The sequence below is a fragment of the Panthera onca genome, chromosome B4 (assembly GCF_046562875.1).
Source record: "Panthera onca isolate mPanOnc1 chromosome B4, mPanOnc1 haplotype 2, whole genome shotgun sequence".
Lineage (NCBI taxonomy): Eukaryota > Metazoa > Chordata > Mammalia > Carnivora > Felidae > Panthera > Panthera onca.
In genome coordinates, this window is record NC_138345.1 from 27,084,063 (window position 1) to 27,228,241 (window position 144,179).

Here is a 144,179-nt window from a genome sequence, read left to right on the forward strand (position 1 = left end):
GGTGACCTGGGTGAGCCAACTCAGTAGTTGACAGACGGTATCCTTAGGGGCGAGCTTACTCATTCAGCACAGTGGGAACAGTGCTGATGCCCTGTAATACTTTCAGGGACACATAATATGTCTTACTTTCTTCTAAAAATGTTTTTTTTTTTATGTTTATTTTTTAGAGAGAGAAAGCAAGCAGGGGAGGGGCAGAGAGAGAAGGGGACATAGAATCTGAAGCAGGCTCCAGGCTCTGAGCAGTCAGCACAGAGCCTGACATGGGGCCTGAACCCATGAACTGGGAGATCACGACTTGAGCTGGGAAGCTTAACCGACTGAGTCACTCAGGTGCCCCTATCTCACTTTCTTTTAAAACCAGAAGAGGGGTGCCTGGGTGGCTCAGTCGGTTAAGCATCAGACTTCAGCCCAGGTCATGAGGTCACGGTCCATGGGTTCAAGCCCCGTATCGGGCTCAGTGCTGACAGCTCAGAGCCTGGAGCCTGCTTCAGATTCTGGGTCTCCTCCTCTCTCTGTTCCCCCCTGCTTGCACTCTGCCTGTCTCTCAAAAATAAATAAACATTAAAAAATAAATAAATAAAAAATAAAACCAGAAGGAAAAAAAATGAACTTTTAGACCAAAGAAGAAGTTTCAATAGATAATATTAATACATTCGTCTTTATACTAACAGAGTCATAAAATACAATTTTTTTTTTAATGGAGGAAGACTCCATGAAGGCAAAAGAGCCCAGGGCACTGGGTATGTTCAGGGTTAGTACTAATAATACAATAGTAATGTTACACGTTTATGATTTATGATTAGCGGAGGATATGTTAGAGGCAGAAAATTTTAATGGGTTTTATATTTTTAAAAAGTCACATTGTGAGAAATAGTTTGTCACCTGATGAGGATCTTTCTTCTGGCTTCTTAAGTGAAAAGTCTTTTTTCTGATTTTCTCCATCATTTCCCCACCCCCACTCCACCTTTTTGGCATCACTGATGTTACTTTTGTCATCCTTTTAGTCATGTTGCCATGAGAAATAAGTGAGAAATTGTAGGTAATACAGCTGGCCCGTTACCTGAAATGTAAGTACCTGAGAGATATCCTTCCTCTCTCCCCATCTCCCTCGTCCCGTCTTCCTTCCTCCTTCCCTAACACCTTTCCACCTCCTTTCCTCCTTTCTTCTTTGTTTTTAAAGCTCATTTATTATTTATTTTGAGAGAGGAAGAAAGGGAGGAGTAGGGAGTGAGGGAGAGAGAATCCTAAGCAGGCTCTGTGCTGTCAGCGCAGAGCCCAACTCGGGGCTCGAACTCATGAACCATGAGATCATGACCTGAGCTGAACTCAAGAGACGGACACTTAACCAACTGAGCCACCCGGGCACCCCTTTCCACCTTTCTTCTTACTCATCTTCCCCCTTCCTGCCTTCTGGTTTCCTTCCCTACAAACATGTCGAGCCAGGCCCAATGGAGCCTGAGTGACTCCCAAAGAGGAAACTCAGCCCTGGGAATCATAATAAGATACATACAAAAGGATGCTCATGTAACGTGTGTCCTTTCCCAAAGAAATCATCTCCTATCCTGCTTGCGTACAAGGCCGTGTATTTGTGCATGTGCGTGTGTGGGTGTGCATAGCAGAATTCACCTGTTTTAGCTTCTCAGGAAGTCTTGCTGTAAATTTTGTCTGATAAGCCCTCACTCTGCTTCCCTTAGAAATACCCTAAAAATATACTTCTGTGCCTTGATAGCAAGTTGAGGAACATGACAGCCGAGGACACTGAATTAACGTAAGTCATAAAAGTTTTGCTTCCATGAGATTCGCTCTGGAGATCACAAAGCTGTCGTCAATGAAAAATAGAAATTGACTATGAGCAAGGGGTAGATAAATTATCCTTTGCATTTTGCTCTGGTCTCAGCTGCAGAGTGGGCACTGTAATGCCTTTGTTGTAAAACTTTGAGTTTGTAAGCAAATGTAATTTAGGCTTAAAAAATGAGGTGAGGTGAGAGCTGGTCACAGGGCAAAAAGAAGGTCGTTGCTGAGTTTTAAAGCCTCCAGATTTATGAAAATTCTGGAAGGCCACTTGGTACAGAAAAAATTGGATCATGTCCAAACACTGGCTCTGCCGCTTGCCACAGGGTTGATGGCTTCCTGGCACGGCTAGGATCTGACCTCTTCAAGAGTAGTGGAACTTCTGGAATTAACCTTTCTCCATTCTGAAAGTGCATAATGATCTAAAAGAAAAAAAAATTTTTTTTGCCATATCGTACCTGATATGTTACAGAAGGCATAGTACAAAATAAGCATTTTATAGTAGTAGTATTTTTCTTTTTAATTTTGATTTTAATTTTTAAATGTTTATTTATTTTGAGAGAGACAGAGAGCATGAGCAGGGGAGGCGCAGAGATAGAGGTAGAGAGAGAGAATCCCAAGCAGGTTCCATGCTGTCAGCACAGCGCCTGACACAGGGTTTGAACCCACGAACCATGAGATCATGACCTAAGCCAAAATCAAGAGTCAGACACTGAACCCACTGAACCACCCAGCCTCGTCTAATAGTAGTATTTTTTTTAAAAGGTATTTATTTTCTATTACTACATTATATGTAAACAATTAAAGATTACATTACATACATATCATTGCTTAGTGTTCATCTAAAATATTTGCTCACTTGAAGATGGAAAAGCCCACCGAAATACAGGAGGGGGGCAATAGGTGAAGCTCAGGGAATTTTTTTCTTGCTCACTCTTGATTTTTAATGCAAATGGCAGCACATGGCACACAATATTCTGCACCTTGTAAAGATATTTTCTTCCAGTTTTATTGAGCTATAATTAACATACTACATTGTATAAATTTAGAGTGTACAAAACAATGCGCTAATACATATAGTGAAATGATCAACACAATGAGTTTAGCTAACATTCATCATCTCATATAGGTACTATTTTATATGTTTATGTGTGTATATACACATATACACACACACATAAACACACACACACACACACACACACACACACACACACACTGCCCTTGTGATGAAAACACTTAAGATCTCAACAACTTTCCCGTGTAACACACAGCGGTTTGACTACAGTCATCATGTTGTACATTTCATCCTTAGTGCTGATTCATCTTACAGCCAGACGCTTGTGCCTTTTGGCCACCTTCCTCTGATTCCCTTTCCTCCCACTGTTGGTAACCACAAGAGCTGGTCTTTTTTTCTATGGTTTGTTTGTGTTGGATTCTGCATGTAAGTAAGGTCATATGGTATTTGTCTTTCTCTGTCTGACTTATTTCACTTATAGCATAATGCCCTCAAGATCTGCCCATGTTGTCACAAGTGGCAAAACTTCCTCATTTTTTAGGGCTGAGTAATATTCCACTGTACAACTTCTTTATTCATTTGTCTATCAGTGGATACTTCCATGTTTTGGCTTTTTAGAACGGTGAAGCTAATCTGTAATGGTGGATACATTACACTATGCATTTGTCAAAACCCATAGAACGTCACAGCACAGAGTTAACTTTAATGTAAGCAAATTAAAAAAAATCATTCAAGAGGCCAGAGGATCCCAGTTTAGAAAACAATCATACTGCCATTGGGGGTGGGCGTGGGGAGAAAAGGTGTAGATCATGTAACTTTGGAAATGAGCAGAGACCATAAGACCAAAGACAAAAGGAACTGCTCATAATCATTGTATTCTGGTTGGTAAAGTTATCTTCCATGGGGATATGGGTTCAGCATTCTGAAACCAGCAGATACGTAAACTGGAATTAAATAGTGAACTAAATGTATGGCAGCTGGCAGGAGCCAGGTTTCTCACTGTTGGATTGTAAGGTTATGGACAAGCAGAGGAGGCTAGAATAATCCTTGTAGTACTGGATTACAGGTGGAGACATCAGCATGAACTCAAGTTTATCTCAATTTTGATACAGAAGACTACCTACACACATGTATTTCTTTGCTCCATTTGCTGGGAGGACCTAGAAAGAAGGACTCTGCAGCAATAGCAAGCACAGCCAACCAAGATCTGGAGTTGATTTCTCATACTATCCTCTGACAGAAGGGGACAGAGTTTTTTAGAGACATGGCTGTTTCTAGAAAGGACAGGGATAGGAAATACACAAGGTACGCCTAGAGCATTTTGTAGTGCTAAAAAGCAAGGAAGGGCTCAAAAAACAAAACAAAAACAATATCTCCCAAAGAAACCAAAAAACTGCACACACACACACACACACACACACACACACACACTAGTGGAGGCCCATCAAGAGACACGGGAACCAAATGAAAGAGCTCCCTTGTGATCAAAGCTGGAATAATTTGAAAAAAAAAAAATAACATGGTGTTATTTACACATATTTGTACAAAGTATAAAGTAAAAGTCCATGAGTCCATCCTGATACAAATTAATGATTGAATACATTTGTTTAGATGGAGGAGAATAGACACATCTCCCAAGCAGAAAAATTCCCCAGCAATTTATGTAGATCCTCCCTTCTGGAAGAGGTAGAGTGTGATGCCCATCCCTTAAGTGTGGATTGTGCATAGTGACCTCCTTGCAAGAGTACAGTGTGGAAGGGGGAGTAGGCAAGAGTAACTTTACAGTGGAGAGATCCGATAAACATGACCTCAGCCAGGTGGTCAAGGGCAACATTAACATAAATCATGTTGATGGTATGTGCCCTTCATGTGATGTGATGAGAATGGTACTTTATCTTTGTGGTATTCCTCCTAAAATCCATAACCTTAGTCTAACCTTGAGAAAAACAGCAGGCAAACTCAAATAGAAGAACACTCTTTCCAGTACTTGACCTGTATTCCTCAAAACTGTCCAGATCACCAAAAACAAGGAAAGTCTGAAAAACGATCCCAGTCAGGAGGAGTCTAAGAAGACAGGCCTACTAAATGTGATTTGCTATCTTGGATGGGATCCTGGAACAGGAAGAGGACATTAGGTAAAAAAATAAAGAAATCTGAATATATTACAGCCTTTAGCTAATGTTGTAACAATACTGTTCATTAATTGTGATAATTGTTGACAATTAGGTAAACTGGGTGTGGAGGTATGGAGCTGTATACTATCTTTGCAACTTTTCTGGAAACCTAAAACTCTTAAAACCAAGAGCTTATTTATTTATTTATTTATTTAACATTTATTTATTTTTGAGAGAGACAGAGACAGAGTGTGAGTGGGGAGGGGCAAACAGAGAGGGCGACACGGGATTAGAAGTAGGCTCCAAGCTCCGAGCTGTCAACACGGAGCCTGACTCGGGGCTCGGACTCATGAACCATGAGATCATGACCTGAGCTAAAGTCCGACACTTAACCGACTAAGCCACCCAGGTGCCCCTAAAGCTTTTTTTTTTTTAAAGCAATGGCATGGTTTATCAATTCTCTTTTCAAAACCCAGAAATTCATTTGCATGCCCCTTTCCTTTAATGTTGCAGACAAATCCGTGGTCCCTAAGAGCGCTAGTTGGCTTTGGCCATGCCTTTCTTTCCAGAATTTCTCCTTCAGCCTGCAAATCAGCAGTAGCCCCTATTCAACCGTAAACGACTTTTGTTCCATGAATTTCAGAGATTTTCACAGCACAAAGTGTCTTCTGATTGTGACTGAGTCATCTGTGATGTATCCATAGGTGCCCCACCCCCATTCTGTCCTCATGTCATGGCCAAGGCCACCATGACCTCACTGACTGGTCCTTCACGGCCCAGCAGGCACAGCACAACACCGCCATGCACCACCCACCACTGCAGATTGTCCCTCACTCAGTACAATGGCCTGGTTTTTTAATTGGATGATCACAAAAATATTCTTTTGGGGCAGTCTACTTGTTTCGATGTTTGTCGGGTTTGGACCTTCCTATGGCTGCAAACGATGTCGTCTTTCACCTAAGGAGAGGCATTGAGGATACCTACCTTGCTGAATTGTTGAGAGACTATGGATATTAATGGCCATGCCTGCTAAAGGCACACACAGCTCTTGACATGCACAGACTCACAGTAAATACTATACTTCCTTCTCTTCCCATTCTCCTGAGCACAGGCCCAGGGCAGGGTTTCCCACATTGGGTTCTATGCATCACTAGTAGACTGCAGGGTAATGGGTGTGCTATAAACACACATGCGTGGGAAATCCTATACACTATACCCATCTTTTGAAAAGTGACCATATAAATTAGTCTGATGGAGGCTCAAAGAACCCTGTAGTAAAGAAAGGTTTAATTTTTAAAAAATAAAATTCCCTACACCCACTGGACCCTTTTGCTGTGTATAAAGCATCTACCATTGAAGCAGCAGGAATCCTTAAAGTAGCAGGCCAGAGGCCAGAAAGAAGGTGGAGGATGTGGAAGTTTGAAGACTAAATATCTAAAAAGTAGACAAACACGTTGGCCACCAGCTGCTCCTGAGGATTTGGAAGACTGGGGTGGCCAGAAACCTTTGCGTGGCTCCCAGTGATGCCGGCCATGGGTGGTCAAGTCACTTTTTCCCTAGAAGGGTGAGTGGTGGAGGTGGGAAGGGGCTGTAGAAAACCACAGAATTATGTTCTCCAGATACACATGGTGAACTTACCACTAGCTCCAAGTCTTTTGCTGCCAGGGAAAGCAGAAGTGGTCCCTGAAGAGCTCTCCCTGCTTGACGCCACTGCATACACAACGGCTCTGGTGGATGCATGTGGCCCAGAGCCTCTCCAGGATGCTCCAGCTTTGTGCTGTTTACTGGATGGGGAGGCCTGGGTTTCTCCCCTGAGGTTTTCCAATTCTCCTGGGAGGTGATTAGCTGTCTTTCTAGCATCACTGTGTTTACTGAGATAAGTTAATCCTTGAATTATCTGCTTAAGAGGAGATAACTCCCAAGTGTGTGCCTGTCCAGATCCCAAAAGCCTCTGAGAAGAAAAGCAGACCTTTTCAAAGCAGCCACTGGGAGAGGGAAGTGCAAATGTGGCCGGCCCTTAGCCTGCAGCAAGGTCACGCCCTGCAGTGTTTGGTAGGCAGAGGCATAAATAGTTATAATCCCCTTCTTTGGTTGATTTAAAAGCCTTGGGGACAGACAGAACTCAGAGTGAAACACAGAACTGGAGGTTCAAACACGTCTAAGGAAATCCTCCTCCTCTGAGATAATACATATGGGTCAGCCCTGTCTTCTAGATCTCAAATTCTCCTTTGGTATAAACACAAAAGTAGCAAATCCACATACGTTGCATTGCAGTTATTTCCATGACTTGGCCTGTAGTAATAGAGATTTTTTTGAACTGGTTGTAGTCTAGTTGCTTCACTGAATGACTGTATGACAAATCTTCTCTCTGCTCTTTGTCTTTGTAAAGTGATTTGTATCTTATTGTGGATATTTAGTTTTGAGGGTGGGGAATGGGGAATGGTTCCTAGAAGCTGTGGGGCTTTTTCTAAACTGCAGTTCCTCATCAGAAAAATACTTGATTTCAGGGTTCTGGCCCCCATAACTGTGAGAAATGAGATTTCTGTCGTCTTAAGCCACCAAGTTTGTGGTTACTTGTTACAGTGGCCCCAGGAATACAGCCCTTTAGAGATGAAGATAAAGTGTTTATTCAAAGATCTCAGAAGGACCCATGAGCAAGGTGACAGATAGCCTGAGATGACAGTGGAGAGTCAGGAGCCAGGCTTTCCCAGGTCTTAGAGACCCTAGAAGATGTTTGGGTTGTTCTAAATACAATGAGAAGCCGTTGAGAAGTTTAAAGCAGGAGCTATAGTGACCTAGTTTTTAGAAGGAGACCATTCCTGCATGGAGAGAGAATGGAAGCAGAGAAGCTGATGCAGACAGTGACCTGGATGAGGGGGTGCCAGTGGGGATGAAGGGCTGCAGAGAAAGTCAAGACATATTTGGTGGATAAAGTTGACAGGACTCGCTGACCGATTGGGTATGGCGGTGGAAGAAAGGGAAAAACCAAGAGTGATGCCTTGGTGTCTGGTTTGAGCCAAAGGAGTAGATCATGAAGAAGCCTAGAGAGAAAATAAGTTTGGAATGGGGAGGGGTGAGACTCAAGAGTTCAGTCTTGAACATGTGAAGTTTGAGATGGCTGTGGATTATCCAAACAGATCTGTCGGGCATGAATCCGAATATACAAAGCTGCAGCTCAGGAGAGATGTCTAAGCTATTGTAATTAAGGAATCATTATTGAGATTATATAAAACTTGGGTCCCCAAGGGAGAGACAGAGAAGACACTCAGAACTAGACCTTGCAAAATACCAACATTTACAGAAGGGAATGGGATGATGATCCACTAAAGGAGGAAGAGGAAGGCCAGGAGATGGAGGGAAAGTTAAAGAAGTGTGCAGTCCCAGAGGCCAAGGGAGGGAGGTGTTTGAGAAAAAAAAACTGTGCTCAACCCCTACGGGTGCTGCTCAGAAGTAAAATAAACAAGGCCACAGGGCTGGCTTTTTGATTCACCAATGTAGAAATCGCTAGAAACCTTGTGCAAAGCACCATCAGGTACATGGTAAGGGTGGATGCCAGATTGGGGTGGGTGGAGGAGTGGGTGACATAAAATAAATTCCAGGTGGAATATAAGTAAAACCATAAGAACAAAATCATAAAAATATTGTAAGAACATATTGGAGAATCTTTTTTTATAATCTTGGGGGTAGAACTCTTTAAAAGGAACCCCAAATCAAAACTAAGTTTTGATTATTCAAAATTAAAATGTAAATAAACTTATTAATTTATTTAATAAAATTAGTAAATTTGATTACACATCAGTTATTAAAAATTTCTGTGTGATAAAAGAAAACTGTAAGCAAATTTTAGGGGAAAGTGACTTACGGATTTTGACACGCAAATATTATATATTTGCAATGAATACAATAGAAAAAGGATTGCTATTCAGAATTTATCATGAATTTCTATGTATCAGTAAAAAAGAATAAATAATCCAACAGAAGAGTAGGCAAAAGATACAGAGGCATTTCACAGAAGAGGAAAACCAAGTGGCCGATAAACATACGAAAATATGTTCAGCCTCATTAGCAATACGAGACATGTTCATATCAAGTACTGGTAAAAGGTCCGGGACTGGGCATTCTCAAACATGGCTGGTCATAGTGGGAGTGTAGATTGGCACAGCCATGGAGGGCAAATTGGAATACTATTTATTAACAAAATCCACTTTGTGTGATAGGCTCTTCAGAAACACTTGCATGTAGGGACGCCTGGGTGGCTCAGTCTGTTTAAGCATCCGACTTTGGCTCAGGTTATGGTCTTGCATTTTGTGAGTTTGAGCCCTGTATGGGGCTCTGTGCTGACAGCTCAGAGCCTGGAACCTGCTTCAGATTCTGTGTCTCCTTCTCTCTCTGCCCCTCCCCTGCTCCATACTCTATGTCTCTCTCAAAAATAATTAAACAAAAAAAAATGTTTAAAGAAATACTTACATGTGTCTAGAAGATGGTTCATTGCTGGACTTGTAATAGGGAAATGAAATCATGGCATCAGCCAGCCTGCTGTCCTTTCCAGAGCTCTGGGTCCTCTTTCCAGTTCACATAGAATTCAGTTCCTTGAGGCTGTAGGACTGAGGTTCAATTTTCTCATGGGCTGTCAGCTGAGGGCTGCTCTTAGTTCTGGAAGCTTCCCGCAGTCCACCGCCGTATGGCCCCCTCACAACATAGTAGCTCACTTCTTCAAGGCCAGCAGGAGAATCTCTCTTCAGGAGAATCTTCTATCACGGGAGTTTATATTACGTGATGTATTCAAGAGAGTGACCATCCCATTAGGCAAAAGTGTATAATATCAAGGAAATTATTTAAAGAGTCATGGAAGTTATTCTGGTGTGGTGTGAAGTAAATAAGCCTATGATGATTTTTTGCTTATGAATTTAGCTTATTTCACAGGAGATTTAGAAAATACTCTATTGTGCAGTATGAATACACTGTGTCCTTTATCCTCAGCTTGTAAATAGATTGGCTTATCGTCCAAAAACTTGACCTTGTGATCAAATTAAAGGGGTAACGAAAATGGACTAAACTAAGCTATTAAAAAAAAAAAAATCCCTGAAACACTAAGCTTCCTGCTAGCTCTCTGCCCTGCTGCTGCTTGTACAAACATTTCCGTAGCTTCCCATCTCCTGGAGAGCACCGGGAAATGCTGTCAAAAGCAAAAGCAAGTTGTGTAGAGGGTTTTGCAACCTGGGTTTGGTTTGCTTGTTTTCCATTATGGATAAGCTCAATGATGATATAGGCCTTGATTAGAACTAAATATGACCAGCAGAAGAAGTATATATATATGTATGTCTCCTATTGTATATATATACTGCTGGTGTATATATGTATATATCCTGGGATTACCTGCAGAGCTTGTCATCTTTGGAACATTCACAGTGGAAAATAAAAGTATCCCTAGGCTTCTTGTTCCCTGTGGCTACGATAACACAAAGCTGTGTTCTTTAGATACTTTTTGCTGCTCAAGCAGTCCATAAGAGATTTCCTCTTTGTCATTAAGCCACCATCATGAGCAAATTGTTTTGTCAGTTGGCCAGGACCTCCAGATACTCAAGGATCACGTTAGCAGGAAACTCCAGCTGCGTGTGTGGAGGTGGGGTGGCCATGCCTTAAAGAAAGTTTCATTTTTGTTTCAAGTTGTCATAATCTTTTATTGGGCTCAACAACATCAGAGGAAAACACGTCCAGGGGTGTTTCTACATCTGGAGCTTAGCTGTCCCGCTGAGGATAGTCAGGGTGACTTCAGGGAATAACCATGGAAAATGATGAGGAAATCATTCTAAGATGATCCAAAAATATTAGATCCTGTGTCAACCCCACATGTGCCCTGGGAATAATCAGACCCTACCAAGGTCCCAGTTCTCTTCACCTCATCCAGCTGTAGGTCATCTACTGTTCATTTCTTTAGACCTGGGCCAGCCTATGCCCTAGCCAGTGTCTGCTCTGGCAGGAAGTATATATGAAGCCTTTAGCCAAGACTTGTTGATCCATTGTACCCAGTTAATTGGTGCTGCCTGTGGTTTAATTTTCTTAACTTGCTGGACTCCCCATGTGTTTTCGGCCAACGCTAACCACCTAGTTCTTGATTTTAGTTCAACCGTCTTCACTCTGGTTCAACCATACTGAAGTTCACCTATACTCTGGTACTCTAGATCTTTGTTCCATTACTTATACTCTAGTCTGTGATTTGATCTTTGGTTGTCACACTCTTCCTAACCTCAAAATTTCCCTTTTAGAGCCTGTACAATGATTCTCTCGCAGTCTCAGTGCCCACTGACACCCAAAGACCACCTGCTCCCTGATGTCATCTCTTGAAATCAAGACATCCTTACTCCTCCTTGACTCCACTCCATCTTCCCTCAGGGTGGAGCCTCAAGTTCAGGGAAGAAGTAGAGTGAAGGATAAGGTTAGACTCCAGGATGAGAAATAGGATGGGGATGGGAGAAGGTGAGAGTCTATTGCCTACATTTCCTGGTAACTTACAAAACTGGACATTTAACGGTATGATTAGGGCTATGGAATAAGTATGAATATCCAAATACACTCATCAAAGTGGCCGAGTCCAAATAGCCCCATAAAAATATGTGCTTTGGCTGCCCATGTCCTGCATGACAATAAGTGTTACAAGGCAACATTAATAACTTTCATGTTGTAGCACTTCTGAGTTTAAAGATTGTCTTTACATCTCATATTTAGTTGATTTTAAAATTATAAGATACATTTTTTCATATATATATATATATATATATATATTTAATTAACATTTCTCGAACTATATGCATCTTACAATCGGTGTTTTATAGTCAGTGTAGGCAAGGTGTCAGTTGTTACCCTCACTGTTGTTGCCTACTTCTTTTTAATAATCAATTTTGTTATTGAAGCACAATTAACAAACAATGTTATATTAGCTTCCAGTATACAGCATATTGACTCAACAAGTCTATACATTATACAATGTTCACTATGTAGTCATGATAAGCATAGAGAAGTTGTGGCAACATTTTTACTACTATAAACATTTTACTACATTACCTATGCTGTAATTTTCACCTCTGTGACTTATTTATTTTATAGCTGGAAGTTTTTACCTCTTAATTCCTTTTATCTATTTTACTAGTCTCCTTAACCCCCTCCCCTCTTGTAACAACCATCTTGTTCTCTGTATAAAAGTGTCTGTTGGTTTGTTTGTTTAATCATTTGTTTTGTGTTTTAAAATCCACATGTGATAAGTGAGTTCATATGGTATTTGTCTTTCTCTGTCTGACTTATTTCACTCAGCCTACTACCTTCTAGGTCTATCCATGTTGTGGCAAATGGAGAGATTTCACTCATTTTTTTGAATGAGTAAAATTCCATTATATTTTATACCATGTCCTTTTTATCCATTCATCTATTGATGGACACTTGGGTTGCTTCCATGTCTTGGCTATCGTAATTAATACTGCAACAAACTTCGGAGTGCATATATCTTTTTGAATTAGTGTTTTCTTATTCTTTGGGTAAATATTTAGTAGTGGGGTTACTGGATCATAGGGTATTTCTATTTTTAATTTTTTGAGGAAGCTCCATCCTGTTTTCCACAGTGGCACTTGAAATTTGAAATTGATTTTCAGATAGAAATTGAAATGAAAATGAAAACCACAATGAGATATCATGTTACACTTGTAAGAATAGCTAGAATGAAAAAGACAAGATATAATAAGTGTTGGCCAGCACGTGGGGGAAGAAAAGGAGCCCTCGTGCACTATTGGTGGGAATGTAAATTGGCGTCATTGCCTAAGTTTTATAAATGCCAGCATCAAAGTTTGCAGCATGAGTGACAGCATCCTGGAAAAGTCCCAGGGACAATGTAGGGCCAGATTCTTTGGTGGGAGAGAAAGGGAAGGAAAGATGGTGAATCCCATAGGTTTGGCAATTCTTACCGAGGAGGTTCAAAAGAAGGCAAGATCTAAATAATTGCAGAGCCAATTTAGGAGATCAGTACAATTGGCTTTTTGCTCTTGGATGGATTCTTTTAGGATGCACTGTGGCATTAAAACTCTTCATGGAACAGAGGACAGTTTATATAGAAAAACAACAGCTTTCAACGATGCTGAGTCAAAAAGCTGTTTGGAAGACTTAGAGGAAGACTGTGAAGATATTTCTAATTTATTTCTCTCATGTTTTCCTCTTCTATATGTCCATATTATTATAAAACCTGTGTCTAAAGAAGACTGAAACAGCCCTTCCAGTACACAAAAGATAAAAACACTCCACAATGTGAAAATGTTGTGTCATAGTTTGACAAGTGTTTTTTTTTTCTTTCTTAGAAATGGTGCATCTTCTAGGCAGTGACTCACAGATCGTGAAATGTGTGTGCCATTTGGTCATTGAGAAGTGGACGATACTTTACACTGTTGTGGCCCACAGGTCCTCCCTTTGATGTGACATGGATTCTTAGTTGACAAGATTCATTAGAGATGTGTCAGTTTCCTTCTGCTCTGGCGGACTGATTTGGCCGTGGCCACAGAACATTCCTTACTTCTTTGTTTCAGGACACTCACAGTGGCTACCTACATCAAGATCTAGGTTGATAATGCCTTTAAAATTGCTGTGCCTGCTACGAAGCCAAGCTCAGGGATGGAATAGTGAAAGTACAACTAAGTGCAAAATATCTGCCAAAATGTGCCGTGTAGCCTGAATAACGCAGGGAGGGACTGTCAGGCAGTTCCTTGCTCAGCCAGCAGCCCTAAGAAATGTAGGGAAAGTGTGATGAGGAAATATTGCAATCCAAGAGCATGGAAATCAAACTTTGTGTGATCAATGCTACCCTTCAAGAGTCCACAGTGCTCATGCTAGGATTTGATCGTAACCACAACATTTAATACTTATATTCCTTTGGGGAGAAAGACTGATATCTTATTGTTATATTCACTTTCCTTTCCAACAGCCACTAGTTTCCTTATCGGGGATTACACTCTCTTGTTGGACATTTTTTTGGCCCGAAGACCATCCTGGTTGCTGCCTCTCCCTGCCTCTCCCTGCCTCTCCACACAGTGGAGGCCAAGGGGCCAAATACTTCCTCCATCTGCCCACTGCTACAGCCAGAGTGTCAGCTCAGGTCAGTGATGGACATAGGCTTGACCAATCAGATGCTTGCTGTTGGGGACTTTGAATTCTGTGCATGTGACATAGGAAGGAGAGGAGTTTCAGAAATTGGACTCATCACAGTGGTGAGTGTGGCTCACTGGTGGCTTTTCTGGTGCCAGTGACGTCTTGATCATGCTGTACCTGTAACAAGGATGTTGCCTTATTTTATACATTATGACCCTTCTCTCCAGGCCTTTCGTGGTTCTTTCTGTCCCAAGACTGTACTTTCAGCTTCTCTCACATTCTGAGAGCCCCAAATAGTATCCCCTTAGTCCCTTATTGCTTGAAAGAGCCAGAGCCGGTTTCTATTACTTGCTTCTAAGAACCCTGATCCAATTCCACTCATATGGGACAAGTGGTATTGCAAAGGAGAGAAGAGCCTAAAGAATTTTTCCAGGTGTCTTCTTTAGAGTTGTTAGAAAGGAGAGATGAAGGAATGGAATCTTTCTCTAGAGATCTTTAAGAACACAATGACGTTGCATCTAACATAGGGTGGTTCTGACAAAAGGATAATAGATACGATGTTTCATGGTTTCTTTTCCTCAATATTAGGTGACTTGTGTGTTATACAGATGTTCAAGAGAAGGGTTTAGGCTGAGAACACAGGAGTCCTTGTCTCTAATAGCCCCCATCCTATCTTTTTCTCCCCGAGGTGCCAAAGGAAGGAAAGCCAGATTGTTTAATATTTTAAAATTAAACTTCCTTTCTAGGATATGCACATGTCTTAGCCTTGTCACACTAAGAACTGCCACTCCCCCCCCCCCCCCCCCCCGTGCCAATGAAATCATACAAATCAACGGGAGGGGCAGTCATTTCGGTGACAAGCAGATCTACCTCCTAGAAGAAGGTGGTGGGGTATGTACATGTATTTTTGGCATTCAGAAATGGTTCCTCTGTTTATAAAATTATCCTGGACACTTCATTACATATTTCATGGCAACAGACAAAACAGAAGTGCCAACCAGTGGCTCATGATGGCAGAAAGAATAGTATACTTTGTGCCCTTGGTGAACTGTACCAACAGATCCATCAATGCAGGAAGAGTCAGAATTGCCCATATCTGAAGGTGGTTTGGAGGTGCTCAGCAGTCTTGCCCTAGCTTCTCTGCAGCATGGAGGACTATGGCCCCGGTTTCTTGAGTCCCCATCCATTTGGTTCTCTAAGTCAATGCTATGCTTTGCGTGGGAATTAGACTTCTCATCCCCAGCAGAAGGACCCAAAATGTGGATTATTCTTCCAGTTAGAAGCAACGTATTTGACTGGCTGGGCATATTTTTTATGCAGCTGCCCAGGCTTAGCAGTTCTACTCCAGATGCTGAATTTGCCTCAGAAGCACAGCAAGTGCGGACAACATAGCCTTGGCCAAGAGAGTCCAACACGCTGGCCACTAAGTTCTTCCTCCTTTTCCTTGGTGTTACAAGAAACGAATGTAGAGGGATTTTTTTTTTTTCAGTAACTCTTGCTCTAAAATTGGTTGGAGACATTAGCGCAACGGTGCAAGTTTCACTTGCCGAGTCAGGAATGTTTCCGTTAGTTACACGTAAGCTAAAGAGATTAAAGACGAATATTTCTGTAAAAAGGAAAAAAAAGATATAAAGGAACTTGAACTTAATGGTAAGCATCACGGATAAAAAGCAAGGCTAAGGTAGTCAGTCTCTGGGCAGCACTTCTGAGTTTCACATTTAGAGATTTCTTTCATTTCTTAATGAAATGAAACTTGATGCTTTAAGCCTTATTTGCTCACATTTCAATTTGGGAAGGGTTGGCAGGGAACTAAAGATGAGATCCTGTCCCGGTGTGAAGTAGGAGAGATAGCTGGGAGTTGAAGAGCCCACTTGGGAAAAGGATAAGCTACTTTGAAATGGGTGGGAGGTGTCCAAGACAAACATAAGCCCCTCTATCTGGTGAACTTGAATCTGATGTATGTCAGAGTTCCCTGGGGCCTCTTTCCAACAGAGACTGCTGGACCCCACTCGCGGGGGTCCTGAATCAGTAGGTCTGGGTTAGGGACAAGAATTTGCATTCCTAACAAGTTCCTAGGTAAGGCTGATGCTGCTGGTCTAGGAACCACACTTGAAGAACCACTCATCCAGAACCCTGGGTTGGTTAAAGCACATGTGAGGCAGAATATAGAGTTTCATGATACCTATTGTCTCCTAACACCCATGGCTGTCATAGCACCTGGTTTGCAAACCTATTTAAATCTGTACATGGGCCCAACTTCTGTGATAGGTACTGGTTAAAGTCTCAAGAGATAAATCTTAGAAGGAAGTCAGGTATCTTTATTGACTCTCTAAAACACTCTAGAACTTTCTCCCTGTCTCAGGCAATATCTCTGCACACGGGAGAGGTTAGAACTTCTTTCCTGGAGAATAAGAGTAGCAGGCACATCAGAAGAAAGGCCAGGTCCTGTTGTTTATGGCATTATGTAAAAATGAGGAAATGTGACTTTAAGAACAGAGATGGTTCCTGTAATTCAGAGCAATCTTGATATTGTCAAGGTGCTGGCAGCATCCATCCTTTGAATCTCAAATTCTTGCTCTTTGACATGTTCTTCCAGGCTGCCCTGGCAGATTGCTGGTGGTCACCGTGGAGACAAGGATGTCATTCTGGCTCTTATTACTTTAGATGGGTTCTTCTTGCTATGAACAGTTCAAGGACTTCTTCTCAGTGAATGAGGCAAGATTGTCTTGGTCTGCTGAGAAGGGAGGAATGTATATGTGTGTGCATTTTAAAATGTAAGTTTTCAACTATTCTGTTCTAAGGATCCCGTTACACTCTTCAAAATTATTGATTGCCCCAAAGAGCTTTAGCTCATGTAGTTATATCTATCAATATTTATATTAGAAATTAAAATGGAGACTTTTAAAAAAATTATTTATATATTTTGAGAAAGAGGCACAGTGCAAGTAGGGGGAGGTGTAGAGAGAGAGAGAATCCCAACCAGGCTCTGCACTTTTAGCACAGAGCCCAGTGCAGAGCTCGAACTCATGAACCTGAGCCATCTGAGGTCAGATCATGACCTGAGCTGAAATCAAGAGTCGGACGCTTAACTGACTGAGCCATCTGGGTGCCCCTAAAATGGAGACATTTTAAAAATATTTATTTATTAATTCATTTAAAAATAAACACAACCTATATTTTCAAAAATAAAGATAATTAGAAGAAGAGTAGCATTGCTTTACATTTTTTCAACCCCCCTTCATGCCTGGCTTATAGAAGACACTGGATATTTGCTAGAATAGCTTGAATAAGGAAGAACATTTTACTAGCCTTTTCAGATAATTGTGGATATTCTTATTTGTTACTACATCGAAATTTAACCAGTGGCATTTTCTCAAAGATCAGTTGCAATGTAGAATCCAAAATCATATCCATGATCTATTAATACTCTGTTACTTAAAGTCTGTTGGTCTTTCTTATACTCTGGATAGAACTTTCCTTAGGCTTTTTGTTTGAAACATAATAAAATTAGTAATTTTACTGCTTTAGCTAGGGTATTTTCAATTGAGGTTTTTCTTCACCCTCTGAGTTTGTGATGGTGAAGATGTTAATGGCTACTGGTAAAGCTGGTTTGTGCTAAGACATCAACAGTGGTACCCACCATTGCTTCTGCATGAATGTCAAGAGAGTGGAAAAGGTAAATAGCATTTTGGTATCATTTGGAAGGTAGTTTTGACTCCGTGCACTCTCTGGAAAGGTCTCAGCGACCCCCCGAGGTTCATGGACCACAGCTTGAGAGCCACTATGCTAGGAGACTGAGGTAAGAACTATACCCTACATTTTTATCTTGCTGGCTCTTTGATCCTTTCATCTTTCAGTGTGATTAATAAAGAAAACCCCAAAATCACATTAAAACTCTTCTAATTTATTCATGACATCTAATTACAAGGCAAAACAAATGACCAAAAAAAAAAAAAAATTGGAAAGTCTCTGGAATGCAATAAAAATAGTAATTAGTAACCCAATGGGGAGTTACTGACAGTCAGATAATGAAATACAGTATAGTCTAGAATACGTGGGAAAATATAAGCTTGAACTTGCTGTAAACTTATGGGAACTATCATGAGAAACTTAAGAAAAGTGGAATGCAATCATGTCTGCTAGGTTTTTGTTCTTTCTGTTTGGTGGAAGTAATGGGTATGACTGGAACCTCTGAAAATCCCATGGTGCAGTGGGGGAGAGGCCAAGCACAGAATTAGGGGTTTGAGGAAGACCTCTAGGGAAGGGGTGGGTAGGAGGAACGCTTAAATGTAAGAAGCCCCGACATTGAGCCTAGGTACCCCTGACCCTGAGCTGTGTGCTCTGTTCCTCCCCAGCCACCTGCTGAACTGGATCTGGCCACTCCAGACTCTGCAGAGATCAAAGAGCAGCAGAGTCTAGCCTCTGAGTCAATTCCGAGGTAGCAGTCATTTTGCATCCATATCCTACACCATCCAAGATCCTTGCCTTCCCCTGACACAGAGGCTTGGCACTCCTTGTCTTGACTTCTTGTCCTGCAGACCTCTAACTTGCCCTTGACTCTATGGCTTTAGAAAAAGCATTCCCCAGGTTTGACTTGGCTCTTGGGGATTCTGGCTCTTTTCTCACCCGTCTCCCCACATAAGCCTGGTCCCTGGTCTCAGACCTGAATTGAAAGCCTTGGCCTTGACCCCCACCTGACTCTCTGGACTATTGGTCTTTTGATACAGATATCCAGTCAACAAATTTTCAGGGCCAATGGGATTCCTCGGGAAGCTCAAGAAACCAAGAGAACGATCTGTGGTGTCGGTTGGGCCATGATAGTTAATGAATTGTCTCCTCTTAGAGAGTTTCCTTCAAAAAAAGTCTCCTCTTAGAGAGTGTGTTGGCACTGTCTGTGCTGTTGACATGTAGAACCAAGGAAACTCAGGCCATCCGGTTGCTCACCAGCCCCACCCCATCAAAACAAAAGTAGCCATCAGGATTCTTTCAGAGGATTAAATTCAGAGTTTGACCCTTCACACACAGATTGAAATGATTGGAAATGAATGAGTCACTAGCCAAGGGAAACTTTTATAGGAACCTCAAAACTATTCATGATGGAAGCACAACCCTCCAATGACTTGCAAAGGAACTCCAGAGATCACTGAATGCAGCTCCGAGGTGGCATAAATGTTGTTTGCCCACCACTTCATCTTCAGAGCCCATCCAAATGTCTAGCACATAGTAAAGGCTCACTAAAGATCTAACGAGTAAAGGAATGAATTAATGGAACCTCCGGACAAGAGCAAGGGGACCTTGGACATAAGGAAGAGGGATCTCCTGTCTCCCTAGATCTTCTTCCCATGAGTTTGGATTTCGAGGTTCCTAAGCATGATCAACGATACTTCCGGGCAACGAAGATGGCCTTGGCCCTTTGGAGACCAGTAGGGAGTGAGAAAAAGAAGCAGGCATCCTAGAAAGGAGGAGATGACAGTATTTTGATGACACATGGTCTGATTCTGTTAGTTTCTTTGTTTATTTCTCTTTCGTTATCTACAAACTTTTAATTTATTATTCCAGTGCTGTTGCAAATGCATTGTAGGGAATAGATGCAAGAGTTTCTGTCCACATTTAGGTCAAAGCTTTAATAAGGGCAGACCGTTTGGGGCACCTGGGTGGCTTAGTCGGTTGAGCGTCTGACTTCGGCTCAGGTCATGATGTCGCAGTTTGTGAGTTCGAGCCCCGCATCGGACTCTGTGCTGTCAGCTCGGAGCCTGGAGCCTGCTTCCGATTCTGTGTCTCCCTCTCTCTCTGCCCCTCCCCTGCTCATGCTCATGTTCATGCTCTGTCTCTCTCTCTCTCTCTCTGTCAAAAATAAATAAACATTAAAAAAAAAAAAAGGGCAGACCCTTGTAGGCAGGCTTATAGTAGCCCTAAAAGGAAGGGTCTCCAGGGAGGCAGGCGTCAGAAGTACAAGCGCCCAGCTGATCTTCCTTGGAGGTTCTTACTTCATTGATTCTATTTGTTTTTTCTTTTTTTAAGAAAGTCAAAGTTTTGCCCTCCATATTATCTTTGACCAACCTGGCTCTATTACTCTCCACTGCTTGGCATGAACAGAGGATTTGTGGGAGGCAGCGGCTAGAGCACATGCACATGGCATTAACCTGTGAACTACCTCTAACATCTGACTGTGGATCACAGGGTTGTCCCCACTGGATCACCTGTGTCAGCATGGGGGTGGAGGACATGGGGCCACCCAAGTGACAGGAGCAAATGACTGCAACTGCTTCGGAAACATGTCACACAAGTGTGTACTGTTGACATCAGCATTGTTGGGCAACCACACTGATAACACAGAGTGTCCACTGAGGGCAAGACAGTCTCATGGGCAGCTTTCTGACACGACTGCTTTTAAGTTTTAGAGACTTAACCATGTAGCTGGACCCTCCAATGAATAGATATTTTTCAGACAAGTGGCCTTCACAAATGGAAGGTGAGCTCTCCTTTTTTTTTTTTTTTTTTTAACATTTATTCACTTTGAGAAAGAGAGAGAGTGGGGGAGGGACAGAGACAGAGAGAATCCCAAGCAAGCTCTGGGCTGTCCGTGTGGAGCCCGGCATGGGGCTTGATCCCACAGACTGTGAGATCATGACCTGAGCCGAAATCAAAAGTTGGATGATTAAACAACTGAGCCACCCAGCACCCTAAAGGTGAGCTGTTTCTAGCTCCTGATTAAAACAGCAGTGAGGAGCTCTAGGGGCAATTCAGTTCTGTAGCTGGGTGTCTACGCTTAGATCTCTACAAAGGCAGCCTGATGTTAAAACCCTCTGAGAAACTGGTGGTTGCGACTGCCATGTTTCGTTTCGCAACTCAGCATATGATAATATATTTTTAAAGTTTGTACCAGATTTACTTAGAAACTAATGTGACACCACATTCATCTGTTTGCCCTCACTCCCTAGACTCCACTGGTGCATTTTGTCACAGATCTTCTCCAGGGCGGTCAAAATCTCCCAACACAGCAGAAGTATAGTTCCGAGGTTAAGAACATGGGTTCTGGAGGTGGATAGACACGCCCGAGTCCCGCTTTTACTGTTTGTGCAACCTCACGGGGATCCATCTGCACAGTAAAGATGGTGGCACCCACTCATCAAGCACCCGGAAGGATTAGTGGTAATCTACGTAATGCACTCATAACAATAAATGCCTGACCAATGATAATAAAAACTTTGGGAAAATAAATATTAACATTTATGTCATCAATACACAGTTCCAATCCCCTAGGTTACTTCTACTTTAAAATGTTCTGTTCCCTTATCAGGCCAGGTGAGGGAACACGGGTTCAGGAGACGTGGTCACTTCTCGCTACCCTCCCCCCGGACATACCTCATGCCTCCTTCAGGCAGCGGGTCAGCGTGGCCCACGTCCGGGGCTGCAAGAAGCGGGTTTGTAAGAGCGTGTCCCTGGGGCTGACAGGAGACTGGGAACTCTTCCAAATACGTCCTCCCGGAAGAGTCCACGGTGCTGCTCGCTGGGCTGGGCCCTGCAGGGAACAAGCTGGGGGCGGGTGTCTGCTGGCCTTAAGGACCATCCATGTGGAGCACTCTGCTCCTCCAGAGTAGGCTGCATGGGTGCGGTGTGGGATGGGTGTGAATGTCACGGGTGTGGCATGTGTCCGTGGTGTGGCGTGGCGTGCGTGTGATGTGTGTGTGTGTGTGTGTGTGCACGTGTGTACGCGTGTGACGTCGTTGGCTTCGTAAAGAAGGGGTATTTCTGCGGGGGGGGGGGGGGTCTCAACGCTTGCCGGTGTGGGGCAGTCACCCCACGTCGGCATCCGGCCAGCCTTGCTGAAGTGCTTCAGGCCCTGGCACCTGTGCCTTCTGGATCGCGGGCCAGCCTCTTGGAGAGAAGGAAGACTGTGCCCCAAGATGGGGCGATGCCAGCCGCGTTCCTTTGCTTCCAAGCAAACCAGCCTTTCCTGAGCTCCACAATGACAGCCCCGCCTTTTTCCTGGCCCGAGAGTTTGCTCCTTTTCCTCCAGCATCCAGGGACCTCAGCGGAGCTGCCTCGCTCCCACCTCCTTGCAGCTGCCTGGGGCGGGCGGCATGCCCAGCTTTGCTCCCCGCCCCCAGACGTCCCTGCTCCCGGAGACTGGGTGGGGTCTGCTGTGCGGGCCGAGGGGGGGTCCGCAGGTGAACCCGACCCCAGCTCTTGCCTGCTGCCTCAGAGTCTCCAGATTGAACCTCCCCGGGTCATCCGGGGATCAGTAGAGCCTTCAGGAACGCTGTCTCCACACGGTGTCTTTTACCACGTGGGAGGGCCCTGCAGACCCACAGCTGGGACAGTTGGAGTCAAATTTTCTCCAGGTGGGGGACCCAGAATAAAAACACCGCGAGGAACCCTCGATGCTAGGCCAGGGGTCTGAGGTTAAACTGGCTGCGGTGAGGTGCTTCTGGTCTTTCCGTGGGGGATTTTGTCCCCACGGTTAATTTCAAGGTAGAAAAATAGCAGATTTAGAATGAATGCTTCAGGACTAGATGCATGTTGGTTGTTTTTTGTTTTTTTAATGTTTATTTATTTGTTTATTTTGAAAGGGGGGGGGGTAGGGGCAGAGAGATAGAGGGAGAGAATCCCAAGCAGGTGTCCAGGGTCAATGAGGAGCCCAACGAGGGGCTCGATCTCACAAACCTTGGGCTCATGACCTCAGTTGAAACCAAGAGTCTGACACTTGACCGACTAAGCCACCCAGGCGCCCCCCAAATTAATCTGTCTTACAGTGAGCAAAATCACTCTTCCCTGCTGTCAGCAGGAATGAGACAGGCTGAACCCATTTGATGCCGAAGTCAAGGCTTGAGCAAGACAGATCACTCACAGGGACGGGCAGAAGGCATATGGCTTAGAATGAAGGAAAGAGGAGGGCAATAATCCGTTAAAAACATGCTGAGGCACCTGGGTGGCTCAGTCGGTTAAGTGTCTGATTCTTGGTTTCGGCTCAGGTCATGATCTCAAGGTTTGTGAGTTCGAACCCCACGTGGGGCCCTGTGCTGACAGCGCAGAGCATGCTTGGGATTCTCTCTTTCTCTCCCTGTCTCTCTGACCCTCCCCGGCTTGCTCTCTCTCTCAAAATAAATAAATAAACTTAAGAAAAAGATAGATTAATTTAGTTTCAGCCTGAAACTGTTTTGTAAGTACTTATAGTCTGAGGCTATCACTGCTGAATCTGCATCTAGAAAACCACAGACATAAAATCCTAACTACCTGGAAACTTAGAAAGTGAACATCCCATACCCTCACCACAGAGTGGGAGGGGTGCTTTGCCTTCTTTCCTTCCTTCCCCTCCACCTCCCTGCCTTTCTCTTCCATCCTCCACCCCCACCATCCCACCCCCACCCCTTCTCTTAACACCCTGGTGTCTGATTGTCTTAAAAACAAAGAAAGGATGGCTTGTCCTGATGGATGCCCTCAAGGGAAGACTTAATTACTCAAACAGGAACTTCCTTGGTGCCTGAGGTTTTGGGATAATCCCCATGGAGCCTGGTGGGGTGGGACTAGGGACGTAGTTACCAAAATGCTGGGAAGAATCTCCTTTCACATTTTCCCTTTTCATTTGCCCTCCTGGCAAAATGCGAGGCGGGGCTGCAGTGAGGTTCTCAGGTATTTCTATCCCATCAGCGTGTCCTTTATTGGTTATAGAGCGGAGTTTTGTGTTGCTTATGATTCTGTGTGATGTCAGATTGCCTTAGGACCCTAGGTTTCCTCACCCCCGCCCCCCATCCAGGCCTCACCCCAGGGTGCATGCCTGTTCTCTGCCATGGCCATCCCTCACCCAACGATTGTGACAAATGGGAGGCCTGCCCTGATCGTGAGTCTGGTGGCTCCTGTCGCCTCTGGGGGCTGCTGGAGACAATGTCTCATACTCTCAAGCCCTGACCAATCTCATGGTCAATGTGTGGGTGGTTGGACTTTGACAGGACCGAATTCTAGCTAATATATTCTGAGCACTTGTTCGGCTAAAGCACCTTCTCCTTTAACCTTCAAACAATCTCACACTGTAGGCACTGCTATTATCCCCCATTTTTCTGATGAGGGAACTAGGGCTCAGACAGGTTAAATGCCTTGGCTAAAGTCACACAGCTCATTGACGCAAGCAAGCCAGGTCTGTCACCAGCACCAGAGTATTCTACTCCCGCTAGGGTTACAAGACGGGACAGTAAGCATTTGAGGAAGGAGGGCTGACAGAGACAACCCCAAGCCTCTGCCTGCCTTCCCAGGGACAGTGTATCTGACCCTTGGGGCCAGGAATTTTCACTGGGGCTCTTGTTTATGTCCACAGCTGAGCTTCAGGGAGCCCCTGAAAAACCCGCCTGAACCTGTGTGCAAGATGTGGTGGGTAACGTGTGGTATGTTTTTTTCCTGAAGAAAGAAAGGTGGGTGTCCCCCAAATGTTGAGAACCCCTGACATTGTGACAGGGTCACATCAGTTTACCACACTGTCTGCCCCTCTTTTATGCTTTCTCTTGCCCCACCTCATCATCCCTGCCGATCATGAAGAATCCAATGCAGAGCTTATTTGATGGCGATGTGAGGTGAATGGCCACAAAGGCGGTCAAGCCTGACTCTCACCTGCCCAGCTGCCACATTCCTCCTGAAGTCTGCCCAGACTCCATGGATTCTGGACCAACTCTGGGTGGAGACATTGGACACAGAGCCCAGGGAGGCTCCTGGCCAGCCCACTTGGAGGTGTTACAATAGGGTGTGAGGGTCTGGTTTCACTGGTGTGAGGGGCAGTGGGCCAGCATACCAGCTGAGCCAGGGTCCCTGCCTCTGTGTGCTGGGCCCTCACTGGAAGCTTCACTTGGAATCATAGGTGGCCTCACCCCCGCTTCCGGCAGGGTCTTGCACTTGAGGGACCCTCCCATGACGAGACTAGTACTGCTCTGCTGAGCAGAGAGAAGTTATGAGAGTCAGGAGACAGACCCCTGGTCCTTTTGACTCATTTTCTTAAAGTCGGAGCTTCAAGATGAATTTCACATGCAGCAAACTTCAGCGGGGCAAAGGGTACAGAAACGAAAGCGTCAAACACCAAACATTCCTAAACGATAAATAGTTTTCTTCTGAATAGAGGTCATGTCAGAAATAAAACCCTGTGAATTATGAACAATCACAAGCATGCTGGACCCCGATAATTGTGGTCCAAGTTAAGAGGAGCCTTGACAACAACCTGGCCTTCACTTCCTACGAACTCTTTTTCTGTAACTTCCCCGAAAACCATGACACCTCCATTCAGTTTTGCCAGTTGTTTTTGGTTGAAGAAAACTGGCCTTAATAATGGGGGAACAAATTTCTTTTCATTCTTCCTTCATTCCCACCCCGTTCTCCAACCTGAAAACAGCCTGCCTTTGATGAATTAAGACGATCTTTCACTCCACAAAAATGACCACGATAAATGTGTTTTGTTCTTGAGGTACCTGGGTGGCTCGGTCGGTTGAGCGTCTGACTCTTGGTCTGACTCTTGATCTCGGCTCAGGTCATGATCTCACGGTTCGTGAGTTCTGAGCCGACAGCACGGAGCCTGCTTGGGATTCTTTCTCTCCCTCTCTCTGCCTCTCCCCTGCTCATTCAGTCTCTCTCTGTGTCTCAAAAATTAAAAACAAACAAACAAAAAAGGAGTATTTTGTTCTTTTCCTTAACTTGTGTGGTTGATGTATCCTGAAACTGGATAAGAGCTGAGTTTTCCACCGAATCTGGTTAACAGCAGGTAAATATATCTGAAAGTCCTGTGGGCATTGATTTGCTTGAAACCAACAATTGATTTTAGCCCTGAGCTGCCTTAAATCATTTTGGGAAGAAGGCATGTGCAGATATATTAATAAAGGATTTGGACCCTGGTTCATAACCAGAATGTGGGTCCCAAGCTGGACCAGGAATTGAGCCAAGGGTCCTGGGTCACCCCTTTGTTGCCTGTTTACTGTTTGGATAGAAGAGAAAGGTCCTGGGGAAAGGCCCGATGTTAAAAGAATTTCTTCCCTCAACCACAAGTTTTATAATTTATAGAGAATAGAATACAGAGCAAATAAAGTACTTTTTATTCTGGCCTTTTGGGAGAACGGAGTCAGAGGTAGGAATGAGGATTGCTTGTTTGGAGCCACCGGGGAGAGGCAGGTTCCCAGGATGGGTTAGCTCAGGTCATCCGGAAACTGACTGCTGGGCCCCTGTCCCTCCCGACGTGTGACCTTGAAGAAGCAGCTTAACCTCCTTGCCCACCCATTTCCTTATCTGTAATATGCAGATAGTAACTGGCCTCCTGGGGTTGTCTTGAGGATGAAAGGAGTTAACATATAAACTGGCTCCTGGAAAGCACTAGATAAAAGCTACCTGTGATTGCTGCCCATGTAGCAAATATTGTAAAAATCACCTTCATTCTAGAGGATGCCAGAGCCTGACTGGTCGGACTTATAAGGGTGTGAACCTCACCACCTCTTCTTTCCCCTGCCAGAATTCTACTGTTCCAGACAAAAATCTGTTTCTCCTCATCTTAAAGGTCTTTTGGAAAGGAGAGTCCACCAATTCCCCAGTTATCTGATCCGTAACAATCCTTCCAGTCAGAAAGTTTTCCTTATAAGTAAATTAACCTCTTTTCTTGGGGCGCCTGGGTGGCGCAGTCGGTTAAGCGTCCGACTTCAGCCAGGTCACGATCTCGTGGTCCATGAGTTCGAGCCCCGCGTCAGGCTCTGGGCTGATGGCTCGGAGCCTGGAGCCTGTTTCCGATTCTGTGTCTCCCTCTCTCTGCCCCTCCCCCGTTCATGCTCTGTCTCTCTCTGTACCAAAAATAAATTTAAAAAAAAGTTGAAAAAAAAAAAATTAAAAAAAAAAAATTAACCTCTCTTCTTGAAATTAAAGCCATTTCCTCTCATTTAAACCCCTTTAAGATGGAGAAGTGTTCTCTCCTTAAAATAACTCTCCTATATTTAATTGCTTGATGAAATCCCGTTTCTGGCTTTTCTTCTCCTGAAAAGAATTGGAATCATTTAACTTTTCCCTAGGGTTCATTTCCATTACCTACTTGAATTGTTCTTGTTCTTGCCTTCCTGTTTTCTCTACCTCCCTCTTAAAAACCAAAGGCACGGCTGAAAAGAGTCAATTATGACAATTCTTGCTGATGCCGCGAGGGAGAGAGAGATTACTTCATAAGTCTTGTCCATTCTATTCCTTTTATCTTGGTATCAGACTTGTTTTCATGGCCACGGTTAGACATACTAATGAATGACCCCCACACTTCAACTGAGGGGACCCTCCCTGAACTTCTTCAAGGTCTCACCCCTTTCTTCTACTTGTCATTCACTATTTTCAATTCTTTCTGTGCCTGTTAAAGTGCTAGACTCACCTCCAAATGTGGACTTAAATCTATTGAGTGAGAAGGTGATAGAGAACAAACTGAGGGTTGACAGAGGGAAGGTGGGCGGGGAATGGGCTAGATGGGTGATGGGTATTAAGGAGGGCGCTTGTACTGAGCACTGGGTGCTATATGTAAGTGATGAATCACTGAATTCTACTCCTGAAACCAATATTGCACTGTAAGCTAACTAAAATTTAAATTAAAAACGGAAAGAAAAAAAAAGAAATTACTCAAAAAAAAAAAAAATAGGTGAGCTCCTTGAGGTAGAATATTTGATGCTCTATCCCTGTACTCATCATGATTGATGCCTGGCTCACAGTAGATCTTCAGAATACATTGCTAGATGTCTTTTCTAAGCCATGCTAGCTATGTGAGGTCTTGTTAGGACTAAGGCTGGTCCTGAAGACTAATGTGGCATTCCTTGATAGACTTCCTCTCTCCCACATTTCCACATGGACATGGCTGGGAAGTGTATATAGATGTGACTTCCCTCAAGCAGTGTGTACCCATATGGAGATGTGGTGCATAGATTTTTTTTTTTTTTTAACCCAAGTGCTATTTTATCTCAGAGTTGGATGTTCTCAAGAAGCGTTTGCAAAACCTCACAAAGGGAAAACCTGATATACTTAGGGCCTGGATTCCATTCTCATGAGCTCTTTGGAGAGATATGGAGGGAAAAAGCCGGACATTGTGAAATCAAACCAACAATTACAATGTCTTATAACTCCAACTTGGTTGGGAATTATTGGTTAAAGTCACACTTTCCACAGGGTCACTGTCTCAGAATAGTGTTCTTCAAAGAGAACTACATAGCCACTTGTTAAATATACATAAACCAGATTTATTTCCATCTATTCCAATATGTGTCCCCTCCACCCTCGTCAGCTGGCCCTACTCCCTGCTCCTGGCTTAGTCTCTTTCCATGGCTTTGCTAATTCTGTTTTGTTTTTGTTTTTACCAGGGATGCCCTGCCCCTTCTCCAGTCCAGGGACATCTCATGTAGCATTGAAATCCACCCTGAGCCCTCCTTTCTCACCGTCAGTATTCTCTCTTTGTTCATATGTGCAAGTTTTGTCTTCCCAATTACTCATCCCTGAAGATGAACCAGGGGATGCACTTCTTTTCCAGTTTTAGCTCCCAGCAGAGTTTAGTACAGAAGACAGAGCACTAGATCAGTAGACTTCAAACCCAGTCAATTTCCAGAGTTACCTGAGAAGTTCTTAAAAATATCTACCGAATCAAAATCTCTGGAGGTGAAGCCCAACAATCAGCTTTTCACTTTTTTTTTTCTTAATTAAAAAAATTTTTTAAATGTTTCAGACAGTAAGTCTGATGAGAGGTCAAGTCTGAGAACTACCATAGTGTGAGAGGAATCTGTGCCAGGTCAAAGTTTTTGGTACTTAGGTGATATAGCTGCTGAGACTTTGACGTGGTCCCACAAAACCAAAAAGGCTTTCTTCCTAAGAGGTGCTCTTGAGTCGTTACCACTGGAGTCCCTGAGAACATTTGGCTGCTATGACACTGTATACATCGAGATACTGGCTTTTCCTTTCCTACAGATATTTATGTACTTACTCATTTTGCATCGCATCCACCTCCAAACTAAATACCACTGGCCTTACTAGCTAATCGATTTTGCATCAAGATGAACAAGGCTTTGCTGGTCAACTATCATTTTTCATCCCTCCTACCGTGAAAGATGGCTTCTCCTTGGCAGACATACAGGATAAATTCTGTTCAGCTTAGCGCTTATTAGTAATGGTTTTGTTCATGACATGCTTGTTCGTTCTCAGAAGGTACAGTCCCAACCACTGTCATTACCACATTCACCATGCTTTTCTAGACGTGTCTACTTACATGTGGCAGTGGGCCATTCATTTGTTCAAGGATAGTCCAGGCTGCAGGCTCTAACCTTTAGACACACGCAGCCAGCTTTGCTCAGATGTTTGACTGTAGCCTTTATAAGCTCTGGCTTGGACTCTCCCATAAGCTTAGGATATGCTTTAATATGTTGACATGAAAATCTTTCTGAATCTGGAGGCATCAAATTTCACTTCCCATGTGGTATCCATTTATTTTATCTTAAATTACCATAACATCAGTATTAATAAAACCATTTATTGAGAACCTAATACGTGTAGGACAATGTACTAGGTAGGTGTTGGGACTTCAAAGATTAATAAGATAAGGTCCTTGCTCTTTAGAGGACCATACTCTGATGGGAGATATAGGATACCATTCATAAAAAAAAAACAATTTAGAAAGCCACACAGAAGATATCAAGTATCAGATGAATGGCTCAGGATTCACTAACCACCCTTAGGTTTTGAAGGAAGGCTTGACCATCGAGTACTTGAAAGTTTCATGGGGAACTTACTACCACATGGAGACTGGCGTATACCAAGCACTCAGTAATCCCTGCCAAATGAATGAATGAATGACTGAGTGGATGGCGCTAAGATAGGAGCTGTGCCTTGGAATATAGGTAGGGAGTGTTCAAGAGAAGAAGAAGCACATGCACACACACACACACACACACACACACACACACACACAGCTTCTTTATTAATGGAGCATGAACTTATTTTCAGGGAGTAACAAGAGTGAGAAATTTAGGAAAATACAGCTCTTGTTAAGGTTCACCTTTTTTTATTGGTGGTAAGCACTTACTGAGCAGTAACTACATTAATAGCACTTACTAAATATTGTTCATTTAGTAAGTAAATTATCAGTAAGCAAATTCTTAGTGCTTGAAGAAGTAAATTATCTTCAGTATATAAACACTCACTGTGCAAATTCTTTGATTCACCATAGAACAGGGAGACAAAGAGATACCTATTCAATCAGCTGAGCAATGTATAGTCACTACCTGGTTTATTTTATAATCAATTAATTTCTATTCTACCTCTTTCCAAAACACATTTAATATTGAACAATGTATAAGACCTAAGATAGGAGTCTTCTTGCAGTTTGGGCTAAAAGGAAAGCACATGAGTGACTTAGAACGAGGAATCAAATAAGTTTCTGGGAGAAGAAAGAAAAAAAAAAAAACCTTTCTCCTTGCTCCTAATTTCTGAAGAAAACTTTTTCATAGGGCTATTTTTATTCCTAATCCCTGGTTAATTGCTGCTATTCCCATTTTTACTAGCAGTGGCTCTCTTCCTACCAGCTAGTTAGCCAACTTTTTATGTGCCTGGCACTGTTCTAAACCCGATACACACATTAAAAAAAAGTTCTTCCTACAATCGCCCTGTGAGTAGGTCCTCACCTCTTGCCAGCAACTCTTTTTATGTGCAGTCCTTCCTAAAAGCAACCGGATACTCTCTGTGAGTAGGTCTTCTCGAGCCTGGGAATCCACAGAGGGTGAGCAGGCTACGGACGGCAGGAAACCTGCCCAATGGGAGATAAGAAGATCCCACTGTGGAGACAACTTTGATCTCCAGTGAGGAATAGGCACACAACTATGTCTCATCTGAGCAGCTCAGGGAGATTCAGGAGGAGGTCTCGAGGCTCAACAAGAGAAGCACCTCTGGTTGTCAGGGACACTGGATTGCTCAACCTCCGTCTTAGTTGTTTGGGAGAAACCATGTGTGGAGGCCGATGCCCTGAAGTTGGAGTCAAAGAAGACATTTCCAGCTGTGCTCATCAGAGTAGGCCACTCCACATCTCTTAGCTCCAGTTTCTCCTGTTAACTAAGGCAGGGAAGGAGGTCTGCCCTCTCTTCCGGGGAAACAGATGAGGAAGTGTGTGTAAAGCATTGAATATGAAAGCTACAACATATGATCCAGCCCCAGTTTAAAAATTGATGCGTTCTTGTTTCTACATAAGACCTAAGAGTCACTAAAAGTCCTTATTATCTTCTTTTATTCTCTTTCTTACCTTTGTGTCCCCTTCAATATGCCCCAAGTCCTGGTAGCTGGCTGCCTTTCTGCCCTGCCTGTCCTCTTTAGGGTGACACGACCCACCATAGATAGGAAAGGAACAAAAAAGAGAGGAAAGGGAAGAATATTTATTGTTGTACGAACATCCTTATTTAAAAAAACAAAAAGGCAATTGTGGAACAAATAATCCACCCATCAGGTGTCACCCTAACCTGGCAACTCAGTCTTCCCCACACCGATTCTAATTTATTTATATGCATTAATGATTTTCAGATGTCTGTGATCACAGAGAGGGTACATTTTGTGACTCGTAAGTTCTACTTACTGAACACTGCTATGAATAGTTCCCAAGTTGCTACATCACTTTCATAATTATTTTTGCTACTGGTTGTAAACCATCCCATGGGGCAAAGCATCTCATGATGAAAATCCCAATTTTATTATGGTTGGACATTTAGGTTTGTTTTAATAAATAATGCCATAATGAATACATTGTGTATGTAACCTTTTTTTTCTCCTAATGAATTAGAGGAAAAAGTGTTTATAATCTATTTTTTCTAAAAGCCAGGCAGAGTTTTCTAAATTCTCCACACACTGGTATTTATCAGCCTTCGCTGACCTATTCTGCTTTATCTTGCTTAATCCTCATGGGATCTTCTGGTCAGGGAGGCAAGGAATTAGCTGCTGTTTCTAATCATGATTTTTTTTCTATCAACAAGCCTTAGAATGCTGTTTCTTGTTCTCTGAAAAGGACAGAAGAGTTATTAGATAGCCTGATAGCACTTGCTTCATGGTCACCAACTTTGGAGACGTGACCCTATCCAAAGAATAAAAAGGAAGTCCACCCAACAGCATGAACGTGCTGTGCAGAGTCCCACTCAGGCTCCTGGCAGGTGCTGGTTCTTTGACCTAAAGCAGAAATGGCATGGATAGCTGTATCACTAAGGGTCCGACCAGGAAAATGAGACCAATTATAAGCATTTACAGCAGGGTAGTGACCACAGATAATGGAAAAGCCAAGAAACCAAATGGGGGTGGGGAGGCAATTGAGAGATCAGCCAAAATGGAAGCCATACTACCCCCAGGCTGAAGGACAGAGACAGAATCATCTGGTAGAAGTTGGGCCCAGGGAGCTTGGCCCCACAGAGCCAAAGTCATGGGGGAGGAGATGTGGCCCTGCTGGCAAAACGATCAGAGGCAGAGAGAGAGAGAGAGAAGGAGAAATACCCTGGCTTCTCCTCCCTCCAGCCTTCCAACCAGTGCCTGTCCTTGGTTGAACCCAGCTGGAAACCAGGTGTCTTGAGAGTCTGTGACATACAACTTGCAGGGGTGAGCATTCCCACCTCCCCCTTGATACCGAGTGAAATAGGGAAAGGATGAGGAATGAGCCCATGGGCAAACGAGCTAAGAACAAGTACAGAATCACATTGTCAAATACTCATTCAAAATGGTGCTGAGGCGAGAAAGGAAAACCCTCTGCAAGTGCTGGCCAACAAAGCAAAAGGTACTAAATGGTTTGGTTTTAAGTCACCATATCAGCCACACACAAGAGCATTGTTAGTTATAAATGGTACCTCTAGCTACTGGGAGCCAAAAAATTATTTATTGAAGACCATCAGTAGGTCACAGAACCTCCAGGAGACCCAGGTCAGGCAGAGAAGCTGCACGACCAGGAGGGAGCATAATACAAGTTTTGTTAGGGGGCTGTGGGCTTTTGCTACAGAGGCAGGGCCAGGCCCCTGAGCTCACCCAACAGACACCCAATAAACACGATGACTGGCCTTCCTTGGGGCTGCCTCTGAGAGCTGATGACTCCCTGCCAAATGGCACTGACCTCCTGTAGAATGGATTCAACCCCTTTCCTGCCTCTTCCCGGTCTTTACGAAGTTGAAGGCAGCTGAACACCCAGCCTGTGACATACGCCTGCGCCCCAGCTGCAAAGGAGGCTGGAAGAGAAAGCCTGGTTTCTGCTCTGAGAAAGGGTGACAACCACGGAGTGAGTTGTGTTCACCTCACCCTACAAAAAATTCATATGTTGAAGCCCTAACCCCCAATATGACTGTTTTTGAAAGCAAGGCTTTTAGGAGATAAGTAAGGTAAAATGAGGTTATAAGAGTAGGTCCTAATCTGATAGGATTTGTGGCCTTATAAGAAGAGGAAAAGAGAGAGAAAGAGAGAGATGTTCCCATACGTGCAAAGGCCTTTGGAGAAGGTGGATGACAGTTTGCAAACCGGGCACTGAGTTCTCATTGAACCTGAGGCTGCTGGCACTCTGATCTCAGAATTTTAGCTTCCAGAACCATGAAAAAATACATGTCTGTTGTTTCAGCTACCCAGGCCATGTTATTTTGTTATGGAAGCCTGAGCAGACTTAGACAAGGACTCAATGTGAGAAGTCCACGTTCACCAAAGGAAGACTGTTCACAAGCCGTGGAGTGGCCATGCATATGATAAATGTCCAGCACATCCACATAACCCTCTTTTGTTTACCACAGAATATTATCAAGGTCTTGCCACCTTTGTGACCATGAGCAAGGATGCAAATAAGAGGAGGCATAGCGGCACATCTACTGAGAAGGTGCAACGCTACTGACCCCACAATGCAAGAAATCTGGCTCCTTTTGTGCCCCAGACCCACAGAGGGGACATCTGCATCCTTTGGCCGTGCGATAGCTCTGTTCTGATGGGCTCACACCAGGGAAACTAGGCTTTACCAGAACTTAGCATGAGAAGTGAGCTTAGAGAATACACAGATTCTTTTCCACCTGGTGCCAGATCTTTCCAGGTCTTCTGACTGCTCTAGTTGTTACAAATATTGTCTTTTTCTAACTGCTGTTGATCTTTCTGCAAGGAGACTCTTCCCCCACAAATTCCAAATTAAAGGACCAGCTAACGGGGTGCCTGGGTGGCTCAGTCAGTTAAGCATCTGACTCTTGATGTCGGCTTGGGTCATGATCTTATGGTTTGTGAGCTCGAGCCCCGCATCAGGCTCTCTGCTGACAGCGTGGAGCCTGCCTGAGATTCTCTCTTTCCCTCTCTCTCTGCCCCTCCCCTGCTCTCTCTCTCTCTCTCAAAATAAATAAACTTAAAACATTCTAAAAAAAGGACCAGCTAACAAAGGATGTGTAAAAGTCAGCCCAACTCAGGGGCAGTGTTAGAAGGACAGACCCAGCGTCATCCCCGGGAAGGCTATTTCAAGAACACCTCATGTTAAGGGAGTGTCAGACAATCCTTTTGTTCATTTCCTTTAAGACTGGGTTCCTGTGGAGTAAGACTGACTGAGTTATGTTTGTAGAAAACCCCTAATGGAGCGTCCACTTACATGTCTTTACAGTATTAGGTTCTGGGGATAAAAAGTTGAATAAGAGGTCATGATCTTGCAGTTCATGAGTTCAAGCCCCGCGTTGGGCTCTGTGCTGACAGCTCAGAGCCTGGAGCCTGCTTCAGATTCTGTGTCTCCTTCTCTCGCTACCCCTCCCCCACTCAGGTGCGCACACTCTCTCTCTCTCTCTTTATCTATTTATCTCTCTCTCCCCCATCCCCCCAAAATAAATAAAACATTAAAAAAATTTTTTTAGAAGTCAAATAAGATATCATTCTTACTCTCAGAAAATGCATAGTGTACTAAGAAAGGCAAACAGAGAGATAATTGGGGTAGAACTACAAGAAATGCAAGAGAAAAATAAACAAAACATGATGAAACCCTGCAGGAGGGAGCAGCTAACTCTTTTGGAGAGACCCAGAGAGGGTTTCAAAGACAAGGTGCACTTGGGGATGATATGGAGAGGGCCTGAGGGTGCTTCCAAGGCTGCTGTTTGAGAGAACAGTTGGATGCAGCCACTGTAGTTTCTTGGGGATGAAACTAGGTAAGCTGAGGCAGTGTGCTAGGTAATGCCTGAGCGAGAGTTTCTCTGATGAAGGAATAATTGAAATGGAGACTCAGAGCCTGAATACCGGTTTGGTGGTATGAGTAGGTGTGTCTTCCATATTGAAAGAGACTCCTTGTTCGTTTTTTCTACCTCTAAGACAAAACACCCTAACTCCAATCTCTGCCACATCCACTCCACCCCGCTGTGGTAGTACCAAAGCAGCTATAGACAGTCCATAGATGAGTGAGTGTGGCTGTATACCAATAAAACTTTATTTACAAAGCGTCTGGATTTGGCCCAAGGGTCATGCTTTGCCAAGGCCATTTCTATAAGATGAGATCTGAAAATGAAGTCATCACTGACTCCTGGTTTGTGATTTTTTAACGTTTATTTTTGAGAGAGAGAGAGAGAGAGAGAGAGAGAGAGACTGAGTGGGGAAGGGGCAGAGAGAGAGAGGGAGACACAGAATCCGAAGCAGGCTCCAGGCTCTGAGCTGTCAGCACAGAGCCCGATGTGGGGCTCGAACTCTCCAGCTGTGAGATCAAGACCTGGGCCGAAGTTGGAAACTTAACCGATTGAGCTATCCAGGGGCCACCCTGGTTGGTGATGTTGAGGTCCGTTTTGAGGTTGTATATGCAGGTACTGGGGAAGGGTGCTGGGGGACTCGGGAAGGAAAGCCGCGTGCAGATCAGAGAGGTCCTGGCCCCAGGGAGGAAAGGGCCACGTCAGGAGCACGGGTCCCGCACATTCCTCCTCGCCGAGCACCTCTTGGCCTGCTGTCTCACTGCCGCTCCAAACTGACTGCCTACGTCCGGGCCAGCTGCTGCTGGGCAGGAGCTGTGGTTCGTCCCCGAGGTGACTGTGCACAGGATAATTTATATTTTGGTGTAAACCCACCTCGAGCTCCTTTGAGATGAAAGAGTCTATATAAAACTGAATTATGACCCTGCTTAATGGGAGCACTGCTGAGTTTTTCCAAAAGTGGAGTTAAACCCCTCTGGCATGTGGGAAGGGCTGGCTGTAAAGGACTGTTGGCCATTTCAGCGGCTTTAGTTTCTGCTGTTGATCTGCGAACGATAAATCATTCTCCTCCTCCGAGTCCAAAGTGGCATTTCTATTTGCCAAGATACTGAGGAGGAAGATCTCCAACTGGTCTCAGCTGAGGCTGGATCTTTGCTTTTTCAGTTGTTTGGGAAGTGAGAACACACACACACACACACACACACACACACACTCACACACTCACACATGTTAATCTTCCAGAATAACCTATTCCAGAATAGCTATTCCCTTACCCCATAACTTCGTATGGCTTGTTCATGATACCGGTTTTGTTTTTACACAAAAGGTGTGATTTGGTCCTCCTCCTGTGTCATTCTGTACTTTTAACCCCCGGAAGACTCCTTTATTCGTGCGGAGCAAAGCTGTCTCCAGGTGTCACGGTCTCCTCTTGGTGGCCCAGGGCTCCTGAGGCCAGCTCCATGCTGGGCTTCCCTTCAGACAGTATCAGACAGGGCATACCAACGTGTCTTTTTTTAGAAAAGACCATAAGTGTCTTATCTTACTCCTTTGGAATTTTCCGCAGCTATTTAACCTCTAGTTTAGGAAAAGTTGGTTTGAGGGTTCTTCAAATGTCCCCGAGCTCTTACATCAGATCGGCGAGCTCATTTCACTCGAGGTGGATGGTGCTTCTGCTTGCCAACGTACCTCATTTCCATCTCTCCTCCCTTCTGACTAGAAACCTTGTGGTTAAAATAACACACAGCCTCTATTCACGGCTCAAACTCAGAGCTGCCATCGGAGGCAGATTGGGGATTTCAGGAAGTCTCAGAAGACGATTCTGAGTGGTTTTCTCCATATTCAGTTGTAGACCCTCATGAAGACTTCAGGGATCTGGTCAGGTAAACGGTTTCTTTTCTTTTTCACTGTTTTATTGAAAGGGAAATATGATTAAGAAAATTGTGTCAGTAAGCGTTGGAAGAAGCCAGCTGATTTCTAGCTTTTGACTCTTGAACGGGGCTTGTGTCTGTTTCTCTGAAAGGGGAATCGAGTAAGAATCTCCCGGAGAGGAAAGTGCAGGGGCGATTCTGTTCCCGGAGAGAGGGCTGGGGGTTTGAGGGAGAGATGTGCCTCGGTGGGTCAACAACCCGCATTTGGGTGTGTGCAGGTCGTGAAAATAGGAAACAATAGTTGGGTTGGTCTACTCTGTGCAGCTTTTGGAGATTGGTCACGTGACCAGGGCACAGGGGAGTGAGTCCCAGCCCTATCTTGTGATCGCATCTTTTTATGGAATAAAACTAAACAGATTCTCCTTCCCTTGCTGATTTCTCCTCCACTAGTTGGGTGCCACCATAATCTATCTATCTATCTGTCTGTTTATCTGTTTGTCTATCTACCTATCTATCATCTCCCACTTCTAGAAATCTGTGAAATGTATCTCTACTATCTTATTTTTAAATATTTTAAACTCATGCCTTTCTCCAGTGATAGTACATTAAAGATTTGTCTTATGTCTATTTGTCAAATGCATTAACATTTACTTTGAACACCTGTAACTATGGCATCTTGAAACAAAGTAACAATTCAGGGGCGCCCGGTGGCTCTGTTGGTTAAGCGTCCAACTTCTACTCAGGTCATGATCTCACAGTTCATGATTTTGAGCCCCACATCGGGCTCTCTGCTGTCAGCACAAAGCCCTCTTCAGACCCTCTGTCCCCCGCGCCCCCCACCGCCCTTCCCTTGCTCGTGCTCACTCTCTCTCTCTCAAAACCAAAGATTAAAAAAAATTAATAAAACAATAAAATAATTCATTTGTAGAGTGAGCCATTTTTCTGAAAAATTTTCCACCACCCCTCCAAGTCCTTCTTCAACTATGCTTTTTTTTTTTTTTTTTTTTGCAAACATTTATGTCTATGGAATATTTCAATATATCTCACCCTGGCTGGGTCAGGTTCTGTTTACTTGCTGATTTTCCCTCCCTCTCTCTCTTCCCTTCCCCTGCTCAGACATCTTGTTTCCCTTTATATTTTAATTTGAAGAAAATTCCATTCTTATTTGGTGATAGAGGCAAATCAATCAATCAATCAATCAATCATTGGTCAATTAAACATTTATTCAAGTGTGATCTATATGCTCTGTATTGAAATAGTTATCAGAGTTGGAGGAAGATTATCTCAAAGTCTATAAATACCATCACTATGTTTATCATGTATTCTGACTCTTCCATACATTCAATAAATAATTACTAAATATTATCAGTACAAAATGAAGTGGGAAATTTCAAACTTGGGATTATAGGAAATGCTGAAGCAGTGACCCGACCACCATTCCTGAGAGTTCATTACATACCAAGTACTAAGCTCAGCACTTTGGTCATCTTGTTTTATTCTCTTAATAGCCCACCTTTGATGCGGCAGGAAACTGAAGCCCAGGGAGGGGTCAGGTGCCCAGCCTCACATGGCTGAGAAGCAGCAGACTCAACGCTCAGAGCCTCAGTCTAGCAGATGCTCATGCTCTGGCAGGCGTCAGAAAATGTGTCCCAAGAAGAGGGCTTCGTGGGCTGGGCCCTAAAAGTGGCCAAGTGGCCAGAAGGAGCAATTCTGAGGGCGAGGCAGGGTGGGGGGAAGCGTAGGTGTGTCTGGGGGACAGTGCAGGGGTGCGGTGATGGGAGGTGGCAGGGAAGTGCTGGGAGGAGAGAGGCAGAGGTGTGGGCACAGAAGGAGCATTGTGCCCGACTGTGGAGTGAAATGAAGAAAGGGGGTCAGATCACCAGGAATATCGTACGGAGCCGCCGGCATGCTTTTCTAGTCCCTGCCTTTCCTGGTAATTGCAGGGCACGAACCCTCCTGCCCCAGGTCTGTGACAGAGGCTTCTCACCTCAGCTGAGAGGTTTCCTGGACTCTGCTGTTCAAGGAGCACCCTGTGGCCACCCCCAGTTGCTGTTCTTGCTGTGGTAAAACACACCTAACACAAAAACAGTCTTTTTGAACCATTTTTACAGTGTGCAATTGAGTGGCGTTTAGTAGGTTCACAACATGGCGCAACCATCTAATTCCAGACAAGTTTTCCATCATCACAAAGGGATATCTTACACCCTCTAAATCCTACACTCAGTACCCACTCTTCCAGCCCCTGACAAGCAACCACTGATCTGCTTTCTGTCTCTATGGATTGGCCCATTCTGGACATTTCAGAGAGATGGGATCATACAATATGTGGCCTTTGGTACCCGGTTTCTTCGTCTTGGCACCAAGTTTTAAAGTTCATCCGCGACGTAGCATGAATCAATACTTCATTCCTTGGCATGACTGAATGATATTCCGTGGTGTGCGTCCATCACGTTTCGCTCATCCAGTCATCACTCGGACGTTTGAGTCGTTCTCGCCTTTCAGCTGCTGCGAACAGTGCTGCGGTGACATTCATGGGCAAGTTTTTGCTGGAGCTCATGTTTTCAGTTCTTTTGGATGAAAGCACAGGAGTGGGATTGCGGGGTCATTTAACTCCACATTAAACTTTGTGAGGCGCTGCCACACTGCGTTCCACAGGGTCTGTGTCACTTCACGGTCCCGCCAGCATGTGCGAGTGCTTTGAGGCCCTCACGCCCTCGCCAACGTTGGTTACTTCCCGTTTTTATTTTATTACAGCCATTCTGGTGGGTGTGAAACACTGTGTCGTTGTGGTTTCGATTTGCATTTCCCTCATGACACTGAGCATTTTTTCACTCGTTTGTTGACCATTTGCTCCGTTCACATTGTATTCCCTTTATTCAGCTCTATTCTTTTTTTAAAAAAATAAATGCTTTTATTTGTTTTTGAGAGAGAGAGAGAGAGCATGAATGGGGCAGGGGCAGAGAGAAAGGGAGAGAGAGAACCACAAGCAGGCTCTGTGCTGACCGCAGTGAGCCCAACATGGGGCTCAAATCCACAAACCATGAGAACGTGACCTGAGCCAAAGTTGGACGCTCAATAGACTGAGCCACCCAGGTGCCCCTCGGCTCTATTCTTGATACATAAGTCCCATGATTTACCACTTCTTGTCACATTACATGTTTATTTATCTCTCTCTCCTGTGACTAGGTGATCTCCAGGGTCAGGGACTCTGTTTTGTTCATGGTTGTGTCTCAGTACCTGGGACAGGGTTTGGTATTGCAGGGACTTGGTATGTATTTGCAGAATAACTAAAGATCAAATTATGCTTATTCCCCAGAGCCCTGAGCCTGAGGCCTCACCTTCCTGCTGATGGGTCAGCAGAGGGGCAGCACTGTGAGGGGAGAGCCAGAGCTGGTCGGTACATCAGTCCTGACCATGCTCTCACCCTCCCTACCCTCAGCTCAGGTTGCTAGAGCAATAGTGCCCTTCTGCCATCCACCCACCCTTTGGATTTTGGGGAGAGGAGTGGGAACAGCAAAGTACTTATAGTCAAGGTTTGAAGTCATGAGAGCCAGAGCTAAGGCGGCAGCAGCAAGAACAGAGTGGGAGGAATACCTAGCAGGGGGATATTTAAGGAAAAATCAGTAAAACTAGATGACTGGCTGAAGTGTCAATCAAAGTAACTTCAAATTTTGAACTTGGAAGGTTGGGAAATCGGTGGCACCATTAGCCATGAAAGGAAGTTGGGAGAAAGAGTCTCTGGGAGCAGGGGAAGGGAAGCTTGCTTTACATTGAGTTTGAGAAGAAAACAAGAGATGGGAACATGCAGGCTGAAGTGGCAGTGGCAGACACAGCCCTGGACTCGAGGAGACCAGAAGGAAGATCCTCTTGATAAGGGAAGGTCAAGCATCCAGGACATCTATGAGATGTCCAACTCAGAGAATGGACAGAGCTCCAGAGAGAAGGGAGGGAGGCATAAAGAGGGAGGGAAAGGTGTAAATGTTGCTCTGGTGAGTGTGGGTAGAAGAAGAGGGGGGAGCAAAGGAAAGAGGGACAGGGGGAAGGGCACAGGGAGAAACCTAGAGTTGGGCAATGTTGATGCAGAAGAGAGGAAAGTGAGGGGAGGTAGGACACAGATGAGGGAGCACAACAAAGGAAGTGGGGAGGGAGAGAGGAGAGGGAGAGGTGGGTTAGGAAGAGGAGGAGGCAGTGAAGGGTTGGTATTCCAGAATACTTTCCACCTATTCAGAAGCAAGAGAGAGAGAGAGAGAGATGGGGAACAGAGAGAGATTTGGCAATTGACTTGTGGGTCCACCTTTTTCCCTGCCCCCTCTGCCCCCTCAGTCTCTCCAAACACTGTAAAACTAGCCTCATCTGACCACCTGCAGCCCAGGACCTTCCAGATGAAAGGTTAGTAATGAGTAAAGTCTGGACTTTTCATTCAGAGAGTTTATAAGGACATTCCTGAGACAGGGAGCCTTTGAAGCCTCACATGGCTTCTTTGTCCCATGGAGCAAAGTTCTGCCCTGCACATGGGTATTCTCTGTACTCTGTGGAACCATGGTACAGAATGACCTCAGTGCACACGACGGAAGTATCTAAAGATCCCTGAGCACAGAGGCATGTGAGAAAAGCAGCCTGGGGAAGAATGAAGGAGCTCGGCCCTTGGAGGATGGTGGGGAGCAGCTCCAAGGGTCTCGGTCTACAGCTCTGGTTCATGTATTTCAACCGGCTAAGTTGGGCCAAGGACTCCAAGCTCAGCTGAATCCAGATGCAGGGGTGGAGACAATCTACTCCCAAAGTGTTTAGTGGGGAGCGTGTTTATGGGAACTTGCCAAAAACATGTGTGAGCTAATTTTTTTTTTTATATGAAGGACATGGGGGTTTTCTCTTCCATCAAAATGTAGGCTGACCTATATTTATGAAGAAGGCACTTACTACTTAGGATGGAAAACTTTGACTTGGGAAAGAGTATTTAGTGGCAGAAATCTCCTCTCACAGACTCCATGGAGATTCCAGTGAGGGGATGGTCCCTGCTGTCCTTCCCTGCTGGCTAAGGACACCAAAGAGGGTGCTTGGTGTCACCGGGGATGATGGGGATGATGAGCCTCTCACTTTGTATCCCTGTTCTGAAGTCTTAATAAAGGGTCTTCTGAAAAGAGATTATAGAAGAGAAGTGCAAAGAAACCAGGTGCTGTGGGGGCCAGTGTGTAGGGCTTCTTGCAATCAGTTGTGGTCTCCCTACCTCCCTAGCACACCCATCCAGGAGGATAATAACTGAGAAATTAAACGGGAGAATGGACACCTTGTAAGTTATCCAAGCTTAAAGATGTATAGCCCAACGTGTTGATCCAAATTAACCCTCTGTGCTACTGCAGGCTTTGCAGTGATAAAATTCCAGAGAATGTACTCGCTTTTACATGATGGACCCTTCCCTGTTGTAAAACATCTGTTTAAAATAATAGATGATGTTTAAGCCATCATCTATAATAACGGTTTTAATGTTCTGGCATTGTGTTTGAGCAGAAACACTGGTAGGGGTCTTAGTGCCGTAGGATGTTTTATCCTAGATACTGCGGCTTCCTAGATATTGCCTCTAGGATATGAGTGATTACATGCGTTAGCACGGTTGGATTAAAGCTGGGTCTGAGCCATTTCAGGATTTAAGATGTAAAACCACCCTTGCGGACTTTTGCACACAAACTGTAAAAATCAGCCTTTGATCTTTTATGTTTATCAAAAGCAGTAATGCCAGTTAATGCCAAAGCTAATTTATAATGGCAGATGATGAAAATAAAACAGCTACACCACTGGCTTAATTTAGGCTTTGAAAAGTATTTTTTCTAATGTTTGTTTATTTATTTTGAGAGACAGAGAGAGAGAAAGAGAGAGAGAGAGCATGATAGGGGAGGGAGAGAGAGAGAAGGAGAGGGAGAATCCCAGCTGGGACTCCACACTCAGCCCTGGAGGCCACTGCAGAGCTCCAGCTCATGACGGCCAGATCATGACCTGAGCCAAAATCAAGAGTCAGATGCTTCACCAACTGAGCCACCCAGGGCATGTAGGCTTTAAAAAAGTATACGATGAATTATTTTCTAATAGCCTTACCTTGCTGATTCTTAACTTTCTTAAATTAATACTGAAGTCATGTTTACTTTTCAGCACACACAAACTGAAGGTGAGGAATTGGGCCAGAAAACTGGCAGAAGGAGCCCCTTCGGGGTTAGATGTCACCCACAAGACAGGGCTGCAGAGAAGCATTGTGAAGCTCAGCTTTTGTCTTCTTGTCATCCTTTTCGATGCCAGCCGTAGAAGGGTGTCTAAAAATTAGTTTCACCTCTCCCCTGGGTACTCTCCTAAGCGAAATCATTGCCAACTAGACTTAGCAAAGCAGGGCAATATGGCACCACAGTTAAGAGGGTAGAGTTAGAAATAGAACCCACTAGGTTGGTTCCCGGTCTGCCTCTTTTCTAGCACCTTAACTTCCCTAAGCTTCAGTTTCCTGATCTGTAAAATCAAGTTAATAAAAGCTCCTAGCCCTCAGGAATGTTATGACAATTAAGTAACTTAATGTATGCAAAGCTCTTAGCACATTCAATCAGAGTGAACTATTATTATCACAGGTAACCTGTGAATAACAGAAGTGAGTTGCCATCTTTCAGCCAACCGCCAGCCTGCCTCTTTTTTTTTCTCCTGTGAGTTTAGTTATAAAGCACAGCTCTCATGAAGTTACTCCCCTGCTCAAAACTGGGGGTGGGGGTGGGGGCTGGAATTAGGTCCAAACCCCTACGGCTGCCATGAGGGGCCCCTCCTGAAGGTGTTTCTCTCTTCCTTCCCACCAGCAACCCTCTCCAGCCCTGTGAGCCCTATATTCCAGCACCCCTAAAATCATAGCCCTTTCCTGCAAAAGCCCTATGCCCCAAGCCCTCTCTCTGTGAGTTAGCTCCCAATTCCCTCATTCTTGGTGCCCTTTCCTCCCCATCTCTGCCTGCCGGCTAGTCCCCAGCAGAACCAGTCAAGCTGGAGTTCATTCCTTCTGGTGGGTTTCCATGATACTTTGTGCCTTTACTGTAGCACTAACCATGCTCACTTTGAATTATGCCTCCTGTTTTATACAGCAAGCTCCCTGAAACCTGGAACAAGATCTTCTTCAATTTTATGCCTCATATAGTACTTTGCATGCTACTTTGCCCATAACCAAAGAGCAGAAAAGCCATCTTATGCATGGCTGTTTCCCTAGCATAGTGCCTGGCCCATAGAAGGTACTCAATAAATACTCGTTAAAGAGAATTGTGATTTATATCAAGACTTTGGTACTAAATAAGGTCTATGAGAAAGAGATAATCATTTAACCAGTGAAGCAACCTCATTCTGAAAAAGAGAATGCGGCCTGAGGTATAAGTAGTTGGTTGAGTTTAGGGAGGGGGGCAATGCATAGACTAATGAAAGTTTTTTTTTTTTTAACCCTTGATTTGTTTAGATAAAACTGTAATGAGGCAGAAAACGGGAAGATGGGAATCCCCTGAAGGTTTTGGAAATGATTATCAGAGACCTTTCTTTCCTAATGTTGTCTGTTTTGAAGGTAGGGAGTAAGATGAGTTGGGGATAATTGTAGGTTTCATTTTCCCAACTTTTTAATATTTTTAAGGGCAAGCATGAAAACTAAGCAGATCAGGATTCCTGGGTGGTTCAGTCTGTTAGACCTCTGACTCTTGATTTCAGCTCAGGTCATGATTTCATAGTTTGTGGGATCAGGTCCTGTGTTAGGGTCCATGCCAACAGCACAGAGCCTGCTTGGGATTCTCTCTCTTCCTCTGCTCCTCCCCCATGTAGTCATCTTCTCTCAATAAATAAATAAATAAATACTAAAAAAAATAAGCAGATTGGAAATTTAGAGGAAGTCTACGGAAGAGATAACAGAAAAAGTACAGGTGGAGGATAAACTAAAAATCTCAAAAGCCAACACAGCTTTCCTGGCAGACAGATGGCAAACAAGAAGTTCAGAGGCTATCAGTGAAATCAAGTGAAGGAAACAGTGGGGAAAAATTAAAAAAATGCACTGTTAAGAAAAGAAACACAGACGTAGTTCAGTTTGCCAGCATGAGAGCTGACTATTTTAAGGAAATGAGAAGTTTGGAGGGTGGGGCGAAGGTAGTAAGTGGAGCAAATAAGGGAGCAGTAGGGGGATTTTTAGGTTAGAGATTTCATGGCAAAAAGTTATGGGACAATAAGAACTTTGGCATGGTGGTTAAAGATACAAGTCATCCCAGAGACTAAAGAGACTTTACAAAAAGATGCGAATGTGTTAGGAATCAGAAGACACCTGTCATTCTAAAGATCTTACAAATAAACCAGAATTCATTCATTCTTTCATTTATTGAACAGAAGCCAGCTACTGGGGCTACAAAGATGGATGAATTGGGCCAAACACAATCTCTGTCTTAGAGTATGCAAATCAATAAATTAGATGATCTCACTGGTGAATATGTATGTTCAAGTAGGTGTTCTGGGCAAAGGAGTTCACATGGAAGCATGAATAACAAAAGAGCCAGGTCTGCATTGGCTGAGGAGGGTTGGAGGTATAAGCAGGCTTTCCAGGGAGTGGCATTAGAACTGGGATCTTGAAAGGGAGAGGAAGGAAGTTGGGTGGAAGAATCCTTCTAGATAGAGGGAACAGCATATGCAAAGCCCTATGGAGGAAGGTTCATGGCACCTTCAGGAAATAGAAGGAAAACCAGCGTGGCTAGAAAACAAAGAGTCAGGAGGTTGATATGAAGTAAGGCAGGAGAAGTAGACAAAGCCACATAAGGCAGCCCAGGAAGTCATGGTCATCGTCTAGGGATTTATCTCAAGAGCAGTAGGACATCATATGGAACTACAATTTCTTCCTTGTGGGAAGGATGAGATGCACGGAGTGACTGGGCTTTTCAGATAACCAAAATTCACTCATTTGTGTGCCAAAAATGCCTATATTTTACCACCTTCTACGGACAAAGGTCTGGATGAGGTTTGCTCCTTTTCTATCCTTCCTGAGGCTTACATCCCTGAATTCTTAACATTTTTCTCAATGGAGCAATGCATCAAATATTGTACTTCTGAGGTATAAAGACTGCTTGTCCTATGATCAGTAATCCTAGACTATTTGTCTCTTTGAGTCCTGGTCTGTTTTCAACCTTTTTCATTTACAGTTGCTGCCATTGTGTCTGCCTCTCTATATAATTGAATGCTCCAGTCTGTTGTGGAATAAAAAATCAGAGAACCAAATCAAGAGGCTTCAGATGAGCTTGAGTACATGGGCTTTGTGGCTCCCTTGGTACCTTTTAGGTTTCCTCCTATGCGCTTTGATGCTCTAAGTGGCAAAGTGACTGGAGTGGGTTTCAGCTGGTACCTTAGAGCTGTGTTGTACAATACGGTAGCCTCTAGCCACATGCGGCTGTCTAAACTTCATCAGTTAACATTGAGTAAAGTTAAAAATTCAGTCCTTAGTCTCATTAACCACATTTCAAGTGCTCAGTGACCACATGTGGCCAGTGGCCACCCTAAGAGACAGCACAAATCTGAACAATTGTATTATCACGGGAAGTTGAATTGGACAGTACTGTCTTAAGATGTTGGTGGAGACCATGAACTGAATAATCTATAGTCTTGTCATTCATATTTTTAAACATCTATCTGACAGTGACTCTAGGCATGTACCAAATGCAGAACCGGATGTGGCCTTTCTTGTTCCTCCAAGCTTACAAAAATACATCCCGTAAATTGTTCCTTTCAGAATTGTTATAATTACTGTAATGCTATTGAAGAAATGCTTAAAGATCTGCTATTTCCAGCAGAGAAATGGACTCCAAGCTCATTAAAATTCTACAGTTTCTCCCTGGAAAATCTGAGCTCTTGCTTGATTCACCTTCCCACAGTGTCTCCAAATAGATACACGTTACATATATGCCATGCAGCCTTAATTATCTGTTGGAGAAATTCGATGGCACCGCCCGAGCCTCCATCAGTTACACCTCAACTTCAGGAAACCAGGTATGTTCAGGAACCTGAGACCTTGGCACAAGCAGATGCACATTAAAAAAAAAAAAAAAAAAAAAAAAAAATCAGCTTGTTGAACTGATGAGCTAGTTATCCTATGTTCTGAGCTCAGAATAGCAAATGAAGAAGAAATAGATCGAAGATAGTCTGGCTGAATGTTATATAAAAGTCATGTCAAGGTGTGATGAATAATGCATTAGAGATTCCTTGATTTTCATTATGTGCTAGCTTGAGAATGTGGCCTGTGTCTAGATGCACAGATCATAACGCAGTCATAATGGCATGGATACAGGATCACTAATCCCTGGGATGATGCTGTAAGACAGGTAGCATTCTCATTTTATAGATGAGTAAATTGAGGCTCAGGGAGATGAGGTTAGGGGCACAGCGGGAGTCCAGCTCAAAGCTGTGGTGACTGTAGGCCCCCAGGGCTGGCTCTCAGATGCTTGTTCCTCTGTCTCCTGGGACAGGACAAGGCAGGCAGGCAGCAAGGCAGAGTGACTGGGAGAGCAGGACTTTATGGTCCAGGCTGCTCAAATTTTTCTGGAATCTTCTCCTCATTGTAGCTCCTCAGGTGACGGATGGTATGACCTGTGTGCACTGAACCTTGACTCTTACTGACGGTGAAAAAAAAGTGAAACACGGCATGTTTTTTTTTTTTTCTGTTGTCAGCTGACTCAACATGGCATGACTTTCAGAGAGAAGTTCCGCTTTATTTAAAAGCGACAAATAAGCAAACAGAAACAAACAAACCTGCAAAAAAAAAATTCTCCAGGATGAATGGGAATAGCCTACCTCCTGCTAATTTGGTCATTTGTTATTACTGCTGCTTCTGAGAGAAAGTACTGTCCATGGCAAAGCTAGGGTTTTTGGATTCTGCAAGGCCTCTTCCCTAGAGAAACTTAACAGCTAACCTGAGTGATTCATACATGTTTTTTCTCAGCACCTGTCTTGTGTTTGGCACTCATGATCCAAGGGTCAGTGAGATGCAGTCCTTACCCGAGAGGAGTCCGTGGTCTGGCCTGGGAGAACCACATATCGGCAAATAATTAAAACACAGCAGGATAAATGTTATGATATCAGGACATAGGAAGCATGAATGACTTGAGTACTAAATGCATACGTTCAACCCCAAATCTCAAGTTAGGTCAGGGTGAATGAGGATGCCAGCTTAGAAAGGGGACAGCTAAGAGCAGGCTGTGGTTAGCACTGAGGGAATACAGGCACGATGTCTGGGACATAGCACCCATTGCTGAGGTCACAGGGCCACTGGGAAAGCTGGCCCAGGACTTAATTTAGAATAATAGTTTTATAAACCACCGTTCACTCAGAGAGAGAATCAGTTTTAATAATTGGCTGGTAAATATCAGCAATACTGAACTAGAAGTGAAGAAATGGGCCTGGTGACAAAAATAACTTCAAGAGATGAGAGTCATGGACTCATCCATCAGGGCAAAATTGGGAACTGCAAGTTCATTGGGGGCACGGACCATGGAAGGACCTAGAATCCCAGGGCACAAAGAGCGGACATACGGTTTGTCCCAAGGCCACAGGGAATACTAGGGAGAAGGATGAAATGATCAGAGGGACTCAGAATCACACCATAGTTTACAGTGCACCAGCCTGAACCCATCCTGGACTGAAGTCTAAATCACTGGGTCCAACATCCTACTCAGACAATTTGAATGGAACTTATCTCTGGTGAGAGCTAGATGTTCTCCTTGGCACTTCCGAATGGGGGACTTTGCAGGCTCGTTTTAGAGAGAGTGTGGGAGGAGGAAAAGATGGGAAACTACCCCACACCTCAGTGAGTTCAGGGAGAGAGAAATTCGGGCAGAAGATTGGATAATGAAAATGATGGAGACGGGCAGGCTAAATCTGTGAGATGTGTGGGCAAGAAGAAAATAAGGTAGGAGTGGGTGGCTGGCCTTTACAAAGGCAAGAATGGAGCTTTAGTTTAGAGCAGTGAGAAAACCAGTTTCTTTCCATAAGACCACCACCTGTCTCCCCCAAGACTGTGTGGGGCGGAGTGCAGGAGGCGGTAGAACTCCTTTGCTTTCAACAAGAAGGCAGGCATTCTGTACAGCCCCCTGAGCAGTGACAGCAACTCCACAGCACCTGGTGGTCTGACTCACTCCTTTCTTTGCACCTCCCATCATTCACAGCCCTCCCATCCTGCACCAGTGCACATGTCATGAATGTTCACCTGGTCTTCAATACCAGTGATGACAAAGCAGGAAGGCAAGTTCCTGCTGACTTCCTAGAGTGACCCTAAAAGAAGCATCACTTACCTTTCTTCTATATGGCAGTGCCTTCTTATGCTCACTGAGTCCCTGGGGGCCTATCAAGGTTCTAGGCAAGATTACACTGAGTCCTAGGAAGTCCCCTCTAAAACAAGATGCCCAAGCTCTCACATGAAGGCCTAATTATTGCAAACAATAGCCAATAACCCAATAGTCTTTAAAAAAATTTTTAATGTTTATTTATTTTTGAGAGAGAGACAGAGCACAAGCAGGGGAGGGGCAGAGAGAGGGGGAGACATGGAATCTGAAGCAGACTCCAGGCTCTGAGCTGTCAGCACAGAGCCCAATGTGGGGCTCGAACTCACAAACTGGGAGATCATAACCTGACCCAAAGTGGGATGCTCAACTGACTAAGCCACCCAGGGGCCCTGCCAATAACCCAATATTCTACACAACCAACCAGTTTAGAGTTTACTTTGGAGATGCTTATTAAGGAAACTTGACCTCCCCGGACGTCTGGGTGGCTCAGTCGCTTAAGTGTACGACTCAATTTTGACTCAGGTCATGATCTCACAGTTCATGAGATCAAGCCCCACATAGGGCTCTGCACTGACAGCATGAGACTGCTTGGGATTCAGTCTCTCTCCCTCTCTCTCTGCTCCACCCCCACTCATGCACACATATTCTTTCTCAAAAATAAATGAATAAACATTGAAAACAAAAAGAAACTTGACCTCCAAGTAGTTGCTGAATCTCAAAGCCACATTCTGTCTCTGGGGCTCCTTTGGCTTTGGTGCTGCCACTAGACTTAAGGCCTGAGTGTCAGAGGACTGTCCTGATAATACAAGAGGGCTACATACAAGAGGCTGGAGTTCAGGAGGTATTTGCAGGAACTCAAGGGTGCAAGGCATTCAGCCATCCCACATGCAGATGCTCAGCACCCCACCCACCCTCTTTCTCCGTTTGTCCCACAGTCCTGAGGGGGCCAGCTGCAGGCCTTCCGTTTGTCTCACACCTGTCCACAGGCAGCTTATATGCACCAACGATTTTACTGAGTTGCCAATTCTAAATAATCCAAACTGACACGGGTGCCCAGATGTGAAAAACAATGGGCTTGTAAGCAGCCCTAATATATGGACACCAAAAAGTCATTCTAGAATGAGCATGCCATTGGGACCCACATGGACAGAGTAGGAGACCATCTGTGGATTTGGGTAACATTTAAATCATGGCCAGTGAGCGTGACACCTTAGTTGTGGCTGAAGGCAGATTCCTTTTATTACTTGGTCTCAGGATGTAGATCAGAGCACGGGACTTTCACATCTCAAAATTGGAAAGTACAGTAGACTTAACATCCGGGACCTTGGCATATGTGCACATACGAATTTGAATTCCTTCCATAGTATATCCTTTCCATTATTTTCTAATGTATCAAAGCCATCTATTTTCTGGCAAAAACCCACGGCTCACTTGGAGCTTTTTGCACTTTTCACTTTCAAAAATCAGAATACTTCGTTAGCTTTCTTTACAGAACTTTTCCTCAGCAGAACACTTTCAATGGCGCCTCACGAGAGTTACTGAGCAGAAAAATGGCGAAACCTGAGTTGAAACGCAGATGCCAAGCAGTGAGCCAAGCTGGTCGCCAGCTAAGCGGCTGGCCCTCACCCCAGACAACTGCTCTTGGGCCATTCTAGTCCATGCCTCAGCAGAAGAACAAATTATTACATGTCACAGGCTTTTGGGGTTGTTCACAGAGAGTCTAGACCAGGAACAGTTGATCTGCAAATGCCCATCATCCAACGTGCTGGCGCTGGCACTATTATTGATCCTGCCTTCAGGAAGGAAAAGGCTTCTTTTTGAAGCCTCAGGAGCCACTCACTATGGGGGAGCTGTGTGACCTACGGCACTGGGCTTTGTGCTCAGAGGGGAGACTTTTGCTCAGGATGTTGGCCATGGGTTCAGGTGTCCATGAGGAGAGCCCTCGGGTGTTTCTTCCCTCCAGTGGGGCTGCTGGCTCCTGTTTGCAGGGCCTGGGGGTTGAGTGGGGGAGGGAAGGGTGGTTGTGATGGTTTTGATGACTATGGAGGCTCCCAGCTGCTCTGTTCTGCCTGCCACCATAAGCCAGGAGCTGTGGTTAGGCGCTGTTGTGCAAATATGTGTCTTTGGCCCTTCCTGCCGCCATGGCTCTACTTGGATCTCCACGTACAACCGCCCATTCCCCGACCCCCTGCCCAACCCCTGTCTCCACGCTCCACTCTTCTTTCTCCTTCCAGAGGATCCCTCTGTGTTGTAGAAAACGTACTCTGTGATTTTAGACCTAAAGTAGGTTGAGAAGAACTTACTAGAGTTTCGAATATGGTTATTGCCATCATGAGGACATTCAAATAGCTTTACATGCATTTCCACCTTCTTAACTCCTACACTCATCTGAGAAAATTTGACGTCAGTTCCCATGTGTCAGCCCCCTCCCCTTTTGACAGGAACTTCCTTTAAAGATAAATTTAAACAGAAATTCCATTATGCCATTAGAATCTCATCCAGAATCGCATCTATTTTTGAACCGTTTTTTCTTAGCGCTGTTTAGTGATCTTTTAATTATGCCAAACAACTGTCAGAACTCAGATTGCAGAGCTGCTCTCAAATGTACCAGTCATCTTTAAGTCACCATATTGTTACTCCTCCAGAGCTTGAATGCTTTTGTTTAGCCATGAAAACGAAGACAAGCCTCTGCACCTGTGGTCCCAAAAGAAGATTCATGAGTGTGGCCCCGCCCAGCTGGGAGGGCCCAGGCCAGTGCTCCATGTTCTCTAGGGGCTGGGTCTGTGCCAGGCTGCCATTTCTAATCTTGCCTGGGGCCTGGCTCTAATTCCCTCTCGCGCCCCCTATCTTATTTATCAATAGCATGTGAATTAGAGCAGAAGCTAACAGACAATGAGCTAATCATGGCCCACCCTTCTGCCTAGTGAGGACAGCTGTGTCCCAGAGGCCCGGATGAGCCACATTCCCTACAGTGACTTGATTTTCAGTTTCTGGAGTCCTGCTTCTCATGATCTGGTAGGACCTTTGGTCGAATATGGAAAGGGATTTAGGAGTTGACAAACATAAGATCTCGAATGTTCACATTTTTCTTCTTTTAACTCCCTCTTCTATCCACATCCCTCTGTGATTTCCTTTCACTTGTGCAAAGATTTCTTCTACAACATTCCTCAAGCAATCAGCAAGTAAGCAGGTGGTGTCCCGGATGAGTTTTGCACTTTGATTTATTCTTGGGGTATTTTTAGTGTCATTGGCTTTGGAATCCAGGGAATATACAGAACACCATTCATCACGCTCCTGGACCAGCAGCTTTTTGGCTGATAACCCCTAAATTAAAGATGATAATACTTAATTAAATAAGTACCCATTAGGTTGAGAAGGAAAACGTCAGCATATTCTCTAGTCATTAGTAAAAGTTAACCACGTTACAAGTCACCGATGTTGACTACTGGGACCCAGACATTCTTTTATCCATTTTCATAAATATAATTGGGAACAAAACAAGCCAGCCATTTTGAATTTATATCGAAATAATTGTGTTTCCATATATCATGAATAACTTTTACAGAGCAGAGTTGATGTGTGTGTGTGTGTGTGTGTGTGTGTACTTTAAAAGCCCCCAAATACGGAAAAGTCTTTCTATTTGCTAGGCAGCCGGCATCTGCTGTTCTAGTCCCACAGATTAACTCATCCACAGTGACTTTTCACTCTTTCGGATAAATCAGACAGCGTCACTGGCTACAAAAATGGTGGTGGCCAGCCTGTGTGCTACGAAACAATTATCCAGCGAACTCTAGATATTTTTATGTGTTTCAGAAGGGACTTCCAAAAAGGTCTTCCAACATTTTGTCCCTAGACAGCCATTAGCAGCAGCTAAGAAAATATGGAAGGAGCATCCACATTTCACACCCCTCATCCCTGATGTTCCGCTGAGATTCGACAGATGGAAGCACAGCAGTAGCTTTGCGAGTAGCTGCCAAATAGGGCAGCCAGACGAAGCAGGGCAAGAAGAGGTGCTGTTCAAGGTGCTGAGAGACGGATGCTCCTCCTGCCTCCTCTCAGGTAGCCGTCCACGGACACCGTGGCAGCTCCCTTCCGCTCACCAGTTAGAGGCTGCCGGAGGCAGAGGCCCAGCCTCACCACCAATGGAAGGAAGCCGCTCAGCCCTTCATTTCACAGATGGGGAAACCATGATGCAGAGAACGGAAAGCGACTTATCAAGGACACGGGACGTTTTAGGAAAGCTCCAGCCTCTTGACTCTCATCCCAGTGGTCAGTCTACCACATGCCAGGGTGCTGTTTCCATCACAGAAGCTAAAAAGGGGTTTAAGGACCAGATCCCTTTTGTCATCAATGGTTTCTAAAATTTGCCCTGAAGACGGGGAAAGACCCTTCTTGATTTGGGTTAATGAGTGTTATTTTTTAAACATCACCTCCCTCCTTGGGATAGAGATCAAGGCCTGGTAACCAAATGAACTTCATCTAATTCCTGCTTTTGAATCACTGGGTTTTTTAACTTTATTTTATTTATTTATTTTTTAAAAAGAAAGAAACTGAAATTGAATCAGGGCCTTTATCTTGCTATCTTCCAAACTATTTTTTTAATATGAAATTTATTGTCAAATTGGTTTCCATACAACACCCAGTGCTCATCACAACAGGTGCCCTCCTCAAAGCCCATCACCCACTTTCCCCTCCCTCCCACCCCCCATCAACCCTCAGTTTATTCTCAGTTTTTAAGAGTCTCTTATGGTTTGCCATAGCTTTTTTCCCCCTTTCCCCTCCAAACTATTTGATTTAAAACCCGAACACTGAGCTGGCAGATCTCTCCATTTGCTCTAAGTAAACAAACGAACCATGAGGCCTGCAGTGAGGATCCCTCCAGCTTTGGCTGAGACCAACAGACTGAGAACAGCGTTGTGTTCTGGCACTCCTAAGGGTGACGATTTTATCCTGAACTTCCCGTGGGGAGAAATACTGCTATTTTCTATTTTAATACTAATGATCTCTCTTTGGGTATTTGAAGCTGTTTCACACTGCCTGTTTATAAAGACTCAGACGCCTTTGCTCTTTTCCACCAGATCCACTCTCTATCTTCATTAGTTTTAAGCAAAACTTTACTAATGGTCAGTGAGGTGCCAGGTACCATGAAAGAAGAAAAAACTCCCCTGACTATTCCTCTCCCACATTCAGAAACAGTTGAATCAGGCAGTTGTGTTACAGATCAAATGATGTTGGAGAATGTGGTTTCAGTCTACTAACCAAGTGGGTTTAATACCGTGCCCCTAAATTAGACCTGCTTTCAACTTTGGACAGTGTTGCTGCTGAACAACCACGGCCCCCACCTTGAGGACTGACTGTGTGTATGATGACTGGGAGGTTTGAGGGAGGAAGAAAGAAGGTGCTGAGCTGTGTTCAGTTCCTCCCAGACTTGACAGTGAGATGCCACCTTGCCTCGTGCCTGGGGTATGGTGTGTGTGGGAGTGGAGAGCCTGGAGTATGACTGTGTCACCAGTGGGGAATATGGCTTCCTCCATCCTACAGGTGACCCTAAATCAGAAGGGCTAGGCTTCCTGCCCAAGTCTCCAGACCCCAAGTCTGAGATTGTGTCCTCTATACCTACCCTCCTCTTCTGACAGATAACAGCAAGAGTTCTTTAGCAAGACATAAAAATCTACCAAAACTAAGAAGTTTGCTCTGTTTTTTTAAAAAGGAGAGAAATATAGCAATATACCTTTTAGAAAGTTATTTCTGACTTCTTGGGTCGATTGAATTTCTTTTTTGTTAAGAAGTATATGAACATTTCTATTTATTTTTTATTTTAATTTTTAAAAAATGTTTTGCTTATTTTTGAGAGAGTACAAGCGGGGGAGGGGCAGAGAAAGAGGGAGACACAGGATCTGAAGCAGGCTCCGGGCTCTGAGCCATCAGCACAGAGCCCGACATGGGGCTTGAACTCGTGAACGGCAAGATCATGACCTGAGCTGAAGTCAGACATTTAACCAACTGAGCCACCCAGGTGCCCTAAACATTTTTACTTCTTTAATGTTTATTTATTTTTGAGAGAGATGGTGGGGGTGCTAGGGACAGAGAGAGGGGGTGACAGTGAATCCCAAGCAGGCTCCACATTTCAGCACAGAGCCCGATGTGGGACTCAATCTCACAAACTGTAAGATCATGACCTGAGCTGAAACCAAGAATCAGATGCTTAACTGACTGAGCCACCCCGGTGCCCTTATATGAACCTTTTTTAGATCATATGCCTCAAATTGGAAACAATTCAGGTCTACTGAATTCCCCCATCTCTTCCTCCAACATATGAGCTATGGGAAGGATCATGGTTAAAAAGCAAGGATGTCTTTTGTCAACTGGAAAACAAAAACGAAAACAAAACACTGAACAGCTTTTTCAATAGTGGGACTGGATTTACACCCAGGCTAGACAGTAATTGAGGACCCTAATTTGTGATGTGACTCTCAGATGACAAAAGTCACTGTTGAAAATCCAAAGCTAACTAAACTTCCCAGCTTGGGCTACTGATGTCATCCGGCAGGCAAACCAAGAGAAGAGACCTCTTGATTGACTTGTCTAACGCAGCTCATTTTGAACTCAGTAGCAGACTCTATTTTCTGCCCTGTCAGTAAAACACACCCTTTGGGTTAATGCCCTGCACAGCTGACACACAATTTGTACTGATTTGTCTGCCAAAGGACAACTCAGTCCTTTGTGGAGGGGACAAGTTCAATGTCCAAAAAGCGGCAGACAATAAGTAGACATTTCTCATTGTTTTTCTGGGCAGCTCATCTTTTGTGCACTTTATACGTGTTCATTCTTCCTTGAGGAAAAATCCTTAAAAAAAATTTAAATGTACTGGTTTATTTTTCTGGTGGCAGTTTGATGCTAAAAAAAATTCTGAATTTTACATTTTCCAAAAGGGTTGGTAGAGATACAGAGTTTTATATATTTTGTCCATAAAATCCCATCCAATGCTCCATGTAGTTTCAATTTTTAACCTTTCGAAGGAGTTCATCTAAACAAATAAGCTGTATAGAGGGAGAGCTAGATTGGTGATAGAATTTGAGTAAACAAAGCTCTCTCCACTGCTATGGATTTCTACTGCACAGGTGAGCAGGGGAGGCAGTTAGGAGCCCACAGATCAGGCGACATCACCCTAACTCCATGGACACTCTTAGATACAATAGGTTAACTGAGTTATCAGTGATGCTAGAGATTAGGGCTCTTGGCCTAGTTACAGTGATTGGAGGGCATCTTCGAGGTCAACCCATCATTTCCCACTCACACACACAGTTTCCATCATCCGCCCTTGGTTCTCATCTCTTTGGCTCGTAATGTGTATTATCCCTCACTTGGAAGCCCTTTCTTCTTCCCATCCGGTGAGGGCATTTCATTCCCTTCAAGTAGCCTTTTGTGATTACAAGGCTCTCACTGACCTCCATCTTTGCAGGGTTTCTGCAAAACCTGTGTCCCATATGTCTCCTCTCTAACTTGATGGTAAATTTGTTGAAATCAAAGACTTTTATTCCTTACAGAATTTTTGAACTAGAAAGAATCTCTTATGGTAAAGAAAAATGGACCTATGTAGTAATATGACTACACTTCACTGAAGTGTAAAGACCCATACGAAGTCACTTGAAAATAGTGGCAGATCGGGCAGATGGTCCACCCGGAACTGGGCCACAATGTGCTCATTTTATAGTGGATCATTTTATTTAAGCCTTGCCTGACTTCACAGTTTGAAGGACTGACTTTAACACCAAGTGTCTAGGTCATACCAAAAGACACCTCTTGAAATAGTGAAAATGTAAAAGCTGAACTTGAGTTCATAAACAAACTAGAAGATTAATGAACAAAAAAAGTTTCTATAACTGGAAGAAAAGTCACCAGTGAGCATCAGAGTACTTATTTCTGTATTTCTAATACTGTATTAGTACCTAATACTGTATTTCCAGTATCAGGATTGGAATGTACTGCTAGGTCAAGTATGAGGACTTTTACTTTGTTTTTGTGGGGGAAGATACAAGGGCAAATCAATCTGAAGACCATGTGAGGGCAGAAAGCACAATGAATAGTTTCCAGATTGTAAATAATTTTATATGAAACTAATTGGATTTACTCTCTTACCTCATGAATAATAAACATTTTCAGACTCTTTACAAGTGTTTTAGCCAATTGCATGTTTTCCTTCTTATGGTCTACGTGCCTGGTTTCTGTTCTGATTCAGTACTGACTTATGTTCAGGCTGAAAGACAGAAGTTTTATTTGGTTCCCATGTAAAATTATGGATTGAGTCATTTAAACACAGATTGGATGGCTTGGCAAATAGACATTTGAGCTTTAGTTATTAAATTAAAAAAATTTTAATGTTTATTTTTGAGAAAGAGAGAGAGAGAGAGAGATTGCGAGTGGGGGAGGGGCAGAGAAAGAGGGAGACACAGAATCTGAAACAGGCTCCAGGCTCTGAGCTGTCAGCACAGAGCATGACAGGGGCTCAAACTCATGAACTGAGATCATGACCTGAGCGGAAGTCGGATGCTTAACCAACTGAGCCACCCAGGGACCCCTAGATTTAACTATTAAATTAAAGCTCTCTTGGCTGTCTGTAGCCCTGTATTTTGTTTCTGTTGATTAGAGCGAGATGCCCATAAATAAATATATTTGAAATCTTGACAGCTGTTTGTGGTCATGTAAAATGTTGTCTGAGAATCTTTTATCAAATCATTCAGTAGATCCACATACACAGACATCTGCAGAAAATCTAATATGAGGGACTATTTATAGAAATGATCCTTTCGAAAATGCTTGCTCAGCATTGGGTGGAGGTGGTGGGGAGGCAATAGAGAGAATGCTTGGTTTCCAGCTGGTCTACCTCTAAACCATTATCGGACCCTAGACGAGTAATTTGCTTCATCTGTAATCACTTCTGAAGGTTTCACCAATTTTAGAAAACTCTACTTTTGTAAAATAGGAGATTATTTTTTCCCCTCCTTCTTATGCTTACTATAAGAGAGAAAACACTTCTACAAATGGGGACAGGAAAACTATGCATTTCTGGAGACCCCTGGAAATGTGCACCTGGAATTGGTCTGGAATCAACTGCATCATCTTTTAAAACACATATTGAATTAAGTTTCAGACCATTTGATCAAAAGCCTTTTTTTTTTTTTTTTTGCATTTTGTGACATTCCTTAAGAGCAAATTGTCATAGTCGTCCCATAGCAAAATTTTTACAAAAGAATCCGTATCCTAAGGGATTAGAGTAAGTGAGAGCTTTTCTTAGCAGTACCTGAGAACTGACTCTATTTTTCATCCTTCGGGAAGCTGCATTTGACAGCTAATGGATCTGTTTTGTTCTAAAACTACCATCTGCTCATGGAACTTTTAAAGGTTTCTATCATCACCATTATGTGTGAGATGTATAAATATATATATTCAGAATTTTCGTTTCTAAGAAAAAGGCAAAAACACAATTACACTTTGACTTCAAACGTGTAAAATTTAAACAAATGTGGCCAGGTGGAAATTGTAGCAAATAAATTTGATACGTCCGCCAAATCCTTGCCATGCACACATATGATATCCCCGAAAACTAAAAGAACATTTTGTTGCAAGAGAATTGCAGGCAATGCTTGAGGTGACATTGCTAGATAGAGCTTGCGAACAAGGGTCTGCTGATTCCAGGAGCTGCTACACAGCGGCTGTGTGCCATCTTTTCAGGGATGTGCTTCTGTGATACTGGTCTCTTTTCTAGTTAGAGGAACACTGGTACTACCATGGTACCTGCTGGCATTTGAATCCCAGGTTCTGATTCAACTCCATGCCTTAACCTACCCAACTTGTTTGTCTACCTTTTCTTCAACCCCGTGATCCAACTACCTCCCTGATAATGGCAATGCTAGTTCGAACTGGGTTTTTGTCATCTTAAACCAAAAAAAGATGCCTGACTGATGTATAAAATGTCAAAATAGGCGTGTCTGGTTCAGTCGGTTGAGCATCCGACTTTGGCTCGGGTCATGATCTCGCTGTTGGTGAGTTCGATCCCTGCCTTCACCTGGGGAACTATGGATGGTCAGCAGTAAGGAGGTTTGGGCCGCAGCGAGGATACATTCTATTGTTCTTCAGGGAAGTTGGATTACGAACAATGCGTGATACAACTTTCAAGCAGGACTGCACCGGTGAAAAGAGAATTTGTTTTCCTCTTTCCATAAGCCTACAGAGTCCTGTCTGGTGGGAGAGGAGCTTAGGGAAACAGCTGGGCAACAGGTGCCACAGACAAGAAGATATGGGCTGAGCCAGAGGAGAGAGTTAAAGGAAAGCCTCAGTGTGTACAGGCCTGGGCATTGCTGCTGGAATTGGAATCGAAGGGGGCCCGCAGGGCGATGATGATGGGGAGCATTCCAGAAGAAGCCTTGGCCTGTAGAAAGGCAGAGAGGAGAGTGGGCCTAGCACAGTGGACTGAGGGTGGTCAGAGGTGGGGCCGTCCTACCCAGGAGAGAGGGTTGATAAACCAGGAAGCATCGGATTAGGAATTTAATGTAGGAAGCGGTGATGTAGGATTTGAATTCGACAGAGGCTTTACCACAGGTTCACAAACGGGAGTAGGGTGATGATCGGCATTCGATTTATGTCAGATTGTTCTCCAGGCTTTATGTGGGAAATCTGAGGGAGTAGAAGAAGGTCAATGGCAAAGCCCCAGACAGCACATTGTTGACGAAAGGGACAGGTCCAAAGGACACAAAGTGGTGACTGTCTGTTAAGGAAGAAGAGGTGAGGAGGGAGGGGCTGAAGAGGATTCCAAGCTTCCAGCCCCAGGAACTGACTGGAGGGCACCATTTGAAGTGGGTGCCCTTTGAAGATGGGACCAGGGGAGGGGGAGAAGGGGAAACAACACTGGATCTTCAAGAAGACAGAAGTGATGCTTAGAAACTTGGTGGTTCTTCCAAGATGAGAATTCCAAAAAGAAAACAAGATTTTTTTTTTTTTTTTCACTCAGTGACAATTAGATGGAACCCCTGGACAGTAAGAGGATCAGTTTGATCTGGACTCATTCCAAAGACATCTCAACTCCTCAACACAGGTAACTCATTAAGGGAACCCTCCTATAGATTTTATTTACTGCCAAGAGATTTGTATGGATATTATTTTTACTCTTGTTCATTCTTCAGGATGGGGATGTTTGAAAAATTAAACAAATGATGAATAATAATTAATGGGAATAATTGTGCAAGTAAGACCTGAGCTAAATTCTTTCTATAATATATTCTCATAATCTCAAGAAACCGTTCTAAGTTTTAGGCAGGGGAGACAAATGTGAAGTCCTAGTGTTTGGTTTTCATAAGTGCAGAGTTAATTATGAGCATAGGTGTGATACTCCAGAAACCCTCCTGCCCACTGCCCTCAAGTATTTGAATGGGAGCAACCATGTTGTATATCATTTGACCTAGCCCTCCAGCGACCAAAACCCTATCCCCATCACAGCCAACGGGAACCAGGTCAAGGAGCTGACACAAGGTCAGCCAAATCCATGGCCAGAAATCCAGAAGGTTTGGAAAAACAAAACAAAACAAAACAAAACAAACACTCCACCCAGAGATGATGGTGATTAAGTAAACCAATCAGATTGTTTCTCTTGGTAATTTCCCTCTTTAGAAACTCAAAGAGCCCCACCTAGAACAGTAATATCTCCCTCACTCTAAAGTTCACTTGTACCTTTCTGTTTTCTGCTGCCAGTGAGCCAGAAGCTCCTATACTTACTTGACCTACTAACGAAGTCAGATCCCTAGACCAGCATCACCAGCACCTTCACTGGTGTTGAATGGAGGAGCCTCACCAGAGCCTGACAACTAGAGCCCGGAGCCAGATTTGAGGAGCTCTTACCGCCCTCTCCACCACACCCAATACAGTTGCCGGCTTCAGGGGCATGTCAAAGAGATGACCAGGACATCTCACCACCCATTACCAAGGTGTATTTAAGAGCGCTGGCCACACCCTTTCTCTCCTGGGTCTTCTCCCATCGGTCCCCCATCAGGGGTGTGCCATCGTCCTGAGGGTCACCAAGGAGAAAGGCTCTGATATATCTAGTTCAAAAGAGGAATGCACGATTGTCCTGTGGCTTTTTTATGTAGGAGTATAAAGGGGCCTGCTGCCATCGGCCAATCCCCTGAGAAGCAACTTCTCTGACTGATCGGTTCACATACAGCTCTTTCCAATTATCACAGGTATAATTTATGGGTCTTGCTGTCGGGTCAGAGCAATCAGCTTTTCCCTCAAAAAGCAGAAAACCCTGAATGGTCACCATTTGTCTAGCTTTTCAGCCATTAGAGAATCTATTTCAACTATCTTCACAGGCTTGATGGGTGATTTGCCTGGTTTGCACTAAATGGCAGGTCTCTGATGCCGAGGTATTAAAAAAAGAAACCCTTCATCCAGCCCACTGGGATTGCAAAGTGTCTTTCTTGATTCAGATGTTTGCCTTTCTACAATTGCAATCAGTCTCTGTGTGCTATGTGGTTGTGACAGTTACACGATGGAATCCCTGTCGAGCTGCTCCGAGATTTGTCAGGAAACAGGCTTCACACAGACACTATTTGGTTGACCAGGGCGAGCTTCTGAAATTTCAAAGGACAAGCCATACCTGTCTCAGTGACCAAATTATTAAGAGTATGGAATGCAAATCAAAACCCCAATGAGATATTGCTCTGCACCCATTACGGTGGCTATTTTAAAAAAAGAAAATAAAAAATATCACAAGTTTTGGCAATGGTAGCGGGAAATTGGAACCCCCGTTTATTGCCGGTGGGGTTGTGAAATGGTTCAGCCAATGTGGAAAATAGTTTGGGAGTTCCTCAGAAAGTTAAACATAGAGTTACCGTGCAATCTGTAGCTCCGCTCATAGGTACATACTGAAAAAAAAATTGAAAGCAGGGACTCAGACAGCTATTTCTATTTTTAAAAAAAAAAAATTTTTTTTTTAACGTTTTTATTTGTTATTGAGAGACAGAGAGAGACAGAGCGTGAGCAGGGGAGGGGCAGAGAGAGGGAGACACAGAATCCGAGGCAGGCCTCAGGCTCTGAGCTGTTAGCACAGAACCCAACGTGGGGCTCGAACTCACAAACAGTGAGATCATGACCTGAGCCGAAGTCGGTCGCTCAACCGACTGAGCCACTCAGGCACCCCTATTTCTATTTTTTTTAATGTTTATTTATTTTTGAGAGAGAGACAGATCATGAGTGGGGGAGGGGCAGAGAGAGGCGGGAACACAGAATCCAAAGCAGGCTCTAGGCTCTGAGCTGTCAGCACAGAGCGAGACATGGGGCTCGAACCCATGAGCTGTAAGATCATGACGAGAGCCGAAGTCCACCGCTCAACCAACTGAGCCACCCAGACAGCTATTTCTGCACCAGTGTTCCCAGCAGCCTTATTCACAACTGTTAAATGGTGGGACAACCCATGTCCATTGAGAGACGAGTGGTAGTCTCAACACCCAGTGGACTATTATTCAGCCTTAAAAAGGAATGAAATTCTGGCACGTGCTCCAACGTGGAATCTTGAAAACTTTATGGGAAGTGACATGAGCCAGTCACAGAATGAGGAGTGTTATAGGAGTCCACTTCTGTGAAGCACCTAGAATAGGTACATTTAAAGACAGAACATAGAAGAGAGGGTATCAGACGCTGAATGGAATGATGAGTGGGGACTTACTGTTTAATAGGTATAGGGTTCGGGATGATGAAGAAGCTTTGGAAATGGACAGCGGTGGTGGCTGTATACCATTGTGAATGTACTTAATGCTGTTGAATTATAACGCTTACCAATGGATAACATGGTGAAAAGAAATGTACATGTCTTCTGTTCAATTCCCTGCTGAGGGCAGCCCGATTCCATATACCGTCTTCTGCTCAGGGTTTGTGAAAGAAGCCACACCCCGGGTGTCACCTTGTCACAGAGAAGACTAGAAGCTCTGACTCTGGGAGGCAGGTTTCACTGGACAATTCCGGCTGGCTTGCAGCCGCCTTGTTAATATTCTCCACAATTCCAAATGTCTTCTTAGATTTTTTCAAGTTCAATCAAATACATGTCCGTGTATTTGCCTGCCTTTCTGGGCAAGCAAGTTCTGCTGGGGAATGTGCCTTCCCCTCTCCCTGAGAAACCCTTTTAACATGAATAAAACATGGGCCTGAGCAATTCAGCCTTCCCAGCTGGTTCTCACCAGCTTAGAGTATGTCTTTTGTTCCCTTCTACCCTTGACAAGCATGATGGCTTTGCTCTCATGCTGACTTCTATTACTGTGAAGTTGAGGATAACAGGCCTTCCCTCGGTCCCTTCTAATATAGACTCTGGTCATTCACAATGCCATGCTGCCCAGGACCACACGTGTGTCCTTATATTGTCCTACCTGCACACAGATAGCCCTTCACAATTGCACTGCAAAATTCGAGAAGGGATAGCCAGACAGCCCTGGGATGCATCCCCTCAGGGATGAACGTGAACAGGGAAACGTGAACCCCTGTTTCCACATCTGGCTGCATGAGATCCACAGTCTCGGAGGATGATGCTTTGAAACTCAGCTCAGGCTGTGGTTTCTGCAATCAACAAACACCTGTACAGTGTAGCTCTTTTGACTGAATCAAGGCATTGGCATTCTATCTCTAGAAAGAAGGAACTCTTGTCAGATTTCTGGGTAGGCACCCAGTGCTCCAAAAGTCCCGTTTGAACCATATTTATAAATTGGAAGTGAAACCACGTATGCCCCAGGAAGCATCAGGCTAACTCCATTTGTCATCTCGGTCGAGAAGATTCAGAACAAATGGCAGTGCTTGGGACAAAGTGTTATAATGAGGATACAGTGGTGGCAGCCTGTGGAGAACAGAGCACACACATGGGCATGACAGCTTCGTTGCTTTTTACCCCAGTTCTTCCAAGGGACTTGCTTCCCCCCGAGCACGCGTTAGTAAAGCAAAACACAAACTGCCCCGATTTTTGAGTACCTTCCCCCACCTCCTACCCACTTCCGATTTTTCCACTGGGCTGCTCCATAATCTGATGGCATGATTCTGACAGGCTGGCATCTGTCAGTGCTTGGTGTTTGGCATTTCTGACGTGACACTGGCTTCATTTTATGCGAGGGTTTTCTTCCAATCTAGAATGAATATAAGTTCTTGGAGGGGGTTAGGCGTACCGCTTCGCTTAAAAAATCCAACAAAGTCGTAGCAAGCCTTGGGTACTCTGTCTCCTTGGCTGGCCATCAGCTCAATTATTACATAGAAACTACCCAGTGTCATCGGTACTGACAGGAATGTGAAATCAATTAGGCCATTCCAGGGAGTTGAGACAAAGCTGTGTGAAATGACACCGGGCTAACAGGTCTAATGAGAAGAGCATGTTGTTCCTCAAGAATCCTACTAAAAACATATTGAAGGCAACACGTAACAGAGTCTGTCACATGTGGGCTTTTTTTTCATAGCATTGCATTAGGTCCTCCATTTCCAAAGCACATTTATTTCCTTCAGAGATTAGGACAACCCTAACCCATTCCATTCTGGATTCCAAGACCTTTCTCCCCGGGGAAGAATATGGTGGTGCCTCGAAGTCTACACAGAGTTCCCGTTTGTGCAGCCAGAATTTGAATAAAGTCATTAGAGCCTTTAAGAGCTAGTTTGAGGGGAGAAATCGAAAGGAGTGGGGCGGGGTGGGGGGGAGGGTGTGTCTTCCAAGCAAGTTTTTGCTTTGCTTCACATATGAGAAGCATCATGTGTTGGGATGTGATGGGTACAGTAAAGGGAATGGTCGGCATGCCGTGGGTAACACATGCTCTATGACCTTCCTCCTCCACAACCCTGCTCAGAGGATTCCAACACCCCTTTTGGATTCCTCATCCACGTGGGGATCGCTGGCAGCTGGAGGTGAGCACGCAGCTGCAGATATTGTCTTTCCCTGGCAACCGTTGCCGTGGGTTGTTTGGGCAGATGCAGAGCCATATACACACCAGAGCTACCCCTGCCATGACCCACTCGTACGTGAAGAGAAAGACTGTCCACCTGGGAATGTAGGAAAAGCCAGGCGCCGATAGCCAGGCTGACTCCTCTGGATATTTAGGCCGGGGAATTTGGCCCCAGATACATCAGAGTATTTCATCTTGAAATCACTGGAAGTTTCAGTGGGCTTATAATATGGTTGCCTTACTTCCACCTTGGCCGGTTGCCTGCTTGGCGCCCTCCCATTCAATTTGGAAGAAAGGGGTGAAAGGCGGTGAAGTAACGTCCCAGCCACAGGTACGACACGTGTTAATAGCCAAAGGAAGAGTCATGTAAATGTATCCCGCTCATGTAGGCTTCAGAGGATATACTTGGTTTAGTATCAGATGGCTATTTTGTCCACAGTATTTTTGTCAAGATTTCTAACACATTTATTCATCCTCTCGTCACTGGGCCAAAACTGGTCTTCTAAATCCTAAAAGCTAGTTCTTTTACTGCCCTATACACACTTGCACACACACACAGAGCCATATGCTCAGATTAAGCTCAGAGACTTCACATTTTACATTAAGTTAGAGTCCTTTTATTAAAGTGTTCTCTTGCAATCCTGTGATATCTGGGCTCCCTGGAAAAATGAAGGTACTCTAAATATCCTGCTTTACACACTATCTTAACTAAATTCTTTATGATATTTCAATAGCTTTAAGGACTTCTTTTTTTATAGAAGTTTATTTATTTATTTTGAGAGAGAGAGAGAGGGAGCACGCAAGCAGCAGATGGGCAGACAGAGAGGGAGGCAGAGAATGCTAGGAAGGCTCCGTGCTGTCAGCACAGAGCCTAACCTCGGGGTTCAATCTTACGAACTGTGAGATCATGACCCGAGCCAAAATCAAGAGTCAGGTGCTTAACGGGCTGAGCCAGCCAGGCACCCCACTTTGAGGACGTCTAACCTTAAAATACACATGCTCTCTGCAATACCACTTTCTCGTCTGGAGAGAAGGGAGGAAGGAAAGAAACACCAATCTGGCTTTCCATCCAAAAGGCTAAGTGGAACAGTCTTTCTTAAAATTTGTTAATCATCTAGTATCTCTGTAACATTTTTCCTATAAAAAGCAAATGAATTTAGAAATAGTTTCCTCCCTTGGCTCTCAACAAATGAAGGAGCTGTGCTCATAAGTTATATTTAGTGGCCAGAAACTGACGATACTAATAGCTGTCATTTGCAGAGTGCTACGATGTGCCAGGTGCTCTGTGTTTCTCTCATTCATTCTCCTGTGAACCCGATGAAGAGGGCAGCATGAGACCAGCTAACATTTATGGAATGTTGACTCTGTACTGAGGACGCTCACTAAATACCTCATTTAATCCTCATAGCAAGACCGTGCTCTGATATCGCATAAAGAAACTGAGGCTCAGAGAACTGATTTCCCTAAAGGTGCACAATTCATAAACAGCAACATGTGCATCCAACCCAAGTCTGTCTGACTCTGGAGCCCAAGTATTTCCTCCTTCAGGTTTTGTTACCTCCTGACAAGCAGGGGAATTGGGAGGCACTTTTACTGGGAATGCATTCAGCTCCCCCAGGGGGGCAGCCGGTCCCTTTGCAGTTAATGAGACCTACAGAGCCAGCCAAGAGGTGGTACCGGGAGACTGTGAGTAGTAGCAGGTTAATATCAGGCCAGGTCACAAGCTGTGGCTCGCAAACTTTGGTGCTCATTAGAATCAGGGAACTTGTTTTAAGGCAGGTTTCTGGGCCCTGCCTCTATGTTCCTGGCCAATGACAGCTAACCACCTGTTCTTTTCCAAACGGCCCATAACTTCACCAATTCATACTTCAACAGATTCGGACGCTGACATTTCTAAGCTTAGTGGTTTATGTTGTGAATGGCAGTCGTCATCAGGTATATGGCCATTAAGAAACTCACAATTTGGGGTGATGAAGGAGGGCTTCGTGCACATGCGAAGGCTGCGGAAGGCATGCACTTATTTGGAGATGTTAGTAGAAATAGTGTCTGCCATAGCAAGGAACACAAAATATAGCATGTAACATGGAAAATGGGAGTGTTAAATAAATAGACGTAACTCAGCAGCGGGAGTTAGCTGTGAACTAAAGAGGTTTCATGGCACCCACCTTTCTGTGAAAGAAGAGAGCATTCTGTCTTCCCAAAGCAAAGATATATTGGTGTCTGTGGGGATCCTTCTTACTGTCTTTATATTAGCGTTTCAAATCTGCCTCTAAGAAAATCTACCTGTCTTCTAACTTTTTTTAAAAATTTTTTTTTTTTTAACGTTTTTATTTATTTTTGAGACAGAGAGAGACAGAGCATGAACGGGGGAGGGTCAGAGAGAGGGAGACACAGAATCTGAAACAGGCTCCAGGCTCTGAGCTGTCAGCACAGAGCCCAACGCGGGGCTCGAACTCACTGACCGCGAGATCATGACCTGAGCTGAAGTCGGCCGCTCAACCGACTGAGCCACCCAGGCGCCCCCTAACTTTTTAAAATATTCTTTTAAAATTTTGTTATTTACTTTTAGAGAGAGAGGGCCAGAGAGAATCCCAAGCAGGCTCTGCACCATCAGCACAGAGCCCGATGTGGGGCTTGAACTCACAAACTGTGAGATCATGACCTGAGCCAAAATCAAGCATTGGCCGCTCAACCAACTGAGCCACCCAGGTGCCCCTGTCTTTTAACATTTAAATACATTCCTTTAAATGTAGTTACAAAGACCCTACGATTTTACATCAAATGACTGAAAATCAGACTTACCATCCTGCAACCACTTCAACATTATTTTGTCCTCACGTTCTTCGGTCTGCCAACATTCTCATTCCCCCCATGTTAGTGCCCTGTTCATACTACAGTTCATTAGGACAGCTGGATAGATAAATAAATAAATAAATAAATAAACAAACAAACAAGCAAAATGGAACAATTTACTGAGGGGTAGCCGTGAAGAATTCATAACTAGGAATGTTCTTCTACATTTTAAATGAATCCTTCCACATACAAAATCCATCATAACCTCATAAGTAGGCATGCCTACTGGTAAACAGGTGGCCCCCGATAAAATAAGCAGGTGGCCCTTGACCACAGATAAGGCAGTGCTCTCTGGAAAGGATAGTCATTGTGTTTATGAATATCATCTGTTCCAAGAATGTATAATATTATAGCTCCAGTGTATGCTGTATAGAGAAGGGGGGAGAATAAGACTGGATTTAATACTACATCTGTGACTGGTTAGTTATGGTAACCTTCAGGTATTTGGTGGTTTCAGCTAAAGGTCTGATGCACATTCCAGGCATCAAGAACTATAGGGAAGACTATAAAAATGTTTAGACAAAGAATGAATACATTCACTAGTTTGAGAAAAGTAGAAAGTACATGCAGTTCCTGCCGTCTTGAGAAAGGCACTCAGTTCGGCCTCTCACCAAGAAAATGTGCTCCTGGTCCCCATGCAGGAGAGGCCCCAGTGATGGCACTTGCAGGAATGGAGAGTCTTGCGGGGTCTTATCAGCAAAGACTGGGGAAAAATGAACCCAGTTATCAGGGGAGGGTGGGTTACAAAAGAAACATGGCAGTAACTATTCTGGAACTTGCTAACCAATGTTCTAGCCAATTGAGACGCTGGGCTACTTTTTAACTACTGTTGATGTAAGGCTGGCTTCCGCCAATTTATTTTCTTTTCCCTGAATTATGTTTCATGTCTGTTTGTTGCCTTCCTACAAACTGATTATTCCCTTTGCCCTCTCTTATTTGCATGTTGTATATTGCCTGCTTTTAGAAAATTTAATTTCTGTTGGATTACACCAAAGACACAAATAGCATGCAATCTGCCTGATCTCTATGTCACCCAGGTATTTGAAAGGCTCATCAACAGAGTTTGAGGAGAGTAAGCTGTTTTTAAGACAGAACACGGAAAAAGCAAAAGCAAAACTCCAAACAGATTTAACACAGACAGAAATAATTCAAGAAAACCTAGCCCTTTTCTCAAAGTGCTGGCCAGCCATTTTTCCTGTGGTAACCCTTAGCCCTCACCTAAGTGTTTGGACCCCATTCGTATGGCAAGGATTTACAACTTTGTATTTGCACAGTGTGAGTTTAAATGATCACCCTTCATTTCCGAGGTACTCACCAATTCAATTCAACAGATAGCTGTTTCATCTAGCTGCCAAAGGTATGGTGCTCAGTTGTGGTAAACAGCGGGACTGATTTGTACCTGGGTCTTAATTTATAAAGGTGACTGAGTGACAACCTGAAGATGTAAGTACCATTGGAAGAAAAGTTCCCGGGCACCCAGGTGGCTCAGTCGGTTGAACATCCGACTTCGGCTCAGGTCATGATCTCGTGGTTCGTGAGTTCAAGCCCCGCATTGGGCTCTCTGCTGTCAGCTCCAGAGCCTACTTTGGGTCCTCTGTCTCCCTCTCTCTCTGACCAACCTCCCCCCCCCACCACCACTCACATGCATGCTCTCTCAAAACAAATGAAAGAAAAGTTTCAAGTCACTCACTGTTCCCCTAGAAACAGGCATGGCACACCATGCTGGACCACAGGGGGAAGCACCAGTGTCCATCAGGAGGCAGAAAGAAGCAAGAGAAAAGCACAGACCACAGCCTTTACTGAGGTCTCTGTGCAAAAGGCAAGGCAGGGCTGGGGAATCAGCGGAGGGTTTGAATAACTCTAGTAGGTTTTGAGGCAGGTGGAGAGGATAGGGGCTGCCTGGGACGATTAGGTCAGGGAAGACACTGACTTGGTGTGTGACAGGTAGATAAGGAGGTGGTTTAGAGGATGGGCTCTACATCACCAGGGGGTTGTAAACAACCATGGCCATCAGGTTGGCCCTGTACTGTGATTGATGGATGCCAAATACACAAGCAGAAGGGTGAAGAAAACACGGTTAGGATGGGGATGATCCTAGTGGAAGGGGACAATCCCTTCCACTAGGAACTCAGAATCTAGTAGCTGAACTAAACACATGGGTTGATGAAGCAAATGCAAGGCATGCCACGATCAATGCTGTACCAAGAGCTTAAACAAGATGCTAGAGAAGTTTCACAGAGGCGAACAAGCAAGCTTGTTCAAGCAAGTCATAGAAAGCTTTCTTATATGGGAGATTTCCGATATCTTCAACACTCAACGAGGAGCACTTCTTCAAAATCAGAGCACCCTGGTAACAAATGCTGCCCTTATGTACATGAAAGACAACAAGTCAAGACCTAGCAAGTACCTGGCACATAAGAAATATTAAATGAGGGCACCTGGGTGGCTCAGTCAGGTTTAGCATCCAACTCTTGATTTCGGCTCAGGTCGTGATCTTGCTGTTTGTGACTTCGAGGCACGTGTCGGGCTCTGTGCTGATGGTGCTTGGGATTCTCTCTCTCCCTCTCTCTCTGCCCTTCCTGCATGCTCTTGCGTATGCTCTCTCGCTCTCAAATTAAACAAATAAACTAAAAAAAAGAAAAGAAAAGAAAAGAAAAGAAACATTAAATGAAAGGTAGTTCACACTTCTCCCTCCCAAGTCAGTGTCCTTTTTGTGTTGCTAGCCATTGCCAACTTAATAAGAGGCCAATATGTCATTCTCTCCCCCAATGGAAGCATTGCATTTTTTTTTCAATGAATGTTGGTAACCAACTTGTATCCTTTTTGTTCACATAGTTCCCATTTTTTAATAAGAAGTCGTATGTTTTTTTTTAATGTTTATTTTTGAGAGAGAGACAGAGCATGAGTGGGGGAGGAGCAGAGAGAGAGAGAGAGGGAGACAGAGAATCCGAAGCAGGCTCCAGGCTCTGAGCTGTCAGCACACAGCCTGACACGGGGCTTGAGCTCACGGACCATGAGATCCTGACCTGAGCCGAAGTGGGACGCTTAACCGACTGAGCCACCCAGGCGCCCCAAGAAGTTGTATGGGTTAAAGAAAATGCTAGAGTTGTTTTTGCTTGATCCCTGATTAGCTGGTATGTGATGGCAAGAGAGGCGGCTCAGGGCTGCCCATGTCTGGACCACTCTGATGTCGGCCACATCACTGTCTTTTTGAAGTCACGTGTGCATCTCCCTTCTACCAGTGGGATCCCAGCCAGCCACTGTCATTCCCTGGAGGACAGGAAAACAAGGTTTCCTTAATGAATCTGGGAAAGAATCGCAGACTGCAGGCAGGGGGATGCTTGGAATGTTCTGTCAACCACTAGTAAACAGCAACCCTTTGCTAGGGTGGCGACAGGGCTTGGGAGAGAGGCAGAGCTAGGCTGTTTCCCATTAATGTGTAGCCTCATGGAGGAAAAAAGCCAACAAAGAGATAGCAAATGATTAAAAATGATTTTTCTTATGCAATAACCATGCAGATTCATTCTCCTTAGAGTGAAGGTATATGATTAAAAATATTTGTTATTCTTCTCTTAATCCCCAGGATTGTCAATTTCCTGTCTGGGTTGATGCCAAATCTTCTAAGTCAACAGTTAACAAACATCTATTGCATTTTATTCACAGGAGGCATCGCTGTACCATTCCTCACCATCATACAATGATGTTGATGACTACTGTATTTTGTTTTTTTTAATTTTTTTAAATGTTTTTATTTATTTTTGAAGGAGAGAGAGATAGAGCATGAGCCAGGGAGGAGCAGAGAGAGAGGGAGACATAGAATTTGAAGCAGTCTCCAGGCTCTGAGCTGCCAGTACAGAGCCCGATGCGGGGCTCGAACTCACGAACCGTGAGATCATGACCTGAGCCGTGCCTATCATTCTGTTAAGTTTTGACACACTCTTTCTATTTCTTGTGCTCTATTCTTGCTTCTCAAATTTTATTTGTGTAAGAATCATCTGGACATTTACTGGACATTCACTTTAAGAGTACAGATTCCTGGGTCCCAACTGCGGTAATTAGAAATTCTGATTGTGTCCGACGTGGATGAGGACCAGGCATTCGGCTTCCAGTCAAACCCAACATTAATCTGAAATTAGGTGGTCCATGGAACGCAGTTTGAGAAACAGATTTCCAGTTTATGGCCAAAAACAATTATGCAGAATAGCCTCTGAATTAATACAGAGCATGTCAGTATCTAAAAAATATATAAGGTTTATTAGCACTTGTTGACATAAAACCTTTTGTAGTTTTTGTATAATACTTATTGTCTGACTTTTAGTACAAGCCAACGAGAAGGATTCAAGATTTTTATCAAGGACATTAATCTTTAAAAAATGAGAACTGGTAGTGTTTTTCAAACTCAGAAAAACATCAAAGAATATCTAAGTCAACGAAAGGAAACCGTATATTAGGTCATCACAAAAGAGCCCTAAAGCAAGGAGGGAAGAGGGTTATTCTAGGTCCTTGAAAAGGCAAGGAGTTAAAGAAACAAGGTTTTTTTTTTTTTCGTTTTTTTTTCTTAAGAGGCCATTAAGCATTCTCTGGTCATTGCACATCTGCCCTGATGACTCAATAATCCAAGTTCCTTCCTGAGTCTGTGAAATCCCTTCTCCAGGACTCAGAGAAAGGCGGAGACATTCGGGCACCCGGGGCTGGAATCTGGCTCACGTTCCCTAGCCGGTGCTGGGTTTCTAACAGCATCACGCTCAAAGTTGTTTTCAATCATATTTTATATCACATATCCCGTAAGCAGCAGACAGATATTTTTGTCCTGTGTTTAAACCTCCCCGAATCAAGTAGGTAGGAGCAAGTGACTGAAGTTGCACAGAAGTGGGGTGGGTGGCAATGAGGAGAAGGAACGTGACTCTTCTTACAGTCAAAATAAAACTTACACAGGTGGTCTCTGAGCGACAAAATCCTGACTTAACGAAGAAATTTCCTTTCCTCTAAAATCATAACCGCCAACATATGCATACATGCGTATGTACAGCTGGCTTCTCACATATCCTGTCCACCACCTCGTGTCTATGCCCCGGTCACCAGTGTGGCAAATTGCCCAATGGATGGACCTCACCAACTTTCATACTCATCTGGGGAAGCACCACCCTCCCCTTTGTAACTCAGACAACTATCTACTCATACTCATGTATCTTTTCAACCTTACCTCCTTCTTCATTTTTCTATTTTCAAATCTTTTGAAAAAATCTCCCACCTTTCTCCTCACTCTCCAGCCCCTCCACCACCTTCTATCCTCATGTTTTCATTTGCTTGTTCATTTGAAATGGCCTTAGTCATGGTTGGGAAGCAATAGAAGAGGGCTGGTGACACATCAGTGCTGGAGAAAGAGGGAAGCAAAACATCTTGAAATGAGGTTGTCATGATAAAGAGCCAGCGCTCAGAAACCACAAAAATCTTTGAAATTGCACCGTCATCTTCTTCAGAATCTACAGTATCTCAATCTCATTACCTTCCTCTAATGAAATCTGCCTTTACCAACCTTTCTGCTGAGACACAATTTCTTATTAAACTTTATTTAGGTATGTTTAGCCTAGTTGCTGGTATTGCTTCTGTGTTTTCTCTATTGCAACTATATAGCATTTCAGTGACATTATAAAACTTCTGCGGGGGTGACCCAGAAATCCAACAATATAACATTGTTCTAATCAGTTTTCGGGCTGATAAATGATCTCGCAGGAATATTGAGCTCCATATGTGTCTGCATAGTGCTGGGCACGTATAGGCATTCCACAAGAAGAAGAAGAAGTTATTTCATTGATTTGACAAATTGAGGACAAATGGGAATTGTATGTCACTGAAGCACTCTGTCCCTGAAAGATGTGTTTATGGCAAGAAGCAATGTCACCACTGTGTATGATTATGATTTTCCAGAAAAGCCTCTGCGATTCATTGTCTTTTTTTCTCATCTTAACTCCTCCAGCCTGGAGATGATACCCTTTGCCTCTGCCTAGACACAACCCACCTGTCCTCCAGGGTGCCCTCCCAGAATGCCTCCCCTGCCGGCTCCAGCCCACAGAACTTTCCATGGTAGGGGCTGCCACTTTCTACATTTTCACTATGTGCCAGGACTATGCTGAGTGCTCAAAAGGCCTTACTTACCTCCTTCAATTCTCATTTCCTAGGAGGTGAACACTGTCATTATCCCCATTTTGTTAGAGAGGAAATTGAAGTGGACAGAAGTAAAGTAATACATCTAGAAAGTGGCAGAAGTACCCCAAATCGGGATCCACACCTTCTTCCTTGAGCACCTGATCACGCTGTCCTGTCTGCACCGTCTCCCCGGTATGCTTGATATGCGGTAGATAACGCACACACACACAGCATCAGATTTGATTGTTTCTCTTTTCCAGTGTGTTTAGCTCTTTTGCTCTCTTGGCCTATATACTCTTCCATAGTCAGGGTTAAGGGCAAGGGTCTTTGGCCTGATTCTGCAACTTCTGTGTGCCTCCCTGAGCCCCAGTCCCGGTAGTGAGGATCAAAAGAAAACAATCCTCGGACCAGGGTCGCCCATGGTGACAGTGCAAACAGCTTCATGTGTTAATGCTGTTCTGACACTAAATCCACGGTGTGGCTAAGAGGTTTCCTAAAAATTCTGCAGGGATTCCAGTCTGCTCTGCCATCCATGTTTGCCCCTTGGACTTGACTTAGCCAACACCCTCTCTCTCTCTCCAACTCATCAGCAAACTTGAACTCTTCATGTCTTTTCTCTACTCGCCAAAGTACGAGGACTTTTGCCCCTGAGTGGACCTGGCAGTGGTCTAATCACTGCTGCCAGGGAAACGTGGAGTGGGCTACGAATAATTGTTTATTCTGCTCTGAACTCTCCCTCTGACCTCCTCCTTACTCTTGCCTTTAGGCATATCCTACTCCTAGCCTCAGTTTCCTCATCTATCACAAGAGAGGATAAACTAACTGACCTCTAAAGTCTCCAGCCTATAGCTAAGGCTCTTAGAGGTCTTTTTTTAAACGAGGAAATCCCAAGCACTAAGCTGTTGTCCCCGGCATTATTTACTGCTCCTCACACCTTCCATGATTGTGTTTTTCTGAAAGTGTGTGTGTATGGGTGTTTGTGTGTGTCTGTGTTGTATGTGTGTCTTTGTGTGTGAGTGTGTATATGTGTGTATATGTGTGTGGGTTTGCCTGTGACCGAATGAGGGTGTTTGTATGCATCTGTGTGTGACTGCATATGGGTGTGTTTATGTGCATCTTTGCGTAATTATATATGAGTGTGTGCATCTGTATACGAATATTTTTGTTTTGTATGTATCTGTGTGTGTGTGTGTGTGTGTGCGTGTGTGTGCGTGTGGACATTCGCACAGTGTTGAAGCCGCTCAAACCTAAGTGACAGGGAAAGAGAAAGAAGGTCCAGTCACCTGTACCTCTGGGGAGACCCACCCACGCAGGGCCCACCCGAGGCGGGTGAGCTAGGCTCCCTACTCAGGTGCCGCCCTCCCGCGGAGAGAGCCAGAGCCTGGAGGCCGCCTAGCGGGCGGGGCGGGGATATGGGCGGGGCGAAGCCGGCCGGTGGGCGGGGATGTGGGCGGGGCGAGACCGGACGGTGGGCGGAGATGTAGGCGGGGCGAGGCCGGGCGGTGGGTGGGGCGGGCGGCGGCGGCTCCGGGCATGCTCCGCCGCGGCGGCTGCGAGCGGGGCGGGTCGCGCTGGTCCCCGGCCGGCCGGAGCGGCGGCGGCGGCGGCGGCGGCGCGGGGCAGCATGAGGGAGCCGCTCGGTAAGTCCCGGTGTGTCTCGCCCCTCCTGACTCCCGCCGCCCATTTGGCCCGTTCCCACGGCGCTACGCGGGCCTCGCCCCCAGCCTCCCGCGCGCGCCCCCAACTTCTCCAGCCCGGACGTTGCTCCGGTGCGAGCCTCCCCCGGCGTTGGGGGGCGTCCGCACCCCCGCCCCGGGCGTCCCACACGGTGCCCGGCCCGGCCGCCGCGGGCCGCACGCCCGCAGCCTCGGGGTGAGGGAGCGTTCGCTTTTGCTGGGAGGGGGCGTCCGCGCCCCTTAGGTGCCCAGCCCGGGTGCGGGACTCGCGGGTCCCGCGCCGAGGGCCGCGGCTGGCGTTAGCGCTCGCTCGGCCCCTTTCGCGGGGAGGGCCCGGAACGGCGGGGGTCGCTGCCTCGGCTCTCGGCGTCCTCCCCGCCGGCCCGGCTCCGGCCAGCCCGCTCTTTCGCCTGCGCGCCCCGACTTCGCGGACAGCACCCCAGGAACTGACAGCCGCTGCTCAGAGTCTCCGAGGTCCCCGGTTCCCACGGTGGCCCCCTACCCGCCTCTCCCCCCCCTCCCCCCCCCCTCCCCCCCCGGCAGTCCGGACCTGCCCGCGGGACGTTGGGAGCTCGTTGCCGCGCCCGGCGCTCCCTGCTCGGGTCTCCGCCCGGCCTTCCGCGCCCACCGCTTTGCCGGGTCAGGACCCAGGATTAGGGCGCTAATCGCCGCTGCTTCCCAGCAACTGCCCGGGGCTGCCGGGCCTCCCCGGCTGCTGGTGGTTAAGTTGGGGGTGGAGGGGGGGGAGAGAAAAGGGTGGGAGAAAGGAAAGAGCCCCGCCTGAGAGTGCTGTAAATCTCGTTAATCAGCTCGTTTATGGGATCTGGAGCCTGCCTGCCTGCGCCCGGTCTTCGCACTTGGATCTCCTGAGTACCCCCACCCCACCCCCGTCGCCATCAGTTCACCCTAGAATGCCCGGGTTTGCCTAGATGCCCTGACCGCAGTGAGGTTCAGCACCGCTCTTGGTCCTTGTCACTGGAGGTAGCAGCCCAGCCCCCTTGGGTTCCTCTGGGGTTTTGAGAAAGGAGCTGTGATTTCACTACTGGAAAAAAGAAAAATGAGAACTCCTCGCCAGCGCGACCTGGTCATGCCCCATTCCTTGCTCATCCGTGCTCTCTAGGAGCAGAGGACTTTGGGGAATTAGCTTAGGCAGATCACCCTCCCTTTCCGCCTCCCAACACACACACCCTGCCACCCTCACGGCCATCCGCGGCATCTCCTCCCTCTACCCCCATGCTCACCTCTCCCTCCCTTAGTCTAGTTGCCTGGCCTGTCTTAGGGAGACGGATGGGGTAATGTGGACCACACAATTTCAAGGGTGTGTGTGTGTGTGTGTGTGTGTGTGTGTGTGTGTGTGTGTGTGTAGCATCTTCAGGTCTTCCTTCTCTGGCTTTTTGTCTTTTCAGATTTGCAAAGAACAGACATCCTAGGGATTTGAGGTGAGGGTTGGAAGATGGGGTGGGAGGGGTCAGGCTGCCAGAAATACTTAGACAAAAATGGCAGACTCAGTATTCAAAACTGAGTGGTCACAGGCTATGCAGGTAAAACTTCAGGAAAACAGTGCCTTGAGTCAGGCAGTTTTAGAAGTTAAGATGACTGGATTATGGCCCTTTGGCAAGGCAAGCGTGTATAGTGTTTTGGAACTCATATGCGGATTCTATTTCAGGAGAATTGTGATGGTTTTCATGTGAAATTGGGAATTTGGTAAATTCATGTGGTTTTTCATAATGTTGTGTGGGTTTGAACTTTCTATTTACCTTGCTATTAGGTGTCTAATTCTTAGCCACCAACTAAACAGGCATCCTGCAGGTCCCTAACTATTACTCTGGGGAGGCAACTTGTAGCAAACAGTTTTCACTCCCACAAGAGTGGGTGAGCAAATATTTGTTGAACAGAGGCCTTAATCTGCTGGGCCTTCCTCCTGGCAAACTTCACCCTGTGCTCCAGAGAATGGAAGGTCAGGCCCTTGGCAGGCCCAAGAGATTTAAGGGGATTGGGTGGGCGGAGAAAGCCTGTGCCAGGAAAAAAAGAAGAAAAAAAACAAACCAAAATTTTTTTGTCTTTCTACCTCCTTGGGATATAACTTAAAGTGCCCGAGTGTTCACAGGCTCTGGAGGACTTGACAAGCTAATCAGAGTTAGTTAATAACGCATCTGAGTCTTCACAGACTCCAGAAGCATATGGCTTATTGTTCAATAGCTATAAAATGTAACTGGAGATTGGAGGTACACAAGGAGAGTAAATAAGGACCAGTTTTTCATTTAAAAAAAAAAAAACACCCAAATCTGAAAAGATCCTTGGACTATAATTTTTTTTAAATGCAGCTTAAAAATAAACTAGAAATGCTATCAGTAAAGACAGCCCAGAAGTCTGTGGTTCCGCCAAGTTCCCATTGTCCTTGTTGGAGAGTCCTGTAGTTTGGGAGGACAGTAAACACCAGTCGTGCTGTAGGAGTCCAGAATTTCTCCCTTAATGAGCTTGGCGGGATTTCACGCTAATTAATCTAGAGAGAGTTTAGAACACAGAGTGTTGCGTTGAAACAATTGTTCTGTTGTGGTTTTGATTTTGATAAGCGAAGACTGTGCCTCTGAAATCCTTTAGGTCTATCGTTGATCCCATTACCAATGTTTCTTTTTATTTATTTATTTACTTACTTTTTTGGTAACAGATGTTGTTTTTCACCTTTTGGATGGGAAGGGTTCTCTCACTCATTAAAACCTTGCTGCTGTGTTTTGTTCCAAGAGCTTACCAACTTAAGGAGTGCTGAGGGACACTTGGTAAGGCCAGCAGCCCGGGGCGGGGGTTGGGGGGGGGGGGCAGATGGGTCTCCAATACTTTGATATATCCTTTAACCACTAACAGTCATGTAAAAAATACAGGAACTGCCCTGATACTGAAACGTCAGTTATCTTGATTTAAATTTGTGGTATCTTGTTTAGCATTTGGACTATTACCTTTACTTTCTTTAAATATATTCTCCAAAAACTTTCTGTAGATAATATAGTTGGGCACAGGCAGGCTAAACTAGTAAAGATTAATTATTAGACCGTGAAATATCCTTGTAAGTTGTTGCTTGTTGGTGATCTCTCTGTAGCTTACCTATAAGCTTGTTTCTTCTGTACGTAAATGAAAGAATGAAGAGATACCAAGATACATTTCGAAGAAGGGGAAAAAAAAAAAAAAAGGAGAGTGAGAAAGCAACTGCATGTATACAAAGAATAGGAGAGATAGAAACCGAACTGTTGGTGGTTATCTCTTGGCACAGTGGGGTTACTGGGAACTCTTTTTTCTTCAACACTGAATTTTGCAGCGTTTACTTCTAGAATAACTTTACATGACTTTTGCAATTAGAAAATAATTTACAAGTTTTATGAAATGATTTGAACTTTAACATTATTATAAAACCTTGGCTCTTTTGTTCTCAAGATATTTTCAAAGAAAACTAGTGTGTTCTAAATTTAATAGACTATTCCAGGAATCTTTACATGTGGAGTTTGACATGCATGTTGGTAGTGGGATTAAATTCTAGTCTATTGTAAGTTTTATGGTTATTTTCGCAAATAGCCAGAAATTCCAGAAGATTTAAAAAATCTTATCCAATTTTACTCCTCTTCTTAATGACTACTAATCTTTGAGAAATGTTAATGAGGTACTTAGGGTCTCATAAAAAGGGGGTGGGGTCACCAAAGCAATAATTGTGACAGAACGTAGAGGTGAAAGAGAAGACAGGAGTGTGTATGTGTGTGTGTGTGTGTATGTGTGTGTGTGTGTTCACTCAGGTCTTGGGGGAAAAGACAAAAAAGAAGTTAGAAGAGATAATATTTATGAAAAAAATAAAGTGCATAACATTTGGTACTTTGTTTCCCTTGTCTCTCTCTGTTTTGGAATCAGTGCCTTAACACCGACCCAACCCAGCAAGATTAGCATTCCAGAAGTCCTTTTGATCTGAGACCCAAGTTTTCCACCTCCTTTTTTTTTTTTTTTTTTTTTTTTTTTTTTTTTTTTTTGTCACCCTGAAGAAACTTAACTCAGGAATGGTTACCATACTGAAATTATTACTTCACAGATTAAATATGCTTTTTATGTGGAGAAGATTTTAACAACTTGAGTGCCCTGACAAGAGCTGGTCATCACAGTATTGTGGTATGGTAACAACAGCGTGTGAGCACTTCACCGCGCCAGAGCTTACACTGAAACTGTTGAGTTCTTTCTTTCATTAAGATGGAAAAGAGAAATGGCAATCCTATTGTTCATAATAAAGTACATAGAAAGCAGTAAATATCCATGTGTCAGTTAGCAACGTGCTTCATCCTGCTGTTAGGTCTTAGCTATTTACCTCTTGTTTAAACAAAGTACTTTGTTATATATTAATCATAACATTAGACTGAAAAGTTGTCAGTGGAAGAAGTACTTACAGTGAACTGCCAACAACTTGAGGGACTAATTACATCTTAAATATGGAATGTCAGTGAACACAACTGAGAAGTTTTAGGTTTTCTAGAAGAGTAACAATGTCTAATCAAGACCTTTAGAATGCTGTTTTGTAATCTTGTATTAGATTTTTATCAGCAGAACATGTAACCTTAGGCTTCCTGGAAACAGGTTAAGAAACTCTGTAGCAGATAAGACCCATGTGCCATATACTAGACCCTTAGAACCTTATGTAATTTATTGCTCATTTATTTTTTTCTTCAGTGTTTCTTTTCATTGAGACTGCCAAATACGTAATATATTTTCAAAGATACATTTTCCTAATCCTACCTAAGAAACTGTTCTTAATTGTTTTTCTTTCTATCTGTCCATCTATCCATCTATCTATCAATCAAGTAAACCCTACCCCTAACGTGGGGCCCGAACTCAACAAGCCCAGGATCAAGAGTCACATGCTCTACTGACTGAGCCAGCCAGGCACCCCTAAGTTTTTTTTTCTGATGGTGAGATCATATTAAGTTAAAGTACACGAAAGTGTCAGCATATGGCCCTTTTTTCCTTGAAAACGGCGTTACTTCATATGGCTCTACCAAATGCATTTCGTGACAGGTCACTGTAAAATACAGTAAAATATAAATAAGAACATTAAAAAAGAAAAGCAAACCAGAATAAAACACCACTGTTGACATTTTGATATGTTTCCTTTTGGTGATTTTTCTCCTGTGTGTGTGTGTGTGTGTGTGTGTGTGTGTGTGTGTGTGTGTGTGTGTGTGTGAAATTGCTGTTGCACTGAATGTAGGGTTTGTATCCTGTTTTTCTGTTTAACGTGGTACCATGAGCATTTCCCTGTGCCATTGTATATCTGAAAACATAATTTTATACATGTGTGTACATATTCTAGTCTACTGTGTGGATGCATCAGGGTTTTGTTTTGTTTCTTTAACCGTATCTCAAGTGGACATTTATTTGGTCTAATTTTTTTGTCATCATAATTGAAACTTGGGTAAGTCTCTTTATAGAAGACTTTGTGGGTATCTCTGATTATTTCATTAGGATGGATCCCAGGAAATGAGATTATTAGAGTTTCAGGTTTTTGAAGATTTTATAACATATGACTTTTAAGAAAGGAAATACCCATTTACACACAGATACTTCCCCCCTCCCCATTCATATGCCCACACAAATAGGAGAACCCTTACAGCTTACCATGCCCTTACCAACAAATACTGCCTTCTGGAAACTTCGATAATTTGACCAGTGAATAATGGCATTTGGGTTTAATTTACGTATCTTTGATTACTGGTGAGAGTGATCATTTGTTTTACATTAAAAAAAAATTTTTTTACATTTATTTATTTTTGATAGAGACAGAGCACAAGTGGGGGAGGGGCAGAGAGAGGGAGAAGGAGACACAGAATCCAAAGCAGGCTCCAGGCTCCGAGCTGTCAGCACAGAGCCCGACGCAGGGCTCGAACTCACAAGCCGTGAGATCATGACCTGAGCCGAAGTCGGACACTTAACCGACTGAGCCACCCAGGTGTCCCAATTTGTTTTACATTTTTAATTGGGTATTTGTCTTTTTCCTTTATTTTCAGTTCATGTTCTAGGCAAATTTTAAAAGGAAGAAGAGTTTTGGTTGATCTAATGAGCTTATTAATAGTTTTATTTCATTGTCGTGGGGAGCCTTACAACTGTAAATACGAGAACAAAAACTATTTTTATTTTTAAGGCTGTAGAGGGAGGAGGAATTGGTACCTGTTATGAAATAACATCCATTTGCCAACGTCTACCCTGGTGATGAGCCCCTAGTCGACATACTACAACCTAGACCATTGCATCTGCAAGGGAGGGTGTTGGCTGGCCTTGTGTCTTTATGTTCTTTAGTACAGCCCAGTGCCTAGCACATTCAGTGTAAAACAAGTGTCCTGACCAACCTAAGTTGGAATAAGAGTGCAACACCTGCCCTCCGGGACCCCTGGGTGGAGAGTTGCTGGATGGTGTACTCCATGGCCTCAGCCCCCACCCTCTCCTCTTCCTCTTCTTCGTATGTGACCATTTTGCTCAGCTCTCTTGGTTGGCCTCTATGGGTGCTAATGGGGCCAAGGTCAGAGGTTCTGTCTTCGTATGACCTATTTAGCTTTGTTCCGTGTCATGGCCACAAGCTGTACCCTTTTTACTGTGGCCAGCTGACTTAGAAACACATGCTGTTCATCACAAGGGTGAATAAGCTAGAGAGACAGACAGATTTCTAGAACGAGAAGGACCCCGAAGAACCTTCAGAGAAGACTGAAGCCCAAAGATGTTCCCTTCTTTTGTGCAGTGTCTCAGGCTCAATTCAACACAACAGATACATATTGAACAACGTGGAGAAACAGAAATTCATCCCTACAATGAAGGGGTGGACAGCTCTCTGCTTAAATGCTAATGGCTAATATTGAATAGAACTTCGAAATCTACCACAAAATAAGATTACTTTAAGTGGTCTCGTTCCGGTTTTTTGGACAGGACAAATAAAATGATGAAAATCCACTCAAAAATGATTTGGAGAAAAAAATGTATGGGACTGGGTTGGTTAAATTACAATCAAATTACCTGTCATCTTCTCCAACCGACACTTATTTCTGATTTCCACATTTCTCTTAAATGACCATTATCTTAGTCGCCAAGTAAGACATTACACTTGTTTTCTTGAAAATGACTTGTATTATTCCTTTTCCCCCATCTCCTCTGCTACCAGCCTTGCACATTACAAGAGAAGAGACATAACTGCTCGTCTGCACGTCTGTGTTCTAGCCACTTTAGTTGTCCACTTTCCCACCATACTGATTGTCAGGCACACTTTCCCCTGCTCGCCCAGACGCTTTTGTGGTTTCCCCTTGCCCAGATGAAGCCCAGATTCTATCAGTGTTGTAGATAAGAGTGACTATTTCTAGATCGATAGTTTTTCTTTTAGAATGTAGGTGGCTTTTTTTTCTTGGAGGTCACTCACTCCTCTCCCATTTACCATAGCTGTAGTTTGTCTGCTTCTCCAGTTCACATAACAGGTTTCACGATAGCTCTGTAGGAGCCTGAATCCAAAAATGACCAAAGAGGGCTACTGAAGGTCACAGAGCAATGACGTGATCTATGTGTGAATGAGTCCTATCACTGGGCATTGAAAATTAATACAAACACTGCCATCAAAACCTTACAGTCAAGTGAGGCATCAGGCCTTGCGGCTGTGTGTGCGTATGTACGTATGTGTGTGTGCCCTGGTGTGTATTGGGAAAGAATCCTGTAGAAGAGCCACCTTAACCCAAGAGAAGAAAGGAGATTTTTTTTTCCTTTTAAGTATAGTTTTGCACCTAAAAACTTGTTTTTAATGTTTATTTATTTTTGACAGAGCGTGAGTGGGGGAGGGGCAGACAGAGGGAGACAGAAAATCGGAAACAGGCTCCAGGCTCCGATCTGTCAGCCCAGAGCCCAACGTGGGGCTCGAACTCACAGACCGTGAGGTCATGGCCTGAGCCGAAGTCGGACGCCCAACCGACTGAGCCACCCAGGCGCCCCTAGTTTTGCACTTTAATGTCACCGTGCCTTTCATTTTTCCTTGTTTATATTTAGGCAGTATTTGGTAAATTAGGAAACTTCTATTGTCATCAAGGAAGGAAATTTAGATGGGTAAGCCTAAAATAGTAGTGAGGGTTTTGCAGCTAGACAGACCTGTGTTTGAACCTCCGATCTGCGCTTACAGGCTCAGGCCCTCAGCCTCAGTGTTCTTGTCTACAAAATGGAGACATCCGTAGCTACCTTAGGAAGTTTGCTGGGAGCATAAAATGAAATAAAATGTGCTTTCTCTCTGAACATGTTTGTTCTTATGTTAAATGTTTCATCTGTGTGAATGGTATTTAGATATTCACAGAATGAAAAAAAATAAATACTTAGAGTGAGCTCATTTGTCTCTTGTGTCCTGGTCCAGCTCGTGCTAAAAGTCCCCTCCTTCCCTGAGATCCTATCCAGGCACCTTCACTGTCCTGATCCCTCTTCCTAGATGAACAAGGTAACGAACCAAAGTAGGGAAGGAAAACATTTCTTAAATGAACTGGCTGGACAATCATACTTACAGGGTGATCTTACAGTACAGATCTACCTTGAGGTGGATTTCAGTCTTCCTTCCAGAAGCTTCCTTGACCCCTTGAGACTGGGTCAGGGTCCCTTCTGCCTATTTTCCTGCTGTCTGTACAGCAGGATAGTAGGATTCTCAAGGGCAAAGTATGTGTCTTATTCATTATACTTTGAGTGTCTGGTGGTTTCTAAGCACTCAGGAATTGTGCTTCAATGTTTTGGGCTCTCCAAAGTACCACTTACTCTTCTAAGTGACTTGGATGGAGATCGAAATATCCATTCCCAAAAGATGAGATATGTGGGTGATATAAAGCAGGTTTGACCTTGGAAATCAAAAGTCAGATCCCAAGGGATACAAGAGGAATTAGGAAATGGTCTAAACTTCATGGCGAAAATTAACAACTAATATGAAGTCTTTCCATAAGGCAAGTAGTAACCCTTCAGAGACAAACTAGAACCACGGTAGCATGATAAATCCACAATCTTGGATTTACGTGGTGATTTATGCTTTTATATATCTTTATTTGGTCCTCAAACAGTCTAGTGGCACGGGCAGATGGGAGCATTGCCATTTCGCAGATCAGGAAACTGAGGTTTGGTATAGTTAGTGACTTATTCCAGGGGTCATAGCTGGGGCTGGGTGCCAGCGGCATTAGCACTAGGATTAAAAGGATCACCCCTGATACTTTGTTACTTGAGCCATACCCATACCTTTCGAAGTTGTTAAATCCAATGCTATAATAATTTACATTTATGGCAAATTTTGCTGTGTATTTGTAGTTACAGCCACCCTGTGAGTCGGTGGGTGGGTGATCAGTTAAATACTGTTGATTTAGAATGCTGGGATCTCAGGATCAGAAAGAGACTTTAAAAGGGACAGCTTTTTGTCCAGTTCATTGGATGCCTGTCTCCTCAGCAAGCCAGCTCCTCTAACGGTGGCCGCTGTGATTGATGTGTGATGGGGCGCTTGCTACCTCTTGAGGCAGCCCATTCCGTCTTAAGTAGATGAGGATGCTAAAGACAGTAAGCAGACGGTGAGAGGGATTGGAAAACCCATGTGACTGTTCCCAGATCTGTCTCAGGTGGTGTTTAGCATGGGTGGAAATGAGGTGGAGGCCCAGGGGAAGAGTTGGGATCAGAAGGTGAAGAGTGTCAGCCCAAGGAGAGAAGTCCTCAGGGATCGGGTGGTGGCTGGGACGGCCCATTTGGGTTGTGGGGCTTGCGGGTATGCCCATTCCTCTTTGTTCTCCCGCACGGCTCTAGGCCCGGTGTCCTGAAGCTGGCGTGCTTTGTAATCCCGCTCCGCAGAGGCACCTGGCCTCCGTGAGGCAACACAAGTCCGGAGTTCCCAATAACCAGTATGCTTTTGACCTCACACCTGTAAGTTCGAGTTATGGCTCTTACCTTTTGGATCTTTTTTGAAAGAGGTTTATGGGTCGGCCTGGGTCGTCATGCCACTTGAGGGTTTGTTAAACACAATGTCCACGTCCGCGGACGTGGCCATACCAGACCAACCAGACCATCTCCTTGCCCAGTAAGAAGAGGGGCCGCGTGTGTGTTTGGTGAGGGCCCTCTCTCCTTGCGCACTGGCAGGGGGCTGTGCCGTGGGCGCTGCCTGCCCCCCTGTGTCCTGCATGGTACATGGCTTTTAAAGAGCCTGACACGGTAAGAGAAACTGAGTGTAATAAGACCTACATTCCAGGGCTTACTGTGGTGCCGACTGTATGAGTGACATGAAGCCAGTCAGTGGGGGGGGCCCGATCTATGGGGGCCCTCCCTGATCTAAATGCTACAATGAGATAATTGCACCCCAGATCTATTTTATATACCAATTCCCTCTCTCATACACACGCACATGCAGTTTATCTAGTGAACTCCTAATCATTCTTCAAAACCCAGCTCAAATGTCCCTTTCTCCTTTTGTGCATTCCTTCCACAGTTATTTATTGAGAGCAGGCTATGTGCTAGATGCCGGGGGTATAGCACCGCACAGAACAGGGATTCGCCTTCGTGGCCTTGCCTCTGTGTTCCCGTAGCCCTCCCTGTGTTTGTAATGGGATCACTTTCCCCTGTGGACCGTAGTCCAGTGACTTGCAGTGGAATCCAAGAACACATGCTCGCCTCTCTGGTCCTTCCATTCCTGTGAACGGCCCAAGTGGTACGACCCCTGCGAGCCGTGCAGCAGGAGCGTCAGGAATGGCTTCTGCTACAGTAACCGCCAGGGCCTGTCAGCCTTCCATAAGATGTGGGGGCCTCGTGGGAAGTGATCGACTTCCCGAGTTCGATGCTCTCTGCGCTGATGGCCGGGACTTTTCTGCCACCGTAACGGAGCATGTGGTGAAGAGCGAGGACGCGCCCGGTCAGCAGAATTGTGGGATGGGCCCCCGTAAGAATTCCCCCGACAGGAAGCACATGTGTCTCCCTTTCACCTGCACACAGGCCGGCAGGCATTTCCTGGCCATTGTTCGCGGGGGCTGCCACGGCGCCGTTTCCGTCCACCAGAGAAGTGGGGCCGGCTCTGGCCTAGCTCTTGCAGGCCTGGCCCGCGGCCCAACCTCCGGGGACGCAGGGCTGCTCCCCACTAGCCGGAAGCCACGGGAAAGAAGATTCCCCTGGGTAAAAATAAACACGGCCCCACCTGTTTTACACCTGTGCTCACAGGTAGGTTCCTTCTGTTCCGTGGTCCTGCTGCCCTGGGCCGGTTGACTTGGGGAAGTTGCCCAAGTGGAATTCATCTACCACGGTGGGATTGGGCAGTGGCTCCAGAAGGAAAAGCTGCCCCAGGATTTGTTGGCGAGAAATCTGAGTCTTAAAAATTTCACGTCACAGGGGCGCCTGGGTGGCTCAGTCGGTGAAGTGCCCGACTTGGGCTCAGGTCATGATCTCGCAGTCCGTGAGTTCGAGCCCCGCGTCGGGCTCAGAGCCTGGAGCCTGCTTTGGATTTGGTGTCTCCCTCTTTCTCTCTACCCCTTCCCCGCTCATGCTCTCTCTCTCTCTCTCTCTCTCTCTCAAAAATAAACAAACATAAAAAAAATTAAAAACAATTTCACGTTGGAAGGGAGAAGTTGGGGATTGTGGAGCGTGCTGGGTGTGCGTGCTTGGCCAGCCGGGCCCGTGGTCTCTCACGATGCGCCCAGAGACCTGGGCTCTGCTCGCAGCAGCCCGGTGTGGCCGCCCCCCAGAGCGCCAGGGTGGATCACAGCTCCGTGCTGATTAGAGATCCGGCTCTGCCCTTTGAGAGCAAAAGGTATGGCTGCAAGATGACAAGTATAATAAGGTAAAGCCGGACACTGGCAGTTTCTCATTTTAGAAACTCAACGAGGTAATTGCAGCTTCCGCATCTGTATTTATTTTGCCTTCACTGCTCGTGCCCATTGTTTTTGGATGCCCGGGGCAAGGGAATGGTGGACACTGTTAATCATTTCATTGCTTCAACGCTAGTCCAGACTCTTCTGCAAGAGGCAGCCGGCACAGGGTGGGGTCCCCAGGTTTCCCGCCTCATCCTGCAGAGCCCGTGCCACGTGCACCATCCCCAGTGAGTTAGACGGGGCAGAATTTTAGGGGGAGCGGTCCCCATTCCTTCACGTTCCCAGCCAGGGACGAGTTTGGTGGGAGCGAGGGGAGGAGGACGTGTCAGCTGCAGCTCCGGGGAGAGTCGGACACCCCTCACGAACCCTCTCTGTTGTCCCTTCAGGGTGGGTCCTGCCAACGCGACGGTCCCGGCGGCCGAGCTCCCATGAAGCCAGCGCATTATGTACAGCGTAGAGGACCTCCTGATTTCTCATGGATACAAGCTGTCAAGAGGCATCCCGGCGCCACACGACGGTGACCGCGAGGGCCGCCGGCACGCCAGGCCCCGCGCGCGAGCTGGCCAGGGCCTGCTGAATGGGTGCGAGGATGGCCCCGCGGGTCCCCCCCCCAGTAAGCCGTCCCCAGGGAAGGGCCACGTGAGCGCCTCGGAAGACAGCCACCACCTGCGGAGAGCCCTCGGGGAGCCCCAGAGCGCTTCTGCTTCTAGAGCTCGTGAGGCGGGGTAAGCTCCCACAAGAGCCCGCCGTTTTCTTTTGTCTCGGGGACTTGGCGGCAGGTGTGCAAGACTGATCCTTCAGAGAGAGGTGGGGAAGGGTGAGAGACAGGGGCGCTTCGTTCCATGGGCCGGGGGGAGGGGGGTGCAGGGTTCGCCGCACTGAGCACAGGTCCTGGCCACGGGAGGCCTTCGATGAACAGTGGTCAGCAGGTGAATTCTGTCATGGGAAACCCATGGCATTTTAATACCCACCCTCTGTTTTCCCTTAGAATCTCCTCACATTGCCTTCGCTAGGAATCGTTTAAAAACCCTGGAGAAGCTAGTTTCTGTCAGGCACACATTCCTAGTGCATCAGGCTTCCTTAGTAATTAACATGTTTCAATATTGCGTACGTTACAGAGTTGGAAGAGGTGTATGTCCCCCTCCGTGTGTGAAGAAGAAAACCTTTCTTCTTGTACATTTGTGTAATTTCGTTGCCTTCCAACCCATCTTTCCCTTGCACACACTGGCCCTAATGTGGGTGTCCCATCTGAATACAGCTGCAATCTGTGGGTGTTTTCCTACAACAAAGAAGAGGGCGGGTTGGCTGGGGGGCTGGGGGGGGAGTAAAAAAGAGGGAATTTGGGCGGCTTGCCACAGAGCCACATGAGAGGGGAGCCCTGTAGCCCTCATGCACACGGTTTCCACCTAGAGGAGACCCTTGTCATCACTTCATAAAAGTGCGTTTGTCTCCAGGGCTGCGTTAGGACCAGGCTCAGACTGGAGGAGGAGGGTTCTGCCTCTGTAGAGCAGATTATGTAATTGTGCATAACCGGCAAGAAAGGGACCAAAGCAACCAGTGGAAGCAGAGGCCTATCTTCAAGGGAAACAAACACACAAAAAGCCAAGCAAACTTAAAAGGGGAGTGAGTTCAGTCTAGAGGGAAAGAAGCAGGCTTCCATGGTGAAAACTCACCTTTCCCAGAGAGGATTTTCCATGTTGGTTGACAGCTTTCAGGTGAGGAAGGGAGAGGGTTCATTCTTAAAATTTAGAGCGTTCAGCCCCATCATCGAGTAAAAGCAAAGGTGATTGCCTGCCACGTGCGTGGTGCAGTGAAAGCAGGCTTATGTTGCCACATCAGAACGATTTCTCTGGCAAGGGTTAGTGGCCAGGTTCAGGACGACACCCACAATGGAAAGGGACGTAAAACTGCTTTTATTTAACCTTGCCCTTCAGACTCACACGTGTGTCCACTACTGTCTTGGGCCTAAGTCTCTTTTTGGCCACGTTCCCTGAAAAACATGCCCGCCCTGGATTTTGGAAGAGGCTGCTTTCGGATGAGTTGGCTGAGAATTAGAGAATTAGTGTAATTAGCACTACACAAACTTGTGCTGGACTTTGTCCTGCCCTCTGTTGCTTCTAGCTCTGTGCTGAGTATATCTGTACCTTCCACCTTGGATTTTGGGGCCCTGAGGCTGTACCTTGTCTCCCCTTCTTGTGTGTTTCTTACAGAGTTTGTTATGGTTGCTGGATACACAGTGTGTTTAATATGTGCTCGTGGATTCAGTTCTTTCTTCCACTGTTGAGGGGCAGAAGTCCTCAACTTGTAGTGAGGTAAAGACTGGGGCAGTGGAATCCCTACAGATGGCCCTTGGAGGCTGTGTGGGGGCTCCCTCAATCTCAGAGGGCTGGATCAGAGATCAGAGTTGGGTCCCACAGTGGGGGGCAAGTAAAATCCCCTCTAGAATGCTGTGTGGGCCATGTGGCCCCCACGCTCGTCTACAACTTGCTCAGGACTTTCTAGCCCCTTTGTGCTAACAGGTTTTTGGGGACCCCAGGCACTCACAGCCCAGCCCCTAGGTAGGTAGGCATAATCGGATCTGTAGGCAGTCTTTCTTTCTGTCATGAAAAGTGCTCAGCTCAGTGGCTTCGTGTGGCACTGGGATGTCTTCATACAGACGACCGTGTTCTCGGCAGATCTGGCCATGTCCCCCCAGTTCTGAGGGGGGCTGATTACCTTCTGAGATGTATCTTAGCTGTCAGACTGAAGGTTGCCTTGTAGGGTAAAAACAGAAGATGCATACGTGTTCGCAGAAATCCATGCCAGTGCCCAAAGCCTCCGAGACCAGCTGCAAGCCTTCCTGGGTTGAACTGAAAAGATGTTTTCTTTCTTTAGTAGCTTATAGAGACCTGAGAACAGGAGGCAAACAGAAAAGCAAACAGAAAGGTAGGCAGGAGAATGCGTTTTCAGGAGAAAAAAAAAAAGTGCCTTGAGAGGAAATAAAGAGGTGCTAATCGTTAAAGCCTGAAAACTGAAGAAAAAGCAAACCCAACAATACTTTGGCTTCTGTGAACTCTGAATCTGGATGAGCAAATGGTGCTTTGCCAAATGCTAGCCTCCAGGCTGCCGACCAGGGCAGCTGTGGTCCTGCTGCGTGCCCGTCCCACACGGCGACTCTTCTGGGCTGGGCTCCAGGTCTGGAGGGGCAGGGGGGCCCGGGAAGGGCAGGTGGGGCCCCCAACTCCACGCCATCAGGGTGGCTGGGAAGCATCACGAGGGTACCCTCTTGCACTCTCTTAGGAGGGTTGAGGTTTGCCTTAGAGAGTATCCCCCCCACCCCAGGCCAGTCCTCAGGGCCTCGTGGACTTCCCAGAGAAGGCGGTGGTCAAAGTGGTTTCCAAGGCCATGGGGGCCAAAAGAAGCCTGGTTTGTTTTATTCTATTAGGAGAGCACGTTAGCAGAGTCATATTTTATAGCCAAAGGACATGAAGCCCAGAGGTCCTCGGTGACTCTGTAAGGGCCACTCGGAAGGAAGCCTGGCTTGGGCCCCAGGCTCCAGGCTGCCAGGCAGGCCACTCCATAGCGGTGCTATGCTGCTCCATAGCGGTGTCGGGCCCGGATCAGCTCTCCCTGGGTGGGGCCTGTCCCTGCTTGAGAGGGGCCTGCATTTCTCCAAGCTCCTTTCACAGCTGCCTTGTGGCGGACTGTCCTCTCTCACTTCCTTGTCCTCCGCCCTCTCTACGGGCACGAGGGGATGTGCGGTGGCTCCCAGGGCACAGCTGTGTCCCTTTCCTGTCTGGGGAGCTGCCTAAGGAATGCATCCTGTCGTGTCGTATCTAATCTAATCTAATCTAATCTAATCTAATCTAATCACCTAGATCAGATACGTGTGCACAACGTGGCTTCTCTCTGTGATATTGTCTGTCATCTGGGGTGTGGCTTAAACATCAAGGCTGCCTTGGGAGCATGATGGCGCTTCTTCCTTTCCCTCGCGAATTAACATCATCTTACAACAGAGTTTCTTATGTAAGGGCTGGTTATATCCAGTAAAATGAAGAAAAAAGAAAAAAAGAAAAACCACAAGTATGGAGCCTTGACTAGATTTCCAAACATGCAGGATGCATGTTTCCCAACCTGGCCGAAGAGGCTGTGCTTTGAGCTTGCACTGTTACCGTATCAAGTGACACGGAGATCCCGACACGGGCAGAGCATGACAGTTGTGTCATGTGGGGAGCTGAAGGAGCCGCTGGCTTGCTGAGAAGCTCTTGTACTCAGGTGGTGCAGATGGGCCCTAGAGTCACTTCCTGCTGGTACACACGTATCCGAATTAGTGAGGAGAGAGCTCCCTTCCAAAGCTACGTGCAGGGTGTTGCACTGGGTCCTTGACCCCCTTCGCCTGCAGCGTCACCCCCCATCTCCGTATGGCCCTGCAGGCCTCCTTCTCCACGCCTGACCTGCCTGCCCTGCCTGCCCTATGCCTTCTCGTGCTTTCAGGGTGCCAAGCACGCAGGGCCACCGTGTGTTCCCCGGCACTAAGCCCTGCCTAGAAGCACCTGGGGCCCTCCTCCCACTCCCCTTGGAAGCCCCACCCATCAGTTTGGTGGCTTCTTCAGCTCTCCCAGTCGGAATGACTGGCTCCCTCGTGCCCCTCCAGGGTTGCCACCAGCTTCCTGAAAGCTGACCCCATTTCTGATTCACCTCTGGTTTTGCTAAAGCCTATTAAGGAATTTTGCACTTATTAAAACACTCAGAAAAACTTCTTTTGATAAATTGGATGAAACCTAGTGCTTTTCATGCCAAGGCAGTTGTGGAAGTGCTGAGCATTTCGGAACATTGGGATAAAGCGGGATGGGAAACGGAGGAGGTTTTTCCAGCGGGAGGACCTGTGTGAGGCTGGGGGTAGGGAGGAAGGTTCCACTGTGACAGGGAGGGGCGCTGGCTTTCCGCGCCGGGCAGCTGAGGTAGCAGTTTTGATGGCTTTGTCCACATGCCAGCTCCTGGGGGATGAACAGGGAGGGAGGGAGAAGGAAATGCGAGTCACAGACTCGGCCAAACTCCCACTAGGCCGAACGGCCTCGGTGGTAAAATTCCCCTCCTTTGTAGATTCTGTGGGTGCAAGAATCTACAATCTAGCCCACTTGAGTGAGACGGGGCAAGTCTTCGTGAGGCCGTACTGGGGCGGCTCGGGGCCCACTGCAGGGAGGAAATGGAGCCTGGCTGGGCCTCGCCGAAGTGGGAATGAGAAAACTAGGAGCCAAGGCTGGTAGTCAGGTGACATCTCTCAGGGTTGTGAGTTGTTCCCCTGGGGGGCGCTTTCACGCTGGGTCCCACCTTGTCTCCTGTCTCTGCATCTCCCCGCGCTTCTGCTCCCTCCTTTGCAGACCGGCCTCTTCCCTTCGCTGACGGTCCCTGCTTTCCAGTAACTGGCTCACAGTGACTTTTGTTCCGCTCTTGCCTCTATGTGACGGTTTAGCTCCAGACGGCCCTGGTGACTGCCACCCATGCCTCTTACGTTTTTGAGACAAGGAATCATTAGTTGGGCTTTGGCCTTGGTTGGCACATCTCAGCCCTGTCCCATCAATGGGGACAGGGAGCAGGGGCTGATTAGGGGAAGGCAGGGTGGACGGGGAGGAGGGGATGACCAGATGTGGATGTCTGACCTTTACCTGCCCTCGATGAAGGGGCTACGGATGAGGGAGGTGAGTGCTGACCGTGTACCCCAAACCTGTTCTCTCTTCACAGGCCATTCATTTAGTAACTCTAGAGATTTGGCATTTCCCCCTTCAGTCGGGTACTCCAGAGACCTTCCCCTGATGCTAAACCACTCCTGAGTGGTCTCAGTTGGCAGATTGTGACGATGGAGATGCCGCAGGCTTTGCACAGACGTCACTCCCGTGGTGCAGGAAGAACCTCACAGGCAGCCTCAGGTGTCCCTGCAGGACTGATAGGTTCATAGCTGGAAAACCAGGAATGTCCTAAAACTGCACAGACAGTCAGCGTTCCACTTATCAAATGACTTGGTGCCAGATTTTTCTTGTATCCTAATTTTTGCCGTCTAACCAACGACAGATACTTCTCGAGCGCATCCTATGTGGCATCTCTGTCCTCCCTCTGGCGATATAGAAAGGATGCTTCTGGAAGCTTACGTTTACATCCGTGTTCAGAGACCATAAAGAGAAGTATTCTCTAGTCCGTCAGTTTGCACGCACTTTAGCTATTTGTGCACCTACTGTGTTGTTCCAAGCCTCGCTTGCCAACACACACACACACACGCGTGTGCACACCCGGGCACAGACACGCGCACGCACGCCCGCACCTGCCAAGATTAAGGAGAGAATAGAGGAAGTGGGCACGGGAGAAAAGCTAGCCGTTATCTATACGTGGAGGAAACTGCGTGCTTAAAATGTAAGTAGCCATAATTGAATAATACTTAGCTACCTTTAAAATATATAAAAGACTGTTATCAGGCATTCACGGTTTCCTTACTGTGTTTCCTCTGAGAGACTATAATCAGAGGAAGCTGTAAAATAACTTAACGTAGCAGAAGTTTGGATCTGAAAGTCATACCATAATAGGTTCTTCTCTGCTCGGCCCCAGGAATTCTGATAAAGATGTTTGTCAGTTAACCCTGAGAATAACTTGTAATTCTCTCTTGTCATCAGCGGCAGTCATAACCGTGTAGAGACATAGCAATCTAGAAGAGCCTCTGATGTGGCGGTCGGGGGCCTCATCTCGGGAGGTTTATATTTGATTAGCAAACGTCCGTTCTAGATGGTGCTCCTGGGTATGGCAAACAGTCACTTTTCAGAGGCTTTCTAAGCTGCTGTCCAATCATATCCTGCTTATAATGGTTTCCCAAGAAGGAATGCTTCAAGTTTAACGTCTGTTTCTATATCTCTCTTTGTCTTTATGAAATTACATTTCCACAAACGTTATTTGTCTTTTAGCTGCTTGCTTCGCATTCTAATTATTAGGTGTTGTTGTTTTGACCTCTTCACAGAGAAAAGTGCCAGCTGTTTGAGTTGGTGAGCTCATGAACACACGTGAAGAGGCAGACCCCTGGTTTTTCCCATGGTCTTTTCAAGAACAAACCCTTCTTCTGGGGTGCTTTGTTCTTGTCGTTAGGCAGTGCAACCTTTCGGAAGTGCCTGGAGCCGGCCCCCTCTCCTGCAAACACTCTCAGGGTGCTTTCCCGTCCGCAGTTCTTCCCAATAAAAAGCAGGAGAGGAGACCTGTGGAAGAACAGAGACGAGGCTGAGGAGGTGCCTCTAGAAGAAATGGGAAGGCTCCAGAAGCACAGTCTAGAACTTCATTTGTCTTCGTAGCTGGGCCTCCATCGAGAGAATTGTGAGTTGCGTTTCTTCGTCAGGTGGAGAACTGGGTTCGTAAGGAAGCCAGGACGTTTCCAAGTGAGAGGCTCTGGATGGGAAGGATGTGAAAGCTGGGTCCAAGAAAGCACTGCAGTTGGGTCTTCGGTTCTGGTTCACTTTGTTTCAGAGATGATGATGCCTCTGAGTTCTTGGCGAAGAACAAAGAGCCTTAGACCAGAGTCTAGCTGAGGTACTGACACGTAGTTGATGTACATGACTGTGGGATCAGTGTCCTTATCTGTCTACACAGAGAGCCGACTGCTTCCTCCTAGCTCCTTCTGGCTCCGGTTTACCTTCCTTGGTGGCTGCCTCCCTCACTCTTCACTGTCGTCAGCTTCGCTTCTGAGGCACAGAGTGCTCCATAGACCCCCACGTGAGCGTGGGGGTGCCGACAGACTCATGAAAGGGAAGTGAGGAACTCGGAGTGGTTTGTTTCGTTTCATTGTCGATGGCGGCAGTGTGTGGATTGCGCTAGTGAAGACATTTTACCTTGGTGAAAGAGTATCCCTGTTCAAGAGAAAATAGGAAAATACTGAGACGGTCTGCTTCACCTATTGGAGTTATGTGCAAAAAAAGGGATCAGAGCTTGCTCTTCCTGCTTTGTTGTAATAAACTAAATATTGGTTTTGTTCGACATCATCATTGTGGAAACGGGTGTAGCTTCTTCCTTAGAGACCAGCCATCACCGGAGGGGCAGAGTCTTGTTATGACAGTCAGCTATATCATTATTTCCTGTTATTGTGAAGGCCCATTGATTACAACTTCAAAAAAGACAATACGGGCCGAAAATAATCATCACATAAGACAAACACTCAGTTCTTTCTCTCTTTCCTTTGTGCCCCTTACCTCCTTCCTTGATGTGAGGAAAAGAATTTCAAAATTATCTACTCTGCTGAGAATTTATTTTAATTGGGTTAATAATAGTAGTGATTGTTTACAAAAAAAAAACCAAGGGCTTATTGTGTGTCAGGCACTCTGCTAAACAGTTTAAATGCATTATCTCATTAAGCCCTCCCAACAAACCCAAAAAGGAAGGAACTACTCCCGTCCCTTGAGTATAAATGAAGAATGAGAGGCAAAAGCCAAGCGAAGTATCTTGCCGAAGGCTCTGATTGGAAAGCCCGCGCCCGGGCCGGGGGCTCACGCTCCCTGGCGGCTTGCCTCACTCTCCCCATTGGCGTACTGAGAAGTCCAAAGCCACTGACGCTCCCGTCAGCCCTGTCGACTCCGAGTAGCCCTCCCTGGGGGGCAGGCACAGGTACACTGGGCTCCCTCTGGCCTGACTGCAGGCCCCATCTCTTTCCCCTCTGCTCCGCCTAAGCCCTGTCTTCCGGAAGCTCAGACATTCATCAGAAGGTGACTAGGAACCAGCAGTAAATGCAGCCTACGATTCTTGTTGAGATTGAATTTTTGCTAAATAGTGATATGCGTCCATAGTGTTTTCAGAACAGCCTCGTCTTTCCTGACTGATCTTTACGGTAACCTTCGTAGGTTAGGCTTAATCTTCTCCTGACTCCTATTTCCCCTTTCCAAAATTACCTTTTTATTACCCTGTGTCAGAGGGTTACTTACCCAGTATAGTGTATCGAATATACCAAGGCACACTGAAAAATAAAATTCCAGGTTTCCGGGCCCGGAGAGCATTAAGAGCAAATTCTGTAGCAGCAGATGGCTGACCCGCTCACGGAAACATGGCAAACATCTCACATGGGGCTGGTGAATATGAGTCACTCTGAAGAGATGCCCCAATGCCTCTGCCAATCTCCAAAGAGAAGAGCTTCTCCCTTGAGGAGTATGAGGCTCCTTAAATGACCCGTTCCACCTTTATGCTCAGACTGTGCATCTGGACTAGGGCATGGCTTTTGAAGGAACAGAATTGGCACAGCTGCCCCCTGGTCCAGGACATGCCCACTGGTGTGGGAAGGCGGTCGGCCATACTGGCATCTGCCAGGCCGGCAGGCGGGCTTGCTAACTGGAAGAAATCACTGGACCAGGAGACCACTCGGGTGGAACCTCCCACCCTCCATGCAGACCTCCGAGGGAAGCCCAGTTGGCTGGACTTTGGGGACTGCTCACCGGGAACCAGGTTCGGGATTTTGTTCATGGAGGAGGGAGGGCATCTCTCCCACGCCCTCCGGTATCGACACAGAGCTAGGCTGTAGTGTGCCTGGATGGTAACAAGTTGGTACAGCTGAGGACCGTGGAGTCAGAAGATTATCCTGGAACATGTGAAACCATGGTTGAAAGTCATGTCAGAGGGCAACCTGGTGGTTCGGTTGCTTAAGCGTCCAACTCTTGATTTTGGCTCAGGTCATGATCTCACGGTCTGTGAGTTCGAGCTCCGCATCGGGCACTGTGCTGGCAGCCTGGAGCCTGCTTGGGATTTTCTTTCTTGCTCTCTCTCTGCCCCTCCCCAACTTGTGTGCATGCTCCCTCTCTCTCTCTCTCTCTCAAAATGAATAAATAAACTTACAGAAAGTCATGTCAAATATTGCCATTCTACGTAGGCTTTTACTTTTTTTAAAAGAAGGACAGTATTTTCTGTGGTGGTTGAAAAGGAGTCCTGAGAGCACTAATAGAAATGTCTCCGGAGGTTTTTCATCATTAGCTTTTATTACTTCAGTGAATGGGTTTGCCTGTTTTCCTTTAGACATGTTGTTTTTCACATGTTCACATTTCAGATATGTCCCAAGCAGTTTCTTATCAGTTGTTTCGTTGCTATCATGTCTCTTTTCTGTGATAAGGCATGGAGCTGTTAGCAAGTGTTAACTTCTGTCTCACCTCGGTCCTGTTTTCCCAGGGGCTCTGTATAAAGACCCTGCTTGTCTCGTTGAACTTGTCCACACAATTTATTTGAGCTCTCACATGCCTCTTTGTTTTTCTTATCTTTTTCCCACCCTGTATTAATGTGTTCAGCATGTTTTTGTAAAACGTCCCATTGTTAACTTTTTTAAGATGTAAATTATTAGGTCTCATTTTTTTTAAAAAGACAAATTTGATCTCATCTTATTTCCTCAAAGGTATTAGAAAACATATTCTTGGCCTCGAAGCCATGCGAGGGAGGACACAATTGGGCCAGGAATGGCCATCATGCATGGTAGCCAGTAGATATCCAGGCTGATAACTTGTCCGAGGGAGAAATTTACAAAACTGCCACCATGTGGGGTCCACTCACGCCTGTCAGACTCAGGCTTATACTGGGTACAGAATAGATGTTTGTTAAATAAGGTCTTTAGCACTATATCATATGGCTTAATTTTAAAATAGATTATTTAAGGGGCACCTGGATGGCTCCGTCTGTTAAGCATCCAACTTCAGCTCAGGTCATGATCTTGCAGTCTGTGAGTTTGAGCCCCGCATCGGGCTCTGTGCTGACAGCTCCGAGCCTGGAGCCTGCTTCGGATTCTGTGTCTCCCTCTGTCTCTCTGCCCCCCCCCCCCCCCACCACCAAATAAGCAATTAAAAGAACAGATTATGTAAGATTTCCCAGATGACCTGTGTTTACCTTAAATTGGGATTTTGGTGTATTGTACAAAGGAAGAAAGGTTAATCCAGAATGCTTAGCCATTTGGGTTAGTCAGGGCAGATTTGACAAAGGTTATAGAGTGTAACCTTTTTAGGTGGGCAGGGAAGAAAACAGACTGCATTGCTTGTGTAGGTAGTTAGGGTCTGATGATATTCTTGCCCTATTTATGTCATTTTTTGTTTGTCTTCTGATGGTGCTCATGGCACTTACATAGACAAATAGCACCTCGGGAGTCCAGCTACCTCTTGGCCCTTAAGCACGCCACATGTTTACCGAGAAACCAGAATTTCCATTGGGAAAATGGGCAAAAGCGACACTGTGGATTTTTCCCCTAAAGTCGGTGCCCCGGCGACATGTTTATGGGACTGTAAGGATCATGTGTGAGTGGTGCTGATTAAAACCATTAAAGCCATGTGGTATCCACTCCCCGTCAGCTGAGGAATCAAGGCAGGAGAGGGGATTCTGAAGCAAGGCCTCAGCCACACACGTCAATTATTCGTCTTACTCTCTCTTAATCGGGGCTGTGACAACTGTCACCCCAGAAGTGGTTCATCCCCTAGTGTTTCTCGGCACATCTGTGATGGACGGGCGGTCATGGAGGAGTTCGTAAGGGAAGGGCCCGTGGCCTCTGGGGTTCAGGAGGGGGGTTCCTCGGCTCACCAGGGTGGGGGCAGGAGACGTGCACGCAGGGCTGAGGGTGGTGGCTTCCACGGGAACCATCCTTATGGAACCCGACCCGAGAGGTGTTCTGTTACGCATTCAAAGCCTGAGTGCTCAAAACGTGATTTTGATAACGACAAAAGCCGCCAAGATGTTGACCTTCAGCCACGCCCAGGGTTAACACAGCTGTCACTACGTGTAAGAAGTAAATGCAGAAGCACTTAGGCTGCTCAGTGGCAAATGCTTTACCTCAAATTGATCTGAAATCTTTTCTACTTTTTCAACCCTTTCATTCAGTGGCTCTTAAAAAGTTATCTGGGAGTGGGAGTGGGGGCAGGACTTGAAGAGCAACCCTCACTTACTGAGGCAAGGAAGTCATTCCAAGACACTACTGCTACTACTGTTAATAATGATGGCATGCCTTGGAGATATTTTGGGTTGGGTTATGAATTTTTTGGTTTTCTGATGCATATTAAAGCAACGTGTGTACACCATACTGTAGTCTATTAAGTGTGCAACAGTGTTACGTTTGAAAAAGCAGAGTCTATACCTTAATTTAAAATATTACTAGGGGCACCTGGGTGGATCAGTCGGTTGAGCGTCCAAGTTTTGATTTGGGCTCAGGTCAAGTTCCCACGGTCGTGGGACTGAGCCCCGTGTCAGGCTCTGTGCTGAGCATGGAATCCACTTAAGATTCTCTCTCTTTCCCCCTCTACCCCACTCATGCTCTCTCTCCACAATTAAAAAAAAGCGAAAAAACATATTGCTGAATTGGGGTGCCTGGCTGGCTCTGTCAGTAGAACATACAACTTAAAAAAAATTTTTTTTTTTAATGTTTATTTCTGAGAGAGAGAGAGAAAGAGTGCAAGGGAGGAGGGGCAGAGATATATGGAGACACAGAATCCGAAGCAGGCTCCAGGCTCTGAGCTGTCAGCACAGATCCCAACATGGGGCTCGAACTCATGAACCACGAGATCGTGACCTGAGCCAAAGTCAGATGTCCAACCGACTGAGCCACCCAGGCACCCCAGAACATGTAACTTTTTATCTCAGGGTTGTGAGCTCGAGCCTCATGTTGGGTGTAGAGATTACTTAAAAAAAATAAAATAAAGCATTAAAATATTGCTGAAAATGCTGACTATCATCTGAGCTTTCAGTGAATCGTCCTTTTGCTGGTGGAGGGTCTTGCCTCGAGGTTGATGGCTGCTGACTGATCAGGGCACTGGTTGCTGAAGGCAGGGGTGGCTGTAGTTTCTAGAAATAAGACAACAGTGAAGTTTGCCACATTATTGACTCTTTCTTTCGCAATTGGTCTGTAAGATGCGATACTGTTTGATAGCACTCGACCCACAGTGGAACTTCTTTCACTATTGGACTGAATCTGCCCAGACCCTGCCTCTGCATTATCAGCTGAGTTTATGGCATATTCTCCATGTTTTGCTGTCATTTCAACAGTCTTCACCAGGAGTAGACCCCATCTCAGGAAACCACTTTCTCTACTCATCCATAGGAAGCAACTTCTCATCCATTGAGCTTTGATCACAAGGTGGCAGCAATTCAGCCCCATCTTCAGGCTCCGCTTGTAATTCCAGTTCTCCTGTTGTTTCCAGCCCATCTGCAGGGACTTTCTCCATTCAAGGCTTGAATGCTCAATTTGTAAAAAAAAAAAAAAAAAAAAAACGTAGTATCTGTGAAGCACGATAAAGCGAGGTATGCCTGTGATCGTAATGATGGATGTTTACTATGCATTTACCATCCGTATTTACCATCCTGGCTCCCGCAGAGTGGCAGCCTCCTCCTGTGTGTTGGGAGTGGTCCCCCTTCAGCCAGTCCCCACCGTTGTCCCCTCCAAGGCCTTCTCCTGCTGTCGCCCGGACTCCTCCCTGTTCACACCGTCCTCTCTCTACCACCTGCCGGCTGCAAAGTGGGCTGTGTTGTAGAAGTCCTTTGGAACCACAAATGACACCTAAGCACATGGAAAAAAAAAAGGTAACCTCACAAGTAATCAAGGAAATGCAAATTAAAACCAATCAGGAGTTACTTTCACTTCTATAATAAGGAAACAAATTGACTGGAAAAACCAGAGATGGAAAAAATCAGCAAGACTGGTGCCCTGCGCTGCAGGTGGGAGAGCAAATTGGAACCGAGGGCAGATCTGACGATACAGATAACATAATGCCCCCAACCCACTAATTCCTTTTCTGAGGATTTATTCTACGTAACCTGAGACGCGCTCAGTGTTTGTGAATGACAGTGTTTCTCAAAGCGTTTAGAATATAATCTACGTAGATGCCCAGCAGTGGTTAAGTGAGTCATGTGCATATGACACAGTACTCTTCAATTGTTAAAATTATGCACTTGAGGAATTTTTCATTACATTAGGAGAAGTAAAACGGAGTGGCTAACTGAATGGGCTTCATGGAGGGTCACACTTCCTGGGTTTGAATCTTTCCCTGTTACTTACAAGCTGTACCACTTGAGAGAGCTGTCAAAAGCTCTCTGTGCCTCGGTTTCCTTATCTGTAAAAGGGAGAGAGAACAGTGGTTATAAGATTTAAAGGAAATAATTCGTCACACAGGGCCAGACACAGCTAAGTGCCCAAGTGCATGTTAATGTTACATTACTTCTGTACCTCAGTTTCCTCCTCTGCCAATGGGAATGACATCAGTTCCTATCTCCCGAGGGGTGCGGGTGCGCAAATGTACTGAAAGCATTAAGCATGGACTGAGCACAGAGTAACCGCCACGCAAGTGACAGCTGCTGTTTGCGCTGTGAGTGCAGGGAAACGTTCACAGAAAACCAGATCCCTCGTAGAGAACCAAGACTGCTTGAGAACCCACATCTTCACCCACACAAAGACTGGAAGATACATATCGAGATAACTATCCCTGGGGGGAAAGATTCCATGGTGGTTTTGTTTTTTGTTCTTTCCTCTATTTTTCTGAATTTTCAACAACAGCTACATGTTACTTTTATAATTTACAAAACGAATAGCAGTTTTGGAGCTGGAACATTGTCCGTGTAGCCCATGGTTGATCAGAGTAGGGGAGTGTGCCAAAGCTTCCTTCCAGTTGATGGTTTTTCTGTGTTAGGGTCCTGGTCTCTGGTCTCTTGTACACAGAGCTGACTGTCGTAGACAGTGTAACAGTTGTTCGGATTTTGTTTTCTCCAGCTGCATTAGAGCAGTGATTCCAAACTCTGGCTGATGCTACTAGAATCGTTTGAGGAGATTTTGAAATATACTGGTGGCTGCTGGCTGGTCTGACTAGATTAAGATATTTGGGGGGGTGGGCCTTAGGCATTAGCATTTCGCAAAGGCTCTCGAGGACATTTCTACCGTGCAGCCTGGTGATGGGGGGCGACCCAGAAGTAGGCTGGCGTTTGCCACACCCCGTCCCACCTGGCAGGGGGTTCTGCCACATGGACAGAGCCCCCCTTCTTCTGGTCATAGTCGGCCCGAGCCGTATTCCCACATCACCTAAGTTAAGACTCGCCTGGAGGGCTCATTACAAAAATGTGGGCACCTGGACCCTAATCCAGACCTACTGAATCTGAACTTTGACAGGAGTGACGTGGTCGTGTGTGTATTTGCTGAGCCCACTGGGTGATTCTTGCCATCAGGGAAGTGTGGGAACCCGGCTGAAGTCCTGGTTCCATCTCAGCTGCACACTGGGAATATCAGGGGTGCCTAGAAACACGCCGATGCTGGGTGTCCCTCCTGCCTCCACAATTCTGACGCAGTGGAGCTGGGACACTGTCTGGGCCTCGGGACTTGTGAAGTCATGGTTTCCAACAACTAGCAGTGATGGTTCTCACAGTGGGGTGCTGGGACCCCATCGCTTGGGCACATGTTAGAAATGCACGTTGGGGAGGGGCACCTGAGTGGCTCAGTCAGTTAAGCGTCCGGCTCTTGATTTTGGCTCGGGTCATGATCTCACGGTTTGTGGGATCGAGCCCCATGTTGAGCTCTGCACTGACAGCACAGAGCCTGCTTGGGATTCTCTCTCTCCTCTACTCTTTCTATGCCCCCCACCTCAAAAAAAAAAAAAAATCAAAACTTAAAAAAAAAAGAAATGCAAATTGTAGAGCCCCCCCACCCCCCCACCCAAAGCTGCTGAAGCAGAAACTGGGGATAGGACACAGCAGTCTGTGCCTTAGCAGCCCTCTCATGATTCCTGCTCATGCTGACGAACCACTGCTCTAGGGTGGGGCTGTGAGAAGCAGGTTCCCAGACCTACTCCTGAGAGAACTCAGTGGTCTGGCCTCTGTGGGGCGTGGACTCCCAGTGGCCCATGACCACACTTGAGAAATACTACTCTCGAGTTTACCCTTGCTCCCTTGGGCATTTCAAACTTGTAAGGCCTTGACATCTCTCAAGTACCACCAGTGGCCTGATGCTCTTGTGGGAAGCCTGCTGCTGAGACTCCTAGGCCCTCGGTGGCAAAACACGTGGCTGCCTTCCAACCATAATTAGTTGGGACGTGTTTTCTTTAAAGTCAGTAAGTACTCTGGTTAGGAACACACTTTTCAGAAGTACTGACCTGAGTTTGACTCAGAAGCAGACACATCCACATTTCTTCCGTGTGGTTCTTCCCCTGGTATAACTTCCACGCCTCTCTGTTTTGTAGGTTTTATCATCAGCCCGTGCTGAGGTGGTCCTCTCAGCCCCAGACCGCTCACGACCACGCCTACTGGAGAAGAAAAGGACAGGAGATCGGTGGCTTTCTGGGGCCAAGGGCCCAAGAAGACCCAGAGGTCAGAGGGATGGCCCAAGCCCACAGTCTGCCCGTTCACACGAGGGAGGGCCCATGGGAAGTTGGAGGAAGGACAGAGAACGTGATGAAGAAGGCAGTTTGGGAAGAAGAGCTGAGAATGGCAGGACCTGCCAAATGGCAGAATATAAGCCTGGAGAGCTGGAACCAGCCAAGGAAACTAGGGAGGCAAATGTCTGATGGTGATGGGGAGAGACTGTTTCAAGATCTGTACCCATTTATGCAAGGAGAACATGTGCTGAATTCCCAAAGCAAAGGGAAATCCCAGTCATTGCCCAGGGTTCTTTCCCCCGAGGGCCTGAGTTGCATGGAAATTCCCATTCCATTAAATGATGGACATTTTCAAGGTGTTCCTAAAATGCCATTTTATCCCCCAAATTGTGCGCCAAATTTGGAATCCAAAAGGAACCCCGAGAAGGGGGGTTCCTCGGTCCCTTTCCCCCGGCCTAAGTTTGGGAGACCCCTCAAGCCTCCACCTTACGACTCCCACCAACACTCCAGGGCGGGCGTGGAGGCCAGTGACTCTCTGGACAGTCAGCAGGCGGACTTGTGCGTCTCCTACTTGACCAAATCCAGCGAGCCCCGGCTGGAGCTGTGCGCGCCCGACTCTAGTTTGGAGCCTCCCGTGTACGTGCCTCCGCCATCGTACAGGTCGCCGCCCCAGCACATCGCAAACCCCTACGTGGAGGACACAGTGCCTGGGCCCGTGTGTGGTCCCCGTCAGCGGCAGCATCCGTTGGAGCCGGCCGGTCCCCCTGGCACCGGGAATGAGTATGGTGCAAGCCCACACTCTCCTCGCGGGGTCCCTCAGCAGCCCCGGCCGACCACCGCGTACGATGGCTCCGTTCTGTATATTCCCTTTGACGACCCACGGATACGGCATTTCAAACTGGCCCGCCCCCGGGGTTTCTGTCAAGAAACAACAGCCAACGAGAAGTCCTACAACTCTAGTCCCAGCACTGCCCTGGCCCCCGCTCATGGAAACGGTCAACAAGATGGTGCCGTTTTGAGCCCACAGAGTGTGAGAACCTCGCCGGGGGGTGTGAGTGGCCCGGCCACTGCCGATCCCAGTCCCTGGTGGCTGTGGGACCAGCTCCCCAGGGATGCGGAAAATGGCGCTCCTGACCAAAGAGCCCACGGTGCCGTGGGGGGACAGTGGCCTGCCCTGGACGGCGGCCAGGGCGGGCACACAGAAGGCCTCGTCTCCCCCCCAAGCCCGCAGGGCGAGAGTACCTGTGAAACTCGAACCAAGCTCAAGAAGTTCGAAACTGGGATTCGGACCAAGAAAAGTTCAAAGAAGAAAATGAACGAGACAATATTTTGTTTGGTTTCCATCCCAGTTAAATCAGAATCACATCTGCCAGATATAGATACGAACAACAATGACTTAAAACAGGGCACTGATAAAAGGAATGGGCTTGATAAGAGCGCAGCTTTGCAGGAACAAAGTCTGCTGAGCATGTCTTCCACCGACCTGGAGCTGCAGGCACTCACAGGAAGCATGGTGGGGAGAACAGAGTTCCAGAAACAAGATCTGGGGGAACCAGAAGAAGGCAAACAAACAAATGACCTCAGATTCATTCACCCTGCACAACACAGAGAGCTCAAGTATTCTGGCTCGTGGCCAGGGCACCAGTACAGAGATCAGCAAACCCAAACCACTTTTGCAGAGGAGTCCAGAAGCGCGCTGCCCCTCCCCGGTCAGAAGCCGGGAGGCTCACCAAAAGCAGTGCTGACTCCAAAATACTCAGACCCTCTCGTCTCTGAGGCTCACGCGCCCACGGAGTTAGCTCCCGGCGACCGAAACCAGAGGCCAAGTGCTCATCACCTGAAAGGCCAAATGTCCCTCAGCCCCTCCAGCAACAGTGCTTTCTCAAGGACTGCCTCCTGCGTAAGCCAGGCACCTGTTTCAAAAGCCGGGCCCAGTCAGGCCTGCGCCGAGGGCCGTGGCCACAGAGCCAGCCCCGTGCCCAGGGGCGACGTGGTGAAGGGGGAGACCACCGGCCCGTGCAACAGCAAACAGCTGTTTGGTCAGTTTCTCCTGAAGCCAGTTAGCCGCCGTCCCTGGGATTTGATTAGCCAGCTAGAGAGTTTTAACAAGGAGCTTCAGGAAGAGGAAGAGAGCAGTCCTAGCAGCAGCGACAGCAGCAGCGAGGACAGTGACACAGAGTGGCAGCCCGAAGGCCGTGCTGAGGCCACGGGCAAGCACTGGGGCTGCGGGGGAGACGGCCAGGCGTGGAGGGTTGAGGAGCCCGGGGCCAGGCCGGGAAGAGCCAAGAGTAAATCCGAAAGCTGGAGCGAGGGGCAGAAGCCTGGCCGGCCTGGCTCCCGTGCTCAGTGCCCGGGCCCCGCGGAGGTGGAAGGAGGCCGGGGGGCGGCGGTGGTGGCACACGGAGGCCCGATTGCCGATGAGGGAAACCAGGAGGTGGAGCACGCCCTGAACACCGAGCCAGCCGTCAGCCCAGGTCCTGTGAAGAGAGCGGCTTCCTCCAGGTCAGGTGACACAAAACCAGTGCCCTCGTCGGATCCGGCCTCACTGAGGCAGCCCCCGGGAAGCCAGGCACTGCCCCGTGTTCCCATTTCTGCCGAGCTGAGCCCAGCGACCCCTCGGAAGGCCGGTGGCGAGGAGGGGAGGAGCCCGCCGGTCGCGCTCGCTCTCGCCAGCAAACCCCGAGGGCTCTCGGCGCCGGACTTGAGGTCTGTGGGACTGACGCGGGCACAGGAGCAGAGCGCCGGGAAGTCAGATGCGTCTTCAGGTGAAGCCAGTGCAATAGAAATCCCCCCAAATGAGTCCCTTCAAGCAAGGGCTGCGAGGATCCTGGGCATCGAGGTGGCCGTGGAGTCCCTGCTGCCAGGCACCAGGAGAACGGGACAGGACCAGCACCCCGAGCCTGACGGAGGTGGCCGCGGGCCGGAGGCCCCCAGGGAGGAGCCTGGGTCCGGTTCACAGCTGGATGACCCCGCAGCGTCCCCTGACGCCTTTTACGGCAGGAGAAAGTGCGGCTGGACCCAAAGCCCTCTCTTTGTAGGGGAAAGGGACAGCGCCCGTCGCGCTGCCCCGGCCGCTGAGCCCTCGGGTGTGGACGGGACTGTCCCCAGCAAGGCCCCCAGCTCCGAGCCTCAGTACAGTCCCCAAGAGTCCAGGTCCTTCAATCCCAAGGACATGGGGACAAAGCCACCCTTCAAGTCCACCCTGTTCCATTTTATAGAAAGGACCCCAAATATGCCAGGCTCAGAAAAGAGGCTCAGAAGCACTTCCAAAGTGATTGAAAGTTTACAAGAGAAACTGGCTTCGCCTCCTAGGAGAGCAGACCCCGGCCGCTTGATGAGGATGAAGGAGGTGAGCTCCGTGTCCCGGATGAGGCTCCTGACCTCCCGGAGCGCTGACTCCACAGAGGAGGCCGAGGAACCGAAGGCCGAGAGGGACCCCGGGATGCAGCCCGGAGGCCCGGTGTCTCTGAACGCCGGGGACCTGGCTCGGAAGGCCGGGCTCCCGCTCGTGGTCTCCAAGGGCGCCCTCCCGCCGGAAGAAGACGGTCGTCCAACGGCACACGGGGAGAAGAAGACCATCCATCAGGATTTCTGGTGCCCAGGTGAGGAGTCAGTGTGCAGGCAGGCATTAACAGAGTATTAGTGTGGTGCTCTGAGCGTGTAACACCAGGCTGGTGGATGATGCCAGTCCTGCGCTGGTGAAGCTGATACTGTGCATTGTTGCCCCAAAAGATTCTCCATTGTCCAAAGAATTATCTGGAGGCTTTCCTTAAAAATCAAGATCCGGTAGTGTACCGTAAATGGTTGTATATCTACGGAAATTCCTTATGCAAGCAGCTATATCTAGGTATCTCTACACACATAGTTTGGGCCCTGTACTGTGCAGAGGTAAATCAGTAAAGTACTGGAATTGTGCTGCTGTACCGCGATGAATCTTGTAGGAGGCGACAGTGTGTGCTCTGCACCCTCCCCGAAAACAAGCGCTCCCCCCAGACCCCCCACATGCTCTTTATACCAACCTAATCATATGATTAAGTAAACTCCCCAGCCCAGGATGCTGTCTTACATTGTACCTTCCAAAATCCTTTGACCCTCATTTTATGTTTTTGCTACCGGCCATTTATGAAACTTTAAAAAGCTTTAGTAAACAAAAGGAGCAGTTTGCACTGTGTCAACACCCTAAACAGGGGGGCTCCGTCGGTTAAGTGTCCGACTTCGGCTCACATGATGATCTCACGGTTCGTGGGTTCAAGACCCACGTCGGACTCTCTGGCGTCAGCACAGAGCCACTTCGGATCCTCTGTCTCCCTCTGTCTCTACCCTTCCCCCTTTCACGTCCTCTCTCTCCAAATAATTAAATATTAAAAAAAAAAAAAAAAGTTCACCCACCAGCCGTGTCCCATAAGGTCCCCTATGGTCTTATGCACTAAAGCCCAGGACAGAGAACTTCGGCAGCAGGGCCTGGCACGCCTCTGGGCCCTCTCCCTTCTGTCCCCTTCACACCTTCAGAGCTGCTCTGGTTCAGACCACAAGGCGGGTTCCCAGTGGCAACAGGGATTTTCCCCAAACACAGTCTCAGCCTCAGCTCTGACACAAACAGGGATCTCTGTTTCTGGCGTTTTCTTCAGGGCTGGGGAATTATCGATTATGTATCCTAGAACTGATTCGAAGAAGAGTTGTACATGTCAGAAGGCCCACATGCAAACCGCAGACAGAAGAGACCATGAATCATTCACACCTTTTTACAGCAAGGCGAATCCGTTCCCTTGTGTGCGGGACAGCGGGGACCCTGGGTCCCAGGCCCACCTCCGGAGCCCAGCCCTCTAGTCTTCCTGAACACCCCCTTTCTCTGCTTCCTGTGGTGAAATCCAAGGATTTAAAAGTCAGTGGACAAGCTCGCTTGTTTTCAGCTAGAAAAATCCAGAATTTTTGTTTCATGAAACGCCTACTTGGCACTTTAAAAATTTTCCCACAAATGCCGTATGATTCTTAGGAGTGTTAGATGGTGTTGCTTGGTTCCTTATACAAAATACATCATTGAAACAAGCCATTTGTCAGGGCTCTGTCAGATCATCTGACTTAACAAAGTTGGTCTTTTCTGAGAAAGAGAACACTAGGATGTGGAACCGTTGCCATAAGGGCAGAAAAAGCATTACACGGCCCATGTTTTAAGCTGTTGGGATTTATTAGGTTTCTCCTCCTCTCTTGGTCCCCCCGGCCCCACCTCCCCAAATATGCCCACTTGCTTTTCAGTACGAGTTAAAATGAGTTTCTTTATCAGTCCTGTCTCATCCTGAGAATTGTAAGAATTTTAAAATAAGACAAATCCAGGGCGCCTGGGTGGCTCAGTGGGTTAAGCGTCCGACTCTGGATTTCGGCTCACGTCATGATCTCATAGTTCGTGAGATCGAGCCCCACATCAGGCTCTGCACATCATGGATCCTGCTTGGGATTCTCTATCTCCCCTCCCCCCACTGTCTCTCTCTCTCTCTGCCCCTTCTCTGCTCGTATGTTCTCTCTCTCTTTCTCAAAATAAATAAATAAACATTTTAAAAAAATTAAATAAGACAAATCCTGCTATAATAAAACACCAGGGTGTAAAGATTCCTATGTCTCAGTCCATGGGCACATATTCTGGGCAGTATTTTGGAACACAGAAGTTTTAGTTCAGTCAAGTGCCCCTCAATTTTTAGCGTGATCCCTTGGCATGTGAATGAGGTTGGAGAGGTATCTGAAAACATGTAGATCGTGCCAATTTTAGTGTTAGCTAGCCATCTAAAATACCTCTTCCATGACCTTATTTTTTTTTTAACCATAGTGACTAACAAGTAGAATTTTTTTTTTCTCCTCTCCACCTGATGCATTTGTTAATAAATAATGAAATGACCCAAAATCTAAAGGCAGAGAGATACTCATGATGCCACACAGCTACTGGTGGCATTCTTAAGCAATTGCATAGCAGGACACCCCGAAGGACGGTTTCATACACACACAGGGGCTCGGGTGAACCTCCGTTAGTCCTTCATGGACTGGTCACCAGGCCTACACAAAATCAATTGTCTGGAGAGGAATGTGGATCATGTGACTGAGATAGTCAAACTCTGAGATATGTTCCCTTTTCCAGTCATCGTTTTACAAGTTAGAGTAAAGCCTTACTGCGTTTTCACAGATGGACTTCTTGGACTTTGTTTTCCTTTTGATACATTTTATCATTTTATGTGCAAGAATCGTCTCCGCCCCCGCCCCTCCCCTGCCCCCCTCAGCCCAGTGTGCAGGAACCACTTCACTGCTCCTGAATTCACAGCCCACTTAGATTTGGATTTTGTTCTGGAATTTTAAAATAGGGGCGCCTGGGTGGCTTGGTCAGTTAAGCGTCAGACTTCGGCTCAGGTCATGATCTCACGGTCCGTGAGTTCGAGCCCCGCGTCGGGCTCTGTGTTAACAGCTCAGAGCCTGGAGCCTGTTTCAGATTCTGTGTCTCCCTCTCTCTCTGCCCCTCCCCTGTTCATGCTCTGTCTCTCTCTGTCTCAAAAATAAATAAATGTTAAAAAAAAATAAATAAATAAAAAAAAAAAATAAAACTATACCGTGAGTATCTGTAACCTCCTCCCGCCCCCGCCAACGTACACACATGCACACACCCTTCTAGAACTTCATGATCTGTGTTGTGATGGAGCGCCTACTGCATCATAAAGTACTTCACGCCGCTGAAAGACGGTCCTTTCAGCTGACATCTTTTTAGTGGTCTTTTGGGGCTCTGGCCAAGAAGTCAGCACCTCAAAACTAACTCAGGTGACAGCAGTCCATCCCTTCTGGGTGGATTGTGTTCCAATTTGGAAGTGTAATCCCAGGCACTGGCAGTGCTCAGAACGTGCTGGCTCCATCAGCTTTGGTGGCACACTCCATCCGTATGGGTGCGGGAGGGAACAAGGAGAGACCAGCCAGGGAGGGTGTGATGGAGCCGTCTGTCGGAAGGCTGGATGTCAGCACAATGTCAAGGGCAGTAGCCCTCGAGGGTGTTAATACACAAAATATCCACAAGGGTTGGGCCTTACTGAATTGTCTTCACCTGAAATATTGCCCACCAGAACCAGGATTCTAACTACTCGGTAACCTGTCTGTCTTCTAGATCTGCTAGCTCCTTATTACATGTGGGTCCTTGAGCGTTTGAAATGTGGCTCATCCGAACTGAGATGTGCTGTACGTGTAAAATACATGCCAGAGTTCAGAGACTTAGCAGATAGAAAAGTTTAAATTTCTCAACAATTCTTATGTTGATTACCTGTTGAAATGATTGTGTTTTTGATAGATTTGGTGAAATGGGATATATTATTAAAATCAATTTCAGCTGTTTCCTTCCATTTGCCTTAACACAGCTTGTAGAAGATTTTAAGTAATGTTATGTGGCTCACGTTATATTTTTATTGGACCTACATGCTCCATGATCTGAAGAAGGAGCCCATTGTTCTCCAGAGTTCTAGCCCCAGTTCCCTGGCTCCGGGCCCTTAGCTTCATCAGTGGGGCTCGGGGGTACACGCACGGTCTGTGGAGGTGTCTCCCGGTGCCTGGTCCGAGGTGAGCTGCTCAGTGCCCACTGTCTGTGTACCTCAAGGCTCAGTGGATGCTCAGCCTCCTGGCCTGTCACCAGCTGAAAGCGTGCCCTTCCTACCGTGTCATCCATTAGTGACCGCTCTCCTCATTCTCAGTGGAGAAGAAGATATTTTTGCTCAGAGGAGGCCCCCCACTCAGAAGCAGCCCCACTCAGAGGCTGACTGAGCACAGAAGCGTAGCGCTCAGCTGCTCACATCCTGTGTCGTCACACTGGGCGTCGTTCAGCGTAACATGTCAGAAGGCAGCTGACCCACCTGGACTCCACTTGCTTTCAGCCCAGTGGTGCGGTAAATCACGTTCGAGGAGGAGCAGACTGCTCTTCCTAAACGCAGACGCTTTGTCCTATCCGGCTTGTGATGTCGGGCTCAAAGCGCCGTAGGCACGCCCTTAGCGTCATGGTTGTCTTACGTGCACTAAACACATGGTGGCTATGCCGGGAAGGTGTGAGGAGACGTGGTAGCACATTTTGTGGCTAGAGAAATTGGGATGTACGTGGCCTTCGTGATGTACAGGGGTCCAGATGGGTTTGGGAAGAGATCGTTCTGCCACCGTTTTTATAACCGTCAAATTGTACCAATCCTCCTAGATTTCCTAAGCATTTTCTCTTAAATAAAAGTCAGGACGCCTTTGAGCTTCTGTGGCAGGAAATTCTGGCCGTAGGAGGCACACGTGTGGCCTTGGGGCTTATGTGGATCCTGGAGGACTGTGAATCCCGGGGTGGTCAGATCAAAATCACCCAGCTGTAGGACTAATGGCAGCTTCGGACCATCGTTCTGCATGGCGTCCCATTTTGGAAACGCAGCTCACTCGGGCCCAGGCTGGGATTTTCCAGTTGTGGGCTGTAGAACGGGTCAGTGTGGTGGCCCAGGCTCCTACACCCCTGTGCGTGGGAAAGGCTTAGAAGAGTGTGTGAACAGGCCTGTGTCCAGGCCTGGGCCTGTCTGCTGACTGATGGCGGCCGGAGACAAGAGGCCTCTCATTGCTGGCCAAGCAGTCAAGATTTCAGGGTCCTCAAGCCTTCCAGGGACAGCATTTGATCACAAAGATGCATTTTTCAAAGCAAGATTTCAGTGGAGTTGTAATTTATAAGAAACAAAAACAAAACAAACAAGCAAACAAAATCCTTGGTATTAGCCAAGCATGCCTTTGCTGGTTTATGTGTTGTATTTAAAGTTAATGTTGTTCCACTGTGGACAACAGGAAAAGATTATCAGAAATTAAGCAACTAACATTTTTCTATCTATGATTAGGTAGTGATCATACATGTCCTTTTAAAATAGCCTTTTTAAGAATTTTTTGATTTTTTAGTTTTAGAGAGAGAGTTCGTGCTGGCTGGGGAGAGGGGCGGGGGAGAGAGAAAGAGAGAGAGAGAGAAAGAGAGAGAGAGATAAAGGAAAGAAAGAAAAGAAAAGAAAAGAAAAGAAAAGAGAAAAGAAGAAAGGAAAAAAAAGAAAAGAGAAAAGGAAAGAGAAAAGAGAAAAGATCCCAGGCAGGGATCGTGACCTCCGTTGAAATCAAGAGTCTGACGCTCAACACTGAGCCACCCAGGCGCCCCGAAACAGCCTTTTGATGATAAGTTTTTTTTGCCTCTCAGTGAAAATAATATTGTTTAAATGTTGAAGCATTAACTCTACACTTGTGGATTTTGCTCCCTAAACATACTTATTTATGGTCTGAGGGTTAAACCAAAACACGCAAATTGAATATACTACTAATTTTTTTCTTTTTGTTCTTTTTTTTCTTTTATACAGATTCATACGACCCTAGCAGAGTGGAGAGGGTGTGAGGAGACGCCAGTTGAGCACGGGACCGCCAGAGTTTACTAACTGAGTGTTCTCTCGTTTAGCCCGTCAGCCCGACTTGCCCGTGTGTAAGCTGGAGACTACTGGCCCTTCGTGTACCGTAACATCCTTTACCACTGCCACCGAGAACTTCGTCGTCCCCACGGAATCGCTGTGTGGAAATAAAGCATTAGTCCGTTGAAACCATCTGTTTTTATAATATAAAGAGTGAATGCCTGTATTTGCAAAGGAGTCACATAAACTCTCCTTCATGACGGGTTTCGCCAAGCTGGTAGATAGTTTGGTGTTAATCTGGTTCTATGTGAAAATTCAAACGTGAATGATTTTAAAAGGACTGTGAATGTCGTAAATTCCCCTCTGCGTCTCCACGGCCTGTGGTCCGCGCTTGCGTTAAGGAGTTTGGGACGTGGGCCAACTGCCCAGCGTCCCGGCGCTTTGAGTTTAGGGGAGACTTGATGAATACATCTGACCCATTTCTAAGCAATTTGGCCTTCTGCTGCTGCAAGTAACTCTGTTTATAAGTAGCTTGCCATCAGAGGATAAGAGCGATACCTTTTAACTTTCTAAAAGATTAAAACTTGTACCATAATGTACTCAGAGTATTATTTATCTGGCAGTGAAATCCTTCGATCACTCGCAAACATGCCACTGTCTGCTTTGCACTCCGTACTATTTTTATGTTCTGTATGGATGTTTAGAAATCCTTTATATGAGAAATGACTGCTGGTTTAAAATAGACCATTTTAACAAAGTAACTCTATTTCTTTTTACAAAAATGCTATTTTTCTATGATGTAAACAATTGTGAGGTGGCAGATTTTTAAGGAAGTATTATTTTATTTAAGAGTCTGTATCCCTTTGTGTGAGAGGAGCCCCCAAAAGGGCTCGGATTTTGCTTTAAAGCACACGTCCCTTGCCCACTCACACCTCAGACACTTTTATTTTATCTTAGAGATGTCACTATAGACAGTTTACAGGGTTAATAAACTTTTCACGAAGATGCTTTTGCAAATGTAGCTGTAAGGTTATATTTGAAAATAACCCTCTTAAAACCAGCCAACATCCTTACAACTATTTTTGCTGCCATATCCTCTAGGATTACCAAAAAAACATGGTTTCATCTTGATAGGTCCCAGGATCAACCGTGGGACCAAACTTTCCTCCCCCTTCCCCCTGCCCCTCTATGAAATATGTATTTTTATCTGGGATGGTCCTTAATTATTAGTCTTGGCATATTTTTTAAAAGTGCTAGAGACATTATATATATGCCATCCCTGAAGTATTATGAGGCCTATGCATTCTGCTGTGTTTACCGTTGCAGTAACGTGCACAGAGTTAATGGGTCTTCATGCTTCTGCCCCTCCTTTCTAAGTAAGGTGTTCTCGTTAGCGAACACTTCCTGAATGGGTTCTTGTCGCCTTCCTTCCTCCTTCCCTTTCCTGTCCTTCCTTCCCCCCTCTCTCTGTCTCTCTCTCTCTCTCTTTTTTTTTTTTTTTTTTTTTTTTTTGAGAAACCACCTTATATATTTTTAGACATTTCAAATTCCTAAAATGTGAACTGTTGGGTGGTCTGCAATTTGGCCCAAAAACACCTCCGACCGGGCTTTCATGGCCCGTTTTTATCTGTACCATCTGATCTGATTTCCTAAGAACTTCATGCATTTGGACTGTAATAAACAATACAGAACCGAAGTCGTCCTGAGCAGTCGTCTCAAATACGCTTCTCTGCAGTCTTGATCCTTACCCATTACCCCGAGTCTTCTACTTCCTTCCAGATTTTGGCTCTTGTGAAAAGTTGTCGTGGGCTCTTGCTTTCCCCGCAAAGGACATGGGCCAAGTCTCCGCGTTAGGAGTGGCAGAAACTTCTTCCCGGGAAAAGTTTTAATGGGGAAGAGGTCACTCTGTTACGGTTGGTGAATCTCTCAAGTCATCTGAGAACTGAGGGGGGCCACAGGGAGGTCTTTGTGGGGGGTTCTTCCCTCTGCATTGCAGATGGAAGAAGTTATACGTGTATATATATACGTCCACATATAGGCACATACATATATCCATATGTATTCACTCTGCTCTGACTTCCTCCTAAATTTGCTGATCCCATCTAAAAACCTCTTGTAATCAAAATAATTTGAGATTTAGCTGACTCCTCAAGAGAAAGAAAAGGATCCTGAAGAGAAAAAATTAGAGTAACCTATGTAGATCACAAAGCAAAATTTCTTTCAGTTTTTATTTGAAATTGTATCATCTTTCTGAAACCATTCTGAATTTAGCCACAATTATCAATATTTATACTTTGAACCTTAACTTCTGGATTCCAGCCTGTATATAAATCTTTGGTGTGTGGCGAGGAGGAGAACTTTGACAATTTGACTTTTAAACTTGCATATTCTGAAGTAAAACATTATCTAATCCAAAATAGCTTTCCTGGAAGTTTTGAACTTAATGCTGATTATTCTCTTATTATTACTGTTTCTCATACATATATAACTCTCCATTATTATTTGTGGCTGGAAAAAACAAGTGTTCCTATTTTGTGTTTGTCATTGTTTTCTCGCACGGATGCTAACTGGTCGTGTCTCGTACTTTGGGGCTTATAAAATTAAAAGCTATAATTTTGACCATTTGGACTAAACGTTACATGCGGCATTGCATATGAAATGTATTTGTCTTTTTTGATGTGCAAAGCAAGGGAAAGAATGTTGGTAATACAGCTCGAGTTCCCTTTTTTTGAAGACAATTTCTAAATTATCGAAAACCAAGTATCTTCATTATCCCATTCAACCTTACGTTTCTGCAGACCGCAGAAAACCGCCCGCTAATGGGGCACAGCTCCTGAGTGTGTCTTCAGAATTCTTTTCCATGCCGCTTGGAACATGGAATTCTTTAGAAGTCCCTTAAAACGCATCTAGTCTCCGAGATGCTGGTTTCCTCACTGAAGTCGTAGGTTAAGGTTTGGATCCACGTGCAAATTCGAAGTAGAACTTTTTCTGTTCTGTCGCACTGTTGGTGAAGTGTTGTTAACGTGGAGCTCAAATGCGTAATAACGTGGATGGCTCCGGAACCAGACCCTGACCGCCTCCTGCAGCCGCAGAACGACTTCCTGTGATGGCAGCTCGGCCTCGGGCTCCCGAGGAGGAAGGGCAAAGCCGATCCGCTGTGGACACAACTGCTTCCCAGCTCTGAGCAGAAACGACTAATGGAAAATCTGATTCAGCCACCACTTCATCCATGACCCCCTCTCCTGCCCCCCTCCCCGCCCCAGAGATTGTGTTTGTGTGTTTTGGCTATTTTGCTTTGTTTTGTTTTGTTTAAAATGATTAAGCAGTACACAATGAAGTGTCAGGTTAGCAGCTCTTGGAAAGTGACCAGCAGAACTCCCACCGTCTAAATATCTGAGCTTTAGAGAAACACTCCCAGCTTCCCAAGTTCTTGTGAGCAGTGACTTTTGTGTCTGGACCATTTTCTGCCAGATCCATCTGTGCTTAGGGGACGGAGTGAAGGGTGGGAGTGCGTCTCAGGCAGGGCTCGTAGGCCTGGGGGAGTTCTGCGTTTTCTTTTGCTTTTGTTTTTAACAGCAGATTCTGTACATCTGTTTGTAGGAGGAGAGTTGCTACTCAGGACAGGATTTAAGAGACAGATTCCAAGTGACCTTTAAGAGTCTGCATGGTGGGAGGCCCTTTTCCAGGAGTGGGGGTTGGTCCACTTTGGGACCCACCGAGCGAAGAAGGAGGGGGATGATAAAGAATAACACTAAAGAAAGAACACCCCACCCCCTAGCCTGCACGCTTTGTTTCAAAAAAAAAAAAGAGGGTTAAGACTATAATTCGGATTGAGACCTCTTAGGTCGATACGGTCTAGCAATCTGCCCATTGAAACAGTCCTTGGGTTCATCAGCAGTGCGGAGAGGCGGGCGGAGTGCCTGCAGATTCCTGGCTTTGACTTCCGAGAGCCCCTATCACAGTTGTGTCTGTTATAGAAGACAGGGAGGTCCTGGTTCTGTGGCCTCTGCTCAGTGACTGAAACTTGAACCCGAAGGCAAGTCCGGATTGTCCAACCATTCGTGGCGTTGCCTTGACTGGGAGTGAGGAGGAAACACTCCTCATAAGATCACCTGTCCCCTTTTCCATACAGAAGTCAGGTCTGCTGGGGCCTGTGGCTAAGCCGAAGGAGCAAGACATCTCTCTCCCGCTACCCTTCACTCCACCCTGTAGCAGGGCCAACATGCGTGACACTCACTGTCACGGAGCAAGAGAGAGACAAGAGCAAGTTCAAGTTGAGAAGCATATGGCAGAAATTAGAAATGAAAACCATATGTCGGAGCCAGGGAGAAAAGCAGTAACCTACGGATTATAAAAATCAATGAATTACTCCCCACTTGGGTCAGCTGAAATTTGAGCCCTCACACTCAGGCCTGTCAGGAATGCTAAGCAGAAGCATCTCAAAAAAAAAAAAAGAAAGAAAGAAAGAAAGAAAACTCCCGAAACTTGGTGAAAACAAGGCTCTGTAACCCCACAGAAACTTTGTATCTGCTCATCATCTCTTTGGGCACCATTAATAACTTAAGGCAGGTAGAGAGGGTTCCAGGAGAAGACACAACTGGTAATGGCCAATCGCCGCTTTCTGGTCATCGCCCCCAGTTCAGGCAGCACCAGACGCCTGAAGGTGATGAGGGGTGGAGGTGGGTGAAGAGTAACGCCAGCAGAGCACAGATGAATGTCTCCCAGGAGCTCCTGTATCCGCACAATGTAAAGACTTGCTCTTTCAGGATGGCTGGCCTGCACAGTAGCACACGTATTCCAAATAAACATTTTGCATGAAAGGACCTCTGTCCATTGTCTTTGGCTGTGGGTGCACGTGCTGCCCTGAAAGCCTTTAAGGCTGGTCTTCGGACGGCAGCAGGCTGAACAGGGTGCAGCTCGGGTGGTATCGTAATACAGGGACGGGTGGCCCAAGGGGCTCCGGCACCTTCTGGCATTCACCGAGTATCGCCCGGGTGGGTGTTCAAGGTCCTCTTGGATCTCCCGCAAGAACTCGCTGACGCGGTGGAAAAGAGGCCTGTGGCCAATCTGGGGACTAGGTTTGAACTTGGGCTTCATTATGAGCCACATGGTCTTGCACATGTCCCTTCCTGGCTTCTGTTGCCCCATCTGCCCCTCTTATTCCTTGACTATAAGGACCAAACATACAGAGAAGTCCACGTCGTGGGTGTTCAATGAATGGAAAACGGATATAGACCTGGGCCTTACGAGGCATGGGGAAAATGCTTGTCTGGGAACTCGCAGGTTTTAGACTCCAGGCCTTAGTCCCCTTCTAGGAATTCACTCCTTGTTTTTAGAATCCCAGCTCTGGAAGCACATGCCAAGTCCCAAACTGATGCTCTCAATTTGTTTCCAGTAGCCCAGGAAACTGATAAGCTGGTGTTTCTGAGTTTAAAAAGAAGTGATTTGGTCCTTCTTTCCAACTTAAGCTCCTTGTTTTCCCCATTCGCGTCTGTAGATTTGTCCTCACTCCTTCTGTGTCTCTGCCTGTGTGGGGCTCCATGCTCGAGGGTTCCAGGGCCCTCTCACTAGTCTGACATTTCGGATCATGTTCAAATGCAGGTATGAAAGTAAGAGCTATTCCCGGTTGGGTGATGATTGAATCCACATAAGAAAATAAAACTGAAAAAGAAGTCTCTCGTCCAAATTAATGCTGTACGATGAAATACGTAACCTAGGAATCGGGGGACTCATCCCGGGCCTGGCTCTGCAGAAACTAGCTGCGACTCTGGCCACCTCCCCTACTCTCTCCGGAACACTTCACAAGTAGAGAAAGTGGGATTGGACTAAATTAACTGGTTTCTTCCAACGCTAAGATTATATAGTTATTTTTTGGCAAAATTGGAAGTCCATGGGGTCTTTGCCCTGCCAGAAGGGTCCAAGAGTAAAATAACTTGAAAACTACGGCCATACATGACTGAGGACCGGGTCATCGCCGGGGTAGGGAGCCCTGCCATTATTTCTTTCACCAGGGTGGTCCATTTCTCCATTCCAACAGCTTATCATACTTCTCCCCGCCTCGCCATAGTCTGGAACCAGCCAAGAGACTGACAATATTGAATTCTCCCAAACATATTTTTTCTTATGTTAGAGCAGGGCACTGGGCGTTTATGAGCCTGGCTGGCAGCCCAAGACATTAATCTGCGGTGTCTGTAGAGAGTGCTTTTCTCACAATTTGCCTGCTTGGGGTTCTTTTAAATGCACTGAGGTTTGGAGATGTTTGTGTCTCCCCAGCAAAGTTGGCCTTTCTGCTACTACCCCACGCGTAAATCTTTCCCCAGGTTGTGTTTCGCAGCCTGGAAATGCTGTGAGTCACCCCAGTGCTCAGCATTTTGGGGACGATGGCTCCAGGGAAAACCGGGGGGGCATCGGCGCTCCCAGGTGCAGTGGGCCTCTGGTTTGGCTTCGGCTGGTAAGGGAGCGTCTAGCTCTTCTTTGAACAAGAGGAGGTCTGTGCCAGATCACGTGGAGCATCCATTTGCTTCTTCTCTTGGTTACCTCCCTCCGTCCTGTGCGCCCGCTGTGTTAACCGTGGCTGTTTCTCCCCAGCCTGACCCTACTGGTGTTTCCCCAGTTACGATGGCAGGGTCAGCTTGTGGAGACATGAAGTCAAATGTGCGTTCACCTAGAGCCTTTTCTGAGTCCTTAAAAATGTTCAACATGGGGATGAGGGGGCGACAAGGAAAGTAACATTGTTGGGTCCCCACTGTGGACCAGATACGTTGCATGCATTGATTAATCTAATGCATATCACTTTACAAAAGACAAAAGGGTACAGGGAGGAGACGATAAAAAATTGCAGCCTGCAGCTAGCAGGAGAGGAGAGACTCAAACCTATTTCTATACCCCAAAGTCCATGCTGTTCGTCTTAGCTTGCTGTATCCTGGGAGGATGAGACAAGGATCCTCCAAGTAAGAAATTCAAAGGTCACAGCTTAACGATACTAACTGCATTTGTTAGGATCAGATTCAGCTGCTTACATCAGAGAATTAGAAACAACACTGGCTTAAATGAGATGGAAGCGTATCTCTCTCGTGTTTCAAAGGAGTCCAGAGGCAGGTGGTCCGGGACTAGCGTGTCACCACCATGGCAACGGGGGAGCCAGGCCCCCTGTCCCTTCTGCTCCAGCCTCTTCACATGGTGGCTTCCATCCTCAAGGTAACTTTCTTGTCCGCGGTGGCTACTAGGGTGCCAGCCATCTTGAACGCCTTCCAGGTAGCTGACAGGAGAAAGAATTCTCCTTCCAAACGAGTCACCTTCCTTTATAAGAGACGTCCAGGCCATTTGACACCCTTCTGCTTACATTCCATTGGCTGGAACTCAGTCACATGGTCAAGCTAGCTGCAGGGGAGGCTGGGAAATGTGGTTCTTTTTAACCCGGGCACTCTCAAGGGTCTGCATAAAATCAAAGTTCTATTAGTAATCAAGAGAGGAATAATAGTCAATAACTATAGGCAACCACCAAGCAGCCTCTGCGGCATTAAATTACCGACAGGCATTAGCCCCAGGGCGGACGGGTGCCCACCAGCCACAAAACAGAGCAGTCCGTGTGCCTTCCACGTCTCTGTAGAACGTTCGCGACAGAACTCCACAAGCAACACTGAAGATTCTGGCTCATGAAAGATTAAATAGGTTGCTTCAAACGGAGAGTTTTTAATCGTGCCTTTACCCCAAGGAGGGAGCCACCGTGAAGCCAACAGGGCGAGCTGTAGGCAGCCCCCCTGCAGTCCAGCCTTCGGGTCTGACAACGTCCCTTGCTTTCTAGGACATGCACTGTCCGGCGAAGGAAAATGACGTTTCCACGTCAGCGCTGACGAGGAAGTGTGAGGCAAGGTGACCGGCGCACAAGGCAGCGGAGATGCCGCATTTGCGGGTTCTGAGGACCACAGACTGTGTCCAGCCGCCTCCAGGCTCCACTCATCACACCTTCTGCCCAGAGGCCCGGGCTGAACTCTCGACTGTCTTCACAGAGGTCCCAACAGTCCTCAGGAGAAAGTCCCCAGGGTGGGTGGGGGAGGGGCAGCTGGCGGGTGAGCCCGCGGTGGAAGGGGGCTGGCGTGGGGACAGCCACCGCGGAGATGGATGAAGCAGCGTCTCCTCCTGCCTCCTCGCTGGAAAGGTCTCGAGAGGGGGGCTTATGCCAGTGCCTTCCTGCCCAAGATGGACGCTTTCAGCCTTAGAAGTCCTGCAGTTGACCACAAGGGAACCGGACCAGAACTCTGAGCAGGTCAGATAGCACGTTTGACAGTAGAATATTCTGCCTCTCCGATTAATGATCTCAGCTGGTAAACGATGCAAGGGAAAGTCCCTGAACCCCCTTCCTGGTCATGGAGATTTGTATTTATAGATGCATCTCTACTGAAGCAGATGTGCCCCAGAAACTTTTTTTTTTTTTTTTTTTTTTTTTTGGCAGGCATCATGACTAAAGGCAAAAATGAAACAGGAGCCACGAGAAAACATTTAAAGATGTCCGGGGTGTGGGGAAAAGTTGTGACAGGTAGCACTGTTCATGCAGTCTAACAGCATGGTCTGGAATATTCTGAAGGGCGTAGAATACTGTCCCCGGAAGGTCTCCCCAAGAGGAGCAGAAGAGTTGAGCTCCAGTCGGGTGGGCGCGCTATGCTAAACAAGGGAGGAGAGGCTCGGGGAGTCGGGAAAGATGACCACCATATTTTCCACAAACCTGGGAGACATGCCATTATTTGTTCAGAAGCAAATGCTGTCGGTTAAATGATTAGTTGCCTTTGACTCTAAGTCCATCCCGATTTCAGAGATGTTAAGATGTGAGACAGGGACGTGCCCATGCAGTTGATGAATTGCAGGAACTGACCTTCACTCCCTCTCCCAGTCTGCACGAACACGTCTCTCCCTTGCTGGGGTGCTGCGGGGCTGGTTCTGGAATGACCAGCCTGGATGCCAGGAGCGCCAGGCCGTCCCCACAAGCAGCGGCCCCAGGGCTGTGGCTTGCAAACTTGGGTGTGTATCCTGTTTCCTGGAACTTGTTAAAAGAGAAAAAGAGGCGGACCCAGTGTATCTGGCGTGAAAACTAGGACACTTCTTTTTTAACTAGTAGGCATGTGACTTCCACGTCCGTCGTCCCGTAGATGTTTGAGGAAACTCTTCTGGAGACAAGGCCGGAGGGGCACCTGGGAGGCTCAGTCAGTTGAGCCTCTGAGTCTTGATTTCAGCTCAGGTCATGATCCCATGGTCATGGGATTGAGCCCTACACTGGCTCCATGCTGATGGGCACAGAGCCTGCTTGGGATTCTCTCTTTCTCTCTCCCTCTGCCCCTCCCCTGCTCATTCTCTCTCTCTCTCTCTCTCTCTCTCTCTCTCTCTCTCTCTCCCACTGCCTCTCTCTCTCAAATAAAAACAAAATTAAAAAATAAATAAAACAAGCCTAGAAGTGTTTTCACCAAGATGTCAACAATTGTTATCTCTGGGGTCGGGATCATGGGTATGGATGTAAGTGTGCATACATCATTTCACTGTGTTTTCTATAGGAAATCGCTCTTGCATGGACAAAGAGGAAAGAGTTTAAAAAGAGGAGAAAAACCAGCCAGTGAATGGAACTGGATCCTGAGCGGTGTCAGAGTTGCCCATGTTAACACAGAGTAGTTGGGATTTGAATGGGTCAAGGGGGGCTCGGTGGGGAGGCAGACTCAGGGCTGTGGAGTCTTAGCCACACACAGGAGGTCCTGGCTCTGTCGTTGGAGTTCAGAGGAGGTGGGCGGAGGGCGTGAGCAGGCATGGGTGGGAGGAGAGCAGGACGCACCCTCCCCCTCCCGCTCTGTCTTCCCCACACAGCCTGGGCTGGCCCTCCCCTGTCTTTTTTCTTTTTTAAAGTTTTTATTCATTTTGAGAGAGACAGAGACAGAGGGCCTGAGTATGGGAAGAGCAGAGACAGAGACAGAGAGAGAGAGAGAGAGAGAGAGAATCCCAAGCAGGCTCCTCATTGTCAGCATGGAGCCTGACAAAGGGCTTGATCTCTCACGAACCATGAGATCAAGACCTGAGCCAAAACCCAGAGTTGGAAGCTTAACTGACTGAGCCACCCTGACGTCCCTGGCCCTCCCTTGTCTTGATGGTGGGTCCTGTGGATGCCGAAGGAAGGACCCCTCCCCCACTGCAGAAAGCCCACAGATCCCGCACGGCCTCTTTACCCTATTCACTCTTCCCAGGGCCGTCTGTTCCCCTCACATCAGACCTCAGGTAAATCAGCAGGTGATGGCAGGGGTGCACCCCCATTCCTCCTGGTGCGTGCCTCCTCCATACTTTCAGCGTGGGACGACGCCTTTTATTACAACTAGGCATAAGATCAGCTGCTGGTTGATGCGATTGTTGTCTGACATTCACTCCGAAATCTAGCCACTCGATCAGCCCGTGCCACTGACTGATTTCAGATTGATTTCCATTTCAGTAGGAGAAAGGGATTTCTGTTTAAAAGGCCCCTGACCCTGAGCTGGAGGCCTGGTAGCCAGCCTCACAAAATGGACCCTGTAACCCTTGCTCTGTAGTTTGCACGTGCTTACGGAATCTTCTCCCACGTCGAGGAAGGCGGAACTTTGTACCCAACAGCAGGTTGCAAAAACGACGGTGCGTGAATTCTGAAGCTCGGTCGTTAAAAAAAAAAAAAAAAAAAACACCACTGGGGTGTCCAGCTTGCTGTCTTGGGTACCTCACTTTGAGGGAAGCCTGCCTCCACGTCAGGTTGCACTCCTGCAGCCCTGGGGAGGGCGCCACGCGGTGGGGAGCTGAGGCCCTCGCTGCCAGCCAGCGCCAGCCCCCCACCGGGCCCTGAGAGCCAGCTGCGGAGGAGGCAGGCCTTCTCGCCCCCGTGGAGGCTTCCAGAGTCTGCCGCCGACCTCTCCAGGGCGGCCTCAAGGGGCACCTCGCGCCACCAAGCCCGGCTGCTCCCACATGCCGGCGGAAATGATGTGGAATAATGAACGTGTCCCGTTGTTTTCAGCTGCCGTGTTTGGAAGGGATCTGTTGCGCAGAACTAGGAAACTGATTCTGGATGTTTGACCTTGAACCCGAGCAAGGAAGTCAGAAAGCAGAGGGAAACTTGTGGTCGCCATCAGGGAGAAGAAGAAGAAACAGAAGACCGGGGGGCTGGGAGGATTCATTCCGACAGCTTCATCATTTTGCCACGGGGTCTGTTCTGGAAGAACAAATGATACAAGCTGTCAGGAGAGTCACTTCCGCCTTTGGGAAGCCCCTCGTGCATGAGCTTGGACGGAACGCTGTGCTCGGATCACAGGGGTGTGCCGAGGGGTCCCTACCACGATGTTAAAATGATTATCTTGATCATGAAGGTCTGTTACACAGAAGATGCCCTCTCAGAGTTAAAATCGTGCCCGTATTATATTTGGTTGAGATCCATCCCACGTACGTAAGGTCGTACCATGAGGAAAAATAAGCTGAAGTCTGCAGAATTCATTTCGTTTACGACAGAGCATCTTTATTCAGTTTAGGGACCTCCAGTGGACGGTCTCTGTGGAGGGTTTCAGTTTTTTTTCTTAATCCAGAGAAGTTTCAAGTCCCGGAGCCATCGCATAGATCCCACACAATAGAGAGAAAACATCTTGTGCAAACAAAATGTGGTTTCCCAGTGCAGATTTCTCCATCGTGTCTTGTTGGAGACAAGTGTTGGAGACACTGTGCCAGGCCACCCGTTTCAAGGCGTGAGCGCTGGCCTGAGAACCAGGAGTCCCACGGAGGAACGTCTCCACGGGCAACTCCACGCTGACCAGCTTGAAGACCCGCCTGGGTGGAGAATTCTCAGCCCGAGGAAACTGGACCTTCACAGAGCCTTTGCCAAGCTGGCCTGCAGAGTTTTGTCTATTCTTGAGTGGTTTTTGTGAAGAGTAGTGATGGCTCATAAATGAGGCCTCCTGTGTGGGAATAGGTCACCCATCCGAGAGTCAGCCCAGCATCTGCTTCTACATGGTTCTGTGTATCCCACCCGCTGATTAAGTCAAAGGCACGTGAGGGTCCAAAGGGGTGTAATTGTTTGGATTACAGCTGAACAAACGTTTAGTCTCTAATCTCCACTCCCCCCTCCTCAGTGCACACATGGAGGGCAGAGAATCAGTTCCTGCCCATTGAGCTGGGGCTTGGCCACACAGCCTGCTTTAGCCAACGATATATCAGCAGACAGGATGTGAGCAAAGGCTGGAAATGTGGTTGGGCTTTCCCTCTCGTGCTTCTCTCGTTGCCATAAGAATATGCCCTAGCCAGCCCCTCATTCCAGGAAAATAAGAGACACAGAGAGGCAGACCACCCCAGTCAACCTGAAGACCCATAGCTTGACAAGGGTTAGCTAACCCACAGACGCATGAGGAAAACAACCCTGAAATCTTTCTGGTTGCTCGTTACGCAGCATTACAATGGCAATGGCTGCTGACTGAGACATACGCTAATTCCATTTTTTATGTATATGCTATTACATTCAAGGGGAGAATTGTGCCTGAGGTCAAGGCCTTCAGGAATATCAAGAATTTCCTGGAGAGGGAGTGTACTCAAGAGATTGTCTCTCTGCCCTTTGACCCTGCACCTGACCCGGAAATATCAGTGCTCGATTAGCCTAGGACTGGTGCCTTGGGAAATCTCACCATGCAGGCTCACCCCCATTTATTCCTGGTGGTCAAGTTGAACTCAGGCTTTTCCTCTGACACTTCTTCAAAGGGTAATGATCTAATGATTTTTAATCATCAGAGGGCTCCTCTGCTTTCTGTACATTCAAAACATTTTTCTAAAATCCTAACGTGAGGAGTTGCTTTGCTCCTTAGTGTACAGATTATTTTCTTTGGGCCTAGGTTTCTAAAGAGATGTGACATGGTAAAAAAAAAAAAAAGAGGGGGGGGGTGCCTGGGTGGCTCAGTCGGTTAAGCATCTGACTTTGGCTCAGGTCATGATCTCGCAGTTCGTGAGTTCGAGCCCCGCGTCAGGCTCTGTGCTGACAGCTCAGAGCCTGCAGCCTGCTTCGGATTCTGTGTCTCCCTCTCTCTGCCTCTTGCCTGCTCATGCTCTGTCTCTCTCTGTCTCTCAAAGATGAATAAACGTTAAAAAAAAAAAAAAAGAGAGAGAGACGGCGACATGGGAGAGAATGGGAAATAGATCTGAGGATTGTGGAATCCGAGCTGAACATAGTTCCATATCAACACTCGCCATTTGGGAGGTGACTGTAGCCAACAGTGTACAAAAGTCCCCCTCAGAGTCAAACAAAACTCCCTTCTTGTAGAGCTGAGCTTGCAGGGCTCCTGGCAGCCCCACGGGGCACACGGATGCTGGGGATTTTCACAAGGGGGGCCTCGCTGTCTGTGTGGGAGAGCCCGCCGGGAAGAGGCCCATTCTTCAGAGTGGGAAAATGTGGGCTCTGTGCGGCGCTTCAAGAAAAGACCAGGGGCCGCCACCCTGCGCGTCCTGAACCAAGGAAGTGTCCTGCCGCTCTTTGGACACTAGAGGGCAGCGTATGCTCGTGCCACTAGAGGACAGAGTGCCTCAGCGCCCGGGGCCCTGCTGGATGGGACAACAGCCACAGCTTTTCCTGCGGAGCCCACGTGGTACCTTCTGTAGAGATCTAGGCTGAGGGACTTGGCTGCAACGGGCTGGCACAGAAGAAAGGCTTTTAAGGGATTCTGCTCCTGGACCCCTACCTGATTTGTGGAGATGTGCAGATAACCCACAAGCCCTTGGCTGGAAGCACACACGGATGGGCCTTCGGTGAATTGCGGTTCGGTTACTTACCTGTGCGACTGGAGCATGTCACCGTAGGAATGCATCTTGTGAGGATTAAATAAGGTCATGCCTGCTACGGGCTTGTCACAGCACCGTTCAACCAGTGTTAACAGGCAGCCAAACTGGTGGCTTGGAAAGGCACACCCCTCCCCCCACGTTGGGCATGAGCCCCCTGAAGAGACCCAGCAGGCAGGCTGCTGCTTCTGCACAAACCCCTGCCCCTTGGCGGGGGTGAGGGGGGAAGTGCCACCGTATTTGTTGAAGCAGAGACCTCAGTCCCAGGCCATGTGACCTCTTGAGGCTGGCGACCTTCCGCTGCTGCACAGGAAGAACCCCTCAGGGCAAGACCCCTGGGGACAGAGCAGCAATGGGCGGGCAGGTGTGAGGCATTGGCTGACCTCCACCCCCCCCCCCCCCGCAGGCCTGCTCCTCCTGCCCCTCCCAGGCAGCTCCTGGATCAGGAGGCTCACAGAAGCCGATCCCCTGTGGCGCCTGATTGCTCCTGGGTGTCGCTGAGCTCTTTCCTACCCCTCCCTCCAGACATCCAAGTTGGCAGGTCAGGACAGCCCCTGGAATCATTTTGATAACCCAGAACAGAGCCTAGTTATTCAGGGTCCATATCACCTGTTTTCAAATGAGCTCAGCCTTGGAAGCTTTAGGAGATTCTAGAGGCCGTGAGTGCTGAGTGCCCCCCGGGTGTTACAATCTGTAGATTGTAGTGGAGATGAATGAGTGAGAGATCATCTTGCCAGTGGCCTGGAGTCTAGACTTCTCAGTGTTAGACATGGCAGTTCACCAAGTGGCTGGGTGGCCGTAGGCAAATACTTAACCTCTTCCTACCCCGGGCTCCCGATCCACCTAAGCGACAAAATGGTAACTTCTGCTTCTGCCTCCTCAGGGGGCAATTGTCAGAATACGTGAAGTCGGATGCCCTACGTGTGCACAGTGTGCACCCTTTATACAGCACTTCTGTGGGGAGATAATTCTCCATGGGTCTCCCACGTGCCCACAGAAGAGCTGACTGCTTTTGTTCTGGACTTTGTTCAGGACCAGCTTGCCAAGGGTGTCTGTAGAGCGAACAGCCTGGGAAGACAGAGGCAGTGCTGTCTCCACAGCAAAGGCAGGTCTGTTCACTGCCCAGTAGAATGAGGAGAATGTGTCTCTGTGGGGCAGAGCTCAGACCAGCTCACCACCCATTCTAAATGCCGTGGGCTTCCTGAGTGCAGGGTTCCTGTCCCGCATGGGGGTCTTATGTTGCCCCGTGAACTGGGTTTTAGGTTGGTGCAAGAAATGCTGCTACCCGGCTTACCGCTATAGCTGTGAGGAGTAGGGTCCTTCATCTCTGACCCAAGAGTCTCGTGTCTTCCACCACCACCCGCGAAATTGGCTGACTTACTGGCTAGTTGATAAGGAAGGCGGCCGTGCCCAACCCCTCGTTGAGCTGAACAAAAGTTTGAGCCGATGTCTCCTTTCTGGCCTCCTCAACCCCCTGAGAGCCAGATACGGCAGTATTTTCATTCCCATTTTGCAGGTGAGGCAACAGACGCTCAGGAAGTTTAGGGACATTTCCAAGGTCAGCTAATACCATGGCAGAGGAGACCCGTCTGGACAGTAAGTGGAAACGATATTTCCTCCAAACCTCTCTTCTCTTCCCAAACCTTGATGGGGTAACTAGGAGTTACATGTGTGCTTGCTATTAAACGAATTTCTGGTTCCCTACAGAGAGCGAGTGGTACCAATGGGATTTTGCTTTATTATCCTCTTGCTCGAGGGACCAAAGTACGTGGGGGTTTCCCTGGGCCATTCCTCCTGCGTCTGTCTCACTGGAGCCTCAACAGTCACATACCTGGACACCTGGGCCAGGGGGCAGCTGGTGGCCTCCAGGTGATCCCCTCAGGAAAGCTTCAAGCCACACCCATCAGCCAGGCTCTCTCAGCCAAGGAAATGCTGAAATGCCCGCAGGCAGGGAGCCCTGAAAGTCCCCACCTCGCCTCACCCCAGCCTGTGGGCGCAGGGAGGGGGCGGGCGGAGGCTGAGCTCCTAGCAGAGGAAAGGGCTGTGACTGCTGGGACTTGCAGCTTCCTCAGCAACAAAGGAGTTGGCACTGTGCGCCTGGAAGGAAGGTGATAAGAGGCGGCCAGCACTGGAGCAGAGGAGGGGCCGTCCCGGCCTCACTGCGGAGGGCAGTACTGAGCTCTCTGAGGGGACTTCAGGCGAAGCCACGGGGCCCCCAGAACAGGGGCTGGAGTCCAGCTATGAAGAAATGCACGAGTCCGACTCTCTCTTCCATCCCTTTGTGTTGTGTTTTATGTTATATTTTATTAATATATTTTAAGTTTATTAATTTTTGAGAAAGTGCGCGTGAGCAGGGCAGGGCCAGAGAGAGAGGGGGACAGAGGATCCAAAGCAGGCTCTGCACTGACAGCAGTGAGGGGCTAGAACTCACGAACTGTGAGATGATGTCCTGAGGCAAAGTCGGACATTTAACAGACTCAGCCACCCAGGCGCCCCTGTTTTGTGTTTTCTGATAAAAGGCAATTCTAATAAACCTCTAACATTAGGTTGCAAACATCGTGCGTGTGTACCTGCCTGTGTATATGCTTTTGTGTGTGTGTGTGTGTGTGTGTGTGTGTGTATTTGCATGTGTGTGTTTGTGTGCGTATATATGTATACGTGTATATCTTCTGTGTGTATATCTTTGTGTGTATTTGTGTATGTATATATTTGTATGGGTGTGTGTCTTTGTGTATCTGTATGTGTGTGGAGAGTAGGATGAGGGTACACACTACACAGGGGGAAAGAAAGGGCTAGGCTGCCATTTGATATTTGGTGACAACCTCAGGCTCCTGATACTCCTGATATCAGGCTCCCGACCTGAGCTGAAACCAAGATTCGGGCCCTAACCGACTGAGCCACCCGGTCACCCCACGGGTGGCTTTTTTAAATAGCTCTCCAGGGGCGCCTGGGTGGCTCAGTCGGTTAAGCGTCCGACTTCGGCTCAGGTCACGATCTCACGTTCCGTGAGTTCGAGCCCCGCGTCGGGCTCTGTGCTGACGGCTCAGAGCCTGGAGCCTGTTTCAGATTCTGTGTCTCCCTCTCTCTGACCCTCTCCCGTTCATGCTCTGTCTCTCTCTGTCTCAAAAATAAATAAACGTTAAAAAAATTTAAAAAAAATAAAAAATAAAAAAAATAAATAGCTCTCCAGATGATTCCAATGCACTGCAAAGACTCGGGCCACTCCGTCTCGCCCGGAGCACCTGTGACGCAGCCCGTCTGGAACGAGACACATTGTAAGTGGAAAGAAACTGCACCCCAGTTTGAAGGCTCCGTGCAGAACAAATGTAAAATAGCCCGATATTTTTGTATTAGACGTTGAAATAGTATTTTGATATATTGGGTTACATTAAGTACATTGTGAAAAATAATTTTACCCGTTTCTTTTATTCAAAGGTGCTACTAGAGAATTTAAAGCCCCCAGTGTGGCTTCATTGGCAGCTCGCGCTGTATTTCTATTGGGTGCTGCGGCTCTAGCAGCCGCTTCGTGTTCCAGAAACGGGGCAGGGATGAAGTGGCCTGCCTGCCATCACGGACCTGTTGAGCCCAGGGCTGGATCTAAGGCAGCGACTCTACTCCCCACCCCTGCCTCAGAGCCAGGCGGCCCCACGATGGCTCTGGGTGCAGCCCCGCTCGGGAGAGTGTCAGAAGGAAGCTTGGTCTGGAAGCAGAAGGCATTCCGGTGGTTTTCACTGCCGGCCCCCTGCAGCACCCGGCAAAATGCCTGGCACCACGTAAGCAATCGACTGAGGCAGCCTGGGAAGTTGGTCCTCTGTGAGTATTGCTTCTGGATGCAAAGTCCTCGCCCTCCAAAGCCTTTGCAATGCTGTCCCCTGCTGGCTGGTCATCGCAAATGCTCTGTGAGGTCCCTCGGAAGCAACCTGCATGTGAGTGTGAGTGCACGCGTGTGTACCGTGAGTCACAGCAGCGTGTGTGACATGTGCGTGCGCTGTGTGTTACGTGCATGTGTTGCATGAGCGTGTTATGTGCACTGTATGAGTTGCATGGGCGTGTGTTACGGGTGCACGTGCAGAGTGTTGTGTGTGCACGTGTTGTGTACGTATCACATAGCGTGTGACGTGCACCGTGTGTCGCACAAGCGTGTGTTGCATGCACACGCGCGGTGTCGTGTGTGCACGTGCTGTGTATGTGTATCGCATGAGTGTGTTACATGCGTTCCGTGTTGCATGAGCGTGTGTTGATAGAACATGTATTGTCCACGCACGCTGCACGAGCGTGTGTTACCTGCGCAGGTGCTGCGGCTGTTGCGGCGAGCGTGTGTTGCGTAGGTGGGCGTGATGATGCGCGTGCGCACTTGCGCTTGCTCTAACACTCCCAAAGCGACAGCGTTCCTTATCTTAACTCTTCCCCCCATCCCCTGTAGCAGCAGTTGCTGGGGCCAGACATCCTCGGTGGTTGTGGGAAGAGACCTCTGTTTACACGTCAGGGTCCCCAGACTTCAGGAAGGTCCTGCTGCCGTGCTGGGTCTTTCTACAACACAAAATGGTTTCCATAATTGTACACAGATGTCCCCCCCGCTGGCCACAAGAAGTCTCAAGTAGGACATTCTAGTTCAAACCTGTTTTGTGGTTCAGATGTCCCCTGCTTTGCACTCCACAGCTTGCTTTCAGGCTGGTATCTTCCTGGGGGAGGGGGCGGTGGGGGATTGAGAGCAGTGGGGGCAGACTTGGATTCTCCAGAGTGGAGAGACCCTTGCCTGATGCCAGAGAAGAAAAAAGAACAAGGCACAAATGTCTAATGGCCGCGCTTCCCAGGAGACCAAAAGCACATGGCACAAAATTCACACATCGGCAACGTGTAAACGAGTGATTCGCTCTCCCGCACGCAGGCTCATCCGAGCGCGGCACATGGAGAACGCAGGTGGGGCCCTGGGGACGCAGGTGGCTTCCTCTCGGTCACTTTTGCAAGAGTAACACTGAATCACGTTATCGCTACAGACCGCACAGGCAGGGGCATGCTGTAAATGCACTCTGAAAAACATTCTCTCTTTTCCTCCAAGGGGCAGTTCAATTGTGGTTTCTGGCCAAGAATCAAATGACTAGTCCGCTGGCGATCTCACTTTCAACATGGTTTCCTCATCCATAAAACGGCCCAACTTTTCTCAGTGGGGAGACAGAGGCTCTCTGGAGGTTCTGTATGCCCGCAGCTCTCGGTCCTGGCTGCGCTGAGAATGACCGCGGTTCTTGTCTCCAATGCAAACCCATTCCGTCGGAACTTCTGGGTGTCGGGGTTGGGGGGGCGCCTGGATGGCTCAGTCGGTTAAGCATCCGACTCTTGATTTCGGCTCAGGTCAGGATCTCATGGTTTTGTGGATTCGAGCCCTGCCTCGGGCTCTGTGCTGGCGGCGTGGAGCCTGCTTGGGATTCTCTCTCTCCTTCTCTCTCTGTCCCTCCCCCAGTCTTGCTGTCTCTGTCTCTCTCAAAATAAATAAATTTAAAACTAATAAGAAAAAAAAAGAACGTCTGGGTGTCTGGATTGGGCATCGATGCTTGCTCTGGCCGGGCCAGGCTTACGTCCGTCCCGTGATGGACACATCTGTCCTACTGTGCTCTCGGTGCTCCCAATGGCAGGTGACATGGTGAAAGATGGCTTTGGGAGCAGGCTTGCTCACATTTAACCTAATCTGGCCGAAGGGAGTCTTGACTGGGGGCGGGATCAGGACCCACTTTCTGCAAAGGAAATAAAGTCAGGGCCAGGCTTCCAGCCCTGGGCTTCTCTGGGCTTTTAGGTTCCACTCTCTCCCTCCACCTCACCTCTGTCCTCCGCTCCTGCACAAACCCCTTCCTCTGGTTACTCTTCCCGCGGTTGCCCAGGAGGTGAGGGGAGGGCTCATTTCCATCCCTGTCTCCAGCCCAGCCAGGTGTAGGTCTCTGGACTGTGCTCACATGCCTGGACCAAAAACCCAGGGCAAGGGAAGGCCTTTTATTCATTTTTATTATTTTTCCCGGGCCTTTGTGTTATGCACAGTTAGCTCTGACTAACCGTCAGAGATGGAAAGAGGATAAATTGGGAAGATAACTAATTCCCTCAGCACAGAAATTCTGCAGGGAAGTAGGAAAAATGTCAGGGTGCCCATTGTTGGCGTAACCCCAGCCCCAGGCCTGCAGTGTCGCTAGGGAGGGCCCTAAACCCACCAAGTTGGCATTCCCTCATCTTCTCTCAAATAACTCGTGCCCTCAGAAGGCTTACTGTCTCTTCCCTGAGGCCTATGTTTGGGGGAAAGGCAGATGCCTGTCTTTAAACAATCTTTGGTCCCAAATCAAGGAGCATGCGGAAAGTTTAAGGGGTCAGGTATAATCTAGAGAGATTATAAAATTCCTTGGAGCGCCTGGGTGGTTCAGTCAGTTGAACGTCCAACTCTTGATTTTGGCTCAGGTCATGATCTCACAGTTCATGAGTTCGAGCCCCGGGTCGGGCTCTGCACTCATAGTGCAGAATCGGCTTAGGATTCTCTCTCTCTCTCTCTCTCTGCCTCTCTCTCTCTCTCTCTCTCTCTCTGTCTCTCTCTCAAAAATAAATAAATACGCTTAAAAAAAAAAACACACACATTAATCCTTTTTTGAAGGGATTCCAGAATTTGAACTGGAATTCTTCATTTGGCGGATGCTGGTCAGAGTTCTCCCAGCCCTGATCTTCCTTTCTTCCTTTCTTCCTTTCTTCCTTCCTCCCTTTCATAGGACCACAAAACTCAAGTCATTTATACACATCGCTGCCTTCCTTGTGGCTGGGTGTGGCCACATAGCTCGTTGTCACCCATGGAATGTGAACAGAAGAGGTATGCGCCACTCCCGCCTCACTTGCCACAGAAGGAATTTGCTGCCCTGGACTCTCTTTCCCCTTCAGTGACATCTCATGGCCTGGCTTCGGTCTGGTGGCCAAGGACAGTACCCTAGGAGATGGTGGAGTCGTGAGATGGACGTCTGGGTCCTTGCCAATAAAGGTCAAAGCTCTCGTTTTTAGCAGAGCTGATCCTCCAGTATGGGGAGCATTAATGAGTAGGAAATAGGCATCTGCCTTTCTTAAGGCACTGATTTTGGGGCTGTTTGTTACCCAAATGCACTCCCTCCGCTGTGGAAGTTTCACGGACCACATCCCCTGCATCTAGGTTCAGTCCTCACGTGGCTATTCATGCCTATCTTCCCAAGAATGGCAACTTGCACGCCTCTATTTGCAAAATGCCTTGAATTCCATCCACCTTTCTTATAATCCCAGGTGCAGCAGAGGGTCCTCACAATGGAGTACCCTCCGACTTAGAGGTTGGGGTCTAACGTTAGAGCATGAAGTGCAGATCGTGGACAAAGTACTCCTTGAAGAGTCTTGTAGTGTTCCTCCACGCCAAGAGCATTCCTCAGGAAGCCCACGACGGGCCAGCTTTTCATCTATCCTGGATAAAACGTTTGAGTTGTATTCACAAGTTAAGTAGTAGAAGAAATGTCTTTACATATGTCTTTATATTCTCTTTTTCATTTCCTTTTTGAGTAATCTCTACACCCGACATGGGGCGTGAGCCTGTGACCCCAAGATCAAGAGTCACATGCTCTTGCAACCGAGCCAGCCAGGTGCCCCCTGGAAATTTGAAAGTGTTTATTGTGGCAAGATACTCACAATACAGTAAGGTCTTGGGTTCTGAGCACGTTGTCACGCTCACTTTCTCTAGGGTGCTGGTTCCCAATCAGAGGTGGGTTCGTCCCTCAGGGGCACATCTGGCGATGTCTGGAGACCTTTTTGATTGTTATGGTTGGGAAGGGGGTGCTACTGGCATCTGGCGGGTAGAGGCAGAAATGCCATTCAACGTCTTACAATGCACAGGACAGCCCCTATAGAAAAGAATTCTTTGGCCCCCAGTGTCTATAGTTCTGAGGTTGAGAAACCCTGCCGTAAGGCATAGGCTTGTTGAAAGGCATGGGAGGTTAAGTTGTACATGCACTTTCCAGAGCTCCCCCCGGGCCCTTCCCTGACTTGCACATGCTTACTCTAGTTTTAATTTGAGTAAGTTACATATATTGTTGCTGCTGTTCCTCTGGACCAGACAAGATAAAGATGGCAGGATCATGGATCCTTGGTGATTTCCTTGAGGTACTAGTGATCTAGAGACCAAAGATGTCCTATTTGGTTTGATCCCTGGCTGGTTCAGGAAGTTTCACCTACAATAATTAATAGTACTCTATCTGTTCTAATTTTTTTTTTTTTTTTTTTTTTTTTTTTTTTGCTTTCTAAGTGACAGAGGCTCTAACTCTCCTGTTGAAAAAAAACACAACTCTGCTGACCTGCTGTTTTTTGTCAGGGACACCCCACAACAGCCAGTCTTAGGTTGTCTCCCCTTGGTTTTATCCTGGAGCATTTCAAGAAACACTCTCTTCGTGCGAGGCTCACACCACATTAATAATTGCTCTCCCATGGCGTCTTCTGCTCTCAGTGGTCCTTTCTCCAGCCACGCCTTGTAAACCGGCCTGTCAACTGTCCTCACTGGAGCCAGAGCTCTTCTCTGAACCCCTCCAGTGGTCCCGCACCATGTTGGTGATGAGGTGCCAGAGGTGAATGGACAGCACCTGTGTGATCTGCGGGAGTCTCTCCAGCCCTGCTCTGGGAGGCACACACGGTGACAGCCTCTGTGGGGGCGAGCAGGGACACTTCAGAAGGCTTTAGTGCCTCAAGAGCTAAAAGAGGCACCTCAATTCACAATTCTTGTGGGTGCCTTTGCTGGTGGATGGCCCCAGGTATGCCCTCCGTACCTGGGCACGTGAATGTGAGCTACGGACGAGCCACCTGGCAGGTCACACAGTCAGAACGATGACGAAAAAAACCAGCAACCGTTCATGAGGTTCTGTTGTGCGTCGGGCATAGTGCCTGCTGCTTTACATACATTATCTCATTTAACCCCACAGCTTCGGGACCGTGACTCTAGGTATCAATTCCGGGCACCGGGGAAACAACAGGGACTAGAGCAGACAAAATCCCGGCTCTTAGAAGGGCTGCATTCTACCCTTGGGTACCCTAGCCACCTCGGGTGGCTCAGTGGTGAAGCGTCCAGCTTTTGATTTCAGCCCAGGTCATGATCTCACAGTTTGTGAGTCTGAGACCCCCATCGGGCTCTGCACTGACAGTGTAGATCCCGCTTGGGATTCTCTCTCTCTCTCCCTCTCTCTCTCTCTCTGCCCCACCCCCACTTGTGCTCTTTCTCTCTCAAGATAGACAAACTTAAAACAAAAGAGAGAAGGGCTGAATTCTAGTGAAGAAAATAAATGAAAATAAGTAAAATGCGTAGTTCTTTAATTGAATCCTCATCTGTGATAAATAGAAAATTAGAAGTAGAACTTTCTTAATAGGCTAAAGGGGAACTCTAAAAATACCACCAGCAAGCATCCCAATCAATGATCATCTGATCATTGAAGGCTTTCCCTCTGACATGAGGAAGGAAACAAAGAAGCCTGCTCTTACCACATTTTTTTATGTTTATTTTTTATTTTGAGAGAGAGAGAGAGAGAGAGAGAGAGAGAGAGAGAGAGAGAGAGCCAGATACCGTGAGCAGGGGAGAGGCAGAGAGAGAGAATCCCAGGCAGGCTCCACACTCAGCATGGAACCTGGTGTGGGACTTGATCTCACAACCAGGATATCATGACCTGAGCTGAAATCAAGAGTCGGATGCTTAACCAACTGTGCCACCAGGCTCCCCTGCTCTCACCACTTACTATTCATTCTGTGACAGGAGGTCTTAGCTGGTGCAATAAAGCAAGAAAAATAAATTGATAAATAAATAACTTTTATAAGAAACGATACTGTTATATTGTCAGGCACAATGATTTTGAACTTAGCAATTAAACTTTTAGGGTAAATAAGTGAATTTCTGAAGGTTACTGGATTTCATTGTTTTAAAAACTCAACTGCAGGCTGTAACAACACACAGTTAGAAAATTTGATTTAAAATGCCATTTACAGTAGAATAAAAAGTCAAATATGTAGGAACTAAAGTATTCAGTATCTCTACACTGACTGCAAAATACTGCAGAGAAATTCAAGAAAACCTAAATAAATGGAGGGATATATCATATTTACGTATTGAGCTAAAGATTGAATATCATAAAGACTACAATTTTGTCCCCAATTCTCTCCAAGCTGAATAAGTAGATTCAATGCAATTCCATTAAAAACACCAGCCATTTTCTGTAGAAATTAGCGGATTCTAAATTTTATATGGAAGGGCAAAGGGAGAAGAAGAGCAAAGACAGTTTTGAAGAACAGAGTTGGAAAATATGCACTGTCAGAAATCAAGTTTATTACAATGCTACATAATTAAGAAAATGTGGTGTCGGCCCAAGAAGAAAGAATAGACCAGAGAAAACGAATGGGAAGTCCAGAAACACATCATCCCCTACGTGGTCGCTCGACTAAGACACTTCAGTGGCAAAGGATGTTCTATTCAATCAATTGTGCCTGGAGGTATTGGATATTCATATAAGAGAGAAATCAACTGCATCCCTCCCTTATGCTATCAATAAAACCAATTCCAGTTGGATTTTAGATCCGACTGTGATAGGGAAAGCATAAAGTTCTACAAGCTAATACAGAAGAATGTCTTCATGACTTTGGCTAGACAAAGTATTCTTAAGCACACACACAAAAACGGACTTAAAATTTTTTAAAATTTGACTATATTAAAATTAAGAATTTCTGTCAATTAAAAGCTACCACTAAGAAAAAGAAAAGACAAGGCACAATGTGGGAGAATGTATTTGCAACTCATGTCCCAACAAAAAACCTCAGATTTAGAATAAGAATTCTTTTTTTTTATTTAAAAAAATTTTTTTAACGTTTATTTATTTTTGAGACAGAGAGAGACAGAGCATGAACAGGGGAGGGGCAGAGAGAGAGGGAGACACAGAATCGGAAGCAGGCTCCAGGCTCTGAGCCATCAGCCCAGAGCCTGATGCGGGGCTCGAACTCACAGACCGCGAGATCATGACCTGAGCTGAAGTCGGACGCTTAACCGACTGATCCACCCAGGAGCCCCAGAATAAGAATTCTTATAAATCAATAAGAAAAGGCAGATAGCCCAAGAGAAATATTACAAAAATACTGAATGTATACTAGAGGAAAATATCCAAATGGCCATCGACATATGAAAAGGTGTTCAATCGCATTAGTCATTAAAGAAATGCAAATTAAAGGGCATTTAGGTGGCTCAGTCAGTAAAGCAGTTAAGTGTTAAGCATTGGACCCTTGATTTTGGCTCATGTCAGGATCTCAAGGTTCTGGTTCTTGAGTTCGAGCTCCACAGCTCTGTGTTGACAGCGTGGAGCCTGTTTGGGATTCTCTCTCTCTTTCTCTCTCTTTCTCCCTCTCTCCCTCTCTGCCCCTGTCCCACTCATGCACTCTCTCTGTCTCTCAGAATAAGGAAATAAACATTAATAAAAATAAAAATGCAAATTAAAACCACAGTGTAGTATCTGTACACTCACATCAGAACGGTACAAATTTTTTAAAAGATTGACAATATACAATGTTGGTGAGATACGGAGCAAATCACACCACCTGCTCTGCCCGTCGTCACGTAAACTGCTGCAACCACCTTGGAAAACTGACCGGGAGCGTCTATTAAAATAACATACATGAATCCTATCACCCAGCAATTCCATTTGTCAGTCGCTACCCAATATGTTGATCAAAAGATGTGTAAGAATCGCTCCGAACTAGAAACACTGCAAATGGATAACTAAACTATGGTATATCCGTGCCATGAAATAAACACAGCAATGAAACTGAACAGGCAGCTCAGTCCCGTGACATGAATGCGTCTGACACGCAAGAGTAAATGAGAGAAACCAGACATGAAGAGGACGGATTTTCCAGCTCCATTTATATAAAGTTAAGAAATAGGCAAACCTAATCTATAATGACAGAAGTCCAGGTAACGTACACTTGGGGAGACAGCTTGTGACTGTGGAGGGCTTCTGGGGTGCTGGAAATGTCCCATGTGTAGGTCTGGTGGTCATTACAGATCAATGACATATGTAAAACATCAAGCTGCACACTTACGCATAGGGCGGATTACATACTTTACTGTAATCATTTAGTTCAATTTAAATAATTAACCCATTAAATAAAGTCACAGTGTTAAAAAAAAAAAAAACCCTCCGATTTATTCTTTGTGCAAATGGCGTGGGGGGGTGCAACGGGTACAGAACAAGGGGCTGGCGGCGTGGGTCTAGAAGCTGAAGAGCTGGGTTTTTTGTAATCACTCACACAGTCTCCTCTCCTGTCTCTTGAGGGAAGGGAGTTAAGCCTGATGATGACTTTAAAAGTTGCTCTGCTAACCAAAAATTCTACAACTGACCGTATGCAGTTATTTTTGGGGGGGCGGCAATCGATACTCCCATACACGGATGACGAGAGCGTAAATTGGAGGCAATTTGGCAGCTATCGAACACAGGTTTTAGGACACACAACGTTTCATCCAGCAATTGCAGTTCTGGGAGTGTGTACTTGCCCATACAGACCCACGAACCTGGATGGAGGGTGTTTATTGCTGCCTCCTGAGAGAAAAAGCAACAATCTAAAGGTCAATAGGAAACGATTACGGAAAACACAGAGCACACGCAGAAGGGAATTTTATGCATGGCGCGGCCGTTTAAAAGGATGAGATGAACAGACATGGAAATGTATTTACAAAAGACATTTTTAAATACAAAATAAGTTCAAGAACCAACAGGAGAGGTGGTCTGACTTGGTCATAAGCAAGAGTTCTACAACCAGAGAGCCGGGGCTCAGAGCCTGGCTCTGTCATTTCCCAGCAAGCCACTGACTCTCGGCATGCCTTTTTCCCCCCTCTCTGTGTAATGGGGGTGTAGATAGTACTTACAAGGCTCTTCTGAGACTTAAGTTCTGCACGTTGAGGACTCAGGGTACCGGTGTCGAGCAAATACCTCCAAAATGTTATTTGTTACTATACATGTAGTGTGATCCCATTTATGAAAATCAAGACAAGAGCCAATGGATAGGCATCTCGATAAATACGTGCAGACACACTTAAAGAAGAGCTATATCATAGTTTCCTCTCTATATGTATTAGTGACGTAATATTTTTACTGGTGCATTTCAAAAAGGCCACATTCTCTCAACCAGTCAAGCTGTATAAAGCAGAGAAATAGCTCCCAGCCCCGTCAACCCGGTTTTAGGATACAGTCTGCCGAATGCTCAGAGCCTCTCTCCCATTTCTGAAGACGCAGCCTTCTTCACACCCGCCCCACCCCTTCAACCCCACCTGCCGCAGCCCCACCCCCATCTGGTCCATTTCCTCTTTCTTTTTTCTTCTTTCCACCTCTAATCAGGAAAACATTCATCGGATATTGCAAGAGAGCATCATAAAGAAGCAGAACTGATTTTAAATAAAAAAGTATTGTTCCTTAACCAGTTCTATCAAACCAACATGTTGTTCTGGAAGGGACCACTTTCTCCAATAATGCTGGAATTTTCTGGAAGTCTTAGAGGCTAAGGAGTGTAAACTAGCACCGAAGGCTCAGGACTATCAAAGTAACTCCCTTAGACACAAATGATGCTCCCTTGAATGTTCATCTTTCACACGTACCTGCGGGAATGTCTATTACTTGAGTTTGACTCGCTTCAGGTTCAAGGCCGAATTGTGAGAAAGTTTTTAAGAAACTTAACAATCTAGTTTCCGTAAAGTTTTTAATAGTCAGCGTACCACAAATACGGCAGGAGATGCTAACAGTCGGTGCGGCTGGGATGGAAAAGAGAACAGTTAGAGACATCTGGGAGGAAATGGTACTTCTGTGTTGTCTTGAAAGCTAGATAACATCAGATCAACAAAAAGCTGTTAAGCCGCGTGAGGAAAGATGGGAAGAAGAAATGCACAGAGCCTCCAGGGAAGCCTTTCTCCATGGGCTGGGTTTCTATTTTCATCTCCAGTGGAATAGTCCATTGGATTGATGGCAGGAAGCGGGGAGGCGTTTGGAGCCTAAGCTATCAAAGAAGAAAGTTACCCAAAATACATTGAGCTAATGTTGTTCCCAGTACAGTGTGGTTTTATACTGAAGCAGCAAGTAGCCATGGAAGACTATTATTATTATTATTATTTTCATTGTGATAAGTGTACTCTTTAATCCCCATCACCTATTTCACCCATCTCCCCCCGCCCACCTCCCTATCCATGGGCACTTGGACTGCTTCCCTATCTCAGGTATTGAAAATAATGCTGCTGTAAACATGGCGGTGCACACATCCCTTTGATTTAGTGTTTTTGTTTTTGCGAGGTAAATACCCGGTAGTGAGATATACTGGATCATACAGGAGCTCTATTTTAAATTGTTTGATGAAACACAATACTGTTTTCCAGAGTGGCTGCACCAGCTTGCATTCCCACCGACAGCACACAAGGGTTCCTTTGTCTCCACATCCTTGCCAACATTTGTTGTTTCTCTGTGGAAGATTTTTGAACAAGTGAATGACTAAATCAAAATAACATTTGAAAATTACTAGTCAAGGGGCGCCTGGGTGGCTCCGTTGGTTAAACGGCCAACTCTTGATTTGGGCTCAGGTCATGATCTCATGGTTCATGAGTTCAAGCCCTGCATCAGGCTCCACTAAGCAGTATGGAGTCTGCTCAGTATTCTTTCTCTGCCCCTCCTCCACTCATGCACATGTGCACTCTCTCTCTCTTTCTCAAAATAAATAAATAAAACTTAGAAAAGAAAAATACTAGTCAAGCAACAAGGAAAAGTCCTTCTATGAGTCAATGGCCAATGGAATCCACTTTCTTTTCTCATTCAAACTTCTGCCTCTGGGTAGATTAGCCTGCTGTGCACACAGCCTTTCCTCCTGCAAGCTTGGGACCCCCAGTGCTCCGTGTTGGGCCACAAACACACGAAGTTTCTGGGGAGAGGTTGGCAAACACCATTTCCAGTTCTTTTGCTATAGGTGTTGTGGGTTTAATGCCAAGACCTCTCACCTGTGTCATCTAGACTCCTGCTACTCCAAAAACAGTTTAGTGACCAGCAGCACTAATGTCACCTGGGAACGTGTTAGAAAGTTTCTCTGGCTCCCCACCAGCCCTAGTGAAACTGTACTGTCACAGAATTTCTAAGTGATTCATTTGCATTCTAGATCTCTGGGTCTCCCCTCCACCTGCCAGGCTTACCTGGCTTTATCCCCCACAGCTTTGCCTGGGCTCCCCATCCCACCTGTGGGCTCCACTGCCATCTCTCATGCTTGGCTTGGGTCTCTGGATATCCATCTCTGTGCCATCAACCTCTTCGCCATCGACATTTCTCTGATTATCTGCCTATGGAGACCCACATGGTTATGGAGACAACCAAAAAGAAGCCAAGAGTCATCAGAGAAGAAAACAGATCTGTTAGTTGATCCTCATGACTTCTTTCTTCCTTTCTTCCTCTCTTTCTTCCTTCAATTTCTTTCTTTCCTTTTCTTTTCTTTCTTTCTCTCTCTCTTCCTTCTTTCTCCTTCCCTTCCCTTCCCTCCCTTCCCCTCCCCTCCCCTTCCCTTCTCTTTCTCTTTTTTTCTAGTCCTTTCTTTCTTTTGTTCTCTAATGTGCTCTGTGGACCCACAGCACCAGCATCCCCTGGGAACTTGTTAGAAGTGCAAATTCTGGGACCCCCAGTACTAACTACTGAATCAGAAGCTCTGGGGGTGGGGCCCAGCAGCCTGTTAAGCAAGCAAATTCTGCTTCCTCGCTATTCAGGAGAAGCTCTGTCTGAGCTGCCTCTCATTGACTAACGCAGCCGTGGCAGGTGAAGTCACCAGCTTTCTTCAAGTGTTACAACTGCTCTATTGATTCCCATCTGTCCTGATGTATTTATTGATTTGGAAGACAAAATAGAAGATACCTGAATGCCTACTAAACTAGCAGATCATAATATCGTGAGTAGGCTGATGGTTCTGCGGTAATTTAAATACAGCAGAAGGTATTTCCAACATCTGATTATTGATCTGTGAGGTGGAGGAGTGATTTCAGCCCATTGTGTGAACCCAGCTCCCTCTGCCTCAATAGGAGGTGATTCTGTCCCCCAGGTAGATAATTACAGACCCTCCCCCCGGGGCAGCCGTCACCCCATCAGGTGGGAAAATGATCATCCAGCTGAAAATTTTTGAGACAAAGAAGAAATCAGATTCAGAAGCAGGTTTTTTTTTTGTTTTTTGTTTTTTGTTTTGGTGGGCGAAAGATTTCGGTTTCAAAAATCCATTTCCTTCCAGGAATGAAAAGCAACAGTTTTGAAGTTAGAGATGAGCCATGAATGAGCATTGAAAAAAGTGGCTCAGCAGTTAAACCTTACGTTCACTCGCACTTAAGCTCAGCATATAAAACAAAGCAGAGGCGCAAAATTCCACATAAATGTGTTTCAGAACTTAGTGTTCACCTTGACATCGCAGCCCAAGTTCACGGTCAGAAGTAACAGGGAGAGACTGTCGGGCCCCTGAAAGGAAACTGAGCCCTTGGGATAATGAAGGCCTGTTTTTAAAGATAGAAATCTGTGTCCGAGTCCTGGGTCTTGGGGCCAAGCTGTTTCCTGTGAAGCTAGGGTGTCCCACAGCTCCTCCTGCTTCCTTCTCTGTGGCAATTCAATCACCAGGGCCTTCCTATCCCTGGGCCCTTCCACCCTCTTCCTTCCCGTGGCCAATTCCTACTCATCCTTCAAGGCTCTGTTCATAATCACCTCACACAGAAACTCCGTGGCTGCCAGACTAGTTTCTCTCCCTTAGCTCAGCTGCCCCATAGTCCCCTGTCCTTCTCTCCTAATAGAGGGTGCTGCAGTTT

The 144,179-nt window shown here is 46.5% G+C and overlaps 1 protein-coding gene across 4 annotated transcripts; it reads left to right on the forward strand.

Moving 5' to 3' along the window:
* Positions 1 to 36,922: 36,922 nt before the first annotated feature.
* On the forward strand, positions 36,923 to 118,011 carry JCAD (junctional cadherin 5 associated). 4 transcript variants are annotated; one of them, XM_060659059.3, is made up of 5 exons: positions 36,923 to 37,072; positions 60,365 to 60,448; positions 88,218 to 88,556; positions 103,995 to 107,731; positions 113,492 to 118,011. In XM_060659059.3, the coding sequence occupies exons 3-5, from the start codon at positions 88,276 to 88,278 to the stop codon at positions 113,524 to 113,526; spliced, it is 4,053 nt and encodes a 1,350-aa protein (XP_060515042.3). In that variant the 5' UTR covers positions 36,923 to 37,072; positions 60,365 to 60,448; positions 88,218 to 88,275; the 3' UTR covers positions 113,527 to 118,011. The 4 variants fall into 4 exon arrangements, with proteins under 4 accessions (XP_060515042.3, XP_060515040.3, XP_060515043.3 ...); XM_060659057.3 differs by lacking the exons at positions 36,923 to 37,072; positions 60,365 to 60,448 and adding an exon at positions 75,819 to 75,952; XM_060659060.3 differs by lacking the exons at positions 36,923 to 37,072; positions 60,365 to 60,448 and adding an exon at positions 85,800 to 85,903.
* The last annotated feature ends 26,168 nt before the right edge of the window (positions 118,012 to 144,179 follow it).

Bases quoted from the DNA above. Each gene is read 5' to 3' on its own strand.
- JCAD (XM_060659059.3), top strand. From the start codon at position 88,276: ATGTACAGCGTAGAGGACCTCCTGATTTCTCATGGATACAAGCTGTCA. The intron at 88,557-103,994 runs GTAAGCTCCCAC...TCTGTTTTGTAG, and splicing joins TCTAGAGCTCGTGAGGCGGG to GTTTTATCATCAGCCCGTGC. The intron at 107,732-113,491 runs GTGAGGAGTCAG...TCTTTTATACAG, and splicing joins TCAGGATTTCTGGTGCCCAG to ATTCATACGACCCTAGCAGA.